This window comes from Amblyomma maculatum, chromosome 2 (assembly GCF_055883805.1).
Source record: "Amblyomma maculatum isolate TAMU_Amacu chromosome 2, ASM5588380v1, whole genome shotgun sequence".
Taxonomy (NCBI): domain Eukaryota; kingdom Metazoa; phylum Arthropoda; class Arachnida; order Ixodida; family Ixodidae; genus Amblyomma; species Amblyomma maculatum.
Window position 1 is genome coordinate 222,146,519 of NC_139345.1, and position 144,179 is coordinate 222,290,697.

Sequence of the window (144,179 nt, forward strand, 5' to 3'; positions counted from 1 at the left end):
ATCCGCGACAGGCGTACCTTGCGGTGGTTGCCCACACTCTCTCTAAGGAACCCTTTGGTCACTGCGAGAGAGATCACAGCACGCCCTTGCGTGCTTGCGGCGCGCACTCCGTGTCACTTGTGCGTGCAGGGGAGCCTTGCTCCTCGCGCGCTCCCTTGACACGGTGACTGCGTATGTGTGTGTATGTGCGTTTGTAAATATGCGTATGTGCGTTTGTAAATATGTGTATGTGTGTGCGTGTGTGTGTGTGTGCCGCTGGAGGATGGCGTTTCAATAAACGTCTCCTTTGTGAACTTGGAGGTTGGTGTCCTTGCAGCGAAGTGCTCTCCTCCCGATGGAGGTTGAGTGCGCGCTGCAGTGTTTCAGTGCGCGCGCGGTGACGGCTGATCGGGGCTTCGGCTCGCGCGACGCTCGAACCCGCGGTGGTTGGTGGCCTATGTCCAAGTAGAAACCACAACTGGCGCCCAACGTGAATTGTCCCTGGCTCCATGAGTCGTTGGACAGCACATCGGCCGAGCCGGTCGCCTTGACGATCAAGCTCATGCGCCATGCCTGCCGCCCTCTGCGCGGCACTCGGCAAAGGCACTGAAACACGAACATGGTTCTTCGGACCACCCTGCGGTGGGACCGTTGACCATATGCCTCCGCTGTTTGAGCTTTACGCCGTTGCAGAAGCAATGTGCGCGACGCCGCCGTTGCCGGCATCTCCGCACAACAGCACCCGTACCCCGCTTGCAGACATTTCTGTTCGGGGAACGGCGAGGCGTCGGCCGGGCTCCCTCTGGAAACCGGACCGAAAGCGCGCTCAGTTGGCTGATGCGGCTCCTTGAACTTGCGAGCCAGCTGGCGCGCCATTCTCTCTTGGTACAGCATTTCGACGTTTCGGTGCAGTATCTACAGGGGAGAACGAACGTGGTAGCTGACGCGCTATCCCGTGCCCCACTCGCCCGCGGCGGCGTCTTTACGGACGGCGGGCGAAGGGGGCGAAACAGCGGACGAGCCGCAGATCGGCACGGAGGGGACGCCCGCAGACGGGTTCCCCATTCCGCTATCCGGGTAAGCAGCGCTTCGCAAAGCAGGCGAGGGTGAAAGCTCTTTGTGAGCACATCTGAGACGCCGATGCCAGCGGAAGTTTTGCTGCGAACCTGCGGGGGGACGAAACCAGGCTCTCCTTTGGGATGACTGGGATCGTTTTCAGCCATGAAGAGCTACGACGGTCCGGCAGAATGACTCGTTTTGTCGCGATGTCAGCGACGGTCTCTGGGAGACGAAGCGCCGTTACGCTGCTTGTATTGCAGCGGGCGCAGCGCCGTTACGCTACTTGTATTGAGCGGGCGCAGGGGGGCACGTGCCAGCGTGTGTCGCGGCGTGCCCCGGGGATTCATATTTGCTGGGCCACGACGGGCTCGTGCTGAAATACATAGCCACGGATGATGAGTCCATGAACTATTTGAAGTGGCTATTCCCCAATGTCTGAGCGGCGCTCTGTGGCGTTCTCTCACGACAAACCATTGGCTGGTCATCTGAGTGGCTCCAAGGTTTCAAGAAACTGAGTCAATCGGTGACTGCAGCCCGGCATGAAGCGCGACATTTTCCGCTGTTGCCGTTCCTGCCATGTCTGTCAAATGGAGAAGTCGAGGGGTGGCAAGCCACCGGGCATGACGACACCAACTGACAGTGTGCGTCCGTGGCAGATGGCCACCTGCGATTTCATGGGGCATTTCCCCATTAACAAGCAGGGGCTCATTGCTGGAGAATCCCCCTATGGGGAAAGCCAGCAGTGCCTACATCGCAGACCTGAAGGCCTATGCGTAACAGTCTGACGAGCTTGCGCTGGTGCCCATTGTCACCACAGGCAAGCGCCAAGGCACACCCGATGCGGTGGAACGCAGCCGTGTCCCGCACCGGTACAAGGTGAGGCGACGTTCACCTGTGTGATTGATGCCGGACGGCGGGCCTTTTCCGCAACCGAAGGCATACCGCTTCACCGAGCGAGCTTGCTCGTTCAACCCTACCCGGAAGCAGGGTTGGTCTCCCCCTTTTCTGGCTCGCTCAGTTCCAGCCTGTGTGCTTTATTATTTTTTTTTTTGTTTTGTGTGCCTCTGTTCTCATTTTTCGCTTTCTTCTGTTTCCATTCTTGCTTCTTATCTTGTAAATATTGTACAGTGAGTGCCTTCTTTTGTACAGCGCGTCATCTCTCTTCTTTTTTTGAAATTGTGAGGGCTGCTCATTAGGCAGCCCCGACGCGCGGCTTTTCCGGTGTGTGTGGAGATGAAGTTGGGACCGTTTGGGGACGGGGAAGATGGACAATGCCCCTTTCACCCAAGGCCGCCGCGGTTGCGAAGGTGCTCGGGACAGGTTCGTCGCTGAAGGTAGGCATCACCCTTTGTTCGGTGTGTGAGTGCCTGTGCGTGTGCGTGCCTGGGCGTTGAGGCGACGACGTCGCGCCATGTGTGTTTGCCGGCGTGTGTGGAGCGCGGTGGAAAGGAAGCCCCGCGCGGTCTTCCCATGTGTGCCTTGGATCGCCACGGAGTCACGGACTTTTCACACCCGGGGCCCCCTTCGACGTGTTCGCTGTCCCTGTACCTAACCTGTACCACCACCGACCGAGATTGTTGCAGCCAAGGATGAACGTTGGCCACCCAGAAGTCAACGAGCGGTGAGTCACCGCAGGCTCCCTGAGCGGCACCTACGAACTTTGGAACTTCTGTACAAAGTTGTGTTTGTACATAGGTATTCTGTACATAGCCGTTGTTACTTAGCCTCCGGGACATTGCACATTATTCTTCATGTCATCTTGTTCATTTCTTTTTTGTGCGCCTTGCTAATGTTTGTCTTTCTTGAGTGTCTGTCTTTTCGAGATCTTTCTTGCTGGAACTGAAGTGTAGTTGACTTGTTGCGTGAAGATAGCGTTCTTTTCTTCATGCTGGGGACCTGCCGCGTGCTTTCACTGATGGGTAGGAGGGCAATTAAGGAGACGAGGATGTGGGATTCGGGCTTGCTGCGGCTGCCCTCTGCGCGGCCGCCGCCCGCTTCCCAGTTGTTCTCCCCGTTCCCTTTCTCCCGCCTGAGGCGGCGGAGAGGGGCTCGGACGACTTGTCACTGTCGTTCGGGCCACAGCTCCGCCCTGGCGTCCCAGTGGCTGTTCTTATTGGCGCCTTTTGGCGGGAACACGGCACCGCTTCGACAGCCGCGCTCGCGCGGCTGTCCGAGCGGAGCCCAAAGGGAGACTCCTTCGAGACATCGCAAGGTGCGTACGCAACTGTTCTTGTCTGCCGGCCTTTGTCCGCGCAGACCAGTGTGTACTCGAGTTCGTCTGCTCCGGGTCTTACCTGAGAGCGAAGCTCGAGCCTGTCGATCGTGATCCAACGATCCGCGACAGGCGTACCTTGCGGTGGTTGCCCACACTCTCTCTAAGGAACCCTTTGGTCACTGCGAGAGAGATCACAGCACGCCCTTGCGTGCTTGCGGCGCGCACTCCGTGTCACTTGTGCGCGCAGGGGAGCCTTGCTCCTCGCGCGCTCCCTTGACACGGTGACTGCGTATGTGTGTGTATGTGCGTTTGTAAATATGCGTATGTGCGTTTGTAAATATATGTATGTGTGTGCGTGTGTGTGTGTGTGCCGCTGGAGGATGGCGTTTCAATAAACGTCTCCTTTGTGAACTTGGAGGTTGGTGTCCTTGCAGCGAAGTGCTCTCCTCCCTGTATAGGTTTAGTGCGCGCTGCGGTGTTTCAGTGTGCGCGTGGTGACGGCTGATCGGGGCTTCGGCTCGCGCGACGCTCGAACCCGCGGTAGTTGGTGGCCTATGTCCAAGTAGAAACCACAAGGTATTTGCTCTAATGATGTTGAAATGGCATGCCCTACTCAAAAGCGCCGTGCTTCTAGCTCACCCTCTAAGTCCTCGATTTCCCAGACCAAAACTAAAAAAGGGCCTTCCAAAGTTTTACATCAAACCGATGTGCTAAAAGAGGCTGTTGCGGCCTCAATTTTAGGTAAGTAATCATGGCAGGTGTACAAGTGCTGCAGTGGAATTGTAGCTCTATTGTATCTTCACTTCCAGATTTATATCTTCTCCTTTCAACACATAAGCCAGACATAGTGCTTTTGCAAGAAACTTGGCTCTCCCCCGCAAAGTCATTTACCTTAAAGAAATATGTTTTCCGCGCCGATCGTGTAAACGGTAGGGGCGGTGGTTTATTAACTTTTATATCGTCAAAATTATGTCACCGGGCAAAAATAAGCAAAACAATAAAGAATCTGAGTGCGAGATTTTGGCTGTAGATATCACATTGCCGCATTGTGGCCATGTTACAGTCGCTAACGTCTACTGCCCCACAGGACTACGTAGCACAGACTATTTTGACAGATTACTTACAAATTCTAATAGGGTAGTTATTGCAGGTGATTTTAACTCGCACCATACTCTTTGGGATAACTACTCCGACGCATGTGGACAGCTCGCAAATGTCGGCAAATGCTGTGCGCTGCTGCAATTTTCGGGCTATAACCTTCATGCGCGGAAATTCGCAATCTGTCATCGATTTATCCCTGGCAGCAGGTGGGATAGGTATAGGAGGATGGTCCACAGTAGACAGTGGTACATCTAGTGACCACTTTCCAATAACATTTACCGTCATGATGAGCACAACACGAGATAGAACTTTGAACAGTAAACTAGTAAACAACGCCAAATATGCAGCTTCGCTACGCTCCTCCCTCAAATCAAACCTTTGTTCATGTGGGACCGACAAAACACAAAAGGTATTTTCCTCAATTGCGAATGCTACTGTAGATTCCCAGTTCACTGTGCGGTCTACAGTAAACAATAAGTCGCCATCCCCATGGTGGAATGACGCGTGTGAGAAAGCCTTCCGCCGTAGAAAAGCAGCATGGAAAAGCCTTTCTTAAAACCAGAGCCCAGTAAACTGGATAAACTACAAATTTTGCTCGGCGTCATTCAAAAGAGCCATAGCGCAGGCAAAGGACGAGTACAACGAAAATTTAAATACTTATTTGTCAAACCCTAAGCACAGGAAGGCTTTGTATCGTTTCATGGAACGAAATAGAAACTCGCCCCTTTCTCAGTCATTAAGTTCAGTAGTGTTGTCTCCACAGGAGGCAAAGGATGAGTTGGAACAAATTGCGCAAGGGCTAGCATTACGTTTCCAGGAGCAGTGCAGAGTTCCCTTGCACGCTCCCATTTTCTGCTCAGACTATGTTGAGGTTGATAGGTCAGAACTCCTATCTGTGATTTCTTCCATGAAAAACTCGGCTACAGGTTGGGACGAGGTTACGGTAGGTATGCTCAAAATTTTAGCAAATGATTTCACTCAGGATCTCCTGGATCTCGTTAATGAATCATTAGAATCTGCATGGCTGTCGCACGTCTGGAAAGTGGCGAAAATTATATTGCTCTTGAAAGACCCTGGTAAAGGACTTCATGTTGAAAACATTCGGCCGATAGCTTTGACTTCGAAACTAGTAAAATTAATAGAAAGAATTGTGCATGGCCGCCTCACAAAGCATACCTCTGAGGTTAATGCTTTGAGTTCTTCCTAGATTGGTTTCCGCAATGGATGCTCAATATGGTCTGCACATGTAGATTTAGAAAGCAGGATTCGCCTTGCAATGTACAACAAGGAGGTATCAGCGTTAGTGACGCTAGATATTGCTAAGGCCTATGACAGCATTGAACATTCCATTCTACTTAACAAGTTGTCCTTATTATGTCCTCATGTTCTACATATATGCGTGGATCAGGGAATTTTTGAAAGGACGAGAATTCTTTTGCACTGATGGCTCATTAATCTCAGATACCTATGCACAGACAAGAGGGGTGCCTCAGGGCTCTGTGCTCTCCCCACTCCTTTTTAATATCTTAATGTGCGATATTCCGGTTCATCCTGATGTCACTGTATATGTATATGCAGATGACATAGCATTCTTCGCCTCTGCAAAAGATATTCATGACCTATATCGTTCACTACAAGCTTACCTAAATGCACTTGAGGTCTGGTCGGACAAAATTAAATTGGTTTTAAATATGTCCAAAAGTAGTGTGCTAGTTTTTAAAACCATAACCCCCTTATATGTTTCGTTAAACTACCGCTCAGATGTCATACCTCAAGTGGAATCTGTACGGTATTTAGGCATTACTTATGATGCTAGTATGGATTGGAGGCTTCACATCAAGTCTAATGTTCGGAAAGGTGAACGTGCCCTTGGTAGACTGATAAGGATAAGTAACAGGAAATTTGGTATGCGTCGAGATACTCTTCTACTTTTATACAAAGCCTATGTGAGACCGATTCTGGAATTTGGCTGCATTCTTTTTTCTGGGTGTCCAAAATATAAGCTGCATCCTTTGTTGCTTTTAGAAAGACGGGCGCTGCGCCTCTGCCTAGGGCTTCCACAGTCAGTCTCTACCACTGTTCTGTACTGCCCGCATTCCGGACCTTAACTCCCGTTACCGCCTTCTAACTGTCAGATCATTCTTGCGATCATTTGAGACTACTCCCGGTGTGGCTATACCTATTTTTGTGTCAAACCCCGCCCTCTTTCTCACTCACCAGCGGACAAGGGTCTGCAAGCCCCAGGTTGTTTTTACGCAGAGCATTTTAACAAACATTGGTGTGGACCTTGCTTCTATATGTCAGTAAGTACTTTCTTCTGGGCGAGTTGGTTCATATTAGCAAAAGGTAAAAGACTTGCGCAAAAAGTAGATGAAGAAAGAGACGTGACAACAAGACAGAGCGCAAAAAGACACTGCGCTCTGTCTTGTTGTCACGTCTCCTTCTTCATCTACTTTTTGCGCAAGTCTTTTACCTTTTTCTATATGTCCTATTGACTGCTCAACGTCCTTTGTGGATATAAATTATGATTCTATATTTCCATTTAATGTGAAGCACTTACCCTCAAGTCTAATATCCAGTCTCCTATGTGAACACCTTGAAAGGTTCCCTGATCACACTGTAATTGCCACTGATGCGTCTGTGATTGCGCAAAAAGCTGCGATTGGAATTTTTTCCGAGTCTCTTTCCTGGAGTTTTTCGGTGCGTGTCCCGGATTACACACCGATATTTCTAGCAGAGTTTATGGCAATTGGGCTAGCGCTACTAAACGTTCCCTGCAGTCAATCAAAAATAATTTTTCTATCAGACTCTCTGTTTTGTTGTCACTGGAGTCAGCACGGGATGCTGTGTTGAGCCGCTCACTAAAGTATTTCATACCGGGGTGGGTGAAAGAAATACGCTTCATCTGGGTCCCCGGACACAGCGGTATGTTCCAGAACGAAGCGGCAGATTTCCTGGCTAAATCAGCTATTGATGCATCTGTTTCATTTGTACCATCCCTAATATCACCATTTTTGGAATGTCCCGTTTCCAGCGATATCAATACCTAGCCGCTACATGCAATGATTCTTTGCTTTCTACAGCCGAATACCAGCATCTCATATACTCATGGAAAGTTCGAGCATGTAAATCACGGCAGTGTGAGGTAACGATGACTCTCCTGAGATGCAGGATTCCTCGCCTAAATCTTTATTTATGTAGATGCGGGATCAGCCCCCAAAACCTTTGTGAGGCTTGCGGTGAAATTGAAAATATTGATCACTTCCTTCTCGCTTGCCGAAGGTTTTCACATCAGAGGAGGGTGCATTTAGAAACTCCAATTGCACGCTTGGGATTTACGTTGTCGGTCCCTCTTCTACTCTCCTTCGGTGCGAGTGCGAAAGGATTTGCGTTGCCTCAAATTTGTCAGTACTTACATAACTACATCACAGCTACGGACAGATTCCCTTGCTAATTGCATTCCAAATTTACAAAACTCCAAATTTTTGCTTCATATTTTTTCATTCAATAACTTTTGTGATCTTAAAACTTATGTTTTTGTTTAGTTGTCAATTACTTTAATACACTAATTCAGTTTGGGTAGGACATTTGGGAGTCCACACTGAACCCTGGCCAATGCCCCTTCGTGGGTATGTGCCAAATATCAAAGAAGAAGAAGAAGAAGACGAATGCTATTTATTGCACTTTCAAATAATACAAAGCATGCCGGATAGCTCAACAAGGTTTTCCTTGGAAGGGCAAGGCTATGTAAGAAGAACTTCTGACTCACCATCTGGGGAAGAGGGGTGCGCCTTCGGCGGCGGACATTTGCACGAGCCGTGAATATGACGACCGGGATTTCCCGTGCGCGCCGCATTCTTCGGACAAAGCCATACAATGGCGTCTGCCATGGAAGGCGGCGAGAGCATACGGTATTTGCCGGTTGCTTCGCTATTGGGAACCAGAAGACGCGCGGTCATGCACGACGGGCCCTCCCGTGCGCGCCGCATACTCCGTTCCCGCTATCCTCCGGAATTTGAGGGAGATGCGGCGGGAGACGACCGCTCGCCTTTCCGGCTGGATCCAAAAGCTTTCTGTCTTCTTCTCGCGGTAACCCGCGTAGACATCTTGGTCGCGCACCCATCACTGGGTCTCCTTCCCCCAAGGGTAGGTACTTACCTCCTCTCCCCGCCGGTGCTGCCACGATGCTCACTGGGGTATAGCTGGGGTGGTGGCGATCGGTGGCAACCAAAGGGGAGGCAACTGGGTTTCCACATCCCTCCCTCCATAAATATCCACCTGTGGTTGTCGAGAGCTGCTCCTTGGATGTCATCCGCGGGGTGCACGAGGCTTGCCATGACGACAGCAGAGCAGCTGACACAGGCAACATTGGTGCTATCCGACGAGCTCAAAGGTCCCAGAAGCCGGCAGGTCCCAGAAGCCAGCGTGACGGGAGGGTGTTGTTCCCGCTCACGTGCCTTTGTTGGCTTCAATAACAGCGCAGGTAGAAAGAAGGGACAGAAAGCACAAGAGAATAGAACGCTGACTTCAAACTATTTATATCACCAAGCGTGTCATGTATACATATATATACCAGCAAGTGTGAAATCAAGAAAAGCGGGAAAGAAAAACGACACTCGTCATGATGCCACAGCATAGCACCAGCAGCCCATTTCATCCATCTAAAAATCTGAGTTCCTTCTGGCTCAAAAAAGTCAATGGCATGCTCGCACACTTATCCCCAACACGCGCAATCTTCACCGCCTCGATTATTTCTCTAACTCCCTGGTCCTGATGTTTACTTTCAATTGTGCATTGATTAAAGGCTGGCAAACATGGCTGTTTCCGATGCTGCCGCAATTACGGCAGCGCCGGCTGAGCTGCCCTGCTTTTAGGTTGTTATTGTGCTCTCTCACATCTTGTGTTAACGCATCTGCCCGTCTGTCCAATATATTCGCTGCCACACGACAAAGGCACGCGATATACTACACCCTCTTGACAACTGACAAAGGGGTTTTGATGATTAATACTGCAAGTGCTTTCCTTAGTTGCCAATGGGTTTGTTTTCTTACATAATGCTGATAGTTTCAATGGAGCAGAAAACACAACTTGAACCCCTATACACTTTCCGATTTTTTTTTTTCAGATTATGTGAAGTCTGGTGCACATATCGAATTACAGCTACTTTTCTGCGATTATCCATCTCGTGTTCTATTTTTTTCTTTCTAAGCATACCTTCAGCCACAGCGCAAACAAGGGATTCAAGGTAACCAGCATCATAAAGTAGACTAATCTGTAGTGCCAGGGCAAAAAAAAGATCACTTAGTACAGGAGGAATGCGTCACCGAATGCAAATTCCGCGCTTTTGCAGGTAGCTACCTTTATCCCAGGTCGTGAAAATTGATTTCAAGTATGCATTGAGTAAGTCTAGAAACCTGCCTGCAGTTACGCCACAGTTATTCTGAAAAGACATAGTATCAAACATGTCAATGGCTTATTCTACACACAGTAATAAGACGTGGTAAAGAGTAAAACAAATCTTTGATGTTAATTTAGAAGCCAGACACCTTCTTATTCTCGTTACAACATAATAATTCAGTAACCTGCGTATAATTCTTTACCAAAAATATGTCATTGATTTCAAGGATAGCCAGCCTATCTCGCAAAAAAGCGCTAAACATTTCTGCCAGTACCTTTTTCCGCGATAATCACACGGAGCGGACAGGCTTCTTTATGCGTTTTAGCAGAAAAGAATACCTTTAATCTCAGTTATTTTCTATCCTTGATCTGTTTAGCAAGATTACCTAGTCTTCACGACTCGCATAATTGATTTTCCTCTGTCTTAGCTTTTTTAAGGCATCTTTGGTCTTTTTTCTCAAAGTGGCTGCTAACAGCTTCACGGGCCTTCCTTTGAAACACATCATGACTCTTTGTCTGCTTGGAGGGCACTAAGGTGGTTGTTACAAGATAGTCCGACACTCGTTTCAACGGCGCAGTCTGTCTCGATCGCACTGATCCCTCCATAACGTCCGAAGAGTCGCAAGACTAGTACCGGAGGAAGAAAGAAACGGCTGTATCTCCCAAAGGGTCGACGTATCTCCAAGCAGACAAAGGGTGCGGTTTTGCTGTATTGCCTCATGGTCTGCAGCGCTCCAGAGATAAGTTTTTCAGGGCGCCTGGCCCCGATCTGCCCAAAAGGGCAGCGGTTCCGCAGCATGCACAACGACCTCAGGTGCAGTGTAATGCGAAAGAGTAAGAAGCACGGCTGGGCAGTGTGTGACTTTAGCATAAGTCATCGGCTGGGTGAAGCCCGGGGCGGCGGTTGAACGACTGCACTCATCGGTGGCGTGAGTGCGTTCTGGACCTCCTCACGGATGACGCTGGCCAGAGAAGCCGTGCCAAGAGGAGTTATTCCATGAAATTGCTGCAGCCCCTCGCCAACCACGGTGTGAATGAGGTCACGAAGGGAGATCAGATCTGCACCGGGAATTTAGTCGGCGCGGTCAGACGGCGGTAGTGAGGAGAGGGAATTCAGTGGCCGAGCGTACTGGCTGCATCGCTTCATAATCACAGCTTCAGCCAGAAACGCCGTGATGGTGGTGGGCGGGTTCCGAATGAGGCCGGAAAGAAGCTGATCTTTGCCTACGCACATCACGTGTCGCATCTTCTTCTCTTCACTAATGGACGGGTCGGCGCGATGGTAGAGACGCATGACATCTTAACGCACATTGCGACCCCTTCGTTCGGACGCTGGACTCTAGAGGTCAGGGCACGCTCCACGTTCTGCCGGCGGTCACTGTTCATGTACGTACCCAGGAGCTGGCTTCAGAATGCCGGCCACGTAGGGGATGTGGCCAGCGGTCCGCGGACCACGTTTGAGCAGCGTCTTCAAGGCTGAAGTAGACGTTCCGCATTTTTGCAGCGCCACGTCGAATCCGTTAAACGTCGCGACCCTTTTGTAGTGAGCTAGCCAGTCCTCAGCATCTTCGAACTGCTCACCGTGACATGGCTTAGGGGTACGTGGGGTCTGAAGGATGGGACAGGACGAAGTGGCAGAATAGACAGTCGTGGTACGGGCGAGCGGTGTCATCGCCATAGCTTTGGTGGAAGCTAGGGGCTCTTGGTCAAGAGGGAAGGCCTCGGGGGCAAGCCTTGGAGCCGCCGGCTTGTAAGATGAGCAGGAGTGGTCATGAGGCGGCCGCGTCGCGTCCTCCGCAAAAGAAGGGATAATCGATGGCACCTCGACCAGTGTCACGACTCAAGCCACAGGGAGCCGTGAAGGTACACGTAGAAGAAGACCCGAGGATATGGTGGGCTTCTAGCTCCAATTCTAGCCTCTCAATCCAACAACCGCTTCGTCTTCATCGGCATCAAGCACGGCGGCCGCGCGGCGCTAGGCACGTACAATATGCTCCATGGAGCCTTGGCACTACAGATTAGTGGCCTTTATGATGCTGGTTACCCTGAACCCCTTGTTTGCGCTGTGGCTGAAGGTATGCTTAGAAAGAAAAAAATAGGACAAGAGAAGGATGATCGCAGAAAAGTAGCTGTAATTCCATATGTGAACCATACATCACATAATCGAAAAAAAAAACGAAAAGCGAATAGGGTTTCAAGTTGTGTTTTCTGCTTCATTGAAGCTATCAGTATTATGTAAGAAAACACGCATTCGCAACTAAGGAGAGCCCTTGTAGTATTAATCATCAAAACCGTTTCGTCAGTTGTCAAGAGAGTGTGGTATATCGCGTGCCTTTGTCGTGTGGCCGCGAATATATCACACCGACGGGCAGATATGTCAACAGAAGATGTTAGAGAACACAATAACACCGTAAAAGAAGTTTAGAAGAACTTCTTGTTGGGCGAGTTGGTGCATTGCTTTAAAGGAACCAATATGCGCTAAAAAAAGACAACCACAGGAAACAGCCAAGGAGACAGACAGAGCGTAAACTATCAACTGAGTTTATTTGTGTGAAAGTGCCTTATATAGTCAGAATCAAAGCAAAAGAACAAGGAGAATGAGAGAGGGGGGTACAGCCAATCAACTCCTGGTCAACAACAGGTGCGCAGAAAATGGTTTTCCTTGTTATACAGTTTGACAGAAGTGTCGCTTACACATTTATCACCGTGTTATTTTATGTGATAGGCCTCCAAAAGCTCCCGCGCTGTTTTATTTTTACTTCTTCCTAGAATCTTAATCTTTTTAAGCAAAGGCTCGCAATTGTTCTAGCTAGAACAATTGTTAGCGAGAAGGGATCATGGCAGTTCTTAATAAGCCAGTATTTACTGAAGCACCTTAATGCTTTAAAAATTGAAGACCCCTTTTTTACAAAGAACTCGACTGATGTTTTAACCTTCTTCAACTCCAATGACCATATCGGCTACGCCTTTTCAGTAGATGTCGAAGATTTGTTTTATTCATTGCCGCATCAAGGGTTGTTTGTCGCTGTCCGAGATTGCATTGAAAGAAGTGGGTTAATAGGCTTCCAAAACTCTGCTGGTGTATCAGCTGATAGCTTCATGTCATTGCCCTAATTTTATTTGCAAGCCACCTTCATATCTTTTAAAGACAACTTTTACATTCAGAAACAAGGAATTTGTATAGGTTCTTGCGTCGCCCCTGTTGTTAGTAACATATTTTTAGCCGCCATTGACCATTCCCTAAACGACGAGTTTACTAGTCTGGGGGCATGTAAGTGTTTTAGATATGTGGACGATTTTTTGATTGTTTTATCCAAACAAATAACCTTGACCCACACTAATTGAGTGAGTAGGATTTTAACTGCCTTTAGACAGTATGGGCGAGGTTTGACCTTTACGCATGAACTTCCTTCTAATGGGTCGCTGCACTTTTTAGATATTAACCTTAACCTCGGCGCACAACATGCCTGCTGGTACTACGCACCACGAGCAAAGAAAGAGTTGCTTCCGTTTGATTCCGCGCATTCGAAGGTAGTCAAAAGAGCAATTGCAAGCTCGTGTCTGGAATCCGCACTTACTAAGTCATGCCCGAATGCAATGCATATAAGTTTTATTAATCAAATTGAAAGGTTGCTTTCAGCCGGCTTCCCCTGCGACGTCATATCAGCCGTGGCCGAGAATCTTCTCAGGAAGATAAAAAGAAGTCGAAGAAGTGTGGATGAGCCGCTTCCAAAAAAGAAGGTCGTGGTGGTGCCATATATTCACAAAGTGGCGCACAATGTAAAAAAAGTGGCCAAGAGGCATGGCGTCCCTGTTGTTTTTTATGCCCCACGGAAACTCGCAGCCTTGTGCCCGAGAACCGGGAACCAAGGAGCTAGAGGCAGTGGATGCGACATAAAACTGCCGAAAAGTATGTAAAATGTGCCACTGGAGTGGTATATGAAATCCCACTCAAGTGTGGAGGCGCCTACGTGGGCCAGACAGGCCGATGCGTGAATGAACGCGCAGGGGAACATGCCCGATCCATTCGGAATAAAGAAGGAGCAAACTTGCCTGCTCATTGCCTTGCTTGCAGTGGATGCGAGCCTTTGCTTAAAAAGATTAAGATTCTAGGAAGAAGTAAAAATAAAACAGCGCGGGAGCTTTTGGAGGCCTATCACATAAAAGAAAACGGTGATAAATGTGTAAGCGACACTTCTGTCACACTGTATAACAAGGAAAACCATTTTCTGCGCACCTGTTGTTGACCAGGAGTTGATTGGCTGTAACCCCCGCTCTCATTCCCCTTGTTCTTTTGCTGTGATTCTGACTATATAGGGCACTTTCACACAAATAAACTCAGTTGATAGTTTGCGCTCTGTCTGTCTCCTTGGCTATTTCCTGTGGTTGTCTTTTTTTAGCGCATCTTGGTTCCTTTAAAACCGTAAAAGAAGGAACCAGGGTCAGCTCAGCCTGCACTGCCGTAATTGTGACAATAAATGGGAACATCAGCATCGAAAAAAGCTGTGCGTGCAGCCTTTATACAATGCACAATTGAAAGTAAACATCAGGATCAGGGAGTTAGAGAAATAATCGAGGCGGTGAAGATTTCACGTGCGGGAGATAAGTGTGTGAGCATGCCATCGGTCTTTTTGAGCCAGAAGGAACTCAGATTTTTAGATGAGATTGGGGCTCCTGGTGCTATGCTGTGGCATCGTGACGAGTGTCGTTCCCCTTTCTATGATTTCAGACTTGCTGGTGTATACATATACTGGCACGCTTGGTGAAATAAATAGTTGGAGGTCAGTGCTCTATTGTCTTGTGTTTTCCGTCCCTTCTTTCTACCTGCGCTGTTTTGCTGTCATGATTAACCACCTAGCCCAACGAGCATCAAGCCTTTGTTGGCAGGCAGGGGTTCGCCTCCTTTCCCGTTAGCCGGACTGGATCCATAAGACTCCGCAATATGGGGGCTCACGGCCGCATGGCAGCGGGCAGGAACGTAGACAATGGCAGTAGGCCCAGGCGGCTTTACTTGATCTCTCTATAACCCTCTGGATCTCCAAAAGGTCGAATAATTTGCGCAAAATGACAATTTGGTAAAATTTGGGCCAATGCGAGTGCCAAACAATTTTGTTCGACACCGAACTGCGTTCCGTTAATCCGAACGAAGCACGGGCATTCGCGGTTCGTTAGCCGGCATAACAATCTGGTTCCGCGAAATTTCCTATTGGCCTTCACAGCCCAAAAATACCAAGTTCATTCGAACAAAGTTAGCTTTCTCTGCTTAAAGGAGATTTTTCGGCTACAGCGAAATAAACAAAAAACACATTTACTGATGTTGTATGCCATGGTTAGACTGTCCTTTGATGTGCGACAGGCTGCTCCCAAAAAGAGCTTTCAGCCTCGTCGCTTTAGGAGTAAGGACAATGTCTAGAACATAATGCCGCGAGGATGCGCATCTCTGCCAAGGAGCCCATGTGACCCTACTCGCTCGCTGACATCCAAAAGCAACTTCTGAGCGAACGGTGCCCACCGCTTCAGCGGTGTCTCAGCACCCCGGTGGTTTCCCGCAATCATGGCTGCAATACCAGTGAGCAGAATGCGGCATCCGGCTCCCAGAGCCAAAGAGACAAGAGAGAAAATATTTACATATATATCCAAGAAAAGTAGGGCCACCGTCCCGGCTGAGGCACTCACTCGCTTCCGGCTTGCTGTTCTCCGTGGACGGCTCGGTCTCGCGCTCCATGCGCGAACCGCGTGGCTCCACCTCTCAAAATTCTCGGCACACGCACACACAAAAAGAATAAAATAAAGAAAACGTGCACAACCATTTCATCTAGCGTCTACCCTTCTCACCTCGCCGTCAAGAAGGCATATTAGCCTTGATAGCACTCCGATGTTGGGTCAGGCCTAATGTTAAAAGTCCGGCCAACCACTCCATGCCGCGAACTGACTTTCGTCCTTTGTCCAAAGGCTCTGCCACACGTTTGGCTGCCATTGTGGCAGTGGGAGCGAGTAGCCCAAGTGCTTCTGCCCGAGAGAACCACGCTGAGGTGCCAATGTAGGCGTTTGCGTGGGACGGTATTCCGCACCGCCGCCACTCCGCGGATGCAGCGTTCTCGCTAGCGACCCGTGGAGGGAACAATGGGGACAAGGACGGGGACAACGCAGCGTTATTACTTGAATGCTATTGTTACGTGGATCTTTGGATTGCCTCCAATGGAGCTAAATACTTTTCTTCTATCGATTCACGGTCCTAATATTCGCAGATCACTGTTCACGAGCAGGACCGTGAAAAAACAGGCTTTGTCACACAAGACGGCTTGTACCACTTTAAGGTCATGCCGTTTGGTGTCTGCAATGCACCGGCGACCTTTTAACGAATGATGGATTCCCTTCTTCGCGCATTTAAGTGAACAACCTGCCTGTGCTACCTCGACGTGGTCGTCGTTTTCTCGCCGACCTTTTCTTCGCACCTTGAATGCCTCACCAGTATTTTTAATGTATTCCGTACGGCCGGCCTCCAGCTCAAATCGTCAAAATGCCAGTTTGGTTGCAACCAACTAACCATTCTTGGGCACATGGTTGACGCCTGCGGAGTACGACCTGATCCGGTTAAAATTCACGCCGTCAAAGACCTCCCGCGTCCCCAGTCTTCGAAGGATGTGCGCAGCTTTCTCGGCCTCTGCTCTTACTTTCGCCGTTTTATCAATGATTTTGCCCGTATCTCTCGTTCTCTCACCGACCTACTTAAGAAAGACACCGATTTCACGTGGGGCCCTGACCAGCAAGATGCGTTTTCAACGCTTATAAGCTTACTGACGTTTCCCCCTGTTTTTGCTCATTTCGGTCCCTAAGCTTCCCTGAAGTTCGAACAGACGCCTGCATATATGGGATCGGTGCAGTGCTGGCTCAACGCCAACAAGGCAATGCCCGCGTCATCACATATGCTAGCCGCCTTCTCTCCAATGCCGAACGCAATTATTCGATTACAGAGCGCGAGTGTCTCGCCCTTGTATGGGCCGTCACTAAATTCCGACCTTACTTAATCGGCAGTCCTTTCTCAGCTTTAACCGACCATCAGGTGCTTTGTTGGTTGTCATCTCTGAGAGATCCCTCCGGCCGTCTTGGTCGATGTGCTTTGCGCCTTCAAGAATACTCCTACAACGTCATCTACAAGTTGGGGTGCCTTCATCAAGATGCCGGCTGTTAATCTCGCTATCCTCTAGAGCCCCCTGATCTCGGTGACACAGAGGCAATTCCCTATGTCCTCACCCTCTCCAATCTCGCCAACATAGCAGGCGAGCAGCGCAACGAGCCATCTTTAAGACCCATCATTGAAGGCCTGACATCTGGAAGAACAGATTCTTCTCCGCAACGTTTTGTTATAATGATGGTTCTCCCCTCCTGTTGGTGATTCCCAAAAAAGCTCTGCTTCTTTGTTATTGAAGAACTCCACGACCCGCTCACAGCTGGCCATCTCGGTGTGTCTCGCACTTACGACCAGGCACGGCGTCATTTTTTTTGGCCGGGTCTATACCGCAGCATCCGGCACTACATCGCAGGCTGTGACACGTGTCAGCGTAGGAAAAACCATGGCGGTCACCAGCTGGCCTTCTCCAACCTATTGACGTGCCCCTCGAACCATTTTATCACGTTAGGCTTGACCTTCTTGGTCCCTTCCCGACGTCACGGTCGGGTCACAAAGGAATCGCAATGGCAACCGATTATGCAACACGCTATGCCATCACATAAGCTTCACTCACGAGCTGCGCTACGGATCTCGCTGACTTCCTTGTACACAGCGTCATTCTCCATCAGGGGCTTCTCGTCAATTATTCACCGACTGCGGTCGCCACTTTTTGTCTCGAGTTGTTGAAGACATCCTGCGGTCATGTTCTACGAAGCATAAGCTCGCGACTGCGTACCATCCCCAAACCAACGGCCTTACCGAGCGCTTCAACCGCACACTTACCGACTTGTTATCTATGTATGTATCACCCGATCGTCACGACTGGGACCTCGCGCTGACATATGTCACCTTTGCTTACAATTCTTCCAAGCACGACACGGCGGGTTATTCGCCCTTCTTCCTGCTCTTTGGCAGGCACCCTGCTTTACCTTTCGACAAGCTGGTTCCGCCTGCTGGCCGCCCCATAACTACCTACGCAAGTGACGACAATGCGCAAGCCACTGAAGCGCGCCAAGTAGCCCGTAGTCGGCTCCTCGCCCCTCAAACGTCTTAGAAGTCTGCCTACGATAGGCGACATCGCCACATAACCTATGACCCTGGGTCCTTGGTTCTTTTATGGTCTTCTGCACGCCGCATTGGTCTCTTGGAGAAACTTTTGTCCCGCTATAGTGGCCCATATCAGGTGGTGCGCCAAGTCACAGATGTGACGTGTGAACTTGCCCCTCTTGTGCCCGCGTCCTCCTCCTTTCGCCACATAACGGACATTGCCCATGTTTTGCGCCTGAAGCCATACGAACTCATGCCTTCTATGCCATTGTAGCGCCCGGACGACGCTTACATATCCGGGGGGTCATGTTACGCGATGACGACGATGAGGTGTTTCCTTCTCTTGCCTCGCGGAAGGAACAAGGTCATGACGAAGAAGTGGGACTGGTTCCATGTTGCTGCTCCCTGCTATGCCAGTTGAGGCTGTTGTTAATATACCGTAAATACATCGAGTTTCTACGTAACACTATTTATGGCACTTGTGAATAATACAGAGCATGCCGGCTAGCTATACATCAACAAGGTTTTCCTTGGAAGGGCAAAGCTACGTAAGAAGGACTTCTGACTCACCAGCAGGAGAATGGGGGTGCGACTTCTGCGGCGGACATTTGCACGCGCAATGAATATGGCGGCCAGGATCTCCCGAACTCGCCGCATTCTTCGGAGAGAACCATACCACGGCGTCTGCCGCGGGAGGCGGCGAGAGCGTAAGGTATTACCGGTCGCTTCGCTGTTGGGAACCAGAAGACGCGCGGTCGCGCACGCGGGTGCTCCGCATACTACTTGCCCGCTATCTCCCGAATATGCCGTGAGATACGGCGGGAGACGACCGCTCGCGTTGCCGGCTGGATCCAGAAGCTCTTTGTCGTCTTCTCGCGGCAACCCGCGTAAATATCTTGGTGGCACACCCATTTCTCGGTCTCCTTCCCCAAGGGGAAGTATTTACCTCCTCTCCCAGTCGATGCTGCCACGACGCTCATAAAGCTGAAGTGGTGGCTATCGGTCGCGACAAAGGGGAGGCAACTGGATTTCCACATGACATAAAAAAGGCATGTATTAATTGTCCACAGAAAGGACGAATTTCCGCGAACCACGTGTGAGCGCGAATGAACTGGGTTCTGGAAAGGCTTAGTCATAGTCATTGGGTGTAGGAGACTGCTCGTGGCAAGCTGGAGAGGCGTCGCGCGTAGGGCCCGGCCTGGTCTCCGCTCTGGTAGACGCTGGACATGAGTGGCTGCCGGGGAATGAGCGAGCCGAACGTGTCCACGAACTCGCTGTACGGGCCCTCGGACCATGTATCCACCTTGCGGCTGCGGTAGGCACGCTCCTCTTCTAGGGCCTGCAATGAGAAGAACCATTTCTCTCGATGACGGCCTTTTCGAATAGTGGAGTCTTGCAGTGTGGTCGATAGGACACCACACATTGCACTATAACCTCGCCGAGATGGTGCAGTGGCTAAATCGCCTGATTACTGTACTGGAGGAGTATACGGGGCCCAACCCGCCCGCCGGAGACTGGATTTCGATATAGGCAAAACTGAGTGGCGTCCATGCGCTGTGCAATTTCACTGCAAAAACTCCAGGTGATCGAAATTTATGGGGCCCTCTACTAAATGAAGAGTATTAACTGCTGAGCTAGTACGTTGTCAGACATAATTACAGAGTATTCAGCGCAACACGGATACACACAAAAAAGCAGACACCACGGGCGTTTACTCCAGCTGTTTTATCAGATGAAAGTAGTCGATTGATCCTGAGTAGCCTTCTGATCTATATAGGACAACCTTAGACTGCAATCAAGCAAAGGATCAAGCAGGGTTTCGGAAACGGTACTCTACTATCGATCATATCCATACCATCAATCAGGTGGTAGAAAAATGCTCGGAATATAACCAGCCCTTATACATAGCATTCATTGATTACGAAAAAGCATTTGACTCAGTTGAAACCTCGGCGGTGATGCAGGCATTGCGAAATCAGGGGGTAGACGAGCCGTACGTGAAAGTGCTTGAAGATATGTATAGCGGCTGCACAGCAACCATAATTCTGCATAAAGAAAGTAACAAAATTCCCATAAAGAAAGGTGTTAGGCAAGGAGACACAATCTCCCCAGTACTATTCACAGCTTGTTTAGAGGAAGTATTCAGAGACTTGGAATGGGAGCAGTTAGGAATAAGGGTAGATGGAGAATACCTCAGTAATCTGCGATTTGCTGATGACATTGCCTTGCTAAGCAACTCGGGGGACGAACTGCAAATAATGATTGATGACCTAGACAGGAAAAGTAGAAAGGTAGGCTTGAAAATCAATATGCAGAAGACTAAGGTAATGTTCAACAGCCTCGGGAAGGAACAGCAGTTTACATTAGGTAGCGAAATACTGGAAGTAGTAGGCGAATATGTCTACTTAGGACAGGTAGTAACCGCAGATCCGGGCCACGAAAAGGAAATAACAAGAAGAATACGATTGGGATGGAGCGCATTTGCAAGCACTCGCAGATTATGACTAGCAGCTTACCGGTATCGCTCAAGAGGAAAGTATACAACAGTTACATCTTGCCTGTACTCACCTATGGGGCTGAAACGTGGAGGCTAACCAAGAGAGTTCTACTTAAGTTGAGGACAACCCAGAGGGCTATGGAACGAAAAATGGTAGGGGTAACATTAAGAGATAGAAAGCGTGCAGAGTTGGTCAGAGAAATAACTCAAGTTACCGACATTCTAGTAGAAATTAAGAAGAAGAAATGGACATGGGCAGGACATGTAGTGCGAAGAGAGGATAACCGATGGTCGCTGAGGGTAACAAACTGGATTCCAAGGGAAGGAAAGCGTAGCAGGGGGCGGCAGAAAGTTAGGTGGGCGGATGAGATTAAGAAGTTCGCAGAGGTAAAGTGGATGCAGCTAGCACAGAACCGGGTTAAGTGGAAAAATATGGGACAGGCCTTCGCCCTGCAGTGGGTATAATCGGGCTGATTATTGAGATGATGATGATGATAGCCTTCTCGGCTAATGCGAACGCGTACAAGGTATCAAAGAAAAGGCATCAATTCTATGAAAGCATGCTTGACAGAAACATTTGCGCAGCCTCATAAAGGAAAATCGACATGTCACTGATGCGATTCGAACCTGCATTTCTATATAGCACGTTTCTGTAGTTTTACGAGCCATCTTATGTTTGCCTCTACACAGAATTCTCACGTCGCCGAACTGTGGCACACAATTGGTGCTAGCCCTACAGTGTAAAACAAGGTGCTCGCCCTCATTGTTTCAAAGTTTTTCGATAATTCATGCAATCCCTGTCTGTCTAATATAGGATTTTCCACAAGACAATGGAATTTCATGGAAGACACTGGTTGCGCACTTAGAGAACTGCTGGCAATGCTTCTTCCGACAGGCGGCTTTTTGGCTTTCACACGTTATGCGAAGGCTCAGCTGGGCAGCTTCCGGTAGGCAGAAAATTCCACCTTGTTGTTTGTTACTTTTTTAAGGCCGTGATAAACTTTGCGGACCTATGTAACTACAACAGGACCTTTCTCGCCAGCTGATTCCTGCTGACATCAGCCACCATCTTCTTCAAAAGTGTTTCTGCCACTGGCACTAAGACCGACTTGGAGAAGCTGGCTTGAACAATACTGTCCTTTTGGTTATCAAAGCTTCCTTGCATCTCATGTACGCACGACATAACATCTAGAGTGACGACTCCGAGCAGAGGATTGCGATGCCCCTTCCCCTTTTAGGGGCATCGCAACCCTAAGCTTGAAGTCGTCACTCCGGACAATGTGCGTACATGAGATGAAAGCCACAATTAATAAGCAATTGGGCAAACTTGTTGAAGCCGGCTTCCTTGTGTCTGTCTTAGACCCAAAGGCGGAAACACTTCTAAAGTAGATGATGATGGAGCAGGAATCAACTGACGAGAAAAAGAAGTCCTGGTGTTGTTCCATACGTACACATAATTTCTAATGCCAGAAAAAAAATTGCCAAGACGGATTAATGTAGAGGTTGCGTTTTCTGCACCCCGCAAGCTTGCCCAGCTAAACCATCGTAAAAGGTGCGAAATGAAAAAGGTCCGCTGTCAGAAGAAGCATTGCCAGCAGTTCGCTAAGTGCGCCACCAGTGTCGGCCATGAAATTTCATTGTCTTGAGGAAACTCCTATATTAGACAGTCGGGGATTGCATGAATGATCGAGTTAAAGAACATGCAAAAAAGCATTAAAACAATGAGGATGAACAACTTCTTTTACACTATAGGGCTTGCACCAATTGCGTGACACGGTTCCACGACGTGAGAATTCCGGATAGAGGCGGACCGTGAAACTCTAGAAGCCTTCTATATAAAAAGTAGGTTCGAATTGTACCAGTAACTGTCGGCTTTCCTATATGAGGCTGAGCGCAATTTCTGTCATGCCTGTTTTGACAAGATTGATGCCTTCTATCTGATAGCTTGTACGCGTGCGCATTAGCCAAGAAGGATATATATAGTTGAGCTGCTTTCATCTGATCACAGTTTCAGTAAGCGCCCGTGGTGTCTCTTTTCTTATGTTTGTCCATGTAGCGCTGAGTACCCTGCAATGGAGTCTCTGATAGCCTGAGTCGCTTTGAGACATTAAACCCTACAAACCAAACATTGCACTAAATGTCGCCAACCACACAGTGCTACAAATCCATGCCGTCAGTCGAAAGAAAAGTCGCTCACCTTTACTAACCTTTGAACTATGTACCTACTATAAACTTACAGTGCTATTGAAGGTCCAGTAAGATGTGTTGTCGGCCTAGTTGGTGCAGTACTTCAGACATCTTAAGTTGCGCGATCGCATATTGAACACTCATTGACGACAGCCCTAGATGGCAGCAAGATTTTAAAAGTGTTCAGATACGTGAATGATGTTTTAGTTCTGTTGAGCAAAAGCCATGCTATGACATTCCAGGATACGGTGAATGATGTTTTATATCAGTTAAGGCATCATGGTAAAGGTTTACATTTACTCATGAAATGCCTTCGAAGGACTGCCTACTGTTCGACATCCACATGCTCCTTTTGAACCGCAATGTTTCCTGGTTGTATCGCCCCAGAGTCCAGAAGGGTCTTTTTCCCTACGGTTCGGCACACTCAAAATTTTTTAAAATGGGGATTGTCTATCTGTGCAGAGAATCCGCCCTCGTGAAGTCGTGTCCACGCAAAATGCAGGAACGTTTTAATGATCAGGTGGACAGGCTTTCCTCTGCTGGTTTCCCCTGTGCGATCGTGGCGGCTGTGGCTGAGAAATTGCTGCAAAAGATAAAGGGAAAAGCGCGGTAAAGGGCAACCTTTACGCAAACTAAAACCGGTAGTCATGCCGTATGTGCACAAGGTATCCCACAATTTGAAGAAGGTCGCGGGGAAGTTCAAAGTACCGATGGTGTTTTCAGCACCTTTCAAAATGGCAAAGCTATGCCCCCGTATCGCCAAACAAGGAACAAAGAAGAGCGGCTGCGGCAAGAAATATGCTAGGCCCTTTGCGGAATGCGCCATCGGAGTTGTCTACGAAATACCATCGTCTTGTGGAAAGGTGCATGTAGGCCAGACTTGACGCTGCGTTAAAGTTAGTGCACGGGAACATAACTTATCATTAACAAAGGGGAAGGTTCTAATTTTGCTAAGCATTGCGTGTCCTGCAGGGGTTGTTAGCCTCGGCTGTATGAGATTAGGATTCTCGGCAAGAGCTGCAATTCATTCGCACGTGAAATCATGGCAGCCTACTTTATAAAGATAAGAGGGACTTATTGTATGAGTGAGTCTTCTGTAGTGCTCTACAGCAGTGAGGTATCTTTCCTCGATAAAATGATCTGAAATGAGTGTCCCAGTGTCTACTGTTTGTAACCTGCTTCTGACGACCTGTCTTTGCTGGTAGTGGATTAATATATATATATATATATATTTTTTTTTTCATTTTCTTTTTTTAGTTCAGGTTTTGACTGCTTTTGCTTCGTCTACATGATGACACTGCCTTTGCTACGAGAGATTTACAATTTTTTGTTCGTTACCCTTGGTTTGATTTTTATCTTGTTGTTTGTTCTTGTTTTTTGTGAGACTGCTTTTGTTCCCTTGTTGTTTGTTGTTGTCTTTTACGGCTTTTTTGTTAGACTGCTTTTGCTACGAGGGCTACGACTGTTATTGCTTTTTTTTAGTTACCTTTGGTTTTTACCTTGTTGTGTGTTCTAATTTTTACGTTGTTTGGTTTTGATTGCTTTTGCTTCAAGTCTTGACCGTTGTTGTTATTTATCTGTGTCGTTCATTTATCGCTAACCTTGGTGTGTTTAAACATACATCCCTTGTCATTGATGAATTCTGATACCGGGTGGGGTGAGTGCGAAGGTGTTATAAACGCCCGAGTGGCCGAGGGTTTAAATATACGTTCCTCTTTCTTTCCAATAAACAGTTGGCAGTTTGCGCTCGTCCTGTACCCTGTCTTGTGTGTGTCTTTGGTCACGCAACTTAAAATGTCTGGAGCTATAGAAAATGCCCAAGCGAAACCTTTGCTGCACGCCCTACACGCGTCTACCAAAATTCTACACAATGGGTTGTGTTCTTTGTTGACGTCCTATGCACCAGTGCTTACTTTGATTACTGAGTGCATGCCGGTAAATTAGAGACACGAATAATTGCCAAAATATATTTTAATGACATTTCCAAGCAGATATATTACCGCGACCTATTTAAATCTCTATTTGTTCTTATTCGGCATCTGCTGGCATGCGACCTTATCATTGTGATTCTAGCGCGCTTATCGACTTGTATTCCGTGTTTGTTTATGCTCGTTGTCGCGAGACGATGTTTTATCATGTTCTTTGCCGCGAAAGATGCGTCGGCACGTAACTCCACAAATCCAGCCGCTCGTGTGTGTTTCTACAATGTTCCAGGTCATGCTAGTACCGTTTGCGCTTTATCCAGATATTTCCTCGCTTTAAATTCAGTGCTGACAAGTGTAACGCATTCTTTGTTCGACGACTGCCTAGAACGATTGTTGCTATCGCCGCCGCAGAATAACTTAGTTCTTTTGCAGGCACAGTCAGCCCAATCAAGAGTTCATTTCAGTGCTTCTATACCTGTGTGATGACTTGTGATCACGGCCATCTCACCACCACGTGAAATCTGGTGGAGGTACTGCCCTTGATCCTTCAAGCGAAAACCGCTGCCTTGTTCCTGTAGCCCAGGGGGACAAGCCTACAGGTCGCCGAGCCAGCCGCCGACTTCACGGGTTCCAACCCGAACACAGTCTGCTGTCTGACCCTGTCCGACACCGGAAGGCACCAACTTTGGAAATGGTCCGGTCAACAGCACTGATTGTCTTCGTGCCGCCCCGGGAGCCTCCCATCTTTCATGAAATGCCCACTGAAGATTCGGAAGACTGGTTAGACCTTTTCGACCATGTGGCAGAATTCAACGGCTGGAACGACTTAGCGAACGTAAGGCAAGTCTATTTTGCTCTTCAATGGTCTGCCCGCATATGGTTCGAAAATCACGAGGCAGCTTTGAAGGATTGGGCGATTTTCAAGAAAAAGTTTTTGACTGCTTTTGCAAGTGTCGTTCAGAAGAAATGAGTCAATGCCACCCTTCAATCAATACTTCATCCCAAATGAGCTTGTCCTGGTTTATGATGAGATCGGCGCGCGCCCGTTTCGGCGCGCCGAACCTTACATGACCGAAGGTGAGAAAGTGAAATTTTTAATGCCAGGCGTTAAAGAGTCGCTTTTTGCAGGACTTGTCCGGAATTCTCCGAAAACTGTGGATGAATTCGCAAGTGAAACGTCGAAAATCGAGAGGACGTTGGACACCCGGATGCGCCACTATGATCGATCACTGCAACCGGTCAGCGCAAGCCCCTACAGCAGCGCATCTACGAGCGGAGAGAGCCTTCGAGACATCATCCGTGAGATCGTCCGAGAGGAACTTCGTCGGTTACTGCAATCTTTCCAGCAAGCCCAGGTGGCGACGCTCGCGGACGGGGTCAGTGAAGAAGTCCAGCAGGCACTGGGTGATCCTCAAGTGACAGCTCCGACAGCTCCAGCACAAGAAACGACAGCGATGAATTAAGCTGCAGCATTTATGTCGACCGGCTCCCCTACGTGATTTTCCAAGCCCTCATTTCTACCGTGCTGTTCCTAAAAGCCGCCCCTTGGACAATGCCCGCAAGCCTACCAACGACCCCCAAGCCCCAGGAAGTGCGACAGCTTGAGGACTGCGAACAACCGGCCATTATGCTTCCACTGCGACGAAGCCGGCCACATTCTACGTCACTGCCCATACCGACGAATCGGCCTCCGCGGATTTGCAGTCGACGCCCCACTACCCCGCCCCGGTAAACGACCTTAAGAAATCGAGAACTACCAGCGTAGCGGCACGTTTGCGCCACCAAGCCGTCGGTTCAGGTTCCCATCACCGTACAGGGCCCGCTTTTCGTCGCCAAGCCGCAACTACGATGACGGTGACGGGAAGGTCCTCAAGCCCCCGTATGTAAGGTGAGGTTGCTATACGGCGAACTAACGAAGATCCTCTGCTGCAGACAACGAGTAACGACGAGGCAGCAATGACGCCGACATTACTTATGAAGACGCCCTCGACGCGCCCGGACTTCAGAATGACACCACCGCTACGCTCGATGTCAACATCCAAGACGACGCGACCAGAATCCAAGCTAACACCACCGCCCAGCGAAGGCGAAGTGACAATGGTGAGCCCTGGCCGCGACCTCAGAGCAAGATGGAGCAGAGATCGAACACCGAAGCCATTATGCAATACGAGGACGCGAACGAGTGACTTCGAAGTTGTTGTCGACGGTCGCACAGTTACCGCATTAGGGGACACCGGAGCTGATTATTCTGTTATCAGTGGAGCGTTCGCTGCCCAGATAAGACGGTGACGACCACTTGGGATGGCCCGCTGATCCGTACCGCTGGCGATAACCTTATTACGCCTTCAAGGCGATGCCCTGCAAAGGTTACAGTACAAGGACGTGCATACCTTACCTGCTTCATCGTCCTACAGGAATGCTCGCGCGACGTGATTTTGGGCATGGACTTCCTAAATGATCGTAGAGCGATCATCGACCTCAGATCCAAGCTCATCACACTGTCGGCGCTTGTCCGTGTCGTCCTTCGTATACTTTTTGTGCTAATTTTCATCATGAACGTGCACCAACTAGCCTAACTTGCGGCATTACTTAACGGATAAAGGCATACCTACTACGACGACTTCGTCGCAACGCGTTTCTCTAACCGTCCTCGACGGAGACTTGACCATGCTGCCCCGAACAAGCGTCATTTCCTGCGTGGGCAACGCAGATATCTAAACCACCGAAGGCGTCGTCGAAGGAAACACTCAGTTGCTCTTGGAACGAGGGCTGGAAATTGCAAGAGGCGTCGCCCATTGCCGTCATGGACAAGCTCAAGTGCTGGTGACGAACTTCACCAAAGAATACCGGCACCTGAAAAAGGGGATGACGATCGCGTTCCTAGACAAGCTAGCCGACACCCGAGATATCTTCGCCTTCCCCAGCCAACCCGAAGACGGTGCACCCAAATGAGCAAAGCAGCCCACGTACGACATCAACGCGTCTCTAGCCCAAGACAGACAAGACCAGATTCGCACTCTGCTAGAAAGCTACAGCGAGTGTTTTTCTTCAGCTTCGAAGGTACGGCAAACTCCGTTAGCAAAGAACCGCATCATCACGGAAGAACACGCTCGACCGCTAGGTCAAAGGCCCTACCGTGTATCGCACCGAGAACGCCAGGCCATACGCGATCAAGTTCAGGAAATGCTTCATGATGACGTGATCCAGCCATCAGAAAGCTCCTGGGCGGCACCAGTCGTTTTGGTGAGGAAGAAAGACGAGACATTTCGTTTCTGTGTCGATTACTGCCGCCTAAACAGTATAACGAAGAAGGATGTGTACCCTCTCCCTCGCATCGATGACACACTGGACTGGCTCTACAATGCAAGTTAAGTCTCATCGATGGACCTGAACAGCGGCTATTGGCAAATTGAGGTCGACGAGAGAGATCGCGAGAAGACCGGATTCATCACACCGAACGGTCTATTCGAGTTCAAGGTGGTGCCATTTGGTCTGTGCTCCGCACCAGCCACGTTTCAACGAGCAACGGACATTCTCCTGGCTGGGTTGAAGTGACAGATTTGTTTGCTATACTTGGAAGACGTTCTTTTCTCGTCAAACTTTGAAGACTGCCTAAAACGGCTGCAGGCAGTGCTGGATGCCATCAAATCATCGGGACTAACAATAAAACCAGAGAAGGGCCACTTCGCACTCGAAAAACTGCGGTTCTTAGGTCTCATCGTTAGCAAGGATGGTGCTCGCCCAGACCCGGAGAAAACAGCTACAATTGCACAATTAGCCACCGCCTGCCGATAAGAAAGCCGTGGGCAGATTCCTTGGGCTGTGCGTGTATTATTGACGATTTGTCAGAAACTTTTCGAGCAACGCCAAACCGTTGACGCAGCTTACAAACGCTGACGTACAGTTGTGAACAAAAAATGTATACAACACTCAGCCGGTGGCAGAGCTCAGGAAAACTTCATTTTGACTTCATCTAGCAACAGCTACCTGGGATCGAGACAATCGGGGTGGTGCCCCATTTTATCCACATGCATGTGTCCCTGTTGGTGTCGCTAGATGGGATTTCAATGCCGTTTCCCTGAGCACTGTCACCGGCTGATTGTTGTATACCACATTTGCTCACGACTGTACCTTTTAAATAGGAAGCGTTGCAAGAAGAAACCTTCGACGAACTTAAGCACCGCCTGCAGTGTCCTCCTGTACTTGGCCAGTTTGATGAAAGTGCCGAGACCGAAATTCATAAAGACGCGAGAAGTGCGGGCCTAGGAGCCGCTTTCTTCCAGAAGAGTGGGCTCGGTGGCTGTGCCACAACACGGTCTAAAGCACCCGTCTTCGCCCTGCAGGTTTTCTCGCCGATGTTCATCTGCGTCATGCTCCCTGCAGCCTTTTGCGGTCCCTGAGTGACGGCAAATGAACGTGCACCCATGCGCAGTGCAAACGAAGTGACATTCTACGCTGCACCTAAGGACGCCCCCACGCCTGTGCTACCAGCTCAAGCAAACTGGACCCTCAATTCCAACTGGAAGGCCCAATCGTCAGCGACCGTATTCAACAGACAGTCTTTAAAAGAGCAACAACCAACGTCAGCACTGTGTGGGCTTGGTGGCTCTGCCACAACACGGTCTCAACCACCCGCCTTCGCCATGCAGGTTGGTAACCATCACAGTTAATTCTCAAAGAAAACCAGCAACTACTTTATGGTACAGCTGCCGATCTCCCAGTGTTGCCTTGTTATCGGTGCTGAGTGCTTTAATGTTGATCGGTCTCTTCGACTTCTGTGCGGCGACACTGAGAGCAACCCTGGCCCCGATAAGCTCGACGCTACCCTCAGAGAACTAAAAAGATGTCTTCTGGCCAAACCGAGTTAGTGAACGAAGTGCAGGGGCTTAAGGATCAATTGCTCTCAATGGACCAGACAACCTTTAATCTGACCATAGGCCTTAGTGCTCTCGAAACCCACTGCAAAAATCTAGAGGCAATCCAGACGACAGCAACCGAGACTGCTCGCCTAGTTGGAGTACTAGAGGATTGCATTGATGACGCGGAAAACCGCTCCCGACGTAACAACCTAATCTTCTATGGTCTGCCTGATAATAGGCCTTCTGAAACATACTCGCAGTCCGAGGGCCTAATAATTCGTCACTGCTCCGAACACCTCGACACCCAGCTAAGTCCAAATGACATAGAACGTAGCCATCGCCTCGGATGCCACTCCAAAGACCGGCAATGCCCGCCGGTCTTTGGAGTGGCATCCGCGCCGGTCGCAAAGACGCTCGGGGGGAGGAGATCTGATTGCCGCCCATGAGCAGTTATCTTGTTCTATCATTGAAATCACGAAGATTTAGAAATTATATGAATCATGTGCCGTGCATCCCCACTGACAATACTGTCACGTAGTGGTGACCAGGGTCAATGGCACAAATGAGTCGGTGATTACACTGAAGAAACTCTTTATTGGGCTGACTTGCGCCCGCAAAAAAAAAACTAAGCAACTGGTTGGTTTGTGGGGTTTAACGTCCCAAAGCAACTCAGGCTATGAGAGACGCCGTAGTGGAGGACTCCGGAAATTTCGACCACCTGGGGTTCTTTAACGTGCACTGACATCGCACAGCACACGGGCACCTTGCTTTTCGCCTCCATCGAAAAGCTGCCGCCGAGGCCGGGATTCGATCCCGCGTCTTTGGGAACAGTAGTCGAGCGCCGTAACCACTGCGCCACCCCGGCGGGGTAAAAAAACTAAGCAACTCGGCGGCGGCGATAGCAACAAACGTGCTCGTCGATCGTCGAACAAAGAATGCCCGTTGCACTCATCAACGCTCAATTTAAAGGCTGCTCAGAACAATCTAGATACCCAGTCAAAAAAACTACAGAACCGTGTCAAAAATACGACAGAATATTGTGTAGTTCTGTCGTAAACGTCAAAATTTTCGGCAGTTGTGTAGTACTTTTATGTAGTTCTGTAGTTTTTCTGTAGTATATTTCTGTTGTCTGTAGGTATGTAGCACTTTTTTGTTGTAAATACAGAAATTTCTGATGTTACTACAGAACATTCTGTTGTCACTACAGGTTTCCCGTCAAAAACCGCACAGAAATTCTGTCGTAACAACAGAACATTTTCTGTAGCGTTTTCCCGACTGGGTAACGTCGCAATTGCTACCAGCATAAGCTGGGACATTGTAGAAAGACACACGAGTGGCCGGAATCTTCGAGACAGATCTCGGTGCATCTTGCGGTGGAACGAAACTGATAAAGGTGTGACTCGCGACATCGAGCATTAACAAACAGAGAATACAGAACTGATACACGATCCAGAATCAGAGTGATAAGGCCGTATGCCGGTGGCTGTTGAAAAACAGCAAATACAGTTTTGAAGGTTTCGCGGCAATACTAATTGGTGTGTGTTACAGACCACATCGTAGCAGTCCTGAAATTCTTCGCAAACTTCACAATATCTTATATAACATGGTTTCCAAGCACCCTAAGGCACACATCCTCCTGTTTGGGGATTTCAACTACCCTGATATTGACTGGCACAACCAGTCCCAGCCTTAGCCAGTCAGGAAGAGTCGAAAAATTTTATAGATGTTTGCCTTAAGTTTAATTTACACCAACTAATCTCTGAACCAACGCGTGTCGCAGGGAAAACGGCTAACACACTCAACCTCATACTAACCACCCATCCAGAAAGCCTAGAATTCATTTCGTGTCTCCGGGAAATCAGCGATCATAAAGTAATCCATGGTAGTTTTAACTTCTCACCTGTAATAAGACAAACTTATCAGAAAACTATTAGCCTCTACAATAAGGGAAACTGAAGCAATTAACACTGAACTAACATTCTATCGACGTTTCAAATGCATTTTTATGATAGAAGCGTAGACGACAACTGGATGCTATTCAAACATAAATTTTCTGAATTGATCAATAAATACATTCAAACATGCAGTTAAAAAAAAAATGATCAAAAATTTTGATTTACAAAAGCCCTGAAAAAGCTAGAAAATAAGAAAAAACACTCATTTCGTACAGCCAAGCAACAAGCAAGCCCGAAGGCATGGGATAAATGCTACGAAACCGAACACACATACTTGGCGGCGATTAGAAGTGCGAAGCGTTCATTTTACGAAGTTGATCTGCCAAAAATGACAACCGATAACCCAAAGAAGTTCTGAGAAATGATAAACCCGAAGGAAACTCGTCTTCCAACCCTCACTAACAATTCTGGTGAAAGGATGACAGATATGGAATGTGCAAACACGTTTAACACTGCGTTTTCTGCCGTTTTTACTAACGAATCCCAAACACCATCTTTTAGTTTGCCTCTTATAGTCACCATAGCCATGAACGCGATTGCCTTCAACAGTAATAGAGTTTCGTGCATAATCGACCAAATTAACAATTCCTCAGCCTCAGGTATACAAGAAATCAGTTCAAAGGTCTTGAGAAACACTAAATCAGTCTGTTCACGCATTTTTTGTTCATTGTTCTCGCAATCACTCTCCGAAGGAACCGTACCAGACGACTGCAAAGTGGGGAAGGTCGTTCCCCTCCACAAAATAGGTAGTTCTGATTCACTTCCTAATTATCGCCCCATTTCATTAACAAGTGTACCATGCAAAATGATGGAACATGTCAATTACACCCAAACCATGCAATTCTTGGATTCAAATAATTTCTTCCATCCATCACAGCATGGATTCCGCAAGGGTTTCTCCTGCGAAACTCAACTAGCCATTTTTGCACATGATATTCACGCCAACCTTGATATTAACCTACAAACTGACTCCATTTTCCTATATTTCGCTAAAGTATCCGACAAAGTACCTCATGAACGCTTTTTTTTAAACGTTTCCAGTTGAACCTAGATTCGAACATAATTGCATGGATTAAAGCATTCCTCACGGATCGCTCTTAGTCCATCGTCATTATTAACCAACCTTCCAACCCGCTTCCAGTAACCTCCGGCGTCCTACATGGTTCTGTTCTCGGTTCTTTATTATTCCTCATATACATTAACGATTTACCCCAGCATATCTCTTGTCATATCCGCTTGTTCGCCGATGATTGTGTCATTAATCGCTCAGTGACTAACCATTCTGACCAAGAATCACTTCAGGCAGACCTGCGCCGTGTGCGAGACTGGTGCTTCCAGGGCATGACGACGCTCAACTCTGACAAATGAAAGTGCATGTCCTTTCACCGCCGTAGCAATCCTCTTGTTTTCAAATACACAATCTGTAACTCCCCAGTTGACCTCGTCCAGTCATATAAATACTTAGGTGTCACCATTTCTAATGATTTATATTGGCGTTTGCATGTGACTAATCTGATATCATCGGTTAATAAAACACTAGGTTTCTTAAAGCGTCACCTGCGGGAAGCCTCACAACACGTAAGACTACAAGCGTACATCTTGCTTGTTAGAACTAAACTTGAATACGCATCACCCATCTGGAGCCCTCATCAAGAATACTTAACACACGCCATCGAAGCTGTTCAAAACAGGACTACCAGATTCATTCACTCCTCATACTCGTACGACTTCAGCATATCATCCCTAAAATCGCAATCAGGTTACCTAATCTTTCTACTCGCCGTCGTATAGCCAGTCTTGTTCTATTTCACAAGTTCTTTTCATCATCATCATCAGCCTGATTATACCCACTGCAGGGCGAAGGCCTCTCCCATATTTCTCCACTTAACCCGGTTCTGTGCTAGCTGCATCCACTTGACCCCTGCGAACTTCTTAATCTCATCCGCCCACCTAACTTTCTGCCGCCCCCTGCTACGCTTTCCTTCCCTTGGAATCCAGTTTGTTACCCTCAGCGACCATCGGTTATCCTCTCTTCGCACTACATGTCCTGCCCATGTCCATTTCTTCTTCTTAATTTCTACTAGAATGTCTGTAACTTGAGTTATTTCTCTGACCCACTCTGCTCGCTTTCTATCTCTTAATGTTACCCCTACCATTTTTCGTTCCATAGCCCTCTGGGTTGTCCTCAACTTAAGTAGAACTCTCTTGGTTAGCCTCCACGTTTCAGCCCCATAAGTGAGTACAGGCAAGATGCAACTGTTGTATACTTTCCTCTTGAGCGATACCGGTAAGCTGCTAGTCATAATCTGCGAGTGCTTGCCAAATGCGCTCCATCCCAATCGTATTCTTCTTGTTATTTCCTTTTCGTGGTCCGGGTCTGCGGTTACTACCTGTCCTAAGTAGACATATTCGTCTACTACTTCCAGTATTTCGCTACCTAATGTAAACTGCTGTTCCTTCCCGAGGCTGTTGAACATTACCTTAGTCTTCTGCATATTGATTTTCAAGCCTACCTTTCTACTTTTCCTGTCTAGGTCATCAATCATTATTTGCAGTTCATCCCCCGAGTTGCTTAGCAAGGCAATGTCATCAGCAAATCGCAGATTACTGAGGTATTCTCCATCTACCCTTATCCCTAACTGCTCCCATTCCAAGTCTCTGAATACTTCCTCTAAACAAGCTGTGAATAGTACTGGGGAGATTGTGTCTCCTTGCCTAACACCTCTCTTTATGGGAATTTTGTTACTTTCTTTATGCAGAACTATTGTTGCTGTGCAGCCGCTATATATATATCTTCCAGCACTTTCACGTATGGCTCGTCTACCCCCTGATTTCGCAATGCCTGCATCACCGCCGAGGTTTCAACTGAGTCAAATGCTTTTTCGTAATCAATGAATGCTATGTATAAGGGCTGGTTATATTCCGAGCATTTTTCTATCACCTGATTGATGGTATGGATATGATCAATAGTAGAGTACCGTTTCCGAAACCCTGCTTGATCCTTTGCTTGATTGCAGTCTAAGGTTGTTCTGATTCTATTAGCGATTACCTTAGTAAATACCTTATACGTAACAGACAGTAAGCTGATTGGTCTGTAATTTTAAGGTCCTTAGAGTCCCCTTTCTTGTGAATGAGGATAAAGTTTGCATTCTTCCATGGTTCCGGTACCGTCGATGACACCAGGCACTGCGTATACAGGGTGGCCAGGTTTTCTAGCACGATATCCCCCCCGTCCTTCAGCAAATCTGTAGTTATCTGATCCTCTCCAGCTGATTTCCCCCTTTTCATAGTTTCTAGTGCTTTCTTGACCTCGTCCTTCGTCACTGGTGGAACGTCTGACTGTTTTGCCCTACCGCCAATCTCATTACGGTCCTGACTACTTTGGCTACTGTAGAGATCTGTATAGAACTCCTCGGCTACTTTGACTATCTTTTCCATATTAGTGATGACGTTGCCCGCCTTGTCCCTTATCGCATACATCTGGTTTTTGCCTATGACCAATTTCTTCTTTACCGCTTTAAGGCTTCCCCCGTTCTTTACAGCATGCTCAATTTTCTCCATGTTATACTTCCTAATATCGGCCACCTTGCGCTTATTGATTAGCTTTGATATCTCGGCCAATTCGATCTGGTCTGTTGGATTGGAAGCTTTCATACTCTGGCGTTTCTTAATCAAATCTTTCGTCTCCTTAGACAGCTTACCGGTATCCTCTCTAACTATCCTACCGCCTACTTCTACCGCGCACTCAGTAATGATATCTCTGAAATTATTGTTCCTTGCCTCTAGGGTAATGTCGCCATCCTCAGTTAGAGCTGAAAACCTATTCTGTAGCGAGATTCTGAACTCTTCTGCCCTCCCCCTCACCGCTAATTCGTTGATGGGTTTCTTTCTTACTAATCTGTTGCGTTCCTTCTTCAGATTTAGGCTAATTCGGGACCTCACCATCCTGTGGTCACTGCATCGCACTTTCCCGATTACCTCTACATCTTGCATAATGGCGGGGGTTGAACACATTATGAAGTCGATTTCATTTTTAGTCTCTCCGTTAGGACTTTTCCATGTCCATTTCCGGTTCTTCCGTTTGCTGAAGAAGGTATTCATGATTCGTAAGTTATTGCGGTCTGCAAACTCAACTAGTAACTCCCCCCTGCTATTCCTAGAACCAATGCCATAGTCACCTACTACCTTGTCTCCTGCCTGTTTTTTCCCTACCTTGGCATTGAAATCGCCCATTAGTACAGTATACTGCGTCTTTACTTTCTTTTATTCTTTATTCACCACTAAAATAAGAACGATACATCTGCGCACTTCCACAACGCAGGTCCCATCGCATCGGTCATTCTCATCATGGTTTGCGTCCACGTGCCAGTACCACTATTTTTGCCAACTCATTTTTCTCTCGTGCAGCAGCTGACTGGAACGGCCTCCCCAACAATATTGCTACCATAACATGTTCATCATCATTTTCAAACACTGTTCATTTCTGTATTTTGTAAACCTCACCCGTTATGTAACACCCCGAAAAGGGGTCTTTAAGGGAAGGAGTGCCTCGTGTTCATCTGGGTCACATCTAAGTTCCGTCCACATCTATACGGTCGACCATTCAATGTGGTAAGCGAACACCACGTGCTCTGCTGACTGGATAATTTGAAAGACAACTTCGGCCGCCTTGACCGGTGGAGCCTACGACTTGAAGAATTTGGCGTGGATGCAGTCTATAAGTCGGGCCACAAACACTCCGACGCAGGCTGCTTATCCCGCGGTCCCGTAGACGCTCCCCAGAAGGACGATGATGACGACGCCTTTCTGGCACCAGTAAGCGCTAGCAGGTTTGCACAACAGCAGAGATCAGATCCTCAGCTGAAAGACCTAGCCGATTACTTTGACGGCAAGACTGCTTCCCCTTCTGCTGTGTTTAGGTGTCAGTTGTCGTCGTTCGCCTTAAGCAATGACGTTATCGTAAAGAAGAGCTTCGCTCCCAACAAGACCACTTCTTCTTGTCGTGCTAAAAGCCTTAGGCAGGAAATTCTTCATGCGTTACACGACGAGCCAATTGCAGGGCATCTCTAGTTTTCGCACACGTTGCATCGAATTGAGGAGACGTACTACTGGCCACGACTGCCTGCCTACGTTGCCCCCTACGTGAAAACTTGCCGTGAGTGCCAGTGACGCAAACGCCGCCGATCAGACCAGCTGGGCTACTGAATCCGATACTGCCCTAAACCCTGCCTATTCAGCAAATTGGGAGGTATCTCCTCGGTCCCTTTTCATCTTCATCTGCGGGTAACTAGTGAATCATCGTGGTCACCTACTGCCTTACCCGCTACGCCGAAGCGAAAACACTGCCCAATGGTACAGCAGCAGATTTCGCTAAGTTTTGTAGAACAAATTATTTTGCGAGACGGCGCCCCAGAAGTGTTCATCAGGGACCGGAGAACAGAATTTACGGCAGAGCTGTCGCAAGCCATCCTGGAATACAGTCATGCAAGCCATCGAAGAACTGCTGCCTGCCATCCTCAGACAAAAGGACTTGCGGAGCGTCTCAACAAAACGATTGTGGAAATGATTGCAATGCACGTTGACGCCGAACAGAAGACATGGGACGCCATTCTACCCTACTTCATCCTCGGTTATAATACCGCCGTCCAGGAGACAACCAAGTCGACCCCGTTCAGCCTTGTGTAGGCAGGGAGCCCACGAAGACGCTCGACAAAATGCTGTCGCACGTAATCGACGAGGAGAACCTGGACGTCCCCGTTTACCTTCAACGTGCAGAGGAAGCCCGAAGACTCGCCTGAATGCTCATTAAAGATCAGCAGTGAACCGAAGCCTGACGTTACAACTTACGACGACGCGATGCTGAGTACAAGTTGAAAGATCAAGTTTGGGTTTGGACGCCGTTTCGCGACCGCGAACTGAACAAAAAGCTTTTACGCCGATAGTTCGGGAAGTAGAAGGTGCTTCGCCGACTAGGACAATTGAACTACTTTCCAGACGGCGCGACAGCATCTCAGCGGCGCCGAGTGCACCCAGAAATTGTGCATGTTGTAGGCCTTAGGACATATTACGCGCGACAAAAGCTATTCATGTTAGCTTCGGAATGTTTATGTTAATTCACGTTACGCGCGCTAAAGGCTATTCATGTTTGCTTCGCAATGTTTATGTCAATTCATGTCTGTTTAGTTTGAAACATCAAGGCGATGTTTTTTAAGGGGGGAGTAATGCCGCGACTGGCCATAGGGTTTTCTTGGCAGGAAATACTGGAGTGGGTTGCCATTACCTTCTCCAGTGAATCACATTTTGTCAGAGCTCTCTGCCGTGACCTGTCTATCTTCGGTCGCTGGAGAAAGATTGAATGTCTGGAAAGGTCGAGGGTCACCGGAGAAGGGGTAGGCAGCGAACACGATGGTTAGATGGCATCCTCGAAGCGCTGCAGATGAAGTTATGCGATGTTAGGAAGATAGGGAGACACCAGAAAGCGTGGCGTGATATGGCCCATAGGGTCACGAAGAGTCGGATACGACTGAACCACTGAACTGAACTCAATGCTGCAAACTATTTCAATCTGAAAATGTGCTTATTCGACAGCAGCTGGCATGCGTCCTTATCAATGGGATTCTGGGCAATGTAGCAGCGTAGCAGTGGGCATCGCAGCAGCAGCAGACACAGCAGTATGCTGAGAAATCCTTTTTGCTGTGCGCTACAGATCTTCTTCGGAGCTTTACTGGCACCGTATGGATTCCATCAAGTGACCCGTGCAGACTATCTTCCGGGATTCGGGGCCGTATCAGCTGCACTGCTCTATACCAGTGTCACACCTGAACCGGATCAACCGCGGCTATCAGCGACTATACCGTTGACGACATCGGGGACGTCATGTCACGTGACTCATTCAGAGACTATAAGACTACCGACGGAATCATTCTTCTCCAGTGGGCATCATGGCGGAAGTAGCATGGTGGCGAAGGCTGGGCCCAAAAGCGGTTCAGCGGTACCGCAGCATAGCAATAGGTCGGGGGGCCAACCCCTCAGATTAAGAAATTATACTACTACAAATTAAAAAGTATCAATCAACATAAAAAGAATAGACATTTTGATAACTTCGCTTGTGAATGAGGTGAGGCATTTTATAAATACATTCTTAATTTTTTTTAATCTTGCAACTCTTATCGCCCCATCTTCTTGATGTTTCATCGGTCAGGAGGCGCTGCCAGAGGTAACCAAGGCAACAGACATAACGAAGCTGACGAAGCACGAAACGATTTCTTATTGCTGTCTGCTGCTCGTCTGCTGTGGTGCGGGCCTTGGTGCGCCCGGGAAAGCGTAATTTAGTTCGCAAGTCTGAAAATGTCCCATTTGCGAAGATTTCGACGTCCTTGCTGGTCGCTGCTCTGTCGCCGTTTGGTGAGATTTCATATCCCCCTGCAGCCGTGTTTTTTTTTTTTTTGGTTTCGTCCCCTTCGTCGTGCGGGCAGTGCGAAGTCTTTTTGCAGCAGTGTATTGCGCTTAGCGTTTTATCGCAAGATGAGCCCGCACAAAGTGTGGAAGCGATGCTCTGTGGCACGTTGCGACAGCATGGGCTCAACCGTCGGTGTCTTGAAATTGAAATCGCCTTGAAAACTGCTGTATAATTTCTGCCGAAGAACTTAAATGTGAAGAGTGATCCCAGTGCTCTATGCTCCATGTATGTTTTGATGGACCTACTAATTCATGACATTTTTATTTCAATTGCAGCGGTCATAGCTTTGTTTTCTGTACACGCATGTTTCTTATCTGGTGATGTTTTGTGGCAGGCACTTCAAGCCTTTTCCATGCCTCGGCTGTGATCATTGAGATGATTAGCCCGCTTAAACAGCGCTACTGTTTGTGCTGTCAGCGACATGCATTTTTATTGTTGTGATTTGTTGCTGTATTTTATTGGTTGATGCAATAAACCATGAATATGAAAACCATAATTGTTCACTTGGTACACTCTGTTGCGAACTGGGCACGACTGCCCCGTTGCACCAGTGTTTCTGGACCGCACCTTACTGTGCCGAGGGACAAAGTAAATGGCCAAAGTACGTGCATGACTTGCAGCAGTGTTTGTATTAGGAATTTGCATGCGTGGTCTCTATTTGAAAGTGTTGCTGCCTTTCTATGCCGCCACCTTTGCCAACCACTTTCATTGTGCTGGAGCAACTGCTTATAAACAAGGGCGTAAACAACAGAAACTCGAGTCCTTTTAGATGGCAAAGGTTGGCGCGCGCTGAAAGGCAACAACCTTCAAAAGATGCAGGCTCGTCAATGCAACGCGGCGGTTTAAAAAAACAAAAAATCTTGTTTATATTTCGCGCCAAAGTGAACGTATGGGTGACGTCATTTGACGTCATGGCCCTCCAATTTTCATTGGTCGCTGGAGCCCATGAGCCGCCATGTTTTTACGTATGGGCGTCTATGGAGCCCACAGCAGTATGCTGAGCAATCCTTTTTACTTTGCGCTACAGGTTAGTGGCTCCAAATGTGAACATCGTTATCGAAGTGACGAGCGATTTCTAATGCTGCAGTCCTGCCCACTGGGTGTTCGGTTCTTTCTGTCTTGTGTTATCACACTATCGAAAGATCTGTTGTCTTGTGACATTGAAGCGAATCCTAGTCCAGCAGACCACGAAATGCTGTTGAATTACTAGCTGGCCAGAGCAAGATTAGTTCAGCTGTGGAGAGCCTGCAGGCTTCCCAGAACAAAATAGAAGATAAACTTTCCTCATTAACTAAGCGCATTGACAGTATTGAAAGACAGTTATCCGGCCTCAATGTCTTAGCCACGAGGGTTAAAGATATGGATACCACCATATTAGATATTCAGGGACGACTCGCTTCAGTCAGGAACCAGATAGACGATCTGGAAAACAGAGGCAGGAGAAATAACCTGATTATCTGTGGTGTAGAGGAGGTCAGAGGAGAGTCTAGCCTGGAACTGGAAACAAAAGTGACCGATGGTGGCTTTCTCGAAAAACTCGGTTTAAAAGTGAATGGAGTAGAAACATGACATAGACTCGGCAAAAGGAAAGGAAACATGGTGCGTCCTGTCATTTTGAAACAGCTTGACTTCCGTGAAAAAATGTCAATATTGCAATCTTGTCGTAAGCTCAAAGACTCCGAACTATCAATAGCTGAGGACTATTCAAAGCGGGTCCGGGAAATACGTAAAGAATTGTGGAAAAGCTGCGAAGAAGAAAGAGCAGAAGGAACCAAGTAACAGCTGATCTTCGATAAACTAAGCGTTGACAGTGTCCTATATGGTTGGGACGAAACCAAAGGGTGGCGTTTCAAGCTTAAAACACGAACAAAAACAAACTGACGTAGGAAGAAGACACTACGGGCACTGAAAATATTAAATGTCAATTGTAGGAGTGTTCTTAATAAGACTACTGAGTGGTAGGCTCTTCTGCTTTTGCACGGTTCAGAAAAAATGCTTTTGACAGAGACTTGGCTTAACGACACAGTGCATAACAGTGAGTTTGTTTCTATTGGTTACAGTGCGTACAGAAAAGACCGTGATGGTACAGGAGGAGGCGTCAGCCTTCTTTTCAAATCATCCTTGATAATCTTTCCCATGCCTGATGTACCTGATGTTGAATGTATTTTTTGTACAGCGTACCATGCAAATCTTAGATATGTTATTGCAGCAATGCATAGGCCTCCTACTTTATACCATTGAGGTATTAGACAACCTGAAGCAATATATGTGTAGAAATGTAAAATCTAATGACCGTAGTATACTATCAGATTTTATTCAGCCTAATGTAGAATGGGCAACATTGTCGCCCCTGGGGAGGGGATGTTGGACATCGCTTTTCTGTTGATCTATTTCAAATTGTAGAATAAAACACAACTCACAAGGCAACTCAAAAAGCCAACTCACAGTCAGTACTTGACCTTTTTTTTGTCAGCGGTTCCATTACCAACAAAACAAATTGCGCAATATTGCCTGGAATATCGGACCACGAGGCTGTAATACTTACTATTATAGACACCATCTAATATAAGACAACCAAAAGTTCATGTTACTGAAACTTTTCTCCAGCCGATGATGTATCAATTATTGACACACTTTCTCTAAACTTTGATGACTTTTCAAGTAGCACGGAAGGTGTAGACTTGCTTTGGTACAGGTTTAAAAATTATGTTGTAGAGTGTATTGACCGCTTTGTCCCGTGGATAAACAAAAAGAAACGTAGTAATAACCCTTGGATTTCTCGTGAGACTTTGAGGCTTCAAAGGAAATTAAAACGTCTCAAGAAACAATTAAAAATCCATAGATCTCTGTCACTACAAAGAAAGATCGACGATCTTTCCTTGAAGCTTAGAGGTCAAGTAGATATCGATAAACAACGCTACTTTGGTAAATCACTGCCATGACTTAAAACCACAGCTGCAGAAAAATCAGGGCGTTCTATATCTCTAACCTCGAAGGAATGCCATCTGTTATATGTTGATGGGGAGGCCGTTAACGACGGGAAAAAAATAACAAAGGCGTTCAACAAACACTTTAAATCCGTGTTTAACAAGTATAATGCCACATTTTGAATTGTCTGTGCCACCTATTCTCGATGTTCAGTTAAGTGAACCAGGCATACTAAGCATGCTGTTAAATCTTAACGTTAAAAAATCTTCAGGCCCGGACAGCATTCTAAACGCGTTTTTAAAGCGGTATGCTGAATGGACAGCAAAGTACTTGCGCGTTATTGTCACTAGATCATTGTGCGAGGAACAAGTTTCAAGTGACTGGAGTGAAGCCGCAGCGTTGTGTTGGGGTTTTTGGCAACTAAGGCCATCATGCGCCAAACACGAGGTTTTTGAGCTTCTTTATGAGTGAAAATGAAGTGTAGAAAATGACAACTTATGTAGAATCCCTAACTCAAGAAAACTAAAAACAGATGAAATAAGAACAACTGGGTTGTCTCCTAACAATCAGCAGGGGTGGATTGGGATGCGTTCATTATAGAATGGAGTAAAATATTTTTTTTCTTAACTGTTCAAGTACTGTGCACGAGATCAAAATGTGCTTCACGTTGAGCTCACCTCCACATTTTTCGCAGAATAGTTTTTGCTCTTTTCTCAATAAGAAATTGTGTGTCAAGTGTGTATGTCCAATTCGAAGACTGCACAAAATCACCTCACTGAAGCGGTCCTTCTGTATACATGACTTCCATTCTCCTACTATGGGCTTTAATGTGTGTAGCTTATTTTGCTCTTCATTATTCCATTTCCCTCTCAGGCTTCTTTGTACTAACCTGATACAATCCTCGTAGGGGATGTGCATTTTCTTTATTTCCTTATTTCGAGCTTGTGCAGCACATGAGTCGGCTATTTCGTTACCATCTACGCCGACATGGCTCGGAACCCAGCAAAATATTATGGTTTGGCCTTGCGTTGTGATTTTTTCTATGCCGTGAATAATGTTTCCTACTATAGGCTCAACTGCATTTTTAGAATGTAATGCCGTAAGCACACTTAAAGAATCGGTATTGGTTATGCTCTTTTCACAATTATGCTGCCTAATTTTATTTACAGCTACATAGACAGCGTAACCGTCTGTGGTAAATATTGAGGCACTGTTAGGTAGCCTTACTACTTTTTCCCTGTTGCCTTGCACAACAGCACATCGAACAGAATTACCTGTTTTTCATCTATCTGAAAAAATTCAGTGAACTTCATATACTTCTCTCGTAGTGTAATATCTGTTCGTGTGCTGTTTGATTTTTTCGGAAGACTGTCAGCGTGAGGTCACATGTAGAGGGAAGGCTGTACCAGGGCGGAAATGGATACTGTCTCTGGGCTACAGTTGGAAGTGCATCCAGTATTCCTAAACCTTGGAATATTTCTTCAAAGTGAAGTAGTAAAGGCCTGATTGAACAGTGTTCTGGAAGAGGGGAAACAGAGATGTTTTGGTAAAGATTTGAGTATGTATGCACATGTACGCATGCTCCTCCTGTCTGCAAGGGATGGTTCATTTGTTCCTACATAAATGCTTTTAATGGGGGATGTTCTGTATGCACCATTACAAAGACGTAAGCCGAGATTTTGTTTTGGCTCTAATCGCTTTAGATATGATGGCCTCGCAGAGCCATAATCTAAACTGGAGCGTACAACAGAGCGGCAGATGTGTAAAAGGCATGTTCGATCGGATCCTCAGTGCTTCCTTGAGAGAACTTTGAGTATGTTGAAGGACTTAGAAGCTTTTTATTTAAGGTTATCTATATGAGGCACAAATGTTAGTTTTTTATCAAAAGTTATACCTAAAAATTTATGTTCATTTTTTAAAGCAAAATATTTTCTTTCAGGTATAAAGTCGGGTTGATCTGTATACCTCGTTTTCGCGAGAACATCACTGCCACAGTTTTCTGAGGGGAAAACTGGAATCCATTTTTATCTGCCTATGTTGTTAGCTTGTTTATAGGTAACTGTATTTGCCGCTGACATGTTGAAATGTTGGAGGATGTAGAAGATATCTGCAGGTCATCAACGTACACTGAATACATAAGAGATTTTGGAATTAATTTGGTAATTGAATTCATTTTCAAAACAAAAATGGTTGTGCTTAAAATACAGCTCTGGGGTACTCCGTTCTCTTGAACAAAGCTCCACGAAAGTGTTGCACGCTGCATAAGACAGAAAAAAAGCACTGCGTTCAAAACAATCGTCCAATTTCTTTAACCTCCACAGTATGTAAACTTTTGGAACATATAATAGATAATCATATCGTAGAATTCTTGGGTAAATATAATATATTAACAGAACATCAACACGGCTACAGAAAAGGATTCTCTACAACTACACAATTAGTTCTAACAGTGCATGATTTCGTGGAAGCAATTAACAAGGGTAAGCAAATAGATGCAATTTTTAAGGACTTTTCAAAAGCTTTCGATAAGGTCTTCGCAAATTGGGTAAGATACTGAAAAATTCGCGGCTGATCAACTGCCTTACAGATACATTGAACAAAGAGAACAATTTGTTGTTTTTAATGACCATTACTCAAAAAGACTTTCAATAGGTTCTGGCGTTTTCCAAGGCTCAGCTCTTAGACCGCTACTGTTCCTTTTATTTATTAATGATGTTACGCAAGGGATTCCGACTAAGGTTAAGCTTTATGCTGATGACTGTGTATTGTACTCCGAAATAAACGACACAACTGATCATAATATCTTAAGGCTATAGTAGCATCTCATGGCTGAGGAACGAATGCAATGGGCGTCATAGCTTCTATTTCTCTACGAACAATCCTGGTCAAGTTGGAGGGATGAAATGTCTGCTGCAGGGTTCGCCCATCTCGCACAAGAAAGTAGCAGCTTTGTTTGGCAAGCAGTCGAAGCGGTGAGTAATACGGTGGTGTTTATGGTTGCTCAAACTGCCGGCCAACTTGGATGACTGAGTCGACCATTGGAGAGTCTTTGCAAAGCAGCATATTTGTTTATTTTATTTTTATTTCTTGATACTGCAATCTCAGTATTGGGATTTTAGCAGGGTGGGAATACAAACTAAGCAGTTTAACAAAGCAGGCAAAAATAAACAATAATTACAGTGCACAATTAGGAATAGAACCAAACATATACAACACAGCAGTGAAATAAGAAATGCAGTAAAGAGAAACTAGGTGATATGTTGCGAGAACAACGTCAGTGATGGCTGCAGCACTTCATTGTTAGTAAGGTTATTCTAATCGGAAATAGTTCGTGGAAGGATTGAATATTTAAAGCAGTTATTTCGAACGCGAAAAGGAGTTAACGTTAACTGGTGTAGTTGTTGGGTTGCGTTTCCGGCCGAAAAAACAAGCAAATAGGTGAGTTCTGATCTGTAGTGTCTTTTAATTAATTGGTACAGAAATTTAAGTCGTGCACAACGATTTCGCTCAGTTATTGTCGGAAGACCAGCAATTCCCTCGTCTACATCGCCTGCAATTCCCTTTAATATGTGGCCAACCTTGTCTGACGCGGACATGGCGCTGTCCACTTTTCGGCATAGGGCTAAAATGTCTTCATTACATGACAAGTATGATTCTGTCGAAGACTGGGCAAGGGATACGAGGTCTTTTTGTTCGCCGAGCTTGTGTCCAATAGGCTTGCCAAATAGGTTTCGAAGCTTCTCCTTGCACATATCCCAGGATGTGATATCGTCTTCATGCGTCGAACCAGACGGGAGCCGTACCCGCCAGATAGAAGACGTTGGCGAGTACGAGGGTCGCGTCCCAAGGGTAGTGCTTGCTGACGCACTCGTACATAGCGATCCAGTCTTCTGCGTCGACGTGGTCAGTACCGCGAAAGGTGCCTGGATCACGAGGCTGCGTCATGACGACGGTGGGAGCGGGTAGTGCCGCTGAAGAAGGTGTTGCGTCGGATGGCGTAGTGATAGTACCAATATGGCAGCGACTACAGAGATCCAGGTTCGACTACTTACGTGCTCCCATCATTCCTCCACTAATTGTTAAGGAATAGTACACGGCGGTAAACGCTGGTTCGCTGTTCTTCGCACACACCACCAGAACGAACCCAGCTTAGCCTGACCGTCTTCTTCTTCACTACCCCACACGAGCACGTCGTCATCGTCTCGATACTGTGCTCCGTAATAATACTTTTGGACTTTGCCAAAGCATGTGATAAGGTTCCACATCAATTATTTCTCCTTAAAATTAGCACATTAAATGTAGACCCCAACATTCTTGGATGGATTGAATGCTTCCTGATTAACCAGTCTCAGTTTGTCTTAGCCAATGATTGTACTTCATCTTGTGTACCGTAATATCCGGCGTCCCCGAAGGTCATTTATTATTTCTTATCTACATTAATGACCTTCCTTAAGGCATTAAGTGATTTATTAAATTATTTGCAGATGATTGTGTCCTTTATCGCGAAATAACAAGTCCTGTCATGTCCTTCAATCTGGCCTCGACAGTAATTCTGGCTGGTGTGATAAACGGTTAATTACTTTAAATACTAATGAATGTAAGAGCATGATATTCTCGCATCATTTTACTACCTCTCATTGTTCCGCCTACTCTATTAACAGCGATACCATGGAGCAAGTATCATCTCGGATTTCACATAACTTCTCTTGGAACATACATGTCGAATTTAATATTGCAAGTGCTAATCGTACTCTTGGCTATTTGCACAATAACTTCGCTCAAGCACCTTTATATCTCAAACTGGTAGTGCATCAAACTCTGGTAAGGTCTAAATTGGAATATGGGACACTGCTCAACATACCTTAAAGGGACACTGCAGCACTTTTTGCAAAAGTTGGGCTTTCAGCAGAAAGCCATAGTATTTCATGCTGCGAACTCGAATATCAGATTAAAATTAGCAGAAGAAAGCAAAAATAGCCTTTTTTTCAGCAGAAATACGCAGCCCGCGCGGCGGGGCTCACCGCGGGTAGCGCCACCGCCCGTAATTCTCCAAGACGTTGCGTGACGACTATCTGAGGAGCGGTGAAGCTGCCGATGCGGCTCCTTCGCTGCTCTATGTTGATCGCAGCTGTCTGCGGCTTTGTGAATATCATTATGGCACGCCATTTCCACACGAATGACCATCGGGAGGTTTACCGCATGTATCCGTACCAGATACGCCCACAAAAGATGCAGCACTTCAGTTGTGGGGAGCGTACATTTGGCATGAAACCTTACTTTGCTTACAGTGAGGCATTTTGAAAAATAGTGTGTGTCAGTATTAGCAGAAACTACATGGCCCTCAGCGAAACATCGGCCCGCATATTCCTGGGAAGGAAGGGCAGCGATCAATGCCCTAGCCGACTACCTCCGTCCAGGCCTCTCGCCCCGCCCGAAAGGTCATTGTTGTCAAAAATGAACCCAAACCTTGGTGTACCAAATCCTGCTTTGAATGCCAGTCGTGGTATCTTGGGGAACGAAGAATTTTATAGAAGGGGTGAAGCAGTACACAGCTACCACCAGACAAATGAACTATAAGCGAAGTGAGGTTGCGGAGCTCTGCAATGCATACTAAGCATTGACGGGGCCATTGTGCTGGAGACCAAGTCAAATGCGCGCAGAATGCTGCTTCAGTCATACGACATTTAGCAGATGTCGAAAGCTTTTCCTTTTTATCGTAGTGTCACTATATACGTTTAGTGAACTGACGGCTGACGTATGTTGCAAGTCAAGCTGCAGCTCCTCCGCACCCATACCTTCATGAGAAAACCGTGTTCCGAAATGTTTTTTCTTACAAGAGCTTCGTCGTTTTCATTTCCAACTTAATATGCGTCCCCAAACAAGACAGGGTTATGTAAAATGACGAGGCAGCAACGGGTGCAAAATCGCAAGGCCATGTATGAACAACTTCGATGATTGATTGCTGGGACGCACCGAAGGAAACCTCGCTTTTTCCGCTCCTTAACCTGAATGCGCCTATACCCAGCTGAGCGGTACACTCCTTATCTTCTAATATGCTCCCGTAAGGGTTCTACGAACATATCTCGAAAAAATCTCGCAGTGTTCACAACCTAGCTTCGACACAGCAGTGGGCTTTTCCTAATCATCTGTTAGTTCGCCAAATTAACAGTGCGTGCTGCTGATGAGTTGTCCATGTTCAGCACAGTCGCCGTTGCGCGTAACTTTTGTGCAAAAACAAAAAACGTGACACGCGAATACAACCATGCGCCGATGCTGTCTGACCGTCCCATGATGAAATTGTAGTCCATGAACGAATCGCAGGTGACTGTCCCGACTGTTTTCCACAAGGACACAAAAGGAGCCGCGTCATGGTCCAGCCATGCCTTTCTGTCAAAGCCCTATAGAAATCGCATTAAGAACAAACTGCATGTAGTCACAGTTACGAAAATGCTTCGAGTAGAATGTTTCCTTTGCTCAGCTTGAATTTCTCTCTGTTCTCAGCAACGCCGCATTGCGCCGCGAGCGCGTCCACAGCTGTTCGTGCATCCGAACACATGCCGAGATGTGTTGGTTGTATCAGGTGCGCAACACTAAGTTGGCGTGTTTTGTACGTCCGCAACGCACGCAAAACGAGGAACAGCGCACGCCGAAAACCCCCTCCGTTGGCTCTGAATGTCTCCGGCTCCTCACGGTGGCGTCACGATGGACGGACAAGTGAGGTTTCTCCCTCCGCTTTCCTCCTCTGTAGCAGTCGCGCGGGGCGCGGGAAATTTTAATTGCGCATTTTCAGTCGGCGATTGCGCAGGTGTTTTATGCATAATCGGAAAATTAACTTTACAGGCATGATCAACAAATAATCTACTTCAATATCCTATAGTATTGGTACATTTGAAAACCGCTGCAGTCTCCTTTTTATTGGCCTCACTGAATCTGTACAAAAACCGTTTCGCCCGTTTCATCACCTCCAATAGCCATTATACAGCTGGCGTTTCCTTAATGAAATCAAATCTTGGACTCCGGATTTACTTTCCTGCAGAAAAATTTCTCGCCTGTCTCTTTTTCATAAACTTTTCTTTAATTGTCCGCCACTAAAGAGCGAATTTCTTTTGCGGCCTTCGTATGTGTCATCTCGCATCGATCACCGGTCACCACACCCTGCTGCCGCAATAACGTTCTTTTCAACTCATTTTTAAAGAAAACCCGCACAGAATGAAACCCAACTCCATTGCTTCAGCTGTAGACGACCCATTCTTCAAGGCCGCGCGCCAATTGACTACCTTTTGTTATCGTTAACTGATGTGCATTTTGCACTTTTGTATATGTTTTCTCTCTTTTGCATTTTACTCACCCCCTCTTTCCTCTCCTGAGGTCCCTGAGGGTATTGAAATAAATAAATATAAAAGAGATGATTTACCATCCCAGTTAATGCAACAAAATGATATCCAAACGTTAGAGATGAGAAGGAAAATTAGCCCTCTTGTGTTGCTTCACAACAGTATCTCAGGTAAAATTAACTTCAGTAAAATGGTGATTTGAGCGAGTTGGTACATAACTAAACATAAAATACCGCAACAATGGAGACAAGAGAGAATCCGAGACCTGCGCTGACTAGCAACTGAAGATTTTATTGAAAAGAACACAATTATATACTCTATTTAAAACCAAGAGCACGTACGAGCAGTACTAACAGCACTGATACCTGATAATTTGAATCTTAATGATTAAATTACCGCAGTTCACAGTCATGAACGAGAACAGATGGGGTGCTAACGTATGTGTCGCGGGTTTTGTGAATGTGAAATGCCTCTCTGATTTCTGTGGTTAGTTTATCACGGTGCTTGTACAGAATCTTAGTATCTTTAAAGAGCTGACTACATTGTTCTGCTTTAGAATTGGGAAGGTTATGGCGGCATTCTCTAACCAGAGAAATCAGGCGGAACTAGAAACTAACCAGAGAAATCAGCGAGTCACTTAAACATTCACAAAAACCGCGACACATGCGTTAGTTCCGCAGCTGTTCTCCTTCATGACTGTGAACTGTGTCTTGAGGTAACAGAGCGGAACTTGGACGGGAGCACCATATTAGAAGACGACACAACAGCGCTCGTTGTGTCACCTTCTAATGTTGTGCTCCCGTCCACGTTCCGCGCTGTTACCTCAAGATGCATAGCCAACATGCCCAAACTGCTACTATAGCTGTGAACTGTGGTACCTTGATTGTTAAGATTCAAGCTGTCAGGTATCAGTGCTGTTAGTACTGCTCATAAGTGATATTGGTTGTAAATTGAATATATATTTGTGTTCTTTTCAATAAAATATTCAGTTGCTAGTCAGCGCTGGTCTCATACTCTTTCTTCTATCTTGTCTCCACTGTTGCGCCGTTTTTTGTTTAATTTTGGTACAATTATTACTCAGTTGCCTGAAAGTTTGAAAACACTTAACAATAAAAATTAGACATACTCATCAGCAGACATGGCAGTAATTGAATTACAGTAATCAAATTACTGTAATTTAATTACTTTTTCCGGTAATTTGTAATGTAATGAATTCCTTTTTCGGTTTGGTAATATAGCAATCTAACAAATTACTTTTGACGTAATTTCACAGCAAAATAATTATTTCTTTTGGAAATTACTTTTGCTAAATTGCGCCACACTCCTTCAATAGACAACAAAGTAGAGTGCCGTGAAAGCAGGAATGACGTGCGGAAAAAATTAATTGCGGTTCAACTCTGGTTAATCCTAGTTGAATTGCAATAGCAGCGGTGGAAGCTCCTTTTGCCTGCTACATTATTCCCCTTTCACTCCCTATTAGTGCAAGGTGCTGCATTATTGGGGACACTTAAGCTCATCTTTTAAGTGTATGACGTGAAAGCGTAAGTCACCAGCCTTCTTCTTCTTAATCGCGTTGTGACGTCATGACCTGTCGTGATGGTACATCGCGCGCCCCTTGTCGGACACAACCAGCATCTCACTGAACGCATTAAAGTTCACCGGCGTTGTAAAATTTGTCTACAGAAAAGGAAAGGCGCATTATCTGTCACTCACGGAATCCTGCTATTATTCTCACTGTTGGCAAGACGAATTATGAAGAGCGCTTCACGGTCCGGGGCGTGGCGCAGTGGTAAGGCGCTGGGGATCCAAAGGCTGGAGGTTCGATTCCCCGGAGGGAGAGATGGTTTAATAATTTATTTCTCAAGTATCATCGCCTCCTCCTCCTTGGCTGTTCAAGGTCAAGCGTGGTGTCCGCCGGGAATACGCGACAGCTCGAAATCTGGTGCAATATTGCTATCGCAATAAAACCGAAGCAAGCGTAACGGATCGGCAAAAGGAGTCAGAATTGAGCACAACAGAGCGTCTGCGACCTGTGCAGCGGGGTCACTTAGTGCGGTTATCCCATGGCACCCATTCTCCAAGCAGCAGGATACAAGGCACCAAGGGCAGATAGTCAAGAGTCATCATCATCATCCGCCTGATTATACCCACTGCAGGGCGAAGGCCTCTCCCATATTTCTCCACTTAACCCGGTTCTGTGCTAGCTGCATCCACTTGACCCCTGCAAACTTCTTAATCTCATCCGCCCACCTAACTTTCTGCCGCCCCCGCTACGCTTTCCTTCCCTTGGAATCCAGTTTGTTACCATCAGCGACCATCGGTTATCCCTTCTTCGCACTACATGCCCTGCCCATGTCCATTTCTTCTTCTTAATTTCTACTAGCATGTCGGTAACTTGAGTTATTTCTCTGACCCACTCTGCACGCTTTCTATCTCTTAATGTTACCCCTACTATTTTTCGTTCCATAGCCCTCTGGGTTTTCCTCAACTTAAGTAGAACTCTCTTAGTTAGCCTCCACGTTTCAGCCCTATAGGTGAGTACAGGCAAGATGCAACTATTGTATACTTTCCTCTTGAGCGATACCGGTAAGCTGCTAGTCATAGTCTACGAGTGCTTGCCAAATGCGCTCCATCCCAATCTTATTCTTCTTGCTATTTCCTTTTCATGGTCCGGATCTAGGGTTACTACCTGTCCTAAGTAGACATTTTCGCCTACTACTTCCAGTATTTCGCTACCTAATGTAAACTGCTGTTCCTTCCCGAGGCTGTTGAACATTACCTTAGCCTTCTGCATATTGATTTTCAAGCCTACCTTTCTACTTTTCCTGTCTAGGTCATCAATCATTATTTGCAGTTCATCCCCCGAGTTGCTTAGCAAGGCAATGTCATCAGCAAATCGCAGATTACTGAGGTATTCTCCATCTACCCTTATCCCTAACTGCTCCCATTCCAAGTCTCTGAATACTTCCTCTAAACAAGCTGTGAATAGTACTGGGGAGATTGTGTCTCCTTGCCTAACACCTTTCTTTATGGGAATTTTGTTACTTTCTTTATGCAGAACTATGGTTGCTGTGCAGCCACTATATATATCTTCCAGTACTTTCACGTACGGGTCGTCTACCCCCTGATTTCGCAATGCTTGCATCACCGCCGTGGTTTCAGCTGAGTCAAATGCTTTTTCGTAATCAATGAATGCTATGTACAAGGGCTGGTTATATTCCGAGCATTTTTCTATCACCTGATTGATGGTATGGATATGATCGATAGTAGAGTACCGTTTCCGAAACCCTTCTTGATCCTTTGCTTGATTGCAGTCTAAGGTTGTCCTGATTCTATTAGCGATTACCTTAGTAAATACCTTATACGTAACAGACAGTAAGCTGATTGGTCTGTAATTTTTAAGGTCCTTAGAGTCCCCTTTCTTGTGAATCAGGATGTTTGCATTCTTCCATGCTTCCGGTACCGTCAATGACACCAGGCACTGCGTATACAGGGTGGCCAGTTTTTCTAGCACGATATCCCCCCCGTCCTTCAGCAAATCTGTAGTTATCTGATCCTCTCTAGCTGATTTCCCCCTTTTCATAGTTTCTAGTGCTTTCTTGACCTCGTCCTTCGTCACTGGTGAAACGTCTGACTGTTTTTCCCTACCGCCAATCTCATTACGGTCCTGACTACGTTGGCAACTGTAGAGATCTGTATAGAAATCCTCGGCTATTTTGACTATCTTTTCCATATTAGTGATGATGTTGCCCGCCTTGTCCCTTATCGCATACATCTGGTTTTTGCCTATGCCCAATTTCTTCTTTACCGTTTTAAGGCTTTCCCCGTTCTTTACAGCATGCTCAATTTTCTCCACGTTATACTTCCTTATATCGGCCACCTTGCGCTTATTGATTAGCTTTGATATCTCGGCCAATTAGATCTGGTCTGTTGGATTGGAAGCTTTCATACTCTGGCGTTTCTTAATCAAATCTTTCGTCTCCTTAGACAGCTTACTGGTATCCTCTCTAACTATTCTACCGCCTACTTCTACCGCGCACTCAGTAATGATATCTCTGAAATTATTGATCCTTGCCTCTAGGGTAATGTCGCCACCCTCAGTTAGATCTGAATACCTATTCTGTGGCGAGATCCCGAACTCTTCTGCCCTCCCCCTCACCGCTAATTCGTTGATGGGTTTCTTTCTTACTAATCTGTTGCGTTCCTTCTTCAGATTTAGGCTAATTCGGGACCTCACCATCCTGTGGTCACTGCATCGTACTTTTCCGATTACCTCTACATCTTGCATAATGGCGGGGGTTGAACACATTATGAAGTCGATTTCATTTTTAGTCTCTCCGTTAGGACTTTTCCATGTCCCTTTCCGGTTCTTCCGTTTGTGGAAGAAGGTATTCATGACTCGTAAGTTATTGCGCTCTGCAAACTCAACTAGTAACTCCCCCCTGCTTTTCCTAGAACCAATGCCACAGTCACCTACTGCCTGGTCTCCTGCCTGTTTTTTCCCTACCTTGGCATTGAAGTCGCCCATTAGTACAGTATACTGCGTCTTTACTTTTCGCATTGCCGATTCTACATCTCCATAGAAGCTTTCAACTGCCTGGTCATCATGACTACATGTAGGTGCATAGGCCTGTACAACCTTTAGTTTATACCGCTTATTAAGCCTAATTACGATGCCTGCAACCCTCTCATTAATACTATAGAATTCATCTATACTACCCGCTATATACGTATTGACAAGGAAACCTCTACCTAGTTGTCGCCGCTCTGGTAAACCTCGATAACACAGTACATGCCCATCCTTCAGTACAGTATATGCCTCATTCGGCCTCCTAACCTCACTAAGCCCTATGACATCCCATTTCATGCCTTCTAGTTCCTCTAACAGCACTGCTAAGCTAGCTTCACTAGCTAGGGTTCTAGCATTAAACGTTGCCAGGGTCAGTTTCCAATGGCGGCCTGTCCAGCGGAGCCAGGCTTTCTTAGCACCCCCTGCTGCATCACAGGTCTGACTGCCGCCATGGTCAGTTGTTCCGCAGCCGCTGTTGACTGAGTCAAGAGTGCCGGAGTTGAAAACTAAATAGGAGCGCGGCGCAGTGGCACTCCCTGTTGCTTCGGCTAGGTCACAGTGGTGCCTGGTTACACTCGCTACCAAGGGGCGAGGGAGGGTGTGGGTGAGAGGGAGACAGGCGGAGGGGTGGCATGAACATTACTCAGTGTAAGGTGTCGACATCGATTCTTGGGACTGCGGAAGCAATTAATGACGTAGCTTCTTCCGGCACATCAAATAGCGGAGACAGCTACGGGCCAGCAAGACGCTGGGTTGGCCACTCCTTTCACGACCGTTCGACTGTGCTTCTGCTTTTGTTGTTTTTTTGCCGCTGTCATTTTTTAGTGCGTAGCACTACTAGCGGCAATCACGGATTTCACCGATGCCTGTCGGAGGCCGCTCATTCTCTCTCTTCGTGAACTTGAAATGGAGAAAGAGAAGTTGGAGACGGGCGCGTCGTGCGGCTCAGCATTGAGGACGCGGAGCGGCCACACTGCATCAAAGAAAGCCGCTCTCTCTCTCTCTCTCTTTGTTCATCTGTCTTTCTATGAACATGAAGAGGAGAAATAGATCACGCGACTTAACACTGAGGGGGCGGAGGGGCCCCAAAGATGCACCCAGTGAGAGAGGGGCATGTCTGTTGCGGCCGTCACTGGGCAGAGTTGCACAAGCGTGTGTTACTCGAGTGCACGGTCGTGTGTCGCTCGGCGTCCTCAACTTCGGCATCCTTTGTGGACAGCTGACGTTCACACGAGTTCTCCCTCGATCTCAGCTCCGAGCCGCGTCGTGAAGCTGCCGCCTTTAAGCGCGTTTCCCTCTCTTTCTCTCCCCCTATGTTCCCACCCAAGACCTTTCGGCCAAAGAGCAGTGCATAATAAAGGGGTGCATTGTGCCTGTTTTCGCTCATTTCTGAAGATGGTGTAAGGATAGCTGAGGACGCGGCTGCGCAGCGCATTTGCTTTGCGTCGCAAAGGATAAAGCCGTCTGGCAGTGCAGCGCAGGATCGCCATGCTCGACGTGTTGAATACAACGGTTACGAAGGCAGCGGGACCGTGCGTCTACTGATTCCGATATTGCAGCTAAACGGTGCAATAATCTAGAAGCACAAAGAATGAGGAAACATGCCGAGCGTGCTCAGAAAACTGTTCAAGACACTGAGCGTCGTCGTGAAACGGATGCCGAAGCGAAGAGGAACAAACGTGCGGTAGAGACTCCTGGACAGCGGGCTGCGCGACTGCAAGCGATGGAAAGGTATAGCAGGGATAAACTGTGCTACGCACCTACTCCGCATTTGATTAACTGTGCAAATCGGCCGTATTTTTTGTAATTGCGAGCTCTGTAGGAAAGAGGGAATTCGAGACGAAATTTCACAGAAAAATAAAGATTGTGTGTGTGGCGCGCCTGAACAAAAAGTTAGTTTTTATGTACTAGCTTTACTTAGTCTTTGCATGAATGAAAACTACAAAGCAGTTTAAAAGTAATTTAATTCTTCAGCAGAACTAATTGAAATATAGTTTATTTACTTTTCTAAGATTTTCCGCAAAGTAATTAGTAATGAAAATAAGTTCCTATTCAAAAGTAAGTTTGCCATGTATGCTCATCAGCATTCATTAGCCCAAAATTTTGTCAAAACAAACGCTCATAAATCCAGTTTTTTCCCGCGAGCAGTTGCAGGGTGGGATTCTCTCTTCTTAGTATATTTGAGTCGGATGCTTTTATGGGAATTCTAGAAAGCCATTTTAAACAACAGTATGTGTGCTTGTTTTATTGTTCTGTTAGACATGTGTTCGCTTGTTATATCCGCATTTTTAGGCAATGCTTCTCCTTGTTACGCCAAAGGCTTGGCCTGCAGTATGTCTAAAAAAATAAAATAAATACAAATAAATTCATCTGAATTCTGACATCGAGGGAGATTCGCTTTTCGTGTAATTCTAGCCTCCAATAGCGATACAGACCGCTAGTGACTACAGATACGGCCCACGAAAGGGAAATAATTAGGAGATTAAGATTCGGGTGGTGCGCATTTGAAAAGTACTCAAACATTATGACTACCAGCTTACCGGTATCGTTCAAGAGGAAAGTGTATAACGGTTGCATCCTGCCCGCACTGACCTATGGGGCTGCGACATGGAAGTTAACAAAAAGAGTTCTACTTAAGTTTAGGACAACGCAGAGGGCCACGAAATGGAAACCTTTAGGTGCAACGATGAGAGATAGGAAGCGTTTAGGAAGCGTCAGAGAAGGAACTGCAGTCACAGATATTCTAGTCGAAATTAAGAAGAAATAGTTATGGGCAGACATGTAGTTCGAAGAAAGGACAACCGATGGTCACTAAGAGCAACCAATCGGATTCCAAGGGAAGGTAAACACCAACTCGCCTACAACTGCTTTTGTCGAAGCGTAGCAGGGGGCGGCTAAAAGTTAGGTTGGTGGAGGAGGTTAAGAAACTCGAGGTGGTCAAGTAGATGCAGCTAGCACAGGACCGGGTTAACTGCACAAAAATGGGAGAGGGCTACGCCCTGCACTGGCTGATGATGATGATGAGCGATACTATATCTTATTTGCACGGATATATATATGTCATTTATGGTGCTGAAATGCCGAAGCGTCCCGTAGCAAGAAACAATAAAAAATTACGGACTAAACGCACTACTGAACCTAAGTAACCAAAAGCGAAAGCGTGGTTCGCTCCACCCGACTCTGTGCGTCGGCCTTTGTAACCTCTGAAATGCCGAAAGTACACGATGCCTCGCCTCGCCTGGATCATCCGTAACGACTGCGGCCGTTAAATTGCAGAGAGCTATTGCGATTTGTTGGCACCGGTTAAGAGGCAGCGGAGGCTACCTAGGCAGTGCGAACGGCTCCAGAGTAGCTGCGGTTGAGTGCCTAATTTATTCTTGAACGGTTTAAGGCTTCCCCCGTTCTTTACAGCCTGCTCAATTTTTTCCATGGTATATTTCCTTATATCGGCCACTTCGCGCTTATTAAAGCAAAAGCATCTAATGCCCCATCATTGTCGACAGAAGCTTGTCAGCAGAGGTACGCTTTCGAGAGTGAGAGTTAAAAATAAATTAATAAGCCTTGTCTCCACCGATAACCAATCCCTTGGATCTCCAGCCCAGCGCTTTGCCAACTGCGCGTGAAACGCTCTTCATAATTCCTTGGAATAAACAGCGCAAAGGACGAGGACAAAGATGAGAAAGACACACACACATAGCGCTGACTGTCAACTGATTTTATTTTCAGAAGTGTACAAGTATATATGCACGGCTTGATGCCTGGCAGAAAAAACAGATGCGATGTGCATACCGAAACCAAAGCCAATTTTCTTGTTTTACGCCTTGCCAAGAACGCCAGCTCTGTCAGATAACACGGGGGAAGGAGTGCTAACGCAACGATCCCCAAGCTCCAAAATTTTTCCTTTATTTTTCCTGTAAGTATTGCATTCATTGAAAAAGGTGTTTGCATTCTACAAGACCGCATCACAAGGGAGATAACTGAAGATAAAAGAATTTTGCAGCTTGGGGATCGTTGTGTTAGCACTCCTTCCCCCCATCTTATCTGACAAAGAGCTGGTGTTCTTGGCAGGGCGTAAAGCAAGATAATTGAATTTGGTTCCGGCATGCGCATCGCATCGGCTTTTTCTGTCCCGCATCAAGCCATATATCACGTCTGAAAATAAAATCAGTTCACAGTCAGCTCTGTGTCTGTTTCTTTCTCAACTTTGTCCTCGTCCTTCGTGCTGTTTATTCCAGTGAGCAACCAACTAGCCTGCTCTTCAACGCTTGTAAACTTCATACTTCCCCTTTTCTGCCGTGAGGATGATAGCGGGATTCTGCGAGTGACAGATGCTACTGCGCCTTTCCTTTCCTGTAAACGAATTATAGAACGCCGATGAACATCGAGGCGTTCAATGAAATGCTGGTTGTGTTTGACAAGGGGTGCACAATGTACCGTTACGACAGGTCATGACGTGACCTGGCGATTCATGCATATACGAAGATGACCCCGCTGGGCATCCGATCCAGACGTCCGTGCAGCGCCTTTCACTGGCCGCTTCCTCAAACGCCGCACCAAAAAGCAAACAGAAGCAGCCTCAAATGTCCAGGAGGCGTTAGTACAACAGGCATCCGCGGCGTTTGAAAATGATTTACAGGATATAAAAGACGCAGTATCTGTCACAATTCTGCGCGGACCCATGTACCACGCCGTGAAGGAAGGGAGGAAGGGAGGATTGAAGGTGCCGTAGTGGAGGGCTATGATCTCCCGCGCTATAATGGCTTTCGCCTCATCGCACTTTAGTGGTCCAATCTGCCCTCTAGAATTTTTTTATTAGTTTTGATATCTCTGCCAGTTCATTCAGATCTGTTGTGTTGAAAGCTTTCATACTTTGACGTTTCTTAATGAAATTATTCGTCTCCTTACACAGCTTACCAGTATCTTCTCTAACTATCCTACCACTTGCTTCTACAGCACACTCAGTCATGATTTCTCTGAAATCATTCCTCATTGCTTCCAGGCTAATGTCGTCATCCTCGGTTAGAGCTAAATATAAATTCTGCAGCGAGATCCTGAACTATTCTGCCCTCCACCTCACCGCTTATTCTTTAATGGACTTCCTACTAGTCTGTTCCGTTCCTTCTTGAGATTTAGACTAATTCGAGACCTTACCGTCACGTGGTCATGGCATCGCACTTTCCCAATTATCTCTACATCCTTCATATGGCGGGGTCAGAGCACATCATCATCATCATCATCAGCCTGACTATACCCCCTGCAGGGCGAAGGCCTCTCACATATTTATCCAATTAACCCGGTTCTGTGCTAGCTGCGCCCATTTTACCCCTGCGATCTTCTTACCATATCGGCCCACCTAACTTTCTGCCGCCCCCTGCTATGCTTTCCTTCCCTTGGAATCCAGTTTGCTACCCTAAGCGACCATCCGTTATTCTCTCTTCGCCCTACATGTCCTGCCCATGCCCATTTCTTCTTCTTCATTTCCACTAGAATGTCAGTAAATTGAGTTATTCTGACCCACTCTGCACGCTTCCTATCTCTTAATGTTACCCTACCATTTTTCGTTCCATAGCCCTCTGGGTTGTCCTCAACTTAAGTAGAACTCTCTTGGTTAGCCTCCACGTTTCTCCCCCTTAGGTGAGTACAGGTAAGATGCAACTGTTGTATAATTTCCTCTTGAGCGAAACCGGTAGCTGTAGTCATAATGTGCGAGTGCTTGCCAAATGCGCTCCAACCCAATCTTATTATTCTTGATATTTCCTTTTCAAGGTCCGGATCTGTGATTACTACCTATCCTAAGTAGACATATTCGCCTACTACTTCCAGTACTTCACTACCTAATGTAAACTACTGTTCCTCGCCGAGGCTGTTGAACATTGCCTTAGTCTTATGCATATTGATTTTCAAGCCTACCTTACTACTTTTCCTGTCTAGGTCATCAATAACTATTTGCAGTTCATCCCCCGAGTTGCTTAGCAAGGCAATGTCATCAGAAAATCGCAGATTACTGAGGTACTCTTATCCCTACTCTTATCCCTAACTGCTGCCATTCCAAGTCTCTTAATACTTCCTCTAAACAAGCTGTGAATAGTACTGGGTAGATTGTGTCTCCTTGCCTAACACCTGTCTTTATCGGAATTTTGTTACTTTCTTTAGCAGAACTATGGTAGCTGTGCAGCTACTACATATATCTTCCAGCACTTTCACGTGCGGCTCGTCTATCCGCTGATTTCGCAATGCCTGCATCATCGCCGAGATTTCTACTGAGTCAAATGCTTTTTCGTAATCATTGAATGCTATGATAAGGGCTGACTATATTCCGAGCATTTTTCTATCACCTGATTGATGGTATGAATATGGTCGATAGTAGAGTACAGTTTCCGAAAAACTGCTTGATCTTTTGCTTCATTGCAGTCTAAGGTTGCCCTAATTCGATTAGCGATTACCTAAGTAAATACCTTATACGTAACCGACAGTAAGCTGATTTGTCTGTAATTGTTAAGGTCCTTAGAGTCCCCTTTCTTATTAATGAAGATAATGTTTGCATTCTTCCATGGTTCCGGTACCGTCGATGACACCAGACACTGCGTATACAGGGTGGGCAGTTTTTCTAGCACGATATCCCCCCGTCCTACAATAAATCTGCAGTTATCTGATCCTCTCCAGCTGATTTCCCCTTTTTTCATAGTTTCTAATGCTTTCTTGACCTCGTCCTTTGTCACTGGTGGAACGTCTGACTACTACCGCGAACCTCATTACGGTCCTTACTACTTTGGCTACTGTAGAGATCTGTATAGAACTCCCCGGCTACTTTGACGATCTTGTCCATATTCGCGATGATGTTGCCCACATTGTTCCTTATCGCACACATCTGGTTTTTGCCTATGCCCAATTTCTTCTTTACCGCTTTAAGGCTTCCCCCGTTCTTTGCAGCATGCTCAATTTTCTCCATGTTATCCTTCCTTATATCGGCCACTTCGAACTTATTGATTAGCTTTGATATCTTTGCGCATTTTATCTGGTCTTTTGGAGTGTAAACTTTTATACTTTGGCGTTTCTTAATCAAATCCTTCGTCTTCTTAGAGAGCTTACTGCTATCCTCTCTAACTATCCTACCGCGTACTTCTACAGCGTACTCAGTAAGGATATCTCTGAAATTATTGTTCATTGCTTCTAGGGTAATATCGCCGTTCTCGGTTAGAGCTGAATATCTATTCTGTAGCGAGATCCTGAACTCTTCTGCCCTCCCCTCACCGCTAATTCGTTGATGGGTTTCTTTCCTACTAATCTGTTGCGTTCCTTCTTCAGGTTTAGGCTGATTCGGGACCTCACCATCCTGTGGACACTGTATTGCATTTTCCTGGTTACCTATACATCTTGCATAATGGGGGGGTTGAACACAATATGAAGTCAACTTCCTTTTTAATCTCCCCGTTAGGATTTTTTCATGTTTTCATGTCCATCTCCGGTTCTTCCGTTTGATGAAGAAGGTATTCATAATTCTTAAGTAACTAGTAACTCCCCCTGCTATTCCTAGAACCAATGCCATAGTCGCCTACTGCCTGGTCTCCTGACAGCTTTTTCCCTACCTTGGCATTGAAGTCGCCCATTAGTACAGTATACTGCGTCTTTACTTTTCGCATTGCCAATTTTAAGACTTCGTAGAAGCTTTCAAGTGCCTGGTCATCATAACTACTTGTAGGTGCACAGGCCTGTACAACCTTCAGTTTATACTGCTTTTTAGGATTAATTACGATGCCTGCCACCCTCTCATTAATACTATAGAATTCATTTATATTACCCTCTATATACTTATTGACCAGGAAATCTACTCCTAGTTGTCGCCTCTCCGGTAAACCTCGATAACACAGTACGTGCCCATCCTTCAGTACAGTATATGCCTCATTCGGCCTCCTAACCTCACTAAGCCCTATGCCATCCCATTACATACCCTCTAGCTGCTCTAATAGCACTGCTAAACTAGCTTCATTATAGTGAAGCTAGTGAAGCTAGGTAGTGAAGCTAGTGAAGCTAGAACCCTAGTTATACCTAGGGATCTAGCGTTAAATGTCGCCAGGGTAGTTTCCAATGGCAGCCTGCCCAGCGGAGCCAGGAATTCTTAGCACCCCCTGCTGCGTCGCAGGTCTGACCGCCGCCGTGGTCAGTTGTTCCGCAGCCGCTGATGACTGAGGGCCGGATTTTTGTGGAACTAATCATCAGAGGTTGCGGCCAATTACTGCACCAGGGTGGCCAACTCTTATTTTGGTGAGGGAGTTCGTTTCCGGAGATGTTCACCGCCATCAGGTCGCACCCCAAACCTCAAACCTTGTTTATGCAATTCCATCGACACACGGATTCATTTGTATTTTTTAATCCGGTGGAGAATTGAGCGTCACCGGGATTTGAGCCCCGGTTCTCTTGCATGCGAGGCGGATGCCGCTACGCCACCCCTGCACCTTCAGAACACAGTATGAAGTCAATTTCATATTTAGTCTGCCCGTTAGGAAGTTTCCATGTCCGCTTCCGGTTCTTCAATTTGCTGAAGAAAGTATTCATGATTCTTAAGTTATTGCATTCTGCAACCTCAACTAGTAACTCCCCTTCCTAGATCCAATGCCATTGCCACCCACTGCCTGGTCTCTGCCTGCTTTTCCCTACCATGATACTAAAGGCGCCCATTGGTACGGTATACTGAGTCTTTCCTTCCCGCATTACCGATTCTGCATTTTCTTACAAGCTTTCAACTGCCTGCTCATCGTGACTTCATGTAAGAGCGTAGGTCTGTACAATCTTTAGTTTATAGCGCTTATTAAGCTTAATTAAGACGCCTGCCAGCCTCCCATTATGCTGTAGGATCCCTTTATATTATTGGCAAGGAAACCTACTCGTAGTTCTCGCCTCTCCAGTAAACCTCGATAACACAGCTCATTGCCGTCCTTCTGTACAGTATATGCCTCATTCGGTCTCCTGTCTGGTGTTAAACAGTGCTAGTTTCTACACACGATGGTACAGCACATTTTATCCTCAGCAGTTTAAATAAATGTTGCTTCGGTATGCCTTTTAGTATCATGGCTTTCGTATATCATTTTCTGGCCATATTAGTGACTAGGAAGTCCAAGAGTGGAAGAACGGGCTAGTTGGTAGTTTATCTTAGGAAAATAAAGCAGCGCACTCCTGACACACGGACAAAAGAAGAGACTACAACACAGCGCTGGGTTGTATTCTCGTCCTTTGTCCGTGCGGCAGGAGTGCGCTGTTTTATTTTCCTAAGATAGTGACCAGAAAATCGCAGTTCACGCATGAATCGAATACATGCAGCCTATGCGTACCCTCTGCAGCTGTGTCCGCAGGCGAGCCATGCAGTAGCAGATGGTGGTGAGTGACGTCAGTATGACGGCGATGCCGCTCACTATGAGGACCAGCGCCGTCATGGGCATTACTACCGGAGCGAAAGAAAAGAAAAAGAAGAGGTAAGTCCTCAAAGCACCGAATCTGCCGTTCTCGGCACGTTAGCGGAAATACTAGTAACTGCGCTATCAGGAAAATAGATGTTCTGTATTTGAAGATTGGTTCGCGACGAGCTCTAAGGTCGAACCTTAGCCAAGCATCGCATCGTGACCGATGCGGCTTACCAGAGTCCATACCATGTTCCGCCTCAAGAACTTGAGGCTATTAGAATGCAAGTCGACGAAATACGATACACAGCTGTGAAAAAGCCCGTGGGCGTCACCTGTGGTCCTCGTGAAAAAGACAAAGCCTTGCGGTTCAGTGTTGATCACAAGAACCTGAATAACGTTTATAAATAGGACGTATTCCCACTCCCCAGGATTGATGATGTACTTGACCAACTCCACGACGCCAGGTTCGTCTCTTCCTTAGATTTCAAAAACGGATATTGGCGGATATAGGTGCACGAGCAAGAAAGCTAGAAACGGCGTTCGTGAGTCGTGACGTCATGACATCCGATGGTCTGTACAAACTTAAGGTGCTCCCATTTGGGCTTTGATTCGCTCTGGCCACGTTACAACGCATGGTGGACACCGTTTTAGCTTTTCTGAAGGAGAAGTCGTGCCTTGCGTACCTGGACGACGTGGTCATTTTTATCACCTTGATCCGCCCATCACATTGTCGCGAATTTTATTGAACGGGTCTTCAAATGCAAAGGGGGATAGCTATCGCGAGCAGGTTCGAACGAGATCCCAACCAGATGAAACAACACAAAACGAAGCCTTTTTATAATCTCAAACCCAGACGCAAAAGTTACCCTTAATGCAAAACACACACAAAACGAGCACAACACAAGTAAAATGAAAGCGTTCACCAAGAAGGCGTGAGCTCTGTCTCGTCGGCCGTGCAGTGTTCACGAGTTCTCTACCAAGAGCCAGGTGGCCGCAGAAGCGTAGAAGCACAAGCATAGAGGACCAAAAGGAGACGCCCGTGGACCCGTCGGGAGACCCAGGAAGTTGGCAGCTGTAGCGCAACCGATTTCCGAGACCAGATCCGTAGATGGCGCCCAGTCACGCTGCAGGCCAGCTTTGCAGTAGTGATCCAAGAGAGTCCTCTTATCAGCACGGACCAGACATCCGTCCTGTGCTAGCCTCTACCTTTGAATGCCCCTCCTTTGTGTTCCTCTCCTTCTTGATGCTTCGGTTTCCTGACACGTCATCTCTCCGCTCCTCGTACATGGCACGCGCTTTGTCATGTCCTCGACACTGGTACGTGCCTCGCGCAACGCCGGTCCGGCACGTGCATCGCTCCGCCGTCGACGCACCAACAAATTCACCGTTGAACCACACAACACCTCACATATGCCCCCTTCACACAATTTTTTTTTTATAAAAAACTGCCGTCTTGCACATCACAAGCGCAGGAGACAAGTTCGATCGCCAAACACCCGCGTTCGATCATTAAATAGCGGGATTCGCGATTTAACAATTTTAGGCTCGCTTATGATATCCGGTGGAGAAAGCCATTATGTTCCTGTAGGAGAACAGCGCCTATGCTAAACTCGGAAGAATATGTGCAGAGCACAAACTGCTTACTAGGATCTGGAGCTCTTAACACGGGTCTAGAAGCTAGTGCCTCCTTGATTTGGTCAAAAGCGGCCTGGTTCTGTGGTGTCCAGGAGACAAGGTTGGGCTCATTTTTGCGTGTCATTTCCACTAGCGGTTGGACATTGTCGGCATAGCCTGGGATGAAATGACGTTGGTATCCGGTGAGCCCTAAGAATGAACACTCTTGCTTCTTGGTCTTCGGAAGCGGCGTTGACGAACTGTAGAAAAACGGCTGATTGGGCGAGTTGGTGAACCATGACGGACAGTTGGACGGATATAAGTGGAGAAGTAGACAACGATGGCGCAGAACTGACAACTGAATTATTGGAAGAATGGAAGAGCACATATATACACACACTTGGTGTAAGCACATGCGCATAATCAAATTCGAATTTTTTAAATGGCTAAATATAAAGCGCACAGGAAACACACACACGAAACACACACTGTGCGCTTTATCTTTAGTCAAGCAATGCAACATCTAGCCCAATTTCAAGTTTTGTGGAATTTAAAAAAAAAAAAAGATTGAAGGACAACGACGTCTGCGCCGGCGTTGTCCACTTCTCTTCTTTGTGACGTTTTTGTTGCGCACTTACATTACGTTGACGAACTTTTCTACCACCATTTCCAACGGCTGGATTGTCCGTTCTCCAAGAAAACAGATGTTAGTGGCACCGATCTCACTCTTCTGCAATTTGAGGCCAGCCTCGCGTATCCTGTAACAGCCTGTGTAAAATCCGAATATAAAATAAAGAAAAACAAAAGTCCGAATATGTTCATCCCAGGAAGTGGTCGCTACGAGAACATCGCCGATGTAATGAACGACATTGTATATGTCCTGCAACAGCATGCACCCGAAGCGTGTGTAATGATAGCCGATGGTATCCACATGGTCCTCCGTAAAGAAAACAAAAGCATTCCAACAAAGACATGTGTTAGGCAAGATCTGACCTCGCAATACTATTCGCCGCTTGCTTAGAGGCATATTTATAGGCATAACAAAAGTTAGGAATAAATGTTTATGCAGAACACCGCAACAATGTGCAATTTGGTGATGCCTTGCTGAGTAAATCAGAGGAGGAGGAAAAGCTTTATTATGCAAAGAATTCGAGGCACGCAGGCCTCCTGGGTCTCCGCACAACCCCAATCGCAATCTAAATGCTCATGTGATATTGATTGCGGCTTATGACGATCGAATTTTGAAAGAATGGTTATTTGCATTGAAACGAAACTCAAAGCACCAGGGCTAAGACCCAATACGCAGAAGACTAAGGTAATGTTCAACAGCGTCAGAAAGGAGCAGATGTTTACAATAGGTGGCGAAGCACTGGAATTGGTGGGCGAATATATCTACTTTGGTCAGATTTTAACCGCAGACCCACACTACGAAATAGAAATAACTAGAATAAGCATGTGCGCCTTTGGCAGATCATGACTACCAGCACAGCGTGTCGCTCAGGAAGAAAGCATATAACAGGGCTTAAACGCGGAGGGTAATGAAAACGGTTTTACATAATCTCAGGATCATGCAGATAATTATGGAACGGAAAATGGTAGGTGTAACATTACGACATAGGAAGCATGCAGAGTGGGTCGAAGAAATAACTCGAGCTAATGAGATTCTAGTGGAAATCAAGAAGGAATCGGCATAGGCAGGGCAAGTACTGCGAAGACAGGATAACCGATGGTCGCTAATGGTAAAAAATGAAAGATGTATTAGTTCTGCTATGCCTGGATATACGTAGCGAAAAGCATTTACTACCTCGGGATCAGAAGAAGTTAATTTCTGCAGACTTCTGCGCCGTTTGCCAGCAGCTAAACTCTCCTTGGCTTCAATGTCGAGTTCACCGGAGCTCTAAATTCGTTTACAGGAAAGGAAAGGCGCAGCATTTGTCACTCGTGGAAGGCAAGAAGTGCTGCCCGGCGGCGTTGGAGCGCACTCGTGCCCGCTTGGTCCTTATAGGTGACGGCACATGGGTCACGTCACATCCTTGACGTCGCCCTAATTTTTTTAATCGATATTTATTGCCTCAGGGCATCAGTAGGGTATGAGATGACGGATTAAATGAATGAAAAAAGGTTGGCTGATTTTATGAAGTCCAGAAGTGAGCGATGATGAGGTCCCTGCGTCCAAGTGACATATGAGGCAGGATTCGTTGCTGAAAGGCCAGCTATGCTCAGGTGCCGAATTCGTGTTGGTTTGAGTGCTGGGCAGTCCTACAGCAAGTGCTGGATGTCGGCCTCAACTTCTTCTTTTTTTACAGATCGGGCACCCTGGGCGGGGATATAAGTGTTGGAAGTATGACCACGTCCTAGTGACAGCTGGTGTAAGGGCAACACCGACCCGGATCCTCCTAAGCGCAACCTCCTCTGCACGGGTGAGACCGCGGGGAAGGAATATTAGACACGGAGGGATAAGTGCACGTGTGCGGCGCCGGAGGTGTTCCTTTCTTGACAAAAGGAGTGTAGCGTCGTCCACTTCGAGGAGCAGTGGGATTGATGCGTCTTGATTCACAAGGCGGGTCGCTAAATCAGCTTGGCTTTGGGAAGGCAGCAGATCCCGTGGGACCCACTCAATGCGTACTGACTGTGGAATGCGCGCCACAAGCTGGTGGATGTCTTGGCAAATTTTAGGGCAGCGGCTGACACGTCGGAGCAGACGTACTGCTTGAAGTGCGTCAGTGCGGATGACAACATGGGCTGTAGGGAGCATGGTTATTGAAGCCACGGAGCAGAGTGCCCCCTGGACTGCCACGAGCTCAGCGCAGAAAGATGTAAGTGGTTCCGAAAGCTGGAACGTAGTGGTCTGATTCAGTCTAGGTCTCCGTGGACAGTAGATTGCTGTTTTGGCTTCACAGCCTTGCAGACTTCCATCCACGTACAATACTATAGAATCTTGAGGCAGGTGAGTATCTTTTCTTCAAATTTCTGGCGAAGCAACGATGCCGAGTTGGCAGACGTTGCCCTGCGTATATCAGTTGGCTTGTTGTCTCGCAAGTGTACAAATTTCCAGTGAGGGAGAACTGGCGTAGGTGGCTGAAGAATAATGTGTGACGTTGCATACGCCCTCAGTGCTTGCGTGGAATGTGACAAAGTGGCCTTGAGTCTGCGAGCATCACGGCGCTGCTGCACCAGTTCATCGATAGTGTTGAGCTGCGCATTCTCCTGTAACGCTACGACCGGTGTGAGTCGTGGAAGGCATGTTATGGTCCTCATAGCTTCTCGATTTACGGCTTCAAAGCGATCCCATTGTGCTCTTGTAAGATGCTGAAGGTGGGCCTGATAAACACTATGTGGCTGCTGAACCGCCCTCACTAACTGGCATGCAACAGACGATCCAGCGCCACCCGTTATAGGTGCAATTCTTCTTATTAAACTCATAGTTTGAAGTGCTTGCTTTTTTGCCTGAGAAAGCCAAGCAGTCGCTGATCCTGATTGGTGAAGTGTTAAGCCCAGAATTTTCAGGCTCGAACTTTCTTGTATTGGGGTTCTTAATAGAGAGAGACGAATTGGATTTGAGGTACGTTTACGGCGTCCCCAGCGGTTGGCGACTGACGTGTATGAAGTTTTACACACAGAAAGTTGAAGGCCAATGGAGGATGCGTAATCAGAGGTGACGTCTAATGCTGACTGAAGGGCGGCCTCTTGAGTGAGAAGATCATGGTGAGTGCTCCATACCGTGATATCATCTGCGTACTGCAAAAACTTGATTTCAGTGATATCACGTAAGCGCCACGCCAATGGGATGAAAGTAACATTGAACAACGTCGAAGACAATACTGATCCCTGGGGCACGACACGTAGTGAAACGAATAAACCAACTGTGTCACCACTGAGGAGTATTGCAAATTTTTTTCCGTCCAAAAATGATGCGACAAACGTGCGTACTCTCGGAGGGAGATGAAGAATGTCAATGGCATTCAGGATTGCAGCATGACTGATGTTGTCATATGCCTTTTCAACGTCCATTGCTAATATGGTACGTAGATTGCAGCTGCTGGTAGATGATAGAACTGCTGATGCCAAGACAGCCAACCCGTCCTCTGTACCTATGTATGGACGAAATCCAATTTGAGCAGGGTGATAAAACCGTGCCGTTCAAGCCACCAAGAAAGCCGTCTGGCTAGCATTTTGTCTGCAAGCTTGCAAAGCGTTGATGTTAAGGAGATTGGTCGTAAGTTGGCGAAGTCTGTTGGAGGCTTCCCAGGTTTGGGAAGCCTCCAACAGAGGAAGCCCTAATTTAGTTACTTAACTAATCTAATCTTTGGTACTTTCAAATTACGCGCCAATCGCAGTATCTGTCACTCGCGGAAACCCGCTATCATTTTCACGGTAGACAATCGTAATTATGAAGAGCCTTCCTCGACGCGAGGCGTGGCGAATATTCTGTGTGTGCCTGTGTGTGTGTGTGTGTGTGTGTGTGTGTGTGTGTGTGTGTGTGTGTGTGTGTGTGTGTGTGTGTGTGTGTGTGTGTGTGTGTGTGTGTGTGTGTGTGTGTGTGTGTGTGTGTGTGTGTGTGTGTGTGTGTGTGTGTGTGTGTGTGTGTGTGTGTGTGTGTGTGTGTGTGTGTGTGTGTGTGTGTGTGTGTGTGTGTGTGTGTGTGTGTGTGTGTGTGTGTGTGTGTGTGTGTGTGTGTGTGTGTGTGTGTGTGTGTGTGTGTGTGTGTGTGTGTGTGTGTGTGTGTGTGTGTGTGTGTGTGTGTGTGTGTGTGTGTGTGTGTGTGTGTGTGTGTGTGTGTGTGTGTGTGTGTGTGTGTGTGTGTGTGTGTGTGTGTGTGTGTGTGTGTGTGTGTGTGTGTGTGTGTGTGTGTGTGTGTGTGTGTGTGTGTGTGTGTGTGTGTGTGTGTGTGTGTGTGTGTGTGTGTGTGTGTGTGTGTGTGTGTGTGTGTGTGTGTGTGTGTGTGTGTGTGTGTGTGTGTGTGTGTGTGTGTGTGTGTGTGTGTGTGTGTGTGTGTGTGTGTGTGTGTGTGTGTGTGTGTGTGTGTGTGTGTGTGTGTGTGTGTGTGTGTGTGTGTGTGTGTGTGTGTGTGTGTGTGTGTGTGTGTGTGTGTGTGTGTGTGTGTGTGGAGTAATGTTCTTTATGTGTAAAATCTGATAATAAATTTGGCAATAAAGAAAAAGCGCTCGGCTGGGATCGAAGGGATGGAGGTTCCAGTGAAGACCAATTTTTTAAAATGAGGAGAAGTTGCTAGGCAACGCCGGCAGAGCTTGGCGAGGGGACTGCGCAGCTGGCCTTGGCTGTGACGTTATGGCATGCAGCATACAGCATACGCGAAACTCGGCTCCGACCCTTGTAGTGAAACTTCGTTTCTAAATTGGATCCCAAGGGAAGGAAAGCGTAGCCTGGGTAGCAGAAAATTGGGTGGGCGGATTAGTTTGGGAGGTTTGAAGGGGTCAAGTGGATACAACTAGCACAGGACCGGGTTAACCGGAGGAATGTGGGATAGGCCCTTTTCCTGCAGTGGTTATATTGCAGCTGATAGGGATGGTTATTATCGTTTAGCGTAAAACGTACGCCGGATAGAAGAAAAACACACAACACAAGACACGGACGCCCATGTATCGTCCTGTCCATGTGTCCTTTGTCCGGTGTGTGTGGTTTGAGCTAAATGATATCATTACAATGATTGTAATGATATGACAGGATATTTTAGAGGAATTCCATATTGCAAATCACAAAAATACTTCTGCCGTTGACACTTGCGGCGCCTAACGAACAAGGAACACGTATAGGCAGAAGATAAACATCACAAAGATGTCGTAATGCACGTGTTGTAAGAGTTGTTGAAAATGCGCTTGCTTCGGAAGTTGTGTGCGGTCACTGTGTATTTGAGAAAGCTCAGTTGTGAGTCCAACGCTGTCAGTGTCTAACGTATCTTCCTGTGCACGTGCCTCTTGTATGTACTGGTGCTGTCATTTTGTTATAATGTTGAGGTGTACTAATTGCCCCAAAAGCTGGCTGTACTGCACCTCGATGTTACCGCAGGCTCACAGACTCTAAGAACTTAACGCTACACTCACTCTGGCATGTCGATGAATACCTTTACTTGATAAGAACCAGATAAACCAATATCGCGGCATAGGATTCAATAGCAGATTCTGAGTCATAACAAATGCCAAGGCCAAATTCAGACAAGCTTTCTAGCTCCTAACCTTTTTTCGAAAACAATGGTGAACGCTAGGTTATTTGCTCCTAAAAATAGCCAATAATTACGTTACGCAGTTGTGCAAACTTTGAGCGCATCGTTCACTGAGGGACACAAGTTTTCAGATGTGTTTGAACCTACCCTGTGCTGCCCCCCATCCTTCAACTGCCCTTTCCTAGTCCTTGATTGTCGTGAAACCTGCCGGCCCGTTTCGACGGCCCTTATGTGGATAACTTAAGCTCCTCCTCTAAAGACCTGTGGGTGCCCTTTTCCACTTCATGCACACTGGCCAAATAATTTTAAGATTTTGAAGAGAAAACTACTACGTCATGTGTGAGCCAAGGTCAACCTGGCAGGACGTTTGACCTCCAAGGAGCCAGAGGTCACGGTATGATTGTACAGTTTTACCATGGTGTCATTTATTGTGTACCATTTACCTTTTACCTTGAGCTTTGTTCTTTGGACCGAACACTTCGGCATGTAGCGGCCAACATAAGCCTGGCAGGCCACTTGACCTTCAAAGATGCAGAGGCCCAAGTGGGGCTATATAGCGTAACGATGGTACCATCTATGAAGGTACCCCTACTTGACCTTTGTTTTCGACCTTTGAAGGCAGATACCGCATCTCATGTTCCCTCTTATAGTTGACGGCGTCCTCAATTCCATAGTCTTGGCAATTTAACCGCTGCTAAACCGCGTCTGCCCATGTGTAAACTTAAGCCTAACCAAAGCGAAACGCCGCTTTCGTTTCATTTGGTCTGAGAAGGGTTAATCCTCATCCCTTTTTGCCCACGTCATCGCAAGCAGAAGCAACACGCAGTCTTAAGCTGCCACAAAATGCCATCGACCACCTGACGTTGTTTGATCGATTTAAGGAATTAAAAAAACAACAGGAGATTAAAAGTAGAAAAACAATATTTGCAGGACACAACTTTGCCGCAGTGTGTCCAATACGCTTCATAAAATCCGACGCTTTTTTTTCGTATGAAACCTCAACTGCCCTTAGTAAAAGCTCTGGGCCGACGCGACGTGCCCTTATAATCAACTCGAGCAGTGGTAACGGGCATCAATTGAAGATGTATTACGCCGCGTCGCATACGAATATGGCGCCACTGCATCAAGTCATGGCCGGACGTCGCTTCTTTACCCACCTTCCTGCACATCTCTTGAAATAGCTTCGGTTGCATAAAAAATGTAGCGTCGGATTTGCATGCATTTTTACTTTGTACGTGCTTGTATGTTGCAAAATTTGCTATGACTGGAGACTTCCACATGTCTTCACGTAATCAGTTGACAAAAAAATGTTTTGTTCGTCGCGACGTTCGGAAATAATTCTGCTGTCTGCCACTGTTACTCTTACTGTAATGGGGTGAGATCCTTGCCAACTTGCGTAAATCCAGCTTTTTCTCTTATCCCTGTTGTCCTATCAGTACATGATATTAACAAATGATTCCTTCAACTTGAAAACTGGGATTTTTCTTCCTTTGAAAATCTGATATGCCTTCCAACTTCATTTGAAATAAGCACCCAGTTGCGTGAATTGTTCACTTGGATGATGAGAGGAGTTCTGCAGCGCACTGCGGAATAAAGGCTGGTACCGTAAATATTTTTTTCTCTTTTGGACCTACCATTTCTTAAAATTGATTAAAATATTGCTACGAACACGACGAAGCTGGAAGTGGCGCGGGGTGGAGCGCTTGCGCTAGGGTCGTTAAAGCATATTTCATCGTCATGTCATCACGTCGTTCTGTTTCTATTGTGTTGTCGTGTTCCATAGCTCATCATGCCACCACATAACAATATGCACTGAAACAACCAAGCCGTGGCTGCACGTCTCAATTCGTATTTGACTCCAGCAGCAGCACATACCACCACGTGCCGAAGAGGAGCATTCTCACCTCCTCCGCTGCTCCAGCTACTCGGGACGCGACCTCCGCACTGTAATCTATGCCCAACCGGCGACGCCTAACCATCTGGTCCGCCTATTTCCCCCGCTGCTGCCGTGTAGCCGGAGCGATCGCCTACTCGGGCCACTATTCAGAGCACATTCGAGCTTTCGGTAGGATGCGAAAAGAATCTGCCATTTCCAAATTACCCCAGCTGCTGTGCTCCTGTCCTTAAAACTCATCCGCCCACCAACCTTTCTGCCGACCCCTGCTGCGCTTTCCTTCCCTTCGAATCCAGTTTGTTTCCCTAAGCGACCATCGGTTATCCTCTCTTCGCACTACACGTCCATAAGAGAACTTCTAGTTGTGCTAGTTGGTATCTGATCATTTTAAATTTAAAGGTGCTAAAATCACAAGTGCACTCAAAATACAAGAAAATGAGCGCTCAGTCCCGTCTTTCTTCTCTTGTGCGTGTGGTTTTGGCGCCTTTAAATTTGAAATACATGCCCTGTTCATACCCATTTCTTCTTTATTTCGACTAGAATGCCAGCAACTCAAGTTATTTCTCTCACCCACTCAGCACGCTTCCTATCTTTTAACGCAATCACCTGCATTTTCTGCTTCATAGCTCTCGGCGTTGTCCTGAACTTATGCAAAACTCCATGCTGTGACCCGTAGGTAAGCGCTAATATACAACGCTTATATGGATTCCTCCTGAGCGATACCGGTAAGCTGATAGTCATGATCGGCGAGTATTTTCTAAACGCGCTCCATACCAATCTTACTTTTCATTTCCTGATCCGGATCTGCGGTTACTACCCGGCCTACACATTCGCCTACGACTTCCAGTGCCTCGCCACCTATTGTCAAGTGTTGTTCCTTTCTGGCCGGTTGGACATTACCTTAGCCTTCTGCATTGCCTTCTTCATTCGTTTGTGGCCTGTTTGTTCTCTCATCAAAAATCGGCCAGACGCCATTTGCCGAAAATAGAATTATTACCAAAGATGCCGAATGACCAGTGAGGCAGCTCCCCTATCGAGGGTCTCGAATGGAACGAGAAGCGATCCGCCATCAGGTCCAGCCCATGCTTGAAGATGATATTATGCAGCCCTCAACACGTTCTTGGGCATCTCCCGTTGTAATGGTCTGGGAAAGTGATGGCACGTACGTTTCTGGGTCGACTATAGAAAGCTCCACGACGTGGCGCATCCCGAATCGATGATTTTGTGGATCGCCTTCGCCATGCACGTTATTTTTCGTCTATGGATCTGAGAAGCTGTTATTGGCAAATTTATGTCGACGAGCGCGATCGTGACAAACCGCCTTTATAACACCAGGTTCAGTTCAGGCGTTCAGTCGCGTCCGACTCTTCGTGACCCTATGGACCATGTCACGCCACGCTTTCCGGTCTCTCACTATCTTCTTAACCAGGTGGCTTATATGAATTTAAGGTGCTCCCATTCGGCCTCTGTTCAGCACCAGCCACTTTTCAAAGCATGATGGATGCTGTAGCCTCAAGTGGCAAACTTGCGTCGTTTACTTAGACGAGTTATTTTTTTCTGAGTCGTTTATGGAGCATCTGAACCGCCTTCATGCCGTCATCACTGTCATCCGTTCTTCTGGCTTGTCAGTTAAGCCGGAGAAGTGCCACTTTGCTTTCGATGAGCTCAAAATTTTATAGGCCACCTTGCCAGCGCCAATTGCATCCGCGCTGACCCTGACAAGCACTCGCAGATTATGACTAGCAGCTTACCGGTATCGCTCAAGAGGAAAGTACACAACAGTTGCATCTTACCTGTACTCACCTATGGGGCTGAAACGTGGAGGCTAACCAAGAGAGTTCTACATAAGTTGAGGACAACGCAGAGGGCTATGGAACGAAAAATGATAGGCGTAACATTAAGAGATAGGAAGCGTGCAGAGTGGCCCAGAGAAATAACTCAAGTTACCGACATTCTAGTGGAAATTGATAAGAAGAAATAGGCATGGGCAGGACATGTAGGCCGAAGAGAGGATAACCGATGGTCGCTTAGGGTAACAAACTGGATTCCAAGGGAAGGAAAGCGTAGCAGGGGGTGGCAGAAAGTTAGGTGGGCGGATGAGGTTAAGAAGTTCGCAGGGGTCAAGTGGATGCAGCTAGCACAGAACCGGGTTAAGTGGAGAAATATGGGAGAGGCCTTCGCCCTGCAGTGGGTATAATCAGGCTGATGATGATGATGATTATGACCCTGACAAGACGACCACAGTGGCAGCGTTCCCGGCACCAACCGACAAGCGCCAGTTTTAGGGCTTGTGTGCATACCAACGGCGTTTTGTCGCCGATATTTATAGAATTGCAGACCCTTAACTCGCCTCACCAAGGGTGCCGGTCCTTTTGTCTGGGGCCACGATCAACAAGCTGCATTCGCCGACCTTCAAAGGCTTCTCCAGTAGTCAGTGATCATAGGCCACCTCTACGAGAATGCCGCCACGGAAGTCCACACAGACCCGAGCAATGTTGGTCTTGGTGGCGTGCTAGTACAGTGTCAGAACGGCAATGAGCGCGTCATCGCATATGCCAGACGTGACTCTCGTTCTGAAAAGAACTATTCGACAACGGAAAAAGAATGTCTCGCGGTGATGTGGCTCTCGCTAAATTCAGACGGCGCCTTTACGGACGACCGTCCACGGTCGTCAGTTACCATCATTCCCTGTGCTGGCTAATGAACCTCAAGGACCCTTCTGGACACCTTGCCCGGTGGAGTTTGCGGATTCAAGCGTTCAACGTTACTTTGATATATAACTCTGGCCAAATGCACATTGGCGCAGACTTCTCTCGCCCGCACCACTGCCACTCGACATGGCTGACGCTGATATGCACATTGCTTGGTGCAGCCACAACGTCAACCCTTGCTCAAATATAGCGTGAGAGCCTTGAGCTTTGTCCGCTCATTGATTACCTTGAAAGCCGCACGCCACTACCACCTTGCCATTTCTCGCGAGCACTGGGCTCGTTTTCGCTACGCAACGAAGTCTTGCACAAACGAACTCCACTCACCCCCTATTGGTCGTTCCGGGTGCGCTTTGCGCTGAAATTCTGCGCACCTGTCACAATGAGTCTCAGCATCTTGTCTTCAGTCGCACTAATACGTCAGAAGTATTACTGACCCAAACTTGCGGCCAGATTGACACAGTATGTGAAATCCTGTCGTGACTTCCAACGCCGTAAAACACTCCCTCTGAAGCCTGCCGGTTTGCTCCAACCTGTACCTCCGCCAAAAACTTCGTTTCATCAAGTCAGTATCGACTTGCCTTATTGGGGTCGTTTCCTAAGTAATCTCAAGGTCACAGATGGATTGTTGTGGCCACCGATTATTCATCACGTTATTGCGAAGCAAAAGCCTTCCAGTCTGGTACTGCTACCGAAATTGCTGTTTTTCGTCGAAAACATTGTGCTTCGCCATGACCCTCCAGCTGTTGTTATCACAGACTAGCCTCACCATGCAGATTACTTCAAGGCTAAGTTCTTCAAATTGAATTGGTCGTAATGGTCTCGACCGGAAGCTATGTGTAGCTATAAGTAAATAATTTTAAAATGTCTGTTGTGTCTTTGGCATGCGTCCGCCCAGTTAAGCACACTTACTGAATGCAGCGTCGATGTGAAGGTCAATAGTGCAAAATAATTCATTATTTTTTTTTGCTTCGTATAACCATGGAGAACAAGAAGCAAAGGATGCGTGAGCGAACCATACGCATCGCTTATCCACTGATAGGTGTGCTTTCCATACTCCACGTGAAAGTGGGATGGTAGTGTAACAGTGGACACTTGGTGTCACCTGTGCCTGTTTTCTCTTTCGGTTTGGTTTCTTTTTTCAGGGTTTAACGTCCCAAAGCGACATCAGGCTACGAGAGACGCCGCAGTGAAGGGTTTGGGAAATTTCGACCACCTGGAGTTTCTGAGCCTGCATACACGGGCTCTTTTCTCTTCCATCAAAAAGCGGCTGGGATTCCATCCCGGTTCTGTAGTCGAGCGTGACGGAGCCTCCGCTGTTTTCTCTTCACTATATGCATTCTTCGCTATAAAGTAACTGTCTCGAGGCCTTTGGTCTCGTCTCCCTAACATTGCGTATAAATAGCTTCGCTCATTTCACAAGATACAACCAATAAAGCTTCGGAGACTGTCGGAAGAGAACAATTAAAAAAAGAAACTTTGTCGAAATAGCACTGATTAAAATACAAACACAGTGCCGCTTCACTTGCAAAAAAAAAAAAAAAGTCAACGCAAGAGCCTGATACGCATATTGGTATCTGAGAAATTTCAAGATAATGAGAGACGTTTTCCTATAGATCGTTTGCTGAAGGGACACAAAACTAAGTTTTTATTTTAAATAGCGGAGCTTTTCTCCAGTGAGTGAGCTGATTCGTATGCGAATACTGTAATCGAGCATCGCTTTTAAACAAATCTGCCAAGTAGATTGGGACCGAAACCAAAGCCAGAACTCTCACTGAAGTGAGCCATGGTTACCAGAGTAGACTGTAAGGGCAATAACAAATCCTGTGTTGGAGGCGGTCTTCTGGCCGCAGATAAGAATTTCACAGTCTGCTGGTGCAGCGTATTCGTATCAACGGAGCCAATAAAATGGTGCCCAAAAGCCCTGGCTGCTCGGGATAAGTTTACGGTTGTTTTCTCTGGGAAACGTCTTTCGGAACTTTCGTTTAGCTCTTTTTGCGAAAGAGAGCCTGCGAATGGCACCCAGGAGAGGGTCGTGTACGGCGAACAGTCAAGCCCCTGGGGCTGCGTCGGAAACACAATCCGGCCACTTCTATCATAAGCCCCCCCTCCCGAAGCGACGCATCAAATGCATTAAAGAGGGGCAAAGCTGGTTCGTGTTTGCTTCTAGTGCTGGCAATGATGGCGATCGCGCGCTATTTCTCACAGACAATTCATTCCTTTCATTTTAACAAAAAAGAAAAAACGACCACTCAACTGCACATGGAGCTGACAAAGAACCGCTCGTCGCTGTTGTCGCCGCAGTTGTCCGTCTTGTCGCACGAGAATCCGTCAAAGATGCAGCGTGAGTTGGCGCACGTGAACGAGCCGCCCTTGCAGTCATCCTGCGTCGCTGTACGCGCCCCATTGGCTGATGAATAGTGGTCTTCTTTTAAACGCAAGGTACGCTCCCATGTGCCGGATTGATTTCGACACGGAATACCTAAAGTTGCCAATGGAGGCGTACTGCCACCACGAAGAATAGTTACTGGGTGCAGTTAGCAATATAAAGCAGCCTTTAGGCGAGGCGTCCAAATTTCTCCAGATTACTTAGATAGATTGAAACTTGGGTTAAAAAATTGATGACTGCAAAACCTTGGCATGCGTTGACCATGGCATCTGTTTCCGTTGCCAGCCGGTTTCGTCTTGAGCTGCAAACACTGGCCCTGAAAAGTAGGGCAACTATCGTAGGGTAGTTTGTGTTTACCGTGTATAACACAGTGATATGGTTTTTGGCAAATGACGCACAGTTAAAGGTGGTACACCTCAGTCGACGCAGCTTTCCACACACACAAAATGAACGTCAAAAAGAAAGCTGCCGCAGAGTGCTCTCCCGAATCGAACCCGATGACATTTGTTACAAGCATTCAAGGTGTGCAGCTGTTGAGAGCCGGCTGGCCTAACGTCGCGCTCGTTTGTTCTTAAAACGTTGATTAAGCTAGTTCTGAACCATAACTTCTGAAATAAATCCCGACTTCTGAAGTAGTAGAAACCAAGAAACAAGTGCGCCAACGTACAATGTACGCAGCTTTATATAAACGCTACCCATATATTTCCCCAATTTGAGGGCAGGCACCAGTCGACGCACCTGAGTCATGTAGAAACTGCAGAAAAGACTTACAATCAAGCTGAAATGTAACTGATTTCAGTGCTCAGTTGCGCGTTTCAACTATTGACTGAAATATTCCAAAATAACGAAAGTTTACTTTATTAGGGAAGGGCGCAGCAATAATCTATGGATACAATGTGCACCACCTGGCTGTGGCACAACAACAAGGCTCACTGAGCGCCTCATTCTGCTGCTTTTCATGAACGAATTCCAGCATTGCTAAAAGGCAAATGCAGACACCCTTGCATGCACTGCTGCTTGTCACTGCCGTTTGATATTCCATGCTAGCAATGGCGTTTGTCAGCGAGTTCAAAACGTAGCATCGATTATAGCGTGTTCATGAATAAAACGGATACGAGTCATTGGGATTACGCGAATCTTGACAAAAGTAACAATGCATTGAAACATTTTCTATAATGTAATTTACTACAAGTAATCAATGGCGTGTAAACGCTTTAAGCAGAGCTATGCTTTCAGCCCTGTGATTGTGCAAATTCTCATTGGGGGCAGGGGTGGTGATCACAGTGGCATTTTTCTCTCCAAGACGTCTCTTGTGAGTCTTAAGTAGCACATCCCTCACAGTGTAGGTTTTGTATTGCATGGGTTTTATTTTAGACCAATAAGAAAACCTACCTAAACGGCGTACCTTACTGCAAATACACTGTACTACTGCAGCACTGACTCTTTGAATCTAGAGCCAGCAGCCAATTACTTTCAAAAATTTCTAAGAATTACATTCTTCTATTTAGTTTACGTGGCTTTGAAACGCACTCCATTGGCCTCATTCTCCTAAAACGCTTCGTCTTTTGAAACCATTGTTTCGTTTATTTCGGATACGAAATATCAGCAAAATAATGAATTGACGGTTTATGGTATAGTCTGTTGTGAAAGGACACGTGATAGCTTAAACCAAATAAAAGTAACCAACGTGTCTGCCGTTTAACACATTCATTGAGATTCGTTTTAGGTTTTTTCTCCCCTGGTAACTAATAGGCCACTCTAGTTTTGTCGACATGTGTGCTTGCATGATCGTCATTGCATGATCTTTCCTTTAATTATATATGTAATTGTTTTCACAAGAAACTCCAGTCATTAGGTTCTTTCTCTCGCTGTCATTGTGCGCCGAAATAAGACACTACGCAAAGCCAGCCACCTCAACAACCGCGAGTCTCCACTGCCACGACATGGTGGTGCTGAAGAGCTGCGGCAGTAGATAAAAAGAAAATTATCCTAGCAGAAATTTTAAGCCACAAAATATTTTGTTTAGCTTCTGGCTAGGAAGAAAGCTTAGTTACTAGATGTCGAATATTAGAGGAAATAAGTAAGCAGACTTTGACGAAATATTTCAGCAATGTAACAGATATCAAGTAGTCGTTGAAGGCCGGAAACGACTCAGGCCGTAGTGGAGGGCTCCGGATCATTACAGCGTCTTTTCAGTTTAGCCTTCTTAGGAACGCGACCGGAACTACTGTGTGTCACACCTCAGTGGCCAAGCACCCTCAGAACCGTTGCAGGTGTCTGGAGGTGAATATTCGATATTTCAGCGCGAAAGTGCCGGTAACTTAATGCATAACACTCCACCTCTGTATACTTATACAGTGAGACATCACAGCAAGGTAAAGTACACTTGTTGCTCAAAATTAGGTAAAACTTAATTAACAAAACTTGAAGACGGGCTAGATGGTGCATTGGAACTCGACGAAAAGTAACGTATTAGCGCACAGGAAGACTCACACGCCAGAGAAAGAACACAGGACACCCCGACTGATACAAGGATACTGGGAAGAGGTCGCCATAATACAGCGCGTGAAGTTTAGAAAGCTTTTCACATCAGAAAAAGGGGAGATAAAGGTGTGAGCGGTGAAGCTATCGAAGGTAGAGATCCAATTTCATGTGTGTTTTATAATATTGTTACGGGGATGTACTTAATGTAACGGCACTGCGATGGGCTGAACTCGACGCTAAGGCTTCAGTAGCCGTGCAGTATTCGCTCTGTCAGCGTCGTCCTCTTTCTCAACGCTTCGTCGTGCCCGCGTTCCTCGGTAGTCGTCTTTGTCAGTGAGCACATCACTTTGGTCCCGCGTTTCCCGGTAACACTACCCCCCTCGGCAAAAGGCAACGTCCCGGTGCGTATTAGGCGTGCGGTGTGGAGGGGGAGTAGTATGGCTGGAGGCGGGCGACGTGTACGATTTTGAAGTGGGTGTAGCAGTCAGTGACTTTGGGTTGAGCGGTGCAATCTCATAGGTAACGTCGGTCACTGGCCGTAGTACACGGTAAGGACCTGTGAGTGGGGCAGAAGTTTTTGACACAACCCCACATGACGGCATGGAAGCCAGAGCAACACTAGAGATCCGGGAGAATAGTGCACATCGTGGTGGTGAGCGTCGTAGCGGCGTTTTTGAGCTTGAGAGATGGTGAGATTGTGACGAGCAATCTGGCGAGCAGCGTCGGCTCGGGCGATGGTATCGCGGGCATAGGTTGTGACGGGGCCAGCGGCGGGAAGCAAACTGTCGAAGGGCAGTAAGGGGTCTCTTCCAAATAGAAGATAGAATGGAGAGTACTCAGCAGTGTCATGACGCGGAGAGTTATATGCAAAGGTGACAAATGGCAGACTAATATCCCAGTCGCGATGAGTGTCGGATACGTACATTGCGAGCATGTCGGTGAGTGTGCGGTTAATACGCTCCGTAAGGCCGTTCGTCTGAGGGTGATAAGCAGTGGTGAACTTGTGCCGAACGGAGCAAGAACGAAGTATTTCCTCAACAACTCTGGAAAGGAAACAGCGGCCACGGTCGGTAAGTAGTTGACGGGGAGCACCATGGTGAAGTATGACGTCGTGCAAAAGGAAGCCAGCAACGTCTGTGGCGCAGCTGGTTGGAATGGCGCGAGTGATCACGTACCGCGTGGCATAATCGGTGGCCACAGCGATCCATTTGTTTCCTGACAAGGACTCGGGGAAGGGCCCTAGGAGGTCAGGGCCAACACGAGAAAATGGCTCAGTCGGGATAGCAATCGGCTGCAGGTGTCCAGGTGGTAGCACAGGGGGTTTCTTCCGGCGTTGACAGAGGTCGCAAGCGGCTACATAACGTTGGCCAGAGCGGTAAAGTCCAGGCCAGAAGATACGCCGGCGCACGCGGTCGTATGTGTATGAGAGGCCAAGATGACCAGCTGTAGGGGCGTCGTGCATTTGTTCAAGAACGGCCGAGCGTAGGTGTTGGGGAACGACCAGCAAGTGCTCAGCGCCATCAGGTCGCATGTTGCGGCGGTATAGCGTATTCCCATGAAGGAAGAACAGGGCGAGGGAAGAGTCACGGTTGTGTGTGCGGAGGCGGTCGATAAGAAAACTGAGGGTTGGGTCCAAGCGCTGTTCGTCGGCTATGTGGGAAAAGTCCGATATAGAGAAGACACAGGGGTCCGACTCGTGGTCAGTAGAGGAAGGGGGATCGAGGGGATAACGGGACAGACAGTCTGCATCCTGGTGGAGCCGACCGGATATGTATACAACGGAAAAGGTATACTCCTGCAAGCGCAGTGCCCAGCGGCCGAGGCGGCCAGCAGGATCCTTGAGGGAAGAGAGCCAACATAAGGCGTGGTGATCGGTAATTACAGTGAAGGCTCGGCCAAACAAGCAGAGTCTGAATTTTCCAACGGCCCAAACGAGAGCCAGGCACACCCGTTCCGTAATAGAATAGTTCTGTTCCGCTGATGACAGGAGACGACTGGCGTAGGCAATCACACAGTGTTGGCCGCGTTGTCGCTGTACAAGAATAGCACCAATCCCGTGGCCACTGGCGTCGGTGCGAAATTCCGTCGGGGCAGACGGGTTGAAATGGGCCAACACAGGAGGATTGGTGAGAACAGCGATGAGGGTGGAGAATGCGTTAGCCTGCTCTGGTCCTCATGAGAAAGGAACGCCTTTCTTCAGCAGATTGGTGAGAGGACGAGCAACAGCGGCAAAGTTTTGGGACGAACCGGCGAAAATAAGAGCAGAGTCCTATAAAGCTGCGGACATCACGGGGTTAACGGGGAGATGGAAAAGCACTGACAGCGCGAACTTTGTCGGGATCGGGTTGCACGCCGGTGGCATTCACCAAATGGCCAAGCACTTTAAGTTCACGGCGACCAAAACTGCACTTCTTTGAGTTCAGCTGAAGTCCGGCACGGCGGAAAAGTGCCAAGATGGAACGAGGGCGAGAAGACAATCACGTCATCGAAGTAACATAGACAAGTCGTCCATTTGAAGCCGCGGAGTAAGGAGTCCATCATTCGTTCAAACGTAGTAGGGGCGTTGCAAAGTCCAAAAGGCATAACCTTAAATTGGTAAAGTCCATCGGGTGTGACAAAAGCTGTCTTCTCCCTGTCTTGCTCGTCGACAGAGATCTGCCAGTAGCCACTACGAAGGTCGATGGAGGAAAAGTAGCGGGCTCCATGTAAACAGTCCAAGGCAACGTCTATTCGCGGCAGCGGGTAAACATCTTTCTTTGTAATCTTGTTCAGATGTCGATAGTCGACGCAAAAGCGCCAACTGTTGTCTTTCTTTTTAACGAGCACGACAGGAGATGCCCAGGGGCTGTTCGAAGGTTCGATGATATCGTTGCCCAACATCTTGTCGACCCCCTGCTGGATGACTTGACGCTCAGAAAGGGACACACGATAAGGCCTCCGATGTACAGGTTTTGCATCGCCGGTGTCAATGCGGTGAGTCACAACTAATGTTTGGCCCAGAGAACCGGCAGCAAAGTCAAAAATGTCGCAGAAGGATAACAAAAGGTTGTGCAGGCCCTGAGCGTGTTCGGGAGTGAGGTCAGGGGCAATCATTGCGGAAATAGGGTCGGCAATTCTGGTGGGTAGTACGGGTGTTGGAAGGACGCTTGAATGTGGGCCAGGAGTGAGTGCACAAATGGTGCAGTCTGTGAGAGGGGACAAGGTAGGGAGGGATATTCCTGCGGGGAGAACTTGGGGTGACAGACTGAAGTTCAGGATAGGAAGGTAGGTGCTGCTCTGTGTAACGTGTACGATGAGAAGAGGAAGAACGACGTTGCGGTTAAGAAAGACCTCGGTGATAGGGCAAGCAACATAGTCACCGTCAGGCACAGGCGGGAAAGGTGACAGAGGTAGGTAAACAGCAGAGTCAGGGGGCCGGCGAGCGAACTCGGTGGAGCGAAGGCCGGGTGTAGATGGAGGATGTTCTGAGCAGACAGGTAGGTCCAAACGAAGAAGGCCGCTGGAGCAGTCGATAAGGGCAGAGTGGGCCGTTAAAAAGTCAAGGCCGAGGATCACATTGTGAGGGCACTGGTTGAGGACGGTGAACAAAACAGGGATGTGATGACCGGCAAGGGTGACTCGGGCAGTGCACAGCCCAGTGAGGGCAGCAGTACTGCCATCGGCAACACGAACGGTGGGCGATGCGGCGGGGGTCTGTACTTTCTTGAGGCGGCGGCAAAACGATGAGCTCATGATCGAGACTTGGGCACCAGTGTCAATGAGGGCAGAGACGGGAACACCATCCACGGACAGGGAGAGGAGGTTACAGGGCGAAGAAATGGGCAATAGAGGATTTCCAGGTCGGGGTACCAATGCAGCGTCACCCCGGGAGCTGCACTGGCTAGTTTCCCGTGAAGCGGGCGGCAGAGGACGGCGAGGAACTGCGGCTAGGAAGAAGTGAACGGGAACGGTTTGCTGGCGGGGAAGGAGAGCGACTGGACACAGGAGGAGGCGGAGTGGTATCGGTGCGGGGCGGCTCATAACGAGGCGTGAAACGGCGGTGACCGTAATCGGAGTAGCGGTCAACGTAAGGAAAACGTCGAGGTGGTGATTTCCAGCGGCTGCGGCAGTGGTGAGAGATGTGGCCAATACGTGAGCACGTGAAACAGATCGGCCTGTCGTCAGGGGTGCGCCACTCATCAGGATTGCGGTATCGGTAGCGTAGCGTGTAGGTGTTGCGGGGCGTAGCGGTGGCGACCATGGGAGGGACGGGACTCGAACTGTGGTGTTCCACGGTGTGGCTATAGGGGACGCCCAAGTTGGCAACCTCTTGACGAACAACGGCTTGAATGAGGGATATCGTCGCTAGGTTGCTGTCCGAGGAGGGCGGGTTGGATGCAGCAGGAGCGAGCGCTTCCAGTTCACGACGCACGATGCGGGTCACATTTTCAGTGTTGGAAGGTTGCCTTAGGGTCGGCAGATCCTCGCACGTGGAGCTAGGGGCAGTGTTGGGGAGCCGATTGAAGCGATGTGCAATGCGTTTGTGTTTGGCCTGCTCGAAATGTCGACAAACCTGCATAACGGAGTCAACCGTGGAACACTCCCGACAGAGTTGAAGATTGAAGGCATCGTCGGCTATGCCTTTGAGGATGTGCCCCACCTTATCATGTTCTGTCATGTCTTTATCCACTTCTCGGCAGAGGGCCAGAACATCTTGTATATATGTAACATAAGGCTCGGTAGATGTCTGGGCACGTGTGGCGAGGTCCCTCTTGGCGGCGAGTTGACGGCCAACCGGTTTTCCGAACAGGTCACGGAGGTTTTGTTTGCAAACATCCCAGGAGGGTATATCTGCTTCATGTGTTACGAACCACACATTGGCCAGCATCAGCGTGGTGTCCCACCTGTTGTGCTGGCTAACACGCTCATAAAGCGAAAGCCAGTCCTCGACATCGACCTCATCTGTACCGCAGAATGGGCCAGGGTCACGGGGGTGGGCTACGACGACAGTTGGAGTTGCGGAGGTAGATGGAGCCGCGTCTGTTGTCATCGTGACGGTTGCGAGGTGACGGCCACTGCGGAGATCCAGCGTCAGATTGTGTCGAACCCGCGACCTCCACCAAGATGTTACGGGGATGTACTTAAAGGGGGCATGAAACGGCTAGAAAGGTCACTGACAAACGTTTTCAATGTGTAGAACAAATGCTTCCGAGCATTCGTTCAAAGTAAAACTCATCGAAAAAAATCCAGCGATTTATTATTAATTTTTAAAAAAGCGGTTTTTGAAATTCGCGGGCTGCGCCATTTCCGCGTGGCGGCGAGATTTGGGACTATTCTGCCGTGATTTCCTACGTCACCAGTCACAGAGTGACAGGCCACGACAGGCTGCCATTGGCTGCAGCCACGACGCCCTCCACGTCACTGACACACTTCCGGTAGCTGCGAAAGTCGTCTGCTCGAGTGCTGCAATGCATGCGTGAACCCGAGCTTGGCGCTTCGGTTCGCGATGTTAACCGAAAAGGTGGTGGCGTCCGACTGAAAGTGCGCGTCGGTACAGGAGTGCGAAAAGAGCACTAGCTGGTTCTATTTAACACCGTACCGATTAAATAGGTACGGTGTTAAATAGGCAGCATCAACCTTTATGTACCGACCGACGGCGCAGCAGCGGACTGTAGTCCCGTCTCGTCTTTGCCGCATCGACCATTTGTGAGGCGTGTTAATGATTAAATGGAACGTGCGTCAAACAAAGGTGTGCCCTCAGCTTCATCGCGAAAGTACACAAATTCGCACCGCTCAAGTGCAGCACCCGATGCCGCCAGGCGCGGGCGCTGCGGCCGACGGCACTCCGGTCGTGCGCTGCTCCCTGCTCGTCGCTAGGCCTTGTTTCTTTTTCATCGCAGCCACGGCGGACGGCATTTTAGAATCGTCCGCTTCGCTGCGTCTCTAGTGTAGTTGCTCGCGTGCTCCTGTGCACGATTCTTGCGTGTAGCTTCGGAAAACAGTGACAACCTGCGCTGCCGAACTGCATGTGGCGAGCTGCTTTGCTCATGTTTTGCGCCGTTGCTTCTGGATCGGCCGATGCGTAGACATGAGATAAAACACGCGTGCACATTACGCATTGACACTTCCTAAACTATGTGCGTCCGACTGAAAGTGCGCGTCGGTGCAGCAGTGCGAAAAGAGCACGCAGGTCCGATTCAACACCGTACCGATTAAAAAGGCAGGCAGCATCAACCTTCGTGTAAATGAAACGTGTCAAAAAAGGTCTGTCAGCTTCATCGCGAAAGTACACAAATTCGCACCGCTTATGTGCAGCACCGGATGTCGCCAGCAGAGATGCCGTCCGCGGGCGCTGCGACCGACGGCACTCCGATCGTGCGCTACTCCCTGGTCGTCGCTAGGCCTTACTTGCGTCGAAGCCACGGCGGACGGCGTTTTGGAATCACCCGCTTCGCTGCGTCTCTAGCGTAGCCGCCCGCATGCTCATGTGCGCGATTCTTGCGTGTCAGTGCGAAAATCAGTGACAACTTGCGCTGCCGAACTGAATGTGCCGAGCTGCTTTGCTGATGTTTTGCGCCGTCGATTCTGGCTCGGACGATGCGTACACATGAGATAAACACGCGTGCACGTTGCGCATTGGCACTTCCTAAACGATGTGAGAAAGGACGTCAAAAAAAAAACAAGAAAAAACACTACACTATCCTTTTTGTTAATCTCAATTTTAAGATTCGCGGACGAATAATTCGTGCTCACCTGTCATCCGATATCCAAACTCTGTAGCGATCATCAGTCCGTGCTCTCGTCGGTGATACGTACGCGTATACATTCCATTCGTTATGCACAAGAGATGCCTCTCGCCGACCATAATGAAAGCAGCTCTGGACTAAAAGCGACGACGACATATGTTTGCACGCGGGCAACTCCCACGCTCGATCGTCTGCCAGCATCCATGCAGAGTCGATGCTATCGCGTCAACTCCGCGAGGGGTCACCGGCCGCCGTTGGTCAAACCGCAGAAGACGGTACCAAAGAGACTGACCCAGGCAGCGCGGGAGAAGAAAGCGGTCTTGTAGAAAGCCGTGCTCGGCAGGAGTGCACGCTAATTTGCGCTGAATGGGACAGGGATATGAAGGAAAGTGCTCCCTCCACGGCGGCCGCCGGTATGTGTGGACTCCCACCTGCAGGTATGCGCTCGCGAACGACCCGAGTCGTTCGGGCTGCTGTCGCACACAATTCCGAGAGGTCAAGAAACTGAAGACACCGGCGGCCGAGGAAGACAGCAGACAAGGTTGAAAGCTATGCAAACGCAGACGGGACGGGAAAGGCAGACCGTGAATGCATGGGCGACGCTCGGGGGAAAACAGGCGCGACGACCGGAAGTCTGAGAACCGAGCGTCACCCGATGACGCTTCGTGGGCGGGGCTAGCGAGGCGGAGTTCCCGAGCTGTTTTCTTAGTTTTTTTTCTGGTGTCTCGGAGTGTTGAGTTGAGGGGAGCGAGGAGGAGCGCCATTTTTAATCGCCGATATCTCTGGTGTTAATGAAGCTAGCTAAAAAATTCTTGCGGTGAAGTGACCTGTGAGGGAGTACCTATCTCTCGACCGATTTGCTTTACCCCGTTTTAGGCATTGCATTACCCCTTTAATGTAACGGCACTGCGATGGGCTGAACTCGACGGTAAGACTTCAGTAGCCGTGCAGCATTCGCTCTGTCAGCGTCGTCCTCTTTCTCAACGCTTCGTCGTGCCCGCGTTCCTCGGTCGTCTTCTTTGTCAGTGAGCACATCACTTTGGTCCCGCGTTTCCCGGTAACGATATATTTAGTGGTACGCCTGGGTTCTTCCGTTGCTGATGTCCATGATTGACAGCGCTTAGCCATACGGACAAAGGAAGAAAGACATACAGAAACTTCAGCTTTGTTCTGTAATCACCGACGCTCTGCTTCGATGGATGGATGGATGGAATATAGGAGCGTCCTATATTTAGGAGCGCCCTAGAATTTTCAAAACTCTTTATTTTTGTCATGTGACTTTTTTATTGACCCGAGTGTCAAAAATCGCCACTAGTCGGTACTTTTGTGGGAATATAAGCAGAGTATCGGTGTTTACAGAATTAGGTTGCAGTTCAGCGCCTGTGTCATCGTTCTTATGCCTTCCTTTCTTTGTCTCTGTGGCTAAGCGCTGTCAATCATAGATTAATAACAACTACCCCGGCAGCTTGTTCTATTCAAGTTACTGATATGTTATCCCTTTACGCATATTTTTGCTGCTGTCGCTGCGAATAAAACAGACGAGAGTTATTCCGTTTCCTGTGTCGTTATTTCTTGGATGTGTGTGCCTCCCTGAACACTATAACCTTTTCGTCAAGTTAAAACGTAATTACTTAAAGCTAATTGAATACTATCTAAGATAGGAGTTAATAAACAACAGGTTATCACAACTCATCTACACCAGACGATAACAAGAAAAATGCCCAATAAACCAATTTCATTCCGACCAAACCAGACTAACATCCCTATACAATAAAGTCGAGGTGCAGCGGTGGCTTAGCGGTAGAACATCCGCCGCGCATGCAAGAGAAGCGGGGCTCAAATCCCGGTGCCGCGCAAGTCTCTACCGGATTTAAAAAAAAATTGCGTGTTGATGGTATTGCGTAAACAGGTTTGGGGTGCGACCTGATGCCGGTGAACACCTCCGGCAACGCACTGCCTCACCAGAACAGGCGTTGGCCACCCTGGTGCAGTACTTGGTCGCAGCCTCTCATGATAAGCTCCATAAAACCCCGGCCCTCAGTCACCAGCGGCTTTGGAACAAGTGACCACGGCGGCGGTCAGACCTGTGGCGCAGCAGGTGGTGTTTAGAATTCCTGGCTCCGCTGGACAGGCCGCCTTTGGATACTGACCCTGGCAACGTTTAACGCTAGAACCATAGCTAGTGAAGCTAGTTTAGTAGTGCTGTTAGAGGAACTAGAGGGCATGAAATGGGATGTCATAGGGCTTAGTGAGGTTAGGAGGCCGAATGAGGCATATACTGTACTGAAGGATGGGCATGTACTGTGTTATCGAGGTTTACCAGCGAGGCGACAACTAGGAGTAGGTTTCCTCGTCCTGAAGTATATAGCGGTTAATATAGATGAATCCGCCTTTTGCGCGAGTTCTATGCGCATGCGACAAGTCCCAGCGGCGACTGATGGAAACATATTGGACGGCGCCGACGGCGTTTCTCGCCGCCGCCAGTGCATGGGGGCTGGCGGTACGGTGAGCGTCGCAGGCTTGGCAAAGCGATGCCAACCACATCTGCCGCGTACAGTTGCCACTCTCGAGGCGTGCCGGGGTCCAAGACGCGGTTTTTCAGGATCCCTTCGTCGAGCCGCGATAACCAACGACGTGAAGCTTGAATTAGGGCTACCAAGCGTCTAGATGTTAACGGGCGACCTCAGTAACCGACTGCGTACTCTCGACTGTGCGAAAAACAGTTCGTTACTGGTATGTATATATGCATAAAAAGGAAATGTGCATGATGAAAAGTATCTACTGGAGCAACAAGCATGTAGCCCAACAGTGATAGCCGCTATGAGGATTTGTTAGGTGCGTGTTTGGTTTATGAGCGATGGGGTCTGATCGCGATGTATTTTGTCGTTTGTTTTCTTTATGTGCGAAGAGGCCGGGTAGCGCAAGGCGGCTATGTGCGCAAGACCGTAATATTTAGCATGTTTTATCGCTACTGCTGCCTGACTAATAAGAAAAAAAAAGATACGGCGATTGTTATGATGCGCCGCCGTTAGCGAGCCGATGTAGTTGAGCTGGTCATGAGGCTCGCGAACGGCGGTGCATCACAACAAACACCGTATTTTTTTTCTTGTTAGTGAGGTGGCAGTCACAATAAAACATGCTAAATATTACGGTCTAGCGCCCATAGCCATCTGTGATATCTGCGCTATCTGGCCCTTTCGCACATAAAGAAAACAAACGGCAAGATACATCGTCATCAGGCCCCGTCGCACATAAAGCAAGCACGCACCGAACAAATCCTCATTGCAGCTATCGGCTATTAAATTGACTTCATACTGTGCTCAACCCCCGCCATTATGCAAGATGTAGAGGTAGTCGGGAAAGTACGATGCAGTGACCACAGGATGGTGAGGTCCCGAATTAGCCTAAATCTCAGGAAGGAACGCAACAGATTAGTAAGAAAGAAACCCATCAACGAATTAGCGGTGAGGGGGAGGGCAGAAGAGTTCGGGATCTCGCCACAGAATAGGTATTCAGATCTAACTGAGGGTGGCGACATTACCCTAGAGGCAAGGATCAATAATTTCAGAGATATCATTACTGAGTGCGCGGTAGAAGTAGGCGGTAGAATAGTTAGAGAGGATACCAGTAAGCTGTCTAAGGAGACGAAAGATTTGATTAAGAAACGCCAGAGTATGAAAGCTTCCAATCCAACAGACCAGATCTAATTGGCCGAGATATCAAAGCTAATCAATAAGCGCAAGGTGGCCGATATAAGGAAATATAACGTGGAGAAAATTGAGCATGCTGTAAAGAACGGGGAAAGCCTTAAAACGGTAAAGAAGAAATTGGGCATAGGCAAAAACCAGATGTATGCGATAAGGGACAAGGCGGGCAACATCATCACTAATATGGAAAAGATAGTCAAAATAGCCGAGGATTTCTATACAGATCTCTACAGTTGCCAACGTAGTCAGGACCGTAATGAGATTGGCGGTAGGGAAAAACAGTCAGACGTTTCACCAGTGACGAAGGACGAGGTCAAGAAAGCACTAGAAACTATGAAAAGGGGGAAATCAGCTAGAGAGGATCAGATAACTACAGATTTGCTGAAGGACGGGGGGGATATCGTGCTAGAAAAACTGGCCACCCTGTATACGCAGTGCCTGGTGTCATTGACGGTACCGGAAGCATGGAAGAATGCAAACATCCTGATTCACAAGAATCAAGAATCAGCAGTTTACATTAGGTAGCAAAGTACTGGAAGTAGTAGGCGAATATGCCTACTTAGGACAGGTAGTAACCGCAGATCCGGACAATGAAATGGAAATAACAAGAAGAATAAGATTGGGATGGAGCGCGTTTGGTAAGCAGTGGTAGATTATGGCTAGCAGCTTACCCGTATCGCTCAAGAGGAAAGTATACAGCAGTTGCATCTTACCTGTACTCACCTATGGGGCTGAAACGTGGAAGCTAACCAAGAGAGTTCTACTTAAAGGGGTCGTGAAACGTTTTCCGGAAGTTTTGCACGGCTTGGTTAAATGGAATCCTTGTCCTGCATCATATAATATACCGCGATTCGTTTCATCTCCCGCATTAATTTAATAGCGACAAAAACAGAATTCCGATTTCCTAGCGCGCGTCCTCCTCAAATCAACAGATACGTAATAGCGCTAAGCCAATGAGAAGCTCTCGTTGCCGGAGCCTGCTGAGCCAAAGTTGACCGAGCTCGGTGTATTTTAGAGGTTTTATTTGTGCCCTACTCTACGCTCACACGGTTCTTTTTTTACATGGCCGTCGCCTAGGTTCCTCCGTGGGTTCCAGCGTTGCTGTGCTGCTATAGTGAACTAGAATATAGTCGCTACTGTTAAAACATGGTTACATCGTGGGCTTCGAGCCTTACGCCTACGCAACTTTTCGGGTGCCAGGTCGGCGAAGATGGAGCCTGCGAGCGACCGGTACAGTAACACTTGTGTCGAGAGGCCGCGGTAACCGCGGCACAACTCTGGCTCGCAGAAGCCCCGACCGTCAGCCTCCCGATCCCAGCCGTTTCGGAACTACGCATTGGTATGTATGTCCGAGTCTTGCAGCTTAGCCTACGTTTGACCGTTGCGAGAGTGCGCAATCGCTAACCGAAGCTTTTGAACAGGTGCAGCTGCGGGCGGTGCGTGCCGATGCCGACTGCTCTGAGAGCATCTGGTGAGATCCCGGCGGCGACTACGTAGTTGAAGCAGCTGTCTGGGTGTTACAGATCATCCGCATTTACTCAAAATGCTTCTTGATCATGGACTGCTAGTCGAGAACACAAGGTAAGAATCTTGAGCGAAAGGCGACATAACTTGAACAAGCGGCCACCTGTTTTTCATTTTCTCGAGCAAGAAATGCTGTAATGAAATCTATTGCGGAAGACAGTGCTAATAAAAGAAAGCTTATCCTTTAACGTTACTTACTTGCGATCATCTACACTGTCTACAGTGTCGATATTGCGCCACGTTAGCGCGAACACAACATCGCTGGTTTTCATATTTTTCTTGTTTTCGTAGAAGGTGCGCATGAGCATGACGTTTCGCGATGCAAATTACTGGTTTGCTTAATTCCATGCACTAGTAAATGAAAAAGCACGCATCATCTGATAGTGTGAAATTGCTAAATGGAAAGGGCATGCACATTGATTGATGTGAAGTAACGGAAAAAAAATCTGTCCGGACACATTTGCTTGTTTTATTAGCCAGGTATGACCTTCAGCAAGTGCAGCACTTCAAAGCATGAATACATAAGGAATGCCACAAGAAATGCAGTAAATCAGTACAAAATCAATCTCATTTCGGAGGACTCTGTGCTAAGTGAAATTGCATGCAGTGAAGTAGCCTGTCTCCTGCAGAAGTCGTGGGAAAATGCACTAAAAAACGACACAGAAGAGAAAAACACACAGAGCAGGACTTGCTTCTGCAGACGATCACTAACTAGCCCGACAACTCTTGTTATAGCCTGTCCGCACTTGCTGCCAGAACAATCACCATACCAGCACTCAAAGTTTTATTTGCTAGTGTTTTTTTTTTACCCACTTGCATTAGGTGAGTGTTGTATAGTGTGCAAATATAATTAAAAAATTGTCCGACTTCACTGATACCATCATCAACACCTCCACACAGTAAACCTCTCCAAAATGCTTTGACACTGACATTTTACATGTGCTGGAATGTGACAACAAAAAAAAAAAAAGAAAGAGGTTCTTCCAAAGGCCAGTACACCGAAACTTCCACAGCTTGAGTAAGTGTTTGAAATTTTACAGTTAGCAAATGAAGTTATAGAGTAGTTTTGCGGCACTTGCAGAAAGTTTGGCACGTAGCGTGTTGTGGCAAAACAACTGAGAGCCGTTGACAGAAGTGGACTTATGCCTCTTTCGAATAGAATGACTCCATGCACAGAGCTGCTTAATGCATAAGTCGCATACTTAACATCTTCGTGCAATGCGGATGATATCAGCGTGGACATTGACATCGGCCACAACACTAGTATAAAGGGTGTAAGGCGACTACCAGGTTTTGTCAGTCAAAAGCTGCATTGCCTTCAGGCATTATTTTGCTGCAGTAGCAAATTGTGATTGCACTGGAGTTCTATTATTGAGTGGGTCTCATTCTCTCTCAATCACCTGCAGCAGAATTCAATGTTTGCCATACTTCCAGGGAGAATAAATTGACAGTGAAAGTTACACTGTACAGCTTCTGTTAGACGAGAATTAATAGTACAGATGCATGAATAACTTTCAAATTTGTAAAAGACCTAAACCATATTTTCATTTTGCTATGCTGAAAAGTGAATATTGCTTTTTCTCTTGTCAACAGGAGGCACCGCTACATCTGCTACAGCCAGCTTGCGCACTGGCTTTGGGGATGCCTCGGCAGACATCACAGTAAAGTCCTCCCTATTTGTGATGCAAGCCAAATAAGGGAAAGGTTTCTATCTGACAGTTACACTGGTTTCCAGTTTGCACAAGGTTTGTAGAGTCATCACGTTATTCATTCTGAAACAAGCCGGAAAACATGAGAGAATTGCTGGACAGCTGGACTAATAAGTGGAATTTTACTAAGGGATAGAGGCAAAAGAAGACTTGCACAGAGATGCACATATAAAAAAGGCTCCAAAAGGCTGTTGACTGATCTCTTAGCCACACACACGTCCTTAGCCTTCGCAGTATAGTGTGCCTTTGGATTTGAATCTGTGGCTTTTTGTAACACGTTGTTCTTGACCATAAGGAATTTGCTTTTTTTAGATGATTTTTTAGACCCTTTCTGCTTTCCACGCTTTCACTGCTTTGGGGGTTTTTCGTGCACGTGCATTTCTGGGCGAATCATCTTTTGCCTCGTTCCTTCAGTAACATTTCAGTTGCTAGTCAAACTTTGTCTTGTGCTCCTCTCACGTGTTTCGTCTTCTGGCTGGTTTTAAGATGAATCAGTACCAACTCATCCAGTTGTTAGTCTTGTTGATATCACTAGCGTGACTGCACCCACTGCTGGGCAAATGTCTCTCCCCTATCTATCCGAATAACCCGATCCAGTGCCAGGTGCATGATTCTCGCAAACTTCCTAATTTCATCTGCTTGCCCGAGTTTCTGCCCCCTGCTACACTTTCCTTCCCTTGGAATCTAAAAGACATATATAGGCTCACTTAGAATGAATTTAGTGTACTCACTCCCTTCCTTTACCTTTGACGGGTAGAATTATCCTTTTTTTGGAACTGACCGCAGATACATCATAATGGGGGAGGCATCATAATAGATGCCTCCCCCATCCACATCCAAAATGCGCATATTACTGCTATGAGGGCAGTCTAGCAGGAAACAATCAAATGGAACTGGTGGCTTCTGCGAGTCGAGTAGTTCTCAAATAGGCATATCTGCAAGGCTACAAATCGCAACTACTTTTACTGCCTTTATCACGCGACCTATACTTTTTTTGCCAATGCACTGGGCCAGCGGTTTTGCGTCAGTACGACGCATCGTTTGAGGTGAGCTTTCTTCGTTTCCGGTCCATGCCGAGGCTTCGAATGACGCCGAGGTTCATTTAGGACTTCCAGTAGATAGTAGTACGAACACATGAACCCAATCGGTGTGCCAAAACTTGTAAAAGCGAGCGTTACTTCCACTCGGAGAAGCCGTGCTGCAACCTCGCGACGCACACGGTTGGCATAGCGAGCACTCAAACCCGCACAACACGCCTACACCCAGAACCTAAAGTTGTCAGGAAAAAGAGGCGACGTCTGAGCACTGTAGACGTTGTAGGAATTATGCTTCCTCCTTTATATATATATATATATATATAAAGGAGGAAGCCCCATATATAGAAAGGTTACGAAAGAGGCGTCCGGAAGGTGGGGAAGCAAAGCTGCGACAACGCGTTGGGTGAAAGGGCCACCCAAGTACATTGTACCAACCTTTTTTTTGGTACAATGATGCCGAAATTAAGGAAGCGAAGCTCGACACGCTATTCTCAATGATGCGCGAAGGCGAGCAATTAATAGTACGCGCCGCGGCGCCCGGCCGCTCCTGAAACACTCCACCCACCACTCGGATTGAACACACTTGTCGATGTCTTTGACCTGAAACCGTATTTACATCGTACCTTTAATGACGCCAAGAATTTAAAAAAAATTTACAGCAGTGGCCGCACAACCAAGTTGTACCGGTGGTATGAGACTGCTCAAGACGTTGTGCTCCATCACGAATGTACACAAAAAAAAAAGAAAAAAAAAAGAAAACAACAGCAACAAATAAGATTGGAACCATTGTCATTTGGAGTACCCGGTGGAGCGAGGTATAGTCGTCGTTACGGAAAACCTGAACTTGAGCGTCACCTCTTGCTGTTCCAGAGCGCAGCTTAGCGCAGCGAGAAGCAGACACCACCCGTCCTCCGCCGCCGTCGACCGCGCGTCACGTGACAGTAACGAGGGATTGCCCTGGTACAGATTGTTGAAGAAATGCGTTTGCGTAGCGAATAATTGATATACTATATTTTTATTTGCTAACTTTAACAGGAACCTATTATTTTATGGGAAATAATGATTATATCTGCGTTTCCAAACGGCTAAACATGACGTTGGCGAGTACTCCTAATTCTGGCCTACAGGGTCGCATAGTCGCTTCAGGAACGCAACAATGCTGTGATTTCAGAATGGTATTATTAAATGCAGAAGCAATATTTCGACGAGATATTTTGGAATCGGCATGCCTAATGTTTACTGAAGCAAGGGAAATTGCAACTGGGCAGCTACATTTTCGTTTCACGACCCCTTTAAGTTGAGGACAACCCAGAGGGCTATGGAACGAAAAATGGTTGGGGTAACATTAAGAGATAGGAAGCGTGCAGAGTGGGTCAGAGAAATAACTCGTTACCGACATTCTAGTAGAAATTAAGAAGAAGAAATGGACATGGGCAGGACATGTAGTGCGAAGAGAGGATAACCGATGGTCGCTTAGGGTAACAAACTGGATTCCAAGAGAAGGAAAGCGTAGCAGGGGGCGGCAGAAAGTCAGGTGGGCGGATGAGGTTAAGACGTTCGCAGGGGTCAAGTGGTTGCAGCTAGCACAGAACCGGGTTAAGTGGAGAAATATGGGAGAGGCCTTCGCCCTGTAGTGGGTATAGTCAGGCTGATGATGATAAAGATGATGATTATAAAGTCGATAAAATTGCGAGAAATAAATTATCCACAAGAACCATGCATCATCGTCTCTCAGAATTACACCCACTGCCTCATGTCCCATATCCCCCTAACTGCATGCACTCTGTAAACTTGCTAATTTTATCCGCCAACCTAATTTTCAACCGTCCCCAGCTACGCTTGCTTTCCATTGGAATTCCTTGGAGACCAGCGGTTGTCCTCGCATTACATAACCTCCCCATTTCTTCGTCTTGATATCATAAATGTTTTTTCTGATTTTGAGTCTTTATTTCTTCCTCATATAATTATCGTAACCTTATCTTCCCTGACACGACCCAGGGTAACAAACGAATTTCGCCAACTACAAAACAAAGCCGTTTGTCACGCAAAAATGCTCCACTTTATGCCCGAACGAATCAGCTATTTTGTTCTTTTGATTTGATTCCTCTACAGAACGTATACCAATTCAACCTCATTTGAAATACAAAGATGGTATCAGGAATAACACTCATCATCATCATGATAAGTAGAGTGCATATTTTTTCAGCCCAAAATGACAGCCAACACTAAAAGAGGAGACAGTCTAGGGACGAACGCTCAACAAGGGACTCAGCGTTCGTCCCTTGTCTGTCTCCTCTTTTCGTCCTGGCTGTAATTTTGCGCTTAAAAAATATGCACTCTACTTATCAAGACCAACTAGACCGTGTTTCTACGTCATCATCATTATTATCAACCTGACTATACCTACTGCAGGGCGAAGGCCTCTCCCATATTCCTCCCAGGTGGGCTTGGTGGCTCTGCCATGGCAAAGACCACTAATCCACTCTTCCTGAAAATGCAGGTGCTTAATTAATTGTTACGATCGTCACTGCTTTTCTGCCTGGCCTGACGACTGCGCAGTCGGGTTCGTCATCCGTACCTGCGATTTATTTTGGCTGCGGCGGATTTGAGGCTGGCTACGTCAACGTCACCGCTGCCGTCGACTCACCACCACGGATCTGCCCAACCCTCGCTGCCTCCTGGATCGCCCCATCACAGTCGACATCACCATCTTCAACTATAAAACCGCAGCATCCGTCAACGACACTTCGTGGGCTTGGTGACTGTGCCATGGCAAACACCACTAATCCGCTCTTCCTGACAATGCAGGTACTTGTCACGATCGTCGCTGCTTTTCTGTCTGGCCTGACGACTGCGCAGTCGGGTTCGTCATCCCTACCTGCGATTTATTTTGGCTGCGGCGGATTTGAGGCTGGCTACGTCAACGTCACCGCTGCCGTCGACTCACCACCACGGATCTGCCCAACCCTCGCTGCCTCCTGGATCGCCCCATCACAGTCGACATCACCATCTTCAACTATAAAACCGCAGCATCCGTCAACGACACTTCGTGGGCTTGGTGGCTGTGCCATGGCAAAGACAACTAATCCGCTCTTCCTGACAATGCAGGTACTTGTCACGATCGTCGCTGCTTTTCTGTCTGGCCTGACGACTGCGCAGTCGGGTTCGTCATCCCTACCTGCGATTTATTTTGGCTGCGGCGGATTTGAGGCTGGCTACGTCAACGTCACCGCTGCCGTCGACTCACCACCACGGATCTGCCCAACCCTCGCTGCCTCCTGGATCGCCCCATTACAGTCGACATCACCATCTTCAACTATAGAACCGCAGCATCCGTCAACGACACTTCGTGGGCTTGGTGGCTGCGCCATGGCAAAGACCACTAATCCGCTCTTCCTGACAATGCAGGTACTTGTCACGATCATCGCTGCTTTTCTGTCTGGCCTGACGACTGCGCAGTCGGGTTCGTCATCCCTAACTGCGATTTATTTTGGCTGCGGCGGATTTGAGGCTGGCTACGTCAACGTCACCGCTGCCGTCGACTCACCACCACGGATCTGCCCAACCCTCGCTGCCTCTTGGATCGCCCCATCACAGTCGACATCACCATCTTCAACTATAAAACCGCAGCATCCGTCAACGACACTTCGTGGGCTTGGTGGCTGTGCCATGGCAAAGACCACTAATCCGCTCTTCCTGACAATGCAGGTACTTGTCACGATCGTCACTGCTTTTCTGCCTGGCCACTGCGCAGTCGGGTTCGTCATCCGTACCTGCGATTTATTTTGGCTGCGGCGGATTTGAGGCTGGCTACGTCAACATCACCTTTGCCGTCGACTCACCACCACGGATCTGTCCAACCCTCGCTGCCTCCTGGATCGCCCCATTACAGTCGACATCACCATCTTCAACTATAAAACCGCAGCATCCGTCAACGACACTTCGTGGGCTTGGTGGCTGTGCCATGGCAAAGACCACTAATCCGCTCTTCCTGATAATGCAGGTGATATTGAAACTAAACCATGTCCTGATTCTGACACCATTCTTGCCGAGCTGCACAAAATTTCAGCCAGTCAATCACTACTCATCGCCGAGGTGGGCGAACTAAAAAAAACCAACTACTAACGACAAACCAAGCCATCTCCAATCTGAACGAAAGAATGACCGACCTCGAGAACCACTACCAAACTCTAAAAAACCTTACAAACAGACCTTGATACTGTCCGAACTAACGCCACCCAGACAGCCTGTTTAGTCTCTGCATTAGAAACACGCCTAGACGACGCTTAAAATCGATCGCGGCGGAACAATCTAATATTTTATGGCCTTGAAGACACTAATACGACCGAAACATATGCTGAGGATGAAGAAATAATCATTCGTCACTGCCATGAGCGCCTTAACATATCAATCGACCCTAAAGAAATAGAACGCGCACATCGTCTTGGACGCCAGTCTGACGACAGCTGTCGCCCAATAATAGCCAAATTCATGTCCTACAAAACTAAAGACAGTATTCTCTCAAATGCCCGGAAACTAAAGAACACATCATATAGCATCGGCGAAGACTTCTCCCGTTCTGTCCAAACCGCGCGTAGCCACCTGGTAGCTTTCGCCAAATCAAAAAAAGTTAAATTTTCACTTCGCTACAAGACATTGCACATTGGTGCGAAGCGTTATATGCACGATATCCCATCGCAGACCGTTCAAGAGATGCCATAGCGGTCACCTCCCCCCAAAGCAATCAATACCCGTCCCCGTACTTTACTAAATACTAACCCTCTTTCGTTCTCTGTGACCTTCCTAATATTCGCAGTTTTATGCCGAAACAAGAACGCGTGTCTAGCTTAGTCACATCATCTAACAGCAGTACGCTCTTCTTAACTGAAGCCTGGCTTACTAATGATGCTGAAGTCATTGCCGATTTGCCAAATTTTTTTGTTTATCGAAAAGACCGCACAGATTCTCGGGGGGGGGGGGGGGGTGTACTGATCGCTGCTGGACCGGAATTATCTTGTTCACCTATCCGCCTACCATCTAACTTAGAGATACTGTGGCTTTTGTGCCCTGCTTCACCGCATTCAGTCATAATGGGCGTGTGTTATCGGCCTCCGCATGCAAGCCCAAACTTTTCCCGCGAACTCAACAATATGCTCAACCATATTCTTCTATTTGGTGATTTTAATTATCCGGGAATAAACTGGCTCAACCGCTTTCATTCACAGCCAGTCAGTGCAGAATCAAGAAATTTTCTAAATGTTTGCTTGAACTTTAATCTTTACCAAATAGTAACCAGCCCAACACGCATCGCAGGCGATTCGAGCAACATTTTAGATTTAATACTAAGCTCTCATCCTGACAGTTTGTCATCCATTACATACTTAGAGCCCATTAGCGACCATAAAGTCATTCAAGCAGATTTTTCTTTCCGCACCGAGCGCCACGAAGTACAATAAAAAACAATCACCCTCTATGACAAGGGTAACTACAATGCCATTAATCATGAGCTGAGCATTTTTTTCCCACTCTTCGAAGCAGGTTATAACCAGAGATCTGTTAACGAGAATTGTCTAATATTTAAAGATAAACTTCACGAACTAACACAAAAATTTATCCCTGGAATAACTTTTCGTGAAAATCGCTCTAAATCCTGGGTTTCTAAGACATTAAAAAGACTCGAGAATAAAAAGAAGCGGCTTTTTCGCGCTGCCAAATTGAAAAGCAGTTCCGAAGCGTGGCAGAAATATTTTTCAGCCGAAAAAGAATACTTGACTTCTGTCACCAATGCTAAACACGCATTTTTTAACAGCGACCTACCGCGCATGCTATGCGATAACCCCCAAAAATGTTGGCGCATTATCAATCCCGGACCATCAAACTCAATAACCCTCACTCATGCATCCGGTATTCAAGCCTCCGACACAGAATGCGCTAACATCTTCAATACGGTGTTCTCGTCAGTTTTCACCCAGGAGTGCCACCCGCCTCCAAGGATACCTCCTACTAATGCCACCTCACCGATGGACGCAATAACTTTTTCTTCAACTGGCATCTCGTCTTTAATTGAGAAACTGAAACTTTCCTCGTCAGCCGGCCTCGACGAGATAAACACTAAACTACTAAAAAACACGAAGTGCATTAGTGCAGTGTATCTGGAATTATTGTTCTCGCAATCACTCTCTACAGGTCTCATTCCGGAAAACTGGAAACTTGGGAAGGTCGTTCCACTCTACAAATCAGGTGACAAAAATTCCCTCCTAAACTACCGTCCTATTTCTCTAACTAGCGTCCCCTGCAAGATCATGGAGCATGTCATATACTCTCAGGTAATGGACTTCTTAGACTCTAACAATTTCTTCCATCCATCCAAACACGGTTTCCGCAAGGAGTATTTATGCGAAACACAACTAGCCATGTTCCTCAACGACTTATATGCTCACCTGGACTCTAACCTTCAAGTTGACGCCATCTTTCTGGATTACGCTACAGCATTTGATAAAGTTCCACATCAGCGATTAATACAAACTTACATCCTAACGTGCTAAACTCGATCAAGGCCTTCTTAACAAATCGTTTTCAGTCAGTCATTGTAAACAACCACTCTTCCGACCGTCTCCCTGTAACATCCGGCGTCCCACAAGGCTCCGTTCTTGCGCCCCTACTGTTTTTAATATATATTAACGATCTCCCACAGTATGTATCCTGCCAAATTCGAATGTTCGCTGACGACTGCGTAATTTACCGCCAAGTAACAAACATAACAGATCAAGAAGCCCTCCAGCAGGACCTTAGCCAAATTGAACAGTGGGGCAAAAATTGGCTTATGACCCTGAACCCTAGCAAATGCAAGCTTCTTTCCATTACCCGTCGCAAAAAGAGTCATGCCTTCCGTTACAAAATAGCTAACGAGTCCATAAAATCTGTATCATCTTTCAAGTACTTAGGCGTCCTATTATCTAATGACCTAACATGGAATGCACATGTTGCTAACGTGATATCAGCTGCCAACAAAACTCTGGGATTTCTTAAACGTCACCTTCGCCTCACCTCGCATCACGTAAAATTCCTCGCCTACAAGTCACTCATTAGACCTAAACTTGAATATGCATCCGCCATATGGGACCCGCATCATATTAACCTCATAAACGATCTAGAAGCCGTCCAAAACCGCGCTACAAGGTTCATTCATTCTTCTTACTCGCACGAGTGTTTCAGCCCTAAAAGCTAAATCAGCACTATCGCCTCTTTCCGTTTGCCGTCGCATAGCCACGCTATCATTGTACCACAAGTTCTTTCACTCATCACTTAACCGTGCCCCCTACATCACGTCAGCATCTTACATTTCCCACCGCACTAGCCACACGCTTCAAGTTTTTCGCCCACGTGTCCGAACTGTTACTTTTTCAGCCTCCTTCATCCCACGTGCAGCTAAAGATTGGAACGGCCTTTCCCAGCATATCGTCGACTTCACCTGCCCTTTACCGTTTGCTAGCAATCTAAACAACATTTTTGTACACGATCACATATATTGCATTATCTTGTACCGTTTCTGCTCATCCCACCCCTTATGTAATACACCGCGAGGGGTCTTTAAGGTAATAAAATTAAATGAAATGAAATTACCCTGGTCCATTACTAATTGCATCCACTTGACCCCTGCGAACTTCTTAACCTCATCCACCCACTTAACTTTCTGCCACCGCCTGCTATGCATCATTTCCATTGGAATCCAGTTTGTCACCCTAAGCGACCATCGGTTATCCTCTCTTCGCAATACATGTCCTGCCCATGTCCATTTCTTCTTTTTAATTTCCGCTAGAATGTCGGTAACTTGACTTATTTCTCTGACCCACTCTGCACGCTTCCTATCTTTTAATGTTACCCCTACCATTTTTCGTTCCATAGCCCTCTGGGTTGTCCTCGACTTAAGTAGAACTCTCTTGGTTAGCCTCCACGTTTCAGCGCCATAGGTGAGTACAGGTAAGATGCAACTGTTGTATACTTTCCTCTTGAGCGATACCGCTAAGCTGCTAGTCATAATCTGCGAATACTTGCCAAGTGCGCTCCATCCCAATCTTATTCTCATTTCTTATTTCCCTTTCATGGTCCGGATCTGCGGTTACTATCTGTCCTAAGTAGACATATTCACCGACTACTTCCAGTGGGTCGCTACCTAACGTAAACTGTTGTTCCTTCGCGATGCTGCTGAACATTACCTTAGTATTTTGCTTATTGATTTTCAAGCCTACTGTAAGGTCGCGGTGAAAAGCGACCTGCGTTCGGAATCGAGCTGGCGATCGAACTCCCGCGCGTCGAGTCCAAGGAGTCAGCATTGAGTTTTTTTCTCATTTTCTCTTCTCTACTCGGGCGCTAGCCGCGCCCCGCCGGGCGCGCAGGAGACATGGATTGTTTCGTCCCTTCGCCCGCTGGGCGTCGCGAGGAAGCGACGGCAGCGCGCTGCTGTGAAACACTTTACGGTCGGCTGGCTCACCGATCTCCTGCTGTGTCTGCAATCATCGGTGCAGGGAGCGAATGAAGCCGTTTACACTCCCCCAAGCGCTCACTAAGTGTCTGGTGGAAGGCGACTCATCGGGTGCGAGCAGCGGCGACACTAACCGTGCCGCCCCCCTTTTTCTCGAACGGCTAGGTGACTTCATCCCCAGACCCCCTGCGGCGTTCCTTCCAGAAAAAGTGCCAGCTGCAAGGTCGCGTCGCAAACACGCTGGGGAGGGGAAGGGAAGACAGGCGCCGTGGGGACCGGCGAGCGGAGAGAGTGCGTGTTGTATATTTATATGGTGCATAATTAAGGACCTGGATCCAAGATTATTCCCAATCCACCGAGGTTGTGGCATGTTTTTCAATAAGTTGATTGGCTGCTTCATTTTCGGGGCGGATCACCTAAGGTGACCGCCCTCGGGTCTTTGTTTATGTTTGTCATCAAAAAGCTGTCCTTGGAGCAGGTTTGGCAGTCCGGATTGAGGCTCCGTGCTTAGCGCGCGTCTACGAGCCCTAGGCTTTTAACCGAAATGCTCGGTAGGAAAGCAAGGGCTTGTAGAATGACTTCTATGTATGAGAGTCTTTATTTTCTTTTAAGTTACAGTTGTATGTGTGACTCTTGTTGCTGGAACTTACAGTTTGTCCATGTATACTATTTTTCTTGCGTAAATATAATTCTTCTCTTGACCCTCATCTGATCATCGTCTACTGCTTCTTCAATACCGAATGCCCACGTTTGGAGAGGCCTCAGCTCCTCCGAAGATAGGCGACGAAAGAGAATAAAATTACTCCTGCCTTTCTACTTTTCCTGTCGAGGTCATCAACCATTCTTTGCAGTTCATCCCCAGAGTTACTTAGCAAGGCAATGTCATCAGCAAATCGCAGACTACTGAGGTATTCTCCATCTACCCTTATCCCTAACTGCTCCCATTCCAAGTCTCTGGATACTTCTAAGCAAGCTGTGAATAGTACTGGGGAGATCCTGTCTCCTTGCCTAACACCTTCTTATAAAAATTTTTTCTATATATTTTTACAATAATACTTTTATTAAGCCGCGTAACTTTAGACGAACTCTAGAAGATCTGATTAGAAGGTTGGATAGTCTAATGCAGCACACACAAAACAAAACACAGGAGGAATACAGCTGACACTGGCAAGTGAAGCATGAATGCTTTTTTTTTTCGTCTCCTTCCTTTGTTTTTTTTTTCTCCCTCTTGCCAATACATACCGGTAAATACGCAAATATTCAGAATTACGAGAATTGAGGTAAATCAGTTCTTGAAAAGCGCAAGTGAAGCCGAGCTAACACAGCATCCAACCAGCCCGAATTGCTACCGTCTAACAGAAAGGATTCTGAACAATTCCCTTTTCAGGTACAAATCATGGCCTACACAGGCCATACACACATGTCGAAGTTTAATAATCTATAAGAAGGAAATAGTATTGACAAGGATGACGTCTCAACAAAAAAATGGGAAACAAATACCTCATATCATCCACCATTTTATTTAAGCCAGCAGCGAAAGCCCCACCGAAAATCCGGCGTCAGCAACCAAGAAAAAAATCACGGGCATGGCAGCTGACATTACGTTTGCCAACTCCGTTCACGTGGGATATGAGAATAAGCCTGCCCCTGCATTCATGTTGTCCCACGCAGGCACATTCATACGGCTTGGTTAAAGCGGGGCCTTAAGCTCCGCCTTCACTACCTTAAGTGGCCGTCGTAATTTTATGATTCTACGGTGAATAACAAAGAAACTCTTTATTCTGTACAATGGGCTGTTATGTTTGTTGATTTTATTATTGTGATGATTCTGCCGACCTATGCATAGTCCCGCGATACTGTGTTTGAGTCCGTGTAAGATTTAGGTGCTATCGCAAAATCTGTTTCTTTGTTTGCTTGTTTTTGTTACAGAAATGCCTGTTTACAGCTACCCTTGCCAGGATAGAGGCAAGTACCCCTCCAAGCTACTACTATACTAGCTTTTTTTTTTTTACTCCCCTATTATTTTTTGCAACGAAATTCTGAATAAAGGATTTGAATGTGAATTTAGAATATCATTATAACTCACTGGGCACGCCTTCCATGTTTAGTTGCTTGGTCCTCAATTTACATTGAAATGTTTGTTAGTCTGGTGAGCCATATACTGTTCATATGTACTCTTCTCATGAGGCATATTCGTAATCTGTCGTTCACGATACGATTGTACTTGCCAAATGCGCTGCAGCCCAACCTGGTTATTCTAGTGACTTGCTTTTGTTATCTGCGAAGACTGCCCACCCTAAGCATTCCCATGACACTTCCAAGTGCCTCGCTGTGAACTACTGTTTCTTTCCTAGGCTTTGTAACAATAATTTAGAATTCTGCGTATTAATTTTGGATCTACATTTTTCTTTGCTTGTCTATGTCAATAATGATTATTTGCAGTTAATCCCCTAAATTACTTAGCAAGCCAATATCATCGGCGAATAAAAGATTAGTCAGGTATTCTTCATTCACCCTTATACCTATTTTTTTTTTTTACATCCAGCACTCTAAGTATTTCCTCCTAAGCAAGCGGCGAATAGTACTAGGTAGTCTTCTTCCCTAACATCCTTCCTTATCGGAATTTTGTTACGGAGAACAATGGCTGTTGTGCTACCGCTATAAATATCTTCCAGTACTTGTAGAGTACTCCTTCCAGTACTCGCATGTCTGCCTGACAGTTTCGACTGAATGAAATGCTTTCTGGTAGCTGCTGTATGAGAGCTTTCACGCGCATTAGCGATTCCCAGGAATTTCTGCTCATTTTTTACTGCGGGAACAATGCAAATTGGAAAGCTGAAAAGTTGCGTGTTGTCTTTTTGTAAATATAACAAATAAAAAGTCTCGATATCTTCATCAGCAGCGGTTAAAATAGAGGGGAAGTTTCGCAAGATATTCTTGAACAAATTTGTTGTAATACACTTGGAAACCGAGCAGTCAGTATGAAATGCGCAGTGGTATATACCGCAAAGCGAATTTCAGAAGAAGGCATTTTTACACACTAGAACATTGGGGGTGTTATTTAAAAGCAGTTCAATTTTTGCACATCATTTTTTTTTTCTGCAATGACTCAATGTAATGCGCTGTTACTGGGTGAATCGATCTGTGAAGATCGCATGACAAACCTCCCTCCAAAGCCTCGAAATGGCCTACACATTTTTGTAACGCAGTTGGTTGTGACAGGCATTGTTCTTTCGAGAATTACGTAACACACATAAATTATCGCGGACCAAGTGCAGCAAAAAGGTGCTCACTCTTGTTGTAGCCGGTAAGTACGAAAGAGACCAGCTCTCCCGGCTCGTAGTACTGCGTCGGGTTGATGTACATCTTGACCACGAACGGTACCGTCACCTCGTATGACTTTCGGTCCGAGCCACACACAGTCAGGTGGTTGCGCCCGGCTTCAGCGGTGAACTGCGCACCAATGCTTAGCTCAGCGAGCACTTTCATTTACAGTGGATCTCTTTCTGCCGCTCCACCTGTGAATGTCGTTGTTATCTAATATTCTAATGTAATCTAATATCTAATAAGAAAAAGAAAGACAACACGTTACGATTCTGCGTTGATTACAGGAAACTGAATCAGGTTACAAAAAAGGACGTGTACCCAGGATCGATGATGCGCTTGACCGACTCCGAGACGCCAGGTTCTTCTTTTCCTTAGATCTGAAAAGCGAATATTGGCAAATCGAGGTGGACGAGCGAGACCGCGAGAAAACCGCTTTCGTGACGCCCGACGGTCTGTACGAATTTAAGGTGCTCCCGTTTGCGCTCTGTTGTGCGCCGGCCACGTTTCAACGCATGATGGACACTGTTTTAGCTGGTCTGAAGTGGCAGTCATGCCTTGTGTACCTGGACGACGTGTTCATCTTTTCGTCTAGTTTCGAACAACACTTGCAGCGATTGCGCATTGTCCTTCAAGCTCTCCAGTCTGCGCAATTAACTATCAAGCCAGAGAAATGTCATTTCGCCTTCGAGGAGCTCCGTTTCTTGGGACATGTGTTCAGCGCACAAGGTGCTCTCCCAGATCCCGACAAGACTTCCGCCGTCTCCAGTTTCCCACGCCCAACCGACAAGAAGGCCCTCCGACTTTTTCTGGGCCTTGTATCGTGTAGATAAGCGATGCGAGCCTGCGTGCAGCATCATCGGCGCATGCTCGCCACTTGTGTGTGTATCGTGTAGATAAGCGATGCGAGCCTGCGTGCAGCATCATCGGCGCATGCTCGCCACTTGTGTGCCCTTTACCGGAGCCTGTATAAAACGAGCGCTAATAAACGCTGAGGCGGCTTTCGTTTGCTCGGAACTGGTCTCGGCGGTTACTTGGACGACACAACGAACGATACAGGCCTCTGCTCCTATTACCGCCGCTTTGTTAAAGATATTTCTCGCCTAACTGAGCCATTGACAGCCTTGACTCGAGGTGACACACCCTTTGTATGGGGGAGTGCCCAAGACGAAGCCTTCAAGGAACTCCGTCGCCGCCTGCAAAGTCCGCCGATACTAGCTCATTTTGACGAGAATGCAGACACAGATATCCACACTGACGCCAGCAATGTCGGTCTCGGAGCGATCCTCACACAGTGGCAGGATGGTGCAGAACGAGTCGTCGCCTACGCGAGCCGTACTTTCTCGTGCGGAAAGGAACTATTCGACGACAGAAAAAGAGTGTCTTGCCGTCATCTGGGCTCTGAGTAAGTTCCGACCGTACATCTACGGGCGACCGTTTCGTGTTGTCAGTGATCATCACTCGCTATGCTGGCTGGCCAGCATTGAAGATCTTTCTGGGCGGTTGGCCAGGTGTAGCCTCCGATTACAGGAGTACGACATGACAGTCGTCTATATGTCGGGCCGGCAGCACCAAGACGCAGACTGTTTATCACGAGCACCCATGGAACCGGCTACGCAAGACATCACCGATGATTGTCCTATCCTTTGTGCCGTCAGCATCTCTCGTATGGCGCAACTTCAACGGACCGACTCTGAGTTGTCGCCACTCATTGAGTACCTGGAGGGTATTAATGCTAGCGTACCCCGTTTGTTTCGTCGTGGGCTGCGGTCCTTCACTCTACGCCCTGGTGCTTGCAAAGCGCAACTTTGACAGCACCAGGAAGACGTTTCTGCTTGTGGTGCCATCCCAGTTATGGCCCGAAATCTTGAGCGCTTGTCATGATGAACCATCCGCGGGCCACTTGGGGATCCGTCGCACACTGGCAAAGATTCGGCTGAAGTACTACTGGCCCAATTTACTACCATCAGTGCGTAAATACATAGCAGCATGCCGTGATTGCCAATGGCGCAAATCTCCTCCTCTGAGACCAGCTGGCTTTCTGCAGCCTATAGCAGCCCACACCAAGACCCCTTTTCAGCAAATTGGCATAGAGACCTCCTCGGCCTTTTTCCGAAGTCGTACACTGGAAAAAGGTGGATTGTGGTCGCGACGGATTACTTGACGTGGTACGCTGAAACTGCGTCACTTACAAGCGGTACTGCTGCTGAAGTCGCCGAATTCTTTGTCCACGACATAGTCCTGCGTCATGGGGCTCCTGCAGCTATCGTTACCGACTGTGGAGCTGCATTTACGGCTCGCTTCACTCAGGCTGTACTGAAGCTCACGCACACCAGCCATAGACGTACAACAGCCTACCACCCACAGATAGATGGCTTGGTGGAACGCCTCAACAGGACCTTGACCGACATGCTTTCTTTCCATGTATGTTGATGTCGAGCACAAAACATGGGACCAAATTTTTTCCATACGCAACGTTCGCTTATAATACCGCGCAACAAGAAACGACGCGGTTCACTCCGTTTGAATTAGCCTTCGGTTGCCACGTAACCACCCCCCTAGATGCTATGCTACCCGTGGACCTCCCTGACAGTGCGACTGAAATTGACGTCGATGTCGCGATTTATGTTCAGCGCGCGGAAGAAGCGCGGCAACTGACCAGACAGCGTATTCACCGCCAGCAGCAGATCGATGCTGACCGCTACAACCTTGGACGCCGCTACGTTACCTGCAACCCGGGCGACTATGTGTGGATCTGGACGCCCGTTCGTCGCCGCGGGCTGTCCGAAAGGTTACTGCGCCGCTACTTCGGCCCTTACGTTGTTGCCCGCCGCCTCAGCGACGTAACGTATGAAGTTGTACCAGCCTCGCCGGCTCATTCATCGTAAAACGGCAAGCGCAGTGACGTTGTGCATGTGGTGCGAATGAAGCCTACTACGAGCGAACCTCCGACTGACTTTCAGGCTGCATGTAGTCTACCCCGTAATGCCAGACTATTGGTGTAACTCTTGATCGCTTTCTCTTCCCGCTTTTCTGTCTGACAGCAACACCGCACCGGGGCGATCCAGAGGAGGGGGCAGTGGCACGCGCATTAGAGCTAGAAGAAGAAGGAGCGAAATGGGACGAAGTAGAAGACGTTGAGGTGTACGCCCGTTACTGTTGCCCGCGTTCCTGACTCAGCTCTCCCGGCGCCCTCGTTAAGCGGTCACAGCAATTCTTTAGTGTAACAACCGTCACCATATTTCATGTTAATAATCGTTTCGAGCAAAGCAGGCGCTTTCACGTGATACAAACTAAAACTCATTAAAACGGGGAAACAACGACGCTGCTTTGCAAAGATAGTGTTGTATTACAAGTAGGTACCAACAACTGGGTAGCGAAGGAGTTTCGATGAATGTAAATTGTGTTTTCCACGACGGAAGGTTGTGATGGCGATTGTGAGAAGGCCATGTGACTGAGCGTCTCTATATATTTGAGCCCCGATCTTGCAGATAAACACTTGGTAGTCCAGCCTCTTTCTTTCTGCGTCTCTGTTTTGCCCGCTGTGATTCTTCGTGGCTGGTTAGTCGTTCTTCATGCAATGCACCAACTAGCCCAACGTGTTTTACTAAACAACAAACCGACGCTCGGTTTCTCCATAAGTTTCACACTGACGCATTAATGTCATCATGGGTGCCTTTAATCATTCTTAGAGGCGTTAAACGGGGTAAATAGCTACTGGAAAAGGTGACCTTAGGTTTCAAATGGTGAAGATAGCCTGATGTCGAATAGATTCGAATCATGGTAGATGCTTAGGCGCCACCTAAGAATTGACGCATGCGTATTTTGCCGACGCATTGGTAGGTTTCGTTTTTGGTGAGGCACTCGGTCACACTTACAATGAACAGCATACATATGTCGGTTTAAATAACTAGCTCATGGATCTGTCAACCCCTGAACGCTGCCCAAAGGACTTACAATGCTGAGGCGCTCTCGACAGCACAAGCCACCGACGGTCGAGCAGGCGTAAAAGTCAGCATGCGAGAGATAAATTTGTTTCTCTCAGTAGCAATATCATCGCGACATTGGCGCGAGAAGAGAAACTTCAGGTGGGCAGCTTTCTGCTATTTCCGTGTCGTTTCTCGAGCTGGGATCGTAGCCTCCTTCTTCTCCGCGTTGCTTGCAGTGGCCGCATTCGTTTCTGTTTGAATTCCTTTATCTGAAGGGCATGATGATAATGTATGTACCGACGGTATCGCATCCTCGCACACTTACCTCCCCTCGAATACGTGTTGGCATTGCATACTAACAGAAACGAAAAACAAAACCCTCGCTCTGCAATAACAGCTGAGAGGGCGTCGTAGACATGGGAGCTTGCAAGTGCGCTAGAAAAACAGTTCGCAAAGGTTTCTTTTATGAGAGTCTCCTTTACGTTGTTCCTTTTGTTGGACGGAATGAGAACTTCGAACGCGCTTGCATTCCCGTGGGCATTTTTCCCTTCCATGTTTTGATACTCGATAGAGCAATAGTTTCCTCGGTTATATACCCTTGTTATTGCTTTGCTTTGTAAGATACATCGGTTGCCAACGCACTTAGATATTTCACGCGCACTACGCCAGTCTAAACGTACAAAAAGTGCCAACTAAATCGATTCAACGCAACAGCCTACATCTTCAAAAGTACGTGCTTTATTAGGTGTTTTACACGCGGTTGTTTGTCTTTGACCGGCAGCCTATATACATTTCCCTTTTTGTTGCGCTGCGCCACTCGCACACGCATAAGCGCACACAATGCCCTGTACAGTGAGGGGAAAGCTTCGAACTCTGCCAATGCTACCAACGACATTTGTGGCAAAAGACAGAACGATCAATACAGGGGACTGCCCTGCTGCAAACGCCACTGAAAGCTTGCTGGCTGAGCGGACCTGCGTAGACACCCTATCGAGACAACTTAGAGAAGTTAGTAGAGCTGAACTATGTCGATAACTTTTACTGATTGAGAAAAACAAAGACGCCTCTGTAGGTTTTGAATTAGAGATAGACGAATGCTTCTCGAATAACAGTCGGGCAAAAATTTAAGGGCACGCCTAAACTTGTCCTTGAATGCAAACTCGATAGGGGCATTTCTTACAATGCCAGCCGGAACTCTCGTTGGTACTTAAGTTATTTGCCGGTATATTGCGCTACCCGTGAGCCGTCTGCGTCCGGGCGCTGGCGTTTTCGTGATCCCTCTATTACACCATGTGTGCAATAATAATAGTTCGTTCGCAGGAAGGGAAAGGCGCAGTATCTGTCACACTTGTTCCTGTGGACACTTGAGCCGCGCCGTAGGGGAAGGGAAGAAGGTGGGAGTGAAAGTGGAAAGAGAGAAAGAGGAGCCTTAGTGGAGGGGTGCGCAGTAATTTCGACCACCTGGGGACCTTTAACGTGCGCTGACATCACACAGCACACGCCGATGTGCCATATTCTTGCTTCATCCGTAGCGCTTTTTCAAAGGCCAGTAGGCTTATTACTTGAGGATCACGGCACTTGAAGCATCGTTTGAAGTGTTTGGTCCTTTCCTTGCCAGACGAATAAAAAGTTAAGGCCTGTTGGTAATCCATGTTGGTAATAATGGTAATAATGCAGCGGTGGCGTAGCGGTAGAACATCCGTATCGCATACAAGAGGACCGGAGCTAAAATCCTGGTGCCACACAATTCTCCACCGGTTTAAAAAAAAAAACATCCGCGTGTCATAAAGAGGTTGGGGGTGCGACCCGATGCTGGTGAACACCTCCGGCAACGCACTCACTCACCAGAACAGGAGTTGGCCACCCTGGTGCAGTAATTGGCCGCAACCTCTCATAATTCGTTCTATAATACCACGGACCTCAGTCACCAGCGGCTGCGGAACAACTGACCACGGCGGCGGTCAGACCTGTGCCGCAGCAGGGGGTGCTAAGAACTTCTGGCTCCGCTGGACAGGCCGCCATTGCGAACTGACCATCGCAACGTTTAACGCTAGAACCCTAGCTAGTGAAGCTAGTTTAGCAGTGCTGTTAGAGGAACTAGAGGGTATGAAATGGGATGTCATACGGCTTAGTGAGGTTATGAGGCCGAATGAGGCATATACTGTACTGAAAGATGAGCATGTACTGTGCTATCGAGGCTTACCAGAGAGGCGACAACTAGGAGTAGGTTTCCTTGTCAATAAGTATATGGCGGGTAATATAGATGAATTCTATAGTATTAATGAGAGGGTTGCAGGCATCGTAATTAGGCTTAATAAGGGGTATAAACTGAAGGTTGTACAGGCATATGCACCTACATGTAGTTATGACGACAAGGCAGTTGAAAGCTTCTACGATGATGTAGAATCGGCAATCCGAAAAATATAGACGCAGTATACTGTACTAATGGGTGACTTCAATGCCGTGGGAGGGAAAAAGCAGGCAGGAGACCAGGCAGTAGGGGACTATGGCACTGGCTTTAGGAATAGCAGGGGGGAGTTACTAGTTGAGTTTGCAGAGCGCAATGACCTAAGAATTATGAATACCTTCTTCAGGAAACGTAAGAACCGGAAATGGACATGGAAAAGTCCTAACGGAGAGACTAAAAAGGAAATTGAGTTCATACTGTGTTCACCCCCCCCCCCCCCCCCCGCTATGCAAGATGTAGGGGTAAGCGGGAAGTGCGATGCCGTGACCACAGGATGGTGAGGTCCCGAATTAGCCTAAATTTGATGAAGGAACGCATCAGATTAGTAAGAACGAAACCCATCAACGAATTACAGATGAGGGGGAGGGCAGCAGAGTTCAGGATCGCGCTACAGAATGGATATTCAGCTCTAACCGAGGATGCCGACATTGCCCTAGAAGGAAGTGAACAATAATTTCAGCGATATCATTACTGTGTGCTCTGTAGAATTAGGCGTTAGGATAGTTAGAGAGGATACCGGTAAGCTAAGGAGATGAAAGATTTGATTAAGAAACGCCAGAGTATGAAAGCTTCCAATCCAACAGACCAGATAGAATTTGCCGAGATATCAAAGCTAATCAATAAGCGCAAGGTGGCCGATATGAGGAAGTATAACATGGAGAAAATTGAGCATGCTGTAAAGAACGGGGGAAGCCTTAAAGCGGTAAAGAAATTCATCATCATCATCATCAGCCTGACTATACCCACTGCAGGGCGAAGGCCTCTCCCATATTTCTCCACTTAACCCGGTTCTGTGCTAGCTGCATCCACTTGACCCCTGCGAACTTCTTAATCTCATCCGCCCACCTAACATTCTGCCGCCCCCTGCTACGCTTTCCTTCCCTTGGAATCCAGTTTGTTACCCTAAGCGACCATCGGTTATCCTCTCTTCGCACTACATGTCCTGCCCATGTCCATTCCTTCTTCTTAATTTCCACTAGAATGTCGGTAACTTGAGTTATTTCTCTGACCCACTCTGCACGTTTCCTATCTCTTAATGTTACCCCTACCATTTTTCGTTCCATACCCCTCTGGGTTGTCTTCAACTTAAGCAGAACTCTCTTGGTTAGCCTCCACGTTTCAGCGCCATAGGTGAGTACAGGTAAGATGCAACTGTTATATACTTTCCTCTTTAGCGATACCGGTAAGCTGCTAGTCATAATCTTCGAGTGCTTGCCAATGCGCTCCATCCCAATCTTATTCTTCTTATTTCCTTTTCATGATCCGGATCTGCGGTTACTACCTGTCCTAAGTAGACATATTCGCCTACTACTTCCATTACTTCGCTACCTAATGTAAACTGCTGTTCCTTCCCGAGGCTGTTGAACATTACCTTAGTCTTCTGCATATTCATTTTCAAGCCTACCTTTGTACTTTTCCTGTCTAGGTCATCAATCATTATTTGCAGTTCATCCCCCGAGTTGCTCAACAAGGCAATGTCAATGTCAAGGAAATGTCAAGAAATTGGGCATAGGCAAAAACCAGATGTATGCGATAAGGGACCAGGCGGGCAACGTCATCACGAATATGGACAAGATAGTCAAAGTAGCCGAGGAGTTCTATACAAATCTCGACAGCAGCCAAAGTAGTCAGCACCGTATTGAGATTGGCGGTCGGGAAAAACGGTCAGACGTTCCACCATGCAGCGATGAAGGACGAGACCAACAAAGCATTAGAAACTATGAAAATGGGGAAATCAGCTGGGGAGGATCAGATAGCTACAAATGTGTTAAAGGATGGGGGGGATATCGTGCTAGAAAAACTGGACACCCTGTATACGCAGTGCCTGGTGTCATCGACGGTACCGGAACCATGGAAGAATGCAAACATTGTCCTCATTCATAAGAAAGGGGACTCTAAGGACCTTAAAATTACAGACCAATCAGCTTACTCTCTGCTACGTATAAGGTATTTACTAAGGTAATCGCTAATAGAATCAGGACAACCTTAGACTGCAATCAAGCAAAGGATCAAGCAGGTTTTTGGAAACGGTACTCTACTATCGATCATATCCATACCATCAATCAGGTGATAGAAAATGCTCGGAATATAACCAGCCCTTATACATAGCATTCAATGATTACGAAAAAAGATTTGACTCAGTAGAAACCTCGGCGGTGATGCAGGCATTGCGAAATCAGGGGGTAGACGAGCCGTACGTGAAAGTGCAGGAAGATATATATAGTGGCTGCACAGCAACCATAGTTCTGCATAAGGAAAGTAACAAAATTCCCATAAAGACAGGTGTTAGGCAAGTAGACACGATTTCCCCAGTACTATTCACAGCTTGCTTATAGAGGAAGTATTCAGAGACTTGGAATGGGAGCAGTAAGGGATAAGGATAGGTGGAGAATACCTCAGTAATCTGCGATTTGCTGATGACATTGCCTTGCTAAATAACTAGGGGTATGAACTGCAAATAATGACTGATGACCTAGACAGGAAAAGTAGAAAGGCAGGCTTGAAAATCAATATGCAGAAGACTAAGGAATGTTCAACAGCCTCGGGAAGGAACAGCAGATTATGTTAGGTAGCGAAGCACTGGAAGTAGTAGGCGAATATGTCTACTTAGGACAGGTAGTAACCGTAGATCCGGACCATGAATAGGAAACAACAAGAAGGATAAGATTGGGATGGAGCGCATTTGGCAAGCACTCGCAGATTATGACTCGCAGCTTACCGGTATCGCTCAAGAGTAAAGTATACAACAGTTGCATCTTACCTGTTCTCACCTATGGGGCTGAAACATGGAGGCTAACCAAGAGTGTTCTACTTAAGTTGCGGACAACTGGAGGGCTATGGAAAGAAAAAATGGTAGATAGGATGCGTGCAGAGTGGGTCAGAGAAATAACTCGTCACTGACATTCTAGTGGAAATCAAGAGAAGAAATGGACATGGGCAGGACATGTTGTGCGAAGAGAGGATAGCCGATGGTCGCTGAGGGTAACAAACTGGATTCCAAGGGAAGGAAAGCGTAACAGAGGGCGGCAGAAAGTTAGGTGGGCGGATGAGGTTAAGAAGTTCGCAGGGGCCAAGATTCACCTAGCACAGAACCGTGTTAATTGGACGAATATGGGAGAGGCCTTCGCCCTGCAGTGGGTATAGTCAGGCTGATGATGATGATGATGATGATGATGATTCAAAGGGTAAACAAGCCAAACAAAAGACGCAAACACGAGAAAGAACTTCACAGGACACCGGCTACTCCGTGTCCTGTGAAGTTCTCTCGTATTTGCGTCTTTTTTTCTTTATTTGGCTAGTTTACCCTTTGAATATGAATAAATTGTTGTTACGTTTGTTCGTTTCGCCCGCAGAACGTCTCGCTCATGCACATCTTCCTTTCCGCACCATAAATAACCAAGTAGCCCGACCTGGCTACTTCCTTTCAAGTCACAAATAAGGGCTCTTTGGCATCATGCATTCGAGAATGGAGTTCCGCTTTCTTCAGGTGTACAGTACCTCGGAATCTTTGTTTGTTGTATGAGCAATGCTGATGATTTAACATCGTAAACAAAAACATCGCAAAAAGGCACCGACGCACACGAGCGCTGAGTAACACGTGAACGTCTAATACGCCAGCCTATAAATACACTATGGCAGGTGCCCAGAAAACACAAAGCTAACACCGAAAAAAAAAACCAAAACTGCCAGCCTCCATCAATCAAGAGTTAAGATACGCCAACTCGTGGGATGGAAGAGATATTGATAATTTTCTTGCGCATGAAGCCTCTCAACATGCGATGATAAGGGCAACAAAAATTTCTCCAGCATTTCTCGGAATAACGGTTTATGATTGTGCGCTGCTCAAAAAGTGGAAGCCAACATTTACATAACTTGTAATCGAACACTATGTTGCGTTTGGAGACAATATAATCAAGCGAAGCTGCATGTTCTCTGAGGCGGTCACTGAGGCATCGCCTCATTTGAGCTACATATGAGACAACAGGGTGCAAGATATGCAACATTGTGGGCTTGGAATAGGGGGCCATTGCGATCGAAGACAGTGAAGGCCGGAGTGTGGAAGTGTTTTTGGTCAAGGCTCAAATATCTAGATCCCTCTTCAGGACCATTGTTTCTTATAGATAGGATCCTGGCAACGGGCTCCTGGCAGGTACCTTCAATACTCTCTGTTCATTGTGGCCGGGGAAGGCCCTATTATTTTTAGAAGCGCAGAAGCGTCGCCGTTCCTTGCGCAGAACAATATTTCTGACGCTGGCGTTTTGTTTATCGACGTCAATGATTATTACTCTCTGCCCCAAGCAACCGTTTGCCAGGTCATTAGCGATTCAGTCGTGTCATGATCTTTAAAACCCATCTTTTTCGCTTTCATTTGACCACGGAACTACAAATGAAGGGCTTTTCTCATCAGCAAGCACCTTTACTGGCACTACGAGCCGAGCTCGCTGCCATTCGCATTTGCCCTTTCCAACGTCGTCAACTTGGTTCTGAAGCCCTCAAGAATGCCATGTCCTGGGAACAGCAGTTGAACAGTGTCCGCTCTCAGATGAGGTAGTTCAAGGCAGCTGGAGTTCCAAAATAATTTTCATTCAGCGTTGCAGAAGGGTTAATAAGAGCGTGCCGAAAATCTGTTGGCCACAGAAAACTGAGACCAAGAGATAGGCGAAACATCGCCGTTGTTCCATGTGTCTCCAATAAGCTCAAGCGCGTCACGCGCAGGGTAGAGGTACAGTCTTTGTCAAAAGCCCAAAGGGTGTTTTGAGCCGCTTCATGCGGCTTCTAATGTTTTCTAATGTTCCGAGTCTCTTGATGGTACGAAGACTCTGTGCCCTACCCTGCCCAATGAGAAGTACCTCAACTTATGCTAACTCAGCGCCCCTACACGGGTGAGAAGCAGACCCCCTTTTGACAAAGGTTGTGCATTTCATGTTTATTGCCGCATACAAGCTATAGCGCCTGTGCAGGAACGTCAACTTTTCAGGAAATCGAAAGGTCGTGCGTAGCTAGAGGCACCAGAAGCGTGCTATTGCGTGCCGCCCCCACGTAGTTTCCGAGGTACCTCTTAATGCGAAAGCATTACTTTGCTATGTTAGCAGATTTCTGTCCGCAGACCTCAGGCCGCGTCCGCAAAATCGTGGCCGCAGGAGGTAAGTGAGAAGTGGTAGAAGTTAATGAGTGCTGTAATCGATCGCGGGTGACGTAATGTTGCTGCTGAAAAAATAATTAGGCCAATAAGTTAATGAGACAATTATGTACAGGCAAAACATGTAAAAGTGGTCCGCAGCAGTTGATTAACTGAGAAGTGGTAGAGGTTAATGAGTGGTGTCAATCGATAGAGGGTGACGTAATGTTGTGTCCGAAATGTTAATCAGGCCATTAAGGCAATTAGGTAAAAATTAATTGGGCCTTGGATTTAGTTAAGCCCGGTAGGTTGCGGAAGCAGTAATAGCATGGGTACGCTATAGATCAGCTCGTAGTGTAGCCAATTCCTATGTCCTTGGTTCCTGACTGAACACGTCGACGCTACCACCGCGCGACACTGCGCCAGACACGTTGCTCGGAACACCCTAGCTCTGAGCTCCCCCCCCGTGTAGCCGATCCCCCTGTGTAGGTATGTGCCATCAAATTAGAGGAGAACAACGTCGGCAAAGAGTCTTCACTGTTCAAAGCATCCATTACATTCCATTCGAAGTCGTCACCGGTTGAGTACGATTCAAGAAAAGCGCGACTCGCTCGTCTAGCTGCATCTTGAGCGCGCCATCGAGCGAGACGCTGATCCCATTCTTCATCTGTCTCTGTAGCCCGCTGTCGTTTCCGGGCTTCATCGAGATGGCATGACATTTCTTTCTGTTTATCAGGAGCAAGCGCGAGCATTTATATACCCATCGTTTTCCTCCTCCTCCTCTCAATTGCGAGAGAAAAGGTGACAGCAGCGCCTCCACTCGCTAGCAGCGCGGCTCCAGCTGCAGCGCGTCGTGCCTACCGACCGCCGCCACTCAACGACTCGACTTGGTAGCCCATCTTTCGCAGCTGGTATGACGTCCCAGCCTTCTGAGATCATTACAGGTCAAACGTGCCTACCGACCGTGGCTACGCGAAGGGCTGAAAATGTGAGTAGTATTCCTCTCGCAATAATAATTAGATGCAAAAGACGCAAAAGACGCAAAATCGTGTCCGCAGCAGTTGTGAGTAATTGAGAAGTCGTACAGGTTAATGAGTGTTGTCAATCGATAGAGGGTAACGTAATGTTGTTTGCGAAATTATTGAGAGGCAAAAAATGAAAAAGTAAATCTGAAAATGCTCTCGTTAGCCAATGGCTTGGCGCCACATCTGAATATTATCAAATATCAATAGTGAATTAAGTCAGTCATATAAGGTGAGGTCAAGTATGTGACGTCACGCAACCTGATTTCGAGCCAGAAAAAGGCATAGGAAGGAATTGGCGCGCAATTTGAAAGTACCAAATACTAAAGTAGTTAATTAAGGTAGTCACTTAGGGTGACGTCAAGAATGTGACGTCCCGCAACCGGAAGTAGAGCCGAAAAAGGGCATAGGAAGAAATTGGCGCTCAATTTGAAAGTACCGAAGACTAAAATGGGCAAACAAGAAGTGATTTAATGTGATGTAGAGGATGTGACGTCACGCAACCGGAAGTAGAGTCGAAAAAGGGCATATGAAGGGATTGGCGCGCAATTTGAAAGTACCAAAGACTAAAATGAGTAAACAAGAAGTGAATTTAGCAACTAGAAGCAACCAGAAGCACCCAACAGCAGCATCTGTGGTTTCGCATTACTCCAATGCAGATTCTGTAGTGATCTTCATTTTTTTTTTCCTGTGAGGTAACGCATGTAGGTCCGAGGGGGAGATCCATCAATGGCCGACTCAGAGACGATGCACCGTCACTTGATGACATTATCCCTAAAAGCAGCCTAGTCGCCTATTACAAGTCATGTAAAATTTGTGTTTCGGTTTTTGAGCAGCGCACAATCATAAAAAAATGGAGGACGCTTAAGCTTCGCCTTTAAAAATGGAACGCGATAGCGTTATCTCGCCCCGCTCGCACCGTCTACACATTCGCTTGTCGCGCTTTTTGCTATACTCATTTTTATTTATTAATCCTTCCGGAACGTAAAGTGCTGCCAGCCACCTTGCCGAAACGCGCGGGCCTCAAGTTGCAATCGTAGTTCGTCGGCAACATCGTTGCCGATCCGAGCCGGCGCTATGAAGATCTCGGAGGTCATGCCCTGTCTATCTTATTCCGTGCGCCACACGCATGATGGCGCTACGTGCACGCCAAGCGAAAAGGAAGTACAGCGGAAAAGTAGTTTGCCACTCGCTTAACTTCGTGTTCTGTAATTCTGTAATTTACATGCTCATAATTATTATTATACGCCACAATACACTTCTCTAAGGGATATTACTGAGACAACACCACAATCAATAGACGCGCCTTTGTCCAGTTCGAACCATCTAGCTGGCGTGGCGGAGTTTTTACCGGGCATTACACTATGAAGGCCCAGGGCAGGACGTTTTGAAAAGAGTTAAGAAGATGCCCGTGAGGCCATCTGCTGAAACGTTCCTTTTCAAACTTCACTCAAATACGCTCCCTGTTAAAACCTGGCTGAATGATAAAGATATATTCGTCCCATGGACAACAAATTGCCTGTTGTGCAAAAAACCGGAAACAATTGAACACGTTTTCTTAAAGTGTTGGGATGCTGTCTTTCTATGGGACGTCCTCCAAAGGACAATTAAAAAGGAACTTCCATTAACTCCTTATGGTATAAGATTCCTACCAGTGCAGAACGATGATGCACCTTATGATTTATTTATGCTTCTTGGCCTCCATAGTTTGTGGAAAACACGAATGCAGGTGCGTCATGCAGATATAGATACACAATCTGCGCGTGAAAACTTTATTGAAAGTGTTGTGTTTATACGCGAAACTTTCAGGAGGCAGCAGGATCCGCCACAATGGCATTGTCTCTTTGATGAGTTAGTGCACTTGAAAAAATTTTAGCCACTTACGCGTTAGCTCAAGTGTAGTTGACGTGCTTTATCATGTGTATTTTTTTTAGAGTGCAGCTCTTTGGCGTCCGTTCCTGGGTTTCGCGTCGGCGTCGGCGTAGGCGTCGTCGTCGGCCTCGTAACCAGCTCCGCCCCCCTTTCATCCCCCCAGCGCTAGCAGCGACCGACTGATACCGCTGGATGCCGCTGACGCCGCTAGAGAGTCAAGATAACGTGACTGCATAGAACACCGTCGCCGCCATGCAGAAAGAGGAGGGGAGGGTCCCCCCCCCCCTGTTCCTGTGTGGCGGATAGGGTGCTCTTCAGTTGCCGACGCGCCGGTTATTTCACGTAGGCCCCGGCACGTCGACAAATACGTGACCACCTTCCCACGGCTAGACCTGGTTCTTGGCGCTGCGGAAGCGAGGGTATCATATTGTTTGCGTCGGCATCGGCGGCGTTGTCCCTGAAACCAACTCCGCAGCTGGGGTTGACTCACTATCGGCGTCAGCAGCATCAGTCAGTCGCTGCTATATCTTCCCTCCTCCCTTTATCGCGTTGCCCGCTTGCTGCGCGCGCTTCTGCCCCCATCGTTTGCCGCTGGGTGTACACGCCGCCCCCCTCCCCCCTCTTCCTGCGAGTCTCTGGTTGTCAAAGCGCCGGCTCGAACTTAATTCCTTTCTTCGCTCCTCCTCCAATGCAACCCCTGTGCGGTGGCAATCAGAGAGCCAGATCTGTGACGGCGGATCTGTATATGTGCACCGCCCGAGCCGAAATTGCCGTTGCTCGATTTCTTTGCCTCAATCTATCGAAAAGGTGAAACAGCTTATTTGCTGCGCTCAAATTTCGCATTAGGAAGTAACGTAATTATCGGTAATTTTTTGTGTGTTTCACGGCAATAAAGCAAAGAAAAAAAAAGCTGGCGTGGCAGAGTGGTTAGCGTGCTCGTCTCGCACCCCGGAGGCCCACGTTCGGTTCCTCAGGTCGGTGATTTCTTCTGCTCGCTTTTATTTATTAATGCTTATGGGATTTTTCGCTCACGGCCAACGTCGGACGTCGCGGGACGGCGGCCGCCGACGACGACGCCGAGGGCGACACGGGGCCCATAACGCTATCGCGTTAAAATGCTACTCAGAGAAACGCGCGAGGAACATTTTTGAAGCCCTTGTCATCATCGTAGGTGAAGGAACTTGATGTGCAAGGAAACTATCAATATCTTTGTCGCATCATGCATGTATTGGTCTGTCTCAACTCTTGATTGGCGAAGCTGGTAGTTTTTGGCATTGTTGGCTCCCTTTGTTCTGCGCACTTGTCGTTGTGAATTTATACGTTGGGGCATTTCAGTTATTACTCTGCGCTAGCACCACTGCCGAAATGTTCCAGCTCGCAGCTAAAGGAGATATATGATCCCGAGAAACCACCATAGCCTTTCATAGCGAGGCCAACGCTGCGGCACACCCCACTATGTGCGCCTCCTTTTAATACCAGAGCTTGCAGCAGCCCAACGATAAGCAGCGCCACGAGCGGCGCGCTGCGCTCTAGTACTGAGGCGTCATAACGCATCTATATAGACAGGCAGCCTGACGACCATGTGAGATGCAGAGCGCCGCCCCGAGAAAGAAAGAAGGTTACGCGGAATTGCTTTCCTCGCCTTTCGCCCTGTGGCGCCACTCAGCTGGTATCTCTAAATCTCTCCCCCACGAGCGAAATATATCCAGTGGGAGAGAGTAGGAAAGGAAGATAGATGAGGGCCATGTATAGTCGGATTGGCCGTACTCGCCAGGCATTGTAAGAATAAGAGGTGCTGACTGTTTTTTGATTTCGCAATAATTTTCAGGGCCTCATGGAACGAAATCCCGTGCGCGAGAGTTGTGCGCTCGATCTGACATATTCTGCGAGATTCCGGGAGACGGGTTCTTGTCTAGCGTTCCTGCCATCTGCAATCCCACACTTCAACGCGCGCCAAGGAACGCCACGCGGCAGGAGCGATGGTGTGCCGTTCAAACTCACAACAACCAGAGAAAGGGTGACTGATACCGCGCTTTCCTTTCCTGTAAACCAATTATAACTGAGAATCACGAGGACACACTTACCACTTGGACCCGGTTGGTGGATGAAATATCCAAGCGCTTCGGTGAAACTTTGGCCAAGAAAAAGAGAGCGAGCGGACCCTTGCACAAAGAGCTCAGGTTCCAGGTGAGACATGCACGAAGTACATCGAGGAAGGGCTCTGATTTTGCCGCCTTGTGAACAGAAACATGTCTGAAAAGGACAAGGCTAGCCACCTCTTGAAAAGAATTGCCGAAGTCATTTACAACTTTCTCGTCAAGAAAGAGACCCACTCTCACAGCTGCCGTGATGCAGCAGTGTCGTGCGTTTGAGGCATTCAAGTCGCAGCAAATTTCTCTAAAATTTGGTCGGCTAACTAACGTCAAAAGTGTCGCCAGCATCGGCCTTCCTGGTTCTGAAGACAACACCTCAATGGTTCGGAGATCGTTCGTGAAGAGTTGGCCGCTCAGCTACATGGTGCCGGCCATGACAGAGCGCATGAGGCAGGCTCGTCGCTAGAGCCACGTATGGACCAGCCTGATGGTAACAACAACGAATAGCGCATCGGCCAGGGTGGACATGATCAGCCTCTTTCTGAATTTTACGAACAACATGAACCGGGCCAGTATTCTTACAAAGAATTTCCGCCTGAACCCCCTCGGCCCACGCCCATTGGACTTTCTCGGTCGACGCGGAGCCATATCTTCCAGTTTCTACGCTGGCCGAGACGCGCTGGTCGGTTACAGTTGCGGAAGCCGCCAGCACTTGTGCTATTTCCAGCATCGTCGACCTGCGCGTCGCCCATCTCGACTTGAAGATGAGGCGCCATGGCAATCGTCTGCTTCTCTTCGGCCGCGCTGATTCTCCTATCGCAGCGTGACTCCTATCCGGCCGCGACGTTCACCGTCGCCGCTTCAGTACGCTACCCTTGGGAACCTAGCTGGTGCGACCTGTTGAGCTAAGGTCACCGGCCGGGCAGCTTTGATCAAACGACTTCCTATTGTCATACTTAATTAAGAACAGAGTGCGTGCGTGAACAATATCTGTACAGTTGCTTCGGTGGACACTGGTGCCGCTAGTCCGTGATGATCGTCTCAGCCAGAAAGTTTTGTTTGCGTGGGACTGAGTGACGACGTTTTGCCGCGTGGGGTGGCAAAATTTTAGCTTCTGTCTGCGTCTGTTGAATTGGATGGCACAAGTTTCAAGACAGAATTTGTTTTGTTACCTCATGCCACGCATGACGTCATTCTGAGAATCAAATTTCCGCGAGTGTGGCGCGACACTCGACATTGGAGCCGGCGAAATTCCTGTACGAGGACACATGCTGTCCGCCTTAGTAGTCGTGACGATCTCCTTTTTCTCACGCAAGATGTGGTCCTGCCAGCTGAGATGGCCGCTTTTGTCCCCGCGCAGTCTTCCGGACTTCGCGTCGGCTTATGATTGAACCCGACGCCTGCAATGTGCTGAAGAAAAATGTGTTGGTCCCTCATGCTGTTGTCGAAGGACTGTACGCAAGTGTAAGCCCTGAACCGCACATCCTAAACTCGCAAGGTTCAAGCACTATGTTACCGGAGCTACCCCACCATTTCTGATTGCCCCGAACTACAGCGCAGAAACTGGACTATTTTGAAGAGGTAGGGGAGCTATCCTAGCTAGCAAGTAGCTGCCTTTTGCTGTTGTCCGTGTGTTTGTTATGGGCCCAGACGGAGCCGTTATTAAGCTATCCTCTACTGATCGACGCGCACTGCTGGGCGTTCTGGCGTCTCCTGCTTCTGTATTTGACTGCCAGGACAGCACCTCTTCTCGCATGCAGCATCTAATTAACACGGGGAATGCCAATCCCATCAGGCAGAAACCGTATTCAGTCTCCTAAGCCGAGCGCAAAGTTATTCACGATCAAGTCAAAGAGACGCTGCAGATAGGAGTGATTATTTATGTATTTAAAGAATAATGTAGACCTAGGCCCAAGCAGAAGGGGGGACGGGGGACATAAAAACACCAAGCAGAACTTATACAATCGTTAAGCTAGAGAAAGAATAGCACAAACGAGAAGGAGGAAAAAAACTATCAAGCGTCACAATAAATACAAGAAAAGACATGCATTGTTGAAGGTGTGCGCTTCAATCATGCTCAAGGAGGAAAGACAGTTTATTTCAGTCGGAAATCGTTCGAGGGAAAAAGGAGTGTTGTAATGGCGTTAATGAAAGCGAATGAGTGTGCCTAGTCTGCCGCGTACTAAGGGGAGTTAAGTAAGGGTTGGGATCCAGAGCAGGTTTAAGGTTGAGTGAATTGTATAAAAATTTTAGGCTTATTAACATTCGTCGTGACTGGAGTGCAGATATGTTTTGCGATACCATCAGGGACGATATAGAATTAGGCCGTATAATTAGTGAATAAATCTTGCTACACGGTGCTGAATTCTTTCTAAAGTGTAGATATTGCTTTTAGTGAAAGGTTCCCACGTGACACAGGCATATTCTAGTTTCGGACGGACGAGAGAGGTGTATGCTAGGAGTCTAACCTCAGGTGTCGGATCGTTAAGTTTGTGGCAAAGAAGACTGAGTTTACGGAAGACTGGGGAGGATATATTATTAATATGTGTGTTCCAGTTAAGATCATTCGTTATGGTCAATCGTAAGTATTTAAACTCATTGATTTCAGTTAGATGATTGTCCCTGATAGCATAATTAAACGGAAGTGGCCGTTTCTTCTTAGAGACACGGAGATAAACGGATTTTTCGACGTCGAGCTTCATGCCCTATTTAGTTGTCCAGTCACCTAAAGAAATCAGGGTAGAGTTTAGTGCTAGCTGGTCATTTACTGAATTATTTTCGCTAAAAAGAACGCAGTCGTCTGCAAACGACCGAATTTGTAAGGGCTCATTAATGAGCTTCAACTGTGTCGTTGCAAAAAAAAAATAAAAAAAGAAAGGGCCCTAGGACGCTTCCTTGTAGTACACCTGACGTTACTGGCTGGCTACAAGAACGCTGATTGTCAAGTGTAACATACTGAGAGCGGTGGGAAAGATAAGAATGAATCCAGACGATAATGAAGTAGGGAAGCTTTAGTGCTCGTAATTCTTGAGTAAGTTTATCAAGAGGCACACGGTCGAAGGCTTTGCTGAAATCTAAAAGAATAAATTCACCTGGCCGGTTTTGTCAAGTACAGAGCTGAGATAATGAACAGCAGTAAATACCTGAGTGACAGTGGAAAATCCCTTTCTAAACCCGTGCTGAAATGGTGACAATGCCTTATGGGAGTTTAAAAAGTCAGATATGAAGTTAGCCACAGTATGTTCAAGCATTTTCCAAGTCGAGGATAAAATAAAAATTGGAAATAAAAGTTTACGACATAAAGAGTGTCGCCTGGCAATGTCGCTTCGGGAGTCGATGTAATACTTGTGAAAAAGAAGAAGAATTAATGGCGATTTTGCGTTCGCTTGAATGCGGTCACGAAAGAAGACCCACTGTCGTACTTCTCGGTCTGGCGACAGAGAAAAAACTGCCGTTCGGCTTGTGTAATGTTTCATGGATGCGGTGGCCACATTTGTATTTGGATGACGTTTTGTGCAACACATATAAAGAGTCCTTGAGCAAGGCTGGAGTGAATTCTAACAAGTGCCAGGGAACTTAGCTTCCTCTTGGATAAGCACATTTGTGGTCTTTCTTCTGTCAGTATTAAGTGCACTAACATCATTACTAAACATGACCACTCGGTTGCAGATTTAAAACTGGAAATGCCGAAAGAAATGATAGAGTTTAAAACTAAGATAGAGGAAGAACTTAGGAAGGAAGACATGAAAGCTACTCTTGGCTTCCAAAATTCCATGTTTCAAGATGTCAAAAAGAGCAACGAGGAACTTGAGAACGAAAATGCAGAGCTCAAAAAAATAAACGAGTATCTGACTAACGCTTGCCTGAGCGTTAAAGAGAAGAGCAACGGATCACAGCGAGCGAGGTACAACACTGAGATAAAAGGACTCGTGAAAGAAGAAAATGAGGACCTCACGGACGTTGACAGACGCACGCTACAATACATTTTATTTGAACCGGCCTCAACGGCGTGGTGGAGGCGTATTCCATGAAAGCATTGCGTGTGATTTAGTTGAAGAATTTTCTATTATGTCTACCAATAAAGAATTCCTTGCGTTAGGAGCAGGAAATACGCAATAGCTGAAATGTATCGTCCGCCTGATGGTAACATTGATAGTTTCATGTGTCTAGAAAGACTCTTAGAATATGCAAACGTATGGGGTGTAACATTACTTTTAGGGGCAGACTTCAACATCGATATGCTACACTCATCTCCTGCACAACAACGCTTGGAAACAATTTTACCATCGCGAAATTTCACTAATAAAATTAAGACTGCTACTCGTGTCGCCACTAACACGCACACAATAATAGACCTTTTTATCACAAACATACCTACTCATAGTATTCATTACTGGTGTTATCGAGCCTGACTTAAGTGATCATTTTCCTACTTTTTTAATCTTTAAGAAATCTTTAAACCGAAATAAATTCGGTGCAAATTCAATGAGGAAAATTCAAGACCTTGACCAGAAAACATTACACAGGTTCCGATCAGAAATAGCTAAAGTAAGCTTGGGCAATCTTTATCAAGCCTTAGACCCTGTGGTTTCAACGTGGGCATAGGCCACCAACCACCGCGAGTTCGAGCGTCGCGCGAGCCGAATCCCCGATCAGCCGTCACCACGCGCACACTGAAACACCGCAGCGCGCACTCAACCTCCACCGGGAGGAGAGCACTTCGCTGCAAGGACACAAGCCTCCAAGTTCACAAAGGAGACGTTTATTGAAACGCCATCCTCCAGCGGCACACACACACACACACACACACACACACACACACACACACACACACACACACACACACACACACACACACACACACACACACACACACACACACACACACACACACACACACACACACACACACACACACACACACACACACACACACACACACACACACACACACACACACACACACACACACACACACACACACACACACACACACACACACACACACACACTGTAAGATGGGGGTTTATTGAGTAGATCAGCAGGACTCGGTCAACAGGACTGGGCAGGTCAGCGGCGAACACAGCGGCAGCGAACACAGTCAGGTGCAACACGCGCAGCGATCACGATGCCACTGCCTGGAATGTTTCTCCTGCACTACTTCCTCTTCACAATTACCCCCGGGACGAAAAGGAGACATCCTGGCGACTTACGACGTGAGCAAGACGGCAGGGTCATAATAGGGTTTGAGGCGCTGGACGTGAACAATCTCTCGTCCGTGCCGGTGTAAATCATGAGACGGCGTAAGAGGTTCCACCACATAATTAACCGGGGAGGTGCGCTCCACAACTCGGTATGGGCCATGGTATTTAGCAAGAAATTTTGAAGAAAGCCAGGAGCATTTGAGGGTATCCCCAGCCACACAAGTGCGCCAGACGAGAAGTCCAGTGTCGAGTGTTGGTTGTCATGGTTGGATTTATGGCGGTACTGGGTGTTAGCCGTGAATGCGCGGGTAATTTGTCGACAGTCTTCCGCATGCTGGGCTGCTTGAGATGCAGGAGTATACTCTGATATGTCTGGCTGATACGGTAGTATGGTGTCGATTGCGGCAGAGGGGTGACGGCCGTAGAGGAGAAAAAAAGGAGAGAAGCCAGTAGTAGACTGCGTTGCGGTATTGTAAGCGTAAGTGACATACGGAAGAACGAAGTACCAATTTGAGTGGTTGGAGGAGACATGCATAGAGAGCATGTCGCCAAGGGTACGAATGAAACGCTCAGTGAGGCCATTAGTCTGGGCATGAAAGGCGGAGGTGGTTCTATGAATAATGTTGCACTTGGTGAGCAAGGCTTTCACAACGTCACTCAAGAAAGCGCGTCCTCTGTCGCTGAGCAGCTCTCGAGGTGCGCCGTGGCGAAGAACAAATCGCTGCCAATTGAAGGAAGCTACTTCTGACGCTGTGGCCGATGGAAGTGCGGCGGTTTCTGCGTACCTCGTCAGATGATCAACGGCTACGATAGCCCAGCGGTTGCCGGCTGCAGTGTAGGGAAGCGGCCCGTACAAATCAATGCCGCCGCGGTCGAAAGGGCGTGGGGGGCTGGGTAACGGCAGCAACTTTCCAACACAACGTTGAGGCGATGGCTTGCGACGTTGACAGGTGAGGAATGAGTGAACGTGCTTGAGTACGAAGGTGTACATGCCCAGCCAATAGTAACGCAGCCGGAGACGGGTGTATGTCTTGAAGACGCCCGCGTGACCGGATTGTTGGTGTTAGGTTTGGGTTTGGGCCTGGGTAGCGTACCGCTGCCAGAAGTTATTACGTGCGGCGCGCGCGGCCCCCCGGTAGCGTAGGCCTGGCGGCTCCGTGGACGGCGGACGGCATCAACGGTCCCAGCAAAGACGAAACAACCTTTACTACAACATCGTGAAGATACGGGCAGAGAAGCTGACCCGGAGAGAATACAGACACTCTCACACAGCTGGTGTCTAGCGTCGTAACAACGGCGCGTCAAAATAGTCTCTATCTCAGCGGAGTCGGCCGCTGCTTTTTATAGTTTTTCCAGTTCACAGGGAATGGGTAAACCCTCACAGGAAAGGGAGAGCCAAACATGTTGGTTCACGACGAATGACTCAATCGCAGGTGGTCCGACCTCATCTCCTCCACCTCCTGCAGACGGGCGAGGGCGGCGCACTCTCTCACGAGCTGCAGGCTTGGCCGGCGTTTGCACACACACGCACGCACACACATTTGGCGCGTGGCAGGATCACGTTGAGACTTGTCGGCGAAAGGAAGCGTTGCGCGGCCGATGAACGGCGTCGAAATGGCCGATCCGCTCGCGGTTCTGCCTGTTGCTATGCGGTGGCCGCGTCAGCTGTCCCACTCGTCGGAGGAGAAACGTAACAGACTGCCCCGCCGGGGAAGGGAGATCCCGAAGGGCAGGGGACTGCATCCGCTGTCCGGAGGAATCGAGATGTTGCTGCTAGCCGGGGTCATCCGACTCTGTTTCTCTTAAGCCAGTCAGCCTGAAGAAATCCTTGGCAAGTCCGGGTTTCCAAGGCACTCTGCAACTTGTCTTCAGGAGAGATTTCTGACAACCCACAACGTCACAACCACGCTAAAAACTCAACCGCTCAGCCAGCAAGCACGGCACAAACTTCACTAAGTCATGCCAGATTATTTCCCTCTTATGCCCCCATCTATATTAAAGGGCAGCTCAGCAGCACTTGGACTGCGTCCACAAATTTGAAAATCGCATTTTCAAAACAGCATTCTCAAACAAAATAATACAATGCAATCAGTTCAAAATCCTATGTCAGGAAGAAAAACAGCAACAAGTGAATACAGGCTTCTTCTCACGTTAGGGGCTCCGACTTAAGCCATCGGCATTACCGTTGAGATCACCCTTTTCACTAAAGCTTCGGCTGTCCGTTTCACGGAACAGCCGTACCTTCCTGTTTCTGTGCAAAGAAACATATGAGCATGAATCGCTCACTTTTCTAAACAACCTGTCCCTCTCCTTACGCTTTGCACACCAGTCACGCATTTTCTGTGCACGAGCGCATTTGTGCCTTTGGGATAGTCGCTTTCTTTTTCGAGATAGCTTCAACTTGCTCCATTCTTTCTCGCGCCTGCCTTTCCGCTTTTTTCTGCGGCAGCACTGGAACACAGGCTTTCTGCTTTCTTTTTGCAATCGTTTGAGTTTGCTCTCCTTACGATGGCAGCATTCTTTCTCGCGTCTGCCTTTCCGCGTTTTTCGGTGGCAGCACTGGAATACTCTAGTCCTACTTTCTTCCGGCGCGAACTCTGGCAAGCTAGCGGTCAACGTTCTAGCGGTAACCGGAGCTAGTAGGACACCGGTGTCGTCAAAGTGGTCAAAGCAGTCAAAGTGCGGTGCCGCGTCTGCATCGCGGCCAGCAGCGCATGACTCACCTTCAGACAAGTCCGAACACCAACTGCTCTCGCCAGCTCCCAAGCTAGGCATTTCCTCTGGCGGCTCGCCACTCACGTTACACGGGTCCTCCGATGAGCCGCATTGCTCAGCGCTAACCGGCGCATGATCAAGCTCCTTCGACAGTTGGGGCGCTTCGGATTGTGTGAGGGCCATGTGTGCCTCGTCCGCGTTCGCACTGGGGTTGGTTTCGCGAATACAACCTAGCGTGGTATCGGGGCTCGAACGATTCTGACTCTGCTCTGGTCGCTCGCTGTCGCCTTCGCAAGTCTCGCTCTCTACAGCGTACGCGCACTCCTCGTCGGTCTGTCCTGGCTGATCACAACTCGCGGGCTGCGCAGTTTCCCTGATCGGCACTTCGTTTTTCTGCGTCCCCTGCTCTACGACACAGCTGATTTCGGAAACTGAAAGTTTCTCCTCTCCTAGCTCATTTTCATCTCCGTCGCGCTCTACACAAGCTTCTGCTTTCGACTCGAGAGACGGTTCAGTTACTACCAGTTCCCCAGACTCATTTGATGGAACTGTATCTCCTACAGCTACTTGGGTCGGCATGCAGTTCACCTCGCTTAACGGCGTCACTTCGGACTTCTCGCCGATTAAGCATGTGCTAACCGTCTCAGCTAGTGGCTCGACCAAGGTAACACAATACTCCTCTGTTCGAGGCTCGGTCGGCTCGCTACTGCGGTCACGTTGCTCGGCCGCTTCCCCAAGCTGTTTCTCACACTCCGGTGCAAGTTCGATTTGCTCCGGAATTTCCGCACTGTCTAGCCATTCGCTTACAGCGGCTTTCAACTGATAGGCCAAATCAAAGTACGACTCGTCACAATGTTTCTCGCTCTCATACCTCTTCCGAAGATCATGAGGCGTTATCTGATATCGTATCAGCAATGACTCTTTTAGTTCATCGTAATTTTTCAAGCGGTCGCCAACCAAGCGCTTGATTTCTTCCGACGCTTCAGCGGAGAGAAGAGCTACCAACATCTGCGCCCAACTATCTCGCTCGAAGCGTTTACTTCTACAGACACTCTCGAAGTCTGCCAAATAATCTGCCATATCCTCGGCGATGAGGAACGGTGGTAAACCATCTCGCGGTATTGAACCGTTACACTGCAGGGCATTGTTAATGGCATTGCAAAGCTTTTCCGCGCTCATTCCATGTGCTGACACCTGCAGCTGTATCAGTTTCATTACGCGGGCAGACTGCTTTTCTCTCTCCTCGCGACGTTTCCTACGTTCACGTTCCTCTTCCTCGTGACGTTCGTCAATGATCTCGAGGCATTCCGAAAGCTCGTCATCTTCAGCTTCCAACGCAAGAATAGCCTTTAACACTTCTGGTTTTTTGAGTTTGCCTGACAAATTCAGACCCAACTCCTCCGCAAGCTCCAGCAATTTCGGTTTGCGCAACGACTTCAAATCCAAATTCATGGCTGTTCCGAGTGCTGCCTTCTCTACTGCCCACTATTGCCTTGCTGCAATTAACCCAGAAACAAAGTCAAAACACAATTACCAGCTCTGTTCTCTACTTAACAAAAGCCTGGCAAAACTCAGTAGAAGAACGTCCCGCACTCACCAAACCTCGCAGCCAAGAATCCAACGCAGTCGTTCCGCTGCAGGCAACCAGTCATCACACAGGGCTCGTTGCGCTGCTCCCGACTTTCCGCTTAGCTGCTTGTTTCACGGGTCACACCTGGGACATCTCCGCTCTTCCCACCAGATGTTGCACTTCGGTAAGGCCTGTCTCTTTCACCGACCACGGTCTCTGCTTGGTCGTCCTCGTCTCTCCGCTGTTCACCAGTTGTTGGAAAACGGTATCGCCTGGCTCGTCCCTCCGACCACGGTTACGGCTTGGTCGTCGTCGTCCCACCGCTGTTCACCAGTCGTTGGACGACGTTATCGTCTGGCTCGTCCCTCCAACCACGGTTACGGCTTGGTCGTCGTCATCCCACCGCTGCCACCAGCTGTTAGGTTTGGGTCGCGAGTGCCTGGGTAGCGTACCGCTGCCAGAAGTTATTACGTGCGGCGCGCGCGGCCCCTCGGTAGCGTAGGCCTGGCGGCTCCGTGGACGGCGGACGGCATCAACGGTCCCAGCAAAGACGAGGCGTCTTCTAACGAAACAACCTTTACTAAAACATCATGAAGGATCGGGCAGAGAAGCTGACCCGGAGAGAATACAGACACTCTCACACAGCTGGTGTCTAGCGTCGTAACAACGGCGCGTCAGAGTAGTCTCTATCTCAGCGGAGTCGGCCGCTGCTTTTTATATTTTTTCCAATTCACAGGGAAAGGGTAAACCCTCACAGGAAAGGGAGAGCCAAACATGTTGGTTCACGACGAATGACTCAATCGCAGGTGGTCCGACCTCATCTCCTCCACCTCCTGCAGACGGGCGAGGGCGGCGCACTCTCTCACGAGCTCCAGGTTTGGCCGGCGTTTGCACACACACACACGCACGCACACACATTTGGCGCGTGGCAGGATCACGTTGAGACTTGTCGGCGGGAGGAAGCGTTGCGCGGCCGATGAACGGCGTCGAAATGGCCGATCCGCTCGCGGTTCTGCCTGTTGCTATGCGGTGGCCGCGTCAGCTGTCCCACTCGTCGGAGGAGAAACGTAACATGGGTCAGCGTGGAAATTGTCACAGATTTGCGAACGTAGCTGCCGGGGAATACCTGGCAACCACTTGCGGCCACCTGCCCAGTAGTTGCGGCGGTAGAGGAGGTTATCACGAATTGCAAAGTGGGAAGCATGGCGGCGGAGATCACGTGATGGAGAAGCAGCTGTAGGATTGGAGATAAAATTGAGGAGAGAATTTATCCAAGGATCTTGCCGTTGCGCTGACGGCATGTCATTGATGTGAAGCGATGGCGGGGAATCGTCGGAAAAGGAGAGGCTGGAGACTTCCGCTATAAGGGGGCAGCCGGAAAGTGCGTCGGCGTCGTGGTGCTTGTAGCCGGAGCGGTAAACAACGCGGGCATCATATTCCTGAAGGCGAAGAGTTCATCTTGCCATTCTGATGGATGGGTCTTTCAGTGAGGAAAGCCAGTGAAGCGCATGGTAGTTCATCACTACCTCAAAAGGGTGACCATAGAGGTAAGGGCGGAATTATTAAGAGCCCAAATAATCGCTAAGCACTCTTTTTCAATGACAGAGTAATTGGATTTCGCCTTCGTGAGTCTATGGCTAGCATAGGCGACCACGTATTCAGTATAACCTGATTTGCGCTGAGCGAGTACAGCGCCGAGACCAATACTACTGGCGTCCGTGTGGACTTCAGTAGGCGCTGTGGGGTCGAAGTGACGTAGGACATGCGGTACCGTGAGGATGCGGCGTAAAGCATTGAAGGCATCGTCGGACGTTGACGACCACGACGAAAGGTCGGAACTGCCGGACAGAAGGTCTGTCAAGGGAGCAGCAATTGAAGCAAAATTTCTAATAAAGCGGCGAAAGTAAGAGCACAGCCCGAGGAAGCTACGTAGATCTTTGATGGAAGTCGGTTTGGGAAAGGCTGCTACAGCACGAAGTTTGGCAGGATCTGGGGATACACCTTCTTTGGAGACAACGTGGCCGAGAATGGTGAGCTGGCGGGCGGCAAAACGAGATTTTGTTTTTAAATTCAGCTGCAGTCCGGCATCAGATAGGCAGGTCAAAACGTGCTTCAGACGGTAGAGGTGTGTGTCAAAGTCAGGAGAAAAAACGACAATGTTGTCGAGGTAGCAGAGGCACGTCTTCTACTTTAGTCTACGCGAAATGGTGTCCATCATCCGTTCAAATGTTGCCGGAGCATTACAAAGGCCAAACGGCATAACTGTAAATTCGTACAAGCCGTCGGGAGTTACAAAAGCAGTTTTGGAGCGATCAGCCGCTTCCAGGGGAACTTGCCAGTACCCGGAACGTAAGTCTAGGGAAGAAAGAGCTCGGCACCTTGCAAACAATCGAGAGCATCGTCGATGCGTGCGAGAGAGTAGGCGTCCTTTCGCGTAATCCTATTAAGGCGGCGATAATCGACACAGAAGCGGATAGAACCATCTTTCTTTTTTACGAGGACAACAGGTGACGCCCAAGGGCTGCTTGAGGGCTGAATCACGCCATTCTTAATCATTAGGTCGCCTTGCTCTTCAATAGCTTGGCGTTCGGTTGCAGACACACGATAGGGGCGCTGTCAAGTGGTGCGTGGGTGCCGGTGTCGATCTGCGATGAGTGACTATAGAAGTTTGACCCAAAGAACTTTGATGAGAGTCGAAGGAGGAGCGAAAGTGATGTAGTAGGTTCAAAAGCTGAGTGAGCTGCGCTGGAGGAAGATCGGCGTCGATGGAACGGAGGAACAAGTCTGTAGAGGGGGAAGCGGGTGCAGGTGAAGGGGGGCTGAACGCATTTACGGCAGAGTGCGGCGCATCGTCAGGTTCCTCAGAGATCAGAAGAGATGCGATTGGCTGGATACTGATGAGGCATTCACCATGGCGCAATGCAGTAGGGGAGTTAAATGGGTTAGAGACCCATGACATTGAAAGGCCAGCGGAAATAGCGAGCCCAGCGTAGGGCAATGGTAGGCACTTGCGGCGCAGGAAAGTATGGGCTGGTGTGAAGAGAACGGTGTCATCGCTAACAGAGGCACAAGCGACGCGAACAAGCACAGAAGAGCAGGGAGAAAGGTCGATAGCCTGCATCGCATCACCCATGGGCTGAAAAATGTGGCAAGTCGATATGAAGAAACTCAAGCTATATCAGCTCCGCGAATGTGTCCGGCAATCCAAAGAGAGAGGGAAGTGTCGGAAAAAGAGAAGAGGACGTGGCATCGCGCACTGGGACAAGTTAGTCGCGCAACCGAACGTTCTGCTGTTCTTGATATGTTGCGCATGCCCTTCCTTTTTCAAGTCTGGTGTGCTAAGGACTCTAAGGTATATCAGATGCGAAGAAAAGGATCGACAACTACCACTTCATCGCCGCATGTAATGTGCGATTACGAGGATGCAGTCATAGAAATGAAGCATCTTAATTGCAGTCGCTCAGCCACGAGGCGAGTAACGCCTCACAAACCGGTGATGGTTCTTCCCAGACGCATTTCATCAAGTCGTTACTTTAGGCTCGGAGGTTCAAGATAACGAAACCGGGTGAGTTTAAGACGCGGGAATATTCTTCATTCAGAAAAGAAACTTCGTGCGAGCTATCTGTTATTACGTTTTCCTGGTGCCGCCGTACCCTTGGTGCGTGAAGGACTGCGCCCTCCGCGCCAACGATACGGTGGATCTTTTTCACCAACGCAAGAGCGTGCTACAACATGTTCTTCACTTAAACAATAAGCCGACAGCAAAGAAAAAAATATTTCTTGCGGATTTCTGACCCATACCGTGTTATTGATAATTGCCATACAAATAAGTTACGCAACACATTACCGCTGGTGCGGCGCGCGGCTCATCGTCTGCACGCTGGCTCCGCTGCTAAGGCGTCACCGAAATTTACATCTTTCTTTTACTGATACTATGGGATCGGGAGTAAGGCAGTTCCATGAAAGACCATTTACTCTAGCGCTGAGCAATTACAAAGCGTCGTCGGATGTGTCTTCGATGCGAAACAATTTAGGCCTAGCGACGACTAGGGAGTAGTGCTCGACGAGAGTGCCGTAGTCCGCCGCGCCAGCGGGCGGCGCCGCTTTCGAAAGCGCTGCTGTATGTGCTGTGAATTTGTCGTTTCCTTTCATGGTGCCGCTGAGAGCGCACGTTTTTTGACGTTTTGCTGAACAATAAGTCATGCAAACGAGCTGCTACGACGTACGAGACGGGGGTGTACGATGTTGTCTCGCCGCAGGACGAACACCAAGGTCTTATAAAAACGTCGACGGATGGTACTTTAGACCCTACTTCTTTTAATTTCTAGACTTGAACCGTAGTTTAACTTGAAAGTATACATTGTTGAAGCAGGACAACTCGATCGGATATCGAAATGGGTCGCACTTCATGTTAAATCAATGTGGCGATAACTGGAAAGCATCTTCGTATCTGCATTCCGAATTTGGTAGCTGCCCATACGGTTCATTCGCTGTGTGTTTGTGTGTGCAGTTACCATTGAGATAATAAAACATAATTGAAAAATACATGTATTGTGAAAGATATAACAGATATATCCTCACTGCAGAAGTGGAGCGCAGTCCTTCGCAGCCACCCCGGCCGCTGTGCTGTTTCCAACAGCAGCCGCTATGTCAAACGGATGGTATACGGTTTCCTGGCGCGCTCAAACAAAGCACAAGTAGCACCAAGGTGTCGGATAGCTTTCACGAGCCCCGCGAAACAGCACTTTTACACATTACTTTACGTGCCCCTCACCAAAGGGGGAACCAGCCGTAGCAGGGGGCGGCAGAAAGATAGGTGGACGGATGAGGTTAAGAAGTTCGCAGGGGTCAAGTGGATGCAGCTAGCATAGAACCGGGTTAATTGGAGAAATATGGGAGAGGCCTTCGCCCTGCAGTGGGTATAGTCAGGTAGATGATGATGATCTAATTAATCATTGTACTTACAATACTTTTATTGCTATTATACTCGACATAAGCTTTCAATTTATGTAGCAGTTGTGGTATTGTAGTTAGAATAAAACAAGTACACAGTGGCTGTAGACACTTTATCTACACATTTGGTACAAGATGCTCATCAACCAAGTGATTATACACATTGAAACAATGCGTCGGCTAACGATATTTTCTACTAAGCAATTCATTTTGGTTTATTACCAAGCTGTGATCTCCACAGAAATCCCCGTAATGTTTCTTATCCGTTAATTCGGCCAATGTTTCCTGTTAGCTCACCCTGGTTCTACATATACAAAGTGTGCCACTCCTAAGCTGGGGACCAAAAAGGCCGCCCACCAATCTTGACGATCATTTTTGGCCAAAATAGGCAACCCTGGCAGGAGATGTCATGCCGGGCTATAGTAGTCTAGGAGATTGGGCAGTGTGTAGACCGCGCCGCGAAATGCAAGGGAGCGGGGGGCCGCTTTTGCGATGACGGAGGCTCCGCAGCGCAGAGGGCGCCACAAGCAACTGGAGTGTTGACAGTTGACAGCCGTGTGGTGCGGACGCGTGTTCCATCGCTCCTCCGATTGCACGTGGCTACCGGAAACGGACGGACTGGCGACAGCGGGAGCTTCCGAAGCGTCAAATAGATGAGTTCTTTCTTTTATTCACGTTATATCGTTTTCAGCTAGTTAGGTTAGGTGCAGCCTAAAGAATAGATTTTAGCTCTTTGTCCTAGCGGCCTGGTTTTTCGTGCCGGCAGCTAGGTTTTCTTGGCGTTCATTCTTTAACTATTTTGTTTAGATAACTACTTTTTTTCTAGGCTATTGGCATTCGCAGAATTGGTTTTTAACGCGTGTTTGCTAGTCGTTTCTTGTGTCTTCATTTGGCAATTTATATATTCTGAGAATTCGTAATAGATATAGCTCAGTCGATAAGCGCTTAAGATGTGCAATCAAAAGAAAGTAAAGTGTACTCAGCGTGAGGCGCAGGTTAATCTCAAAGAAACGCGTTTTGATTCTGTAGGTGAAGCGGAAGGCAGCGATTTTTTGTGTCGGTGTTGCGTACTGAGTGCGCGTCTAGATAGATTTGATCAAGAAAGGGGCAGTTTAGTGTCTCGTGTGGATGATTTAGAAAACGAAGTACGTTTGCTAAGGGCGGAAAATCAAAAACTGCTTGGACAGCTTCCTGAAAAAAAAAAGGGCCGACTTTATCCTTGGAACCAACGAGGACGAACATTCCAATGCGGGCCACGTGGCTGGGGCCAGCACTGGCATGGAAGGCATAAGCAAAGTAGGTCAGGCGGATCCGAACCGTCAGAGTTATTTAGAAGCAGCTAAGAAGCCGGAAAAAAAGGAAGAAGTAAGGAAGAATGAAAATCCCAGAGATATGAACACAGATAACCGAAAGAAGGAGCCAACAGTTGGGAGAGGGATAGAGAAGGCTCAGCTGCTTATCGCCGGAGATTCTAACATGAAAACGTGCAAGCGAGATATCTTGGAAGGTCTAAAGGGTGATAAGAGAGTGTTGGTTGGAGCCTTCCCAGGAAGAACAATGAGGGCAGTACTGAAAGAGAGTAAAAATAGACTGTTGAAGAATTCCGCAGAGCGCAGTATGGTAATAGTACCCGCGGGGCTAAACAATGTCCTAAATGGTGACGCTGCAGGAGTGGTGGAAAGTTTAGCTAAGGTAGTTGACGAGATCAGGGAGATAGCACAGCAAACGCAGATAGTTGTATGCACAGTACCAGAGGTGCTAGGATTGAACGGAAAGCTGGAAAAGGACGTGATGACAATTAATCAGGACATAAGAATGTTAAGCCTGGAGAAGCGTTTCGAAGTGGTTGAGGTAAACAGGGAGGTACATAAAGCAGGTTTTGGTAGGGGTTTTCAGCGAGATGGCATTCATTATAACAGAAGGGTGGGAGCAGAGATCGGCTGGCGCCTGGCAGGCAGGTCTGTAGCTTTTTTAGGGGGTACGCGAGGTCTCCGTGCACAGATGTAGTTAGAAGGGAAGCAGAAAAAGTGTAATAATAGAGGCTGAGCACACCAATATGGAAAGGAGTAGGTCAAGAAAGAAAAGTACAAAAAAGAAATTTAGCACTAGGATCAGCTACATAAACATGCAAGGAGGTAGAAAAAGAGCGAAATGGCTAGAGATAGAACAGCAGCTGAAGGATGACAAAATAGGTGTGTACGCTCTTTGCGAGACTCATCTCAGGGATCTAGAAGATCAGCCGTTTATAGAAGGCTACGTCTGGGAAGGGTTGCAACAGAACGAGAACGGAAAAAAAGGGTGGAGGGGTAGGTATGTTGATACACCAGGGAACAAATTGGCAAAGAAATAAATCATCTTGTAAAGAACATATCTGGGTTTCAGGAACAATTGCCGGCATAAGGACATGGCTAGGGGTAGTTTATTTAGGAACAGGACATCAATGCAGGAAAGAAAACAAGGATCTCGTTGAATGTCTCAGTAACGATATAAGCCAGTTTGGAAACGGGGACAATATTATTCTACTGGGGGACATGAACGGCCACATCGACGATCTGGAGGGATACACGGATTGTAACGGGAAGCTAATGATAGATGTCTGTGAGCGACACGATCTGGTTATAGTAAATAGAGAAACAAAATGTGCAGGCCAAATCACGTGGGAATTCCGCAACAGGCAGACGACCATTGAATATTGTCTAATGTCGCAGGAAATTTATAGCAAGGTCACAAAAATGGAAATAGACAAAGAAGGGGAGTGTAGTCTGGGAAGTGATCATAAACATATTAGTCTGCAGATGGGGCCCTTGATGAAAAGAGAAATGGAACTTAGACAAAACGTAAACGCAAAATTAAACGACGATCAAATAGCGGAGATAGCAGCAGACATAGAGGAAGCAATAGAGAAAAGCCCCATGGAAGACTGGGATTATGAACAGGTAGAACTACTCATAAGGAGGAAAATTCAGGAGGTTAAAGTAGCAAATCGCTGGAATGGAAAGAGGAAGCCACGGAGCTGGTGGAATAAGGAAATCAGGGAAGCTATTGAACAACGACGGGCTGCTTCAAGGGAACACCGAATGGCAAAGAAAGCACAGGTATCTCAGGAGGAAATCGACCTAAAATTGGAATCATATCGACAAAAGAAACTTGAGGTACAGGCCCTCGTCCAAAGTAAAATAAAGCAGTCCACCGATCGCTGGATGGCTGACATACACGATGCCTCTAGAGGCGGAGCAAGAAAATTCTGGAACCATATAGGCTGGCTAGGGAAGAAGAATCAAAGAAAGGAGGATCGGATTCAAGATAACGAGGGAAATTGTTTAAAGGGAGGCAACGCAGTGAACTGCATTACATCAGTTCTGGCCGAGTCATTTAAGAGCGACGATAGGGTAATCTCTGAAATCAGGAAGCAACACAAGATAGCAGAATACAAAGCAGCTTAGAACTGACCAATCTAAACTGGAAAAAGGCAGACAAAAATATTCCTAAAACACATCTACAGGAATAGATGGAATTCCGATCAAGCTGATTAATGAACTCGGTCCAAAAAGTAAGGAAACGTTGTTAAAAGCTCTGGAAACAGTCATAACGAATAAACAAATTCCGGACAGCTGGCGGCAGAGTAAAATGACTTTGATTTATAAAGCGAAAGGAGACAGGATGCACATAAAATCCTACAGGCCGATTACCACAACATCTGTTATGTACAGGTTAGCCATGCAGGCGGTGAAATTAAAGGTGCAAGCATAGGTAGAAAGTAACAAGATACTCGGAGAACATCAAAACGGCTTTAGAAATGGTAGGCGCTTAGATGATAGCCTGTTCGTACTTACCCAATGCATCGAAATATCTAGAGTGGAAAATAGACCTTTGTATTTGGCATTCCTGGACATAAACGGGGCGTACGACAACGTAAGCAGGGAACTCCTGTGGAACATATTAAAAGAAGAAGGTATCGATTATGAGATAATAGAGTTCCTACCGGGATAACAAACCGGGATACCGGGATACCGGGATAACAAAGTAGAAATTACGTGGGAAGGGATAAGAAGTACGGAGGATGTCAAAGTATGCAAAGGATTAAGACAAGGCTGTCCTCTATCACCGGTGCTGTTCATGCTTTATATGATAAACCTGGAACGGAGGATACAAGACAGTAACCTAGGTTTTAACCTGTCATATAGATTAGGTGGAAAGGCGGTAGAGCAGCGCCTCCCCGGTTTGATGTATGCACAATGCAGACGATATTGTGCTGCTAGCTGAGAGTCTGGAAGAATTGCAAACTCTAGTTAAGTATTGCGGAGACGAAGGGGACGCTCTAGGCTTCAGTTTCAGCGCAATTAAGTCGGGTTTGATGATTTTCAACGGCTCAACTGATCAAGGTCTTAAAATACAAGGCCATGAAATACCTAGAGTAGCTGAATATAAATATCTGGGGGTATGGGTAAACGAAGGATTGGCATACATTGGAAAGCATGAGCAATCACTTAAGGCCAAAGGGCGAAGGAATGCTGGGATAATGAAGCATAAGGCATTGTGGGGCTACAATAGGTATGAGGTTTTGAGGGGTAATTGGAAAGGAATTATGGTGCCCGGACTTACTTTCGGAAACGCGGTTTTGTGCCTAAAATCAGAGGTACAGTCGACATTAGAAATAAATCAGAGATCCGTTGGACGATTAGCAATAGGTGCCCACGGCAAAACTACAAATGAGGCGGTACATGGAGATATGGGTTGGCATCTTTCGAAGTACGGGCAGCTCAGAGTAAAATATTATATGAGGAACGCCTAAGGAAATTGGACAGTAACAGATGGGCTGCTAAAGTATTTAAATACCTGTACTTAAAAAGCGTGGACTCGCAATGGAGGAAAAGAACTAGGAAACTAGTAAGTATGCTAGTCACAAGGACGGAGAAATAAAGAGCGTTAAGCAACAAGTGAAAAACACAGAAGGTAAAAATTGGAAAAATTCGATGGAAAAAAAACAGAGTGTGGAATTATACCGAAAGTGGAAAATGCAGATCAGGAAGGAAGATTTCTTTGATAACTCAAGAGGCAGTGCTCTACTTTTCGAAGCTAGATCAGGGTGCCTTAGAACACGCAGCTACAAAAAGAAATTTAACAATGAAGATGACACATGTGCTGTATGTGGAAACTCCAGTGAAACAATTGACCATATTATACTCGAATGTAATGGTCTCTATCCGGAAGGTAATGCAGGCACAGTAACTGTTCCTGAAGCTCTGGGGTTTAGAGATACCAGGGGCTGGGTGAATAAACCGGAGGTGGAAACTAGCAAAAAACGACTGGAAGATTGGTGGCTTAAAAGCAGAGAAGTGACATAAAGTTAGTAATGTACGAACAAAAATTTAATAAATAGAATGATGGTTTAGGTAACCAATCTAAATCAATAGTTTAGATATAGGTAGAAAAATGAGCATGATAGCTACTGCTACCCCCCCCCCTTTCAAAAGGGACGCTCCTATAGTCCATCCCATCTATTCCAACCATCCATCCAGGTCTCATGATCATCATCATCATCATCAGCCTGATTATACCCATTGCAGGGCGAAGGCCTCTCCCATATTTTTCCACTTAACCCGGTTCTGTGCTAGCTGCATCCACTTGACCCCTGCGAACTTCTTTATCTCATCCGCCCACCTAACTTTTTGCCGCCCCCTGCTACGCTTTCCTTCCCTTGGAATCCAGTTTGTTACCCTCAGCGACCATCGGTTATCCTCCGCACTACACGTCCTGCCCATGTCCATTTCTTCTTCTTAATTTCCACTAGAATGTCGGTAACTTGAGTTATTTCTCTGACCCACTCTGCACGCTTTCTATCTCTTAATGTTACCCCTACCATTTTTCGTTCCATAGCCCTCTGGGTTGTCCTCAACTTAAGTCGAACTCTCTTGGTTAGCCTCCACGTTTCAGCCCCATAGGTGAGTACAGGTAAGATGCAACTGTTGTATACTTTCCTCTTAGCGATACCGGTAAGCTGCCAGTCATAATCTGCGAGTGCTTGCCAAATGCGCTCCATCCCAATCTTATTCTTCTTGCTATTTCCTTTTCATGTTCCGGATCTGCGGTTACTACCTGTCCTAAGTAGACATATTGGCCTACTACTTCCAGTATTTCGCTACCTAATGTAAACTGCTGTTCCTTCCCGAGGCTGTTGAACATTACCTTAGTCTTCTGCATATTGATTTTCAAGCCTACCTTTCTACTTTGTCTGTCTAGGTCATCAATCATTATTTGCAGTTCATCCCCCGAGTTGCTTAGCAAGGCAATGTCATCAGCAAATCGCAGATTACTGAGGTATTCTCCATCTACCCTTATCCCTAACTGCTCCCATTCCAAGTCTCTGAATACTTCTTGT

The 144,179-nt window shown here is 47.4% G+C and overlaps 1 protein-coding gene and 1 pseudogene across 1 annotated transcript; one reads left to right on the top strand and one right to left on the bottom strand.

Annotated features, from left to right (window-relative positions):
• Nucleotides 1-19,024: 19,024 nt before the first annotated feature.
• LOC146201338 (uncharacterized) lies at nt 19,025-63,117 on the bottom strand. The gene is made up of 2 exons (XM_084593014.1): nt 63,010-63,117; nt 19,025-19,308 (listed from the first exon to the last, which is right to left on the bottom strand). The coding sequence occupies exons 1-2, from the start codon at nt 63,115-63,117 to the stop codon at nt 19,108-19,110; spliced, it is 309 nt and encodes a 102-aa protein (XP_084449140.1). The 3' UTR covers nt 19,025-19,107.
• On the top strand, nt 25,270-29,883 carry LOC146201339 (uncharacterized; annotated as a pseudogene).
• Nucleotides 63,118-144,179: the final 81,062 nt, after the last annotated feature.

What these genes read in the sequence shown, in the direction of transcription:
- LOC146201338 (XM_084593014.1), bottom strand. Translation starts at nt 63,117, where the DNA reads ATGCCCATGACGGCGCTGGTCCTCATAGTGAGCGGCATCGCCGTCATA. An exon ending in TGCGGACACAGCTGCAGAGG is followed by an intron (nt 19,309 to 63,009) that starts GTACGCATAGGC and finishes TTCTCATTGCAG; the next exon opens with GCCCTAGAAGAGGAGCGTGC.